We start from the raw sequence: 144,179 nt of genomic DNA on the forward strand, positions 1-144,179 counted from the left end.
CAAGAAGCGCTTGTCCGCTTGACAAACTGTCGCGACAGCACTCGCTACATGGATAAGACTTGCAAGCTGTCAGACAGACTGTCGGACATTTCTTGTGGAAGTTTTCTTGCAGATATAGAAACGCGGCCTTATAATAATAGCGCGTCCACATGACACCAACTTACACAATACACATGCTTACTTCAAAGAGCAAGTAATATCTTACTTTGCACAAATAAAAATTTGTTAAATTTTTTAGATATAGACAAACGTGAGACAAACCTATCTTTTGAAAGTCCACACCAAGAAGGTCCACACCACTCACATTATGACGGTTCCACACTATATATATTTTTCAGCAAATCTGTGACATATTCTGTGGTCACGCACTCTCAATTGTCAATTTTTGTTTGACAAATGACATTAATTATGTGTGGAGTGTGGACTGTGGTCTGTGGTGTCGACAAAAAAAAAATATTAGTGAAATATTACGAATGCGCGAATCGCGATATCGCCTGCTTTCCCTGATTAGTGATTTGGATTGAATTCTATTACAGTAAAATAAAGTGAATTTTGAATATTAAAATTTTTATTGTAAACAGGATCGGGATATATTTTTACAATGTCTTTGGCCGATGAATTATTGGCTGACTTAGAAGAAAATGATGATATGGATTTCGAACCTACTGTTGAAAACCAAACAACAGAAACTAACCATGAATTTGCTGTGCCATTTCCTGTAATACCCAAAGAAGAAGAAATAAAAAATGTGTCCATACGAGAACTTGCTAAATTAAGGGATTCTGAAAGATTAAAAATGGTATGTGAACGCTGTTTCTACTTTGTAATAATTGTTCATTCTATGCAGACAATATTTTGTATTTTCATAATTATTACAGGTTATAACAGAAATCGAGAGCAATTCTGGTAATAATAGGAAAAAGATGGAGGTTACTGGCTTAATGGAGTCTGATCCAGAATACCAATTAATTGTGGAAGCTAATAATGTTGCAGTTGAGATAGATGGCGAGATAGGTAGATTTCCATAATATCTTTACATTTATTTACATTATTATAAATTACTTGGTTGAGTGTCTTTTTGGTAGCGGCAGGTAATTGATGGTAGTATAAGATGCAATTGTTCGCTTATTTTCTTACAGATAAGCTGTATTATTACTATATGTGCATACTTGTTAATAGCATAAATAAAAAAAGCAAAGAAGTTGCAGTTTTTAGCTGTAAACTGGTTGCTTAACTATGTTAGTGGATGAACTATTTAATTTAAAAAAAACACATTTAAAATGTAATGGTTCCTTGTTATGTTATGTTTATAATGTTGAAAAAGCAAACCAATTAATATTTTTTATTGGATATATCAATCGCAGCATAGAATAAAGCTTAATTCTGCTAGGTTTAAGTTACAAGTAAGAACATTTCATTTTGCAGCTATTATTCACAGATTTGTCCGTGACAAATACCAGAAACGTTTTCCGGAACTGGACTCTCTTATCGTCACACCACTAGAGTACATTAGAACTGTGAAGGAGTTGGGAAATGATCTCGATAGAGCAAAGAGTAATGAGACACTGCAAAGTTTTCTCACACAAGCCACTATTATGATTGTATCCGTTACTGCGTCTACAACACAGGGGTAAGTATTGTTTAGTTATAACTTTAATTGATACTTAATAAAAACAAACTCATTTTAAAGTTTGATTTTGAGTGAGTTTGTTATGTACTGTGTATACACGCCTTAACTATTAGAGGATGCATGGGGCCACCCAAGAAGGACTTGCACCTGTTAGCAATTGCGACATCGCGCACACCTGCGATTCCAGAGAGTGTTGCGGCAATCATCGCCACCGCGACGCTGTAGCTGCCCCGCCGAGGACGACGAGCACTCTTGGTTCCAACATTGAACCGGGAGGGACGTAGTTTAAGTTAGGAATAATTTATAATGTAATTTTTTTTACAATAAATTATTAATAAGTAAATTTCGGTTTTTTTTGCGCCTTCGCGGGTCGGTCAATATAATTGGCGCAGTCGGTAGGATAATCCTTGAGAGCCGTCTCTCGGAACGCGAAACTACAAGCATCGAGTATCGCTATTCCATCGGAGGGACGACGACGGGGATCCAGAACCTACACCGTTGGCCGCCGCAACGCGAAGGGTATCCAAACATTGATACTGCAGGAAAGGCCGAAATGAAAATCCTGTAAGTACACTAATTCTCTTAGTGTCTTGCCACTCCTAGATTGTAAGTTTTCCTAGATTACCCATTCACGGGAACCGAGGAACTGTAGTGCGTAGGCTTAAAATATATTAATTCATCGAGAATTAATTGTAGAATTTTACAAAATCAATTTGTAAAATTCAAATATATAGATATTAGGTTGATAAAAGATTAATAAATTTAAATATCAATTAATTACGAATTGATTAATTTTCGAATTTTACGAATTAATTCATTTTATAATTCAAATATATTAGGTAAAGATTATTAATTTTTTATATTAGTTTAACGAAGTAAATAAATTTAATTAAATTTAATATATTTTATATAAGTAATACAGATATTTAAAATGTCAGATTTGGATAAAATTTTTAATGCACTTAGGCTTTTGCCAGAATTTGATGGTAATGTTAATGTTTTAACAAGATTTATACATTTAAGTGACCAATTAGCTGAGGAATTTATAGATAAAGATCCCGGAAATACTTTAAAAACTGCCGCGTTATGTAATGGTATTTTAAATAAAGTCACTGGGCCCGCAGCCCGAGTTATTAATGCAAATGGTATACCTACTACTTGGCACGGTATTAGAAGCGTATTAGTTAATAACTTTTCTGACCATAGAGATGAGACCGCCCTTTATAACGATTTAGCATTATTAACACAAGGTCGTAGCTCTCCTCAAGAGTTCTATGAAAGATGTCAGCATCTTTTTAGTACCATAATGACGTATATAGCATTACATGAAACAGTCGTTACTACTCGTGAGGCAAAAAGGGACCTGTATCAAAAATTAACACTACAGGCTTTCCTACGTGGTTTAAGAGATCCGTTAGGCTCACGCATACGTTGCATGCGCCCCGCAACCATTGAAAAGGCATTAGAATACGTTAATGAAGAACAAAGCACTTTATACCTTCAACAACGTAATGAAACTTTTGATAGGAAACCCCACGTACCTTTTAGAATGCCGTACTCGCATGAACCGTTTTATAGACATAATGATTTTAGTGAACCTATATCTTCTAAACTACAGCCTATACATTCGTTTAGACCGCAATTTAAGCCACCAAATTTTAATCGAAATTTTAATCAACCGCAAGGACCAGCACGTCCAACTTGTACTATGCAAATTTTCCGCGCTGCACCCCCTGACTATAACCCGCAGAGCAATACGTTCAGATTACAGCCTAAACACCCCGCGCAACCGAAACCGCATCCTACGAGTGGCGTTAGCCATTACGTGACAAAGACTTTACCACCGACACCTTTTGCACGCGCTCATGATTGGTCAAAATTTGGTAATCCACCCCCGAGTAATTACTTTAAGACTAGGGAGATGAATCATAATGAATATATAGGTGACGAAGATTATTACTGTACCGATTTATATCCTTATGAAGATGACTATTATAATTATGAATATTACTGTACGGAATATGAACCTTATGTACATTACGAACAGACAGACGCACCTGAAAATTTTGTTGAAACGTGTGACGTACGTTCAGAACACGATCAGGATTTTCAGAATCCACCAAAAATTAGAAAAACCAAAATAGAATTAAATCTACACACGCAACGTCAACTTCCTTATATTCAAATTCATAATCCTCCACTTAAATTGTTAATTGATACTGGAGCTAACCAATCTTTTCTTAGCCCTGATGCAGTACAGAGATATTTTCCTGACGTTACTCTTAATAATGACCCCTTTGAAGTAAGTAATGTCCATGCTGTAACACGTAATAATTATTCTATAACATTACCTAGTTTTCCTGAATTTAATGACCCTGACGATATCACATTTTTCGTTTATAAATTTCACAATTATTTCGACGGCTTAATAGGTTCAGATTTGTTAGATAAATGGGAAGCATCCATTAATTATAAAACTAAAACTTTAAATACTTGCAATGCTACGAATCGGTTATTAGTATATGACTCACGGAACGCTAATCTTTATGAGGACGTCATACCCGCAGGAAGTAGTAAATTAGTTAGATTACCCGTAGATGTTGAGAATGGAGACGCTATTATACCGGAACAAATTATATGTAATTGTCATATTTCTGAATGTTTAACGAAGGCGAAAAGCAATCGCGCTATCGTGGAAATTTCTAATCCAACCCGTAATGATGTAATTTTTTCAATGGATCGACCGGTATGTGCCGAGGTTTATAATAACGAGTGCACGCGCACCAAACGTTCGTCCAACCGTGTGAAACAGGTATTATCTCGCTTGCGTACTGATCACTTAAATAATGAGGAACGTTTAAATTTAGAGTCATTATGTACACAGTATGCGGATGTATTTTATATAGAAGGAGAAAACTTAACATTTACGAATAAAATTAAACATTCTATTAGAACTAAGGATGAAATACCGGTTTATACGAAAAGTTATCGCTATCCAATTATTCATAGGCAGGAAGTACAGAATCAGATAAGTAAGATGTTAGAACAGGGTATTATTAGACCATCAGATTCAGCATGGAGCTCTCCTATTTGGGTAGTACCTAAAAAGGCAGATGCATCCGGTAAAGTTAAATGGCGTTTAGTTGTTGATTTTAGAAAGTTAAATGAGAAAACTTTGGATGAAAAATATCCGATTCCTAATATTACAGATGTCTTACGTAAATTGGGTAACTGTCAATACTTCACAACGCTAGATTTAGCAAGTGGGTTTTATCAAGTGGAAATGAACCCGGCTGACATTCCAAAAACTGCTTTTAGTGTAGAACATGGTCATTTTGAATTCTTAAGAATGCCCATGGGTCTAAAGAACAGTCCGTCTACTTTTCAAAGAGTTATGGATAATGTACTGAGAGAATTGCAAAATTCTATTTGTGTAGTCTACCTGGATGAAATAATAGTGTTTAGCACTTCTTTACAGGAGCATATCGTTAATCTTGGAAAAGTGTTTCAGAGATTGCGTGAATCCAACTTTAAAATACAGATGGATAAATCGGAATTTCTTAAACTCGAAACCGCGTATCTAGGTCACATTATTAGCAAAGATGGGATAAAGCCTAACCCAGATAAGATATCTGCCATCCAAAAGTATCCTCTTCCGAAAACTCCAACCGACATTAAACGATTTCTAGGTCTATTAGGTTATTATAGGAAATTCATACCAGATTTCGCTAAAATCACGAAACCCATGACACAATGCTTAAAAAAAGGTTCAAAGATAACATTTTCTAAAGATTACATTGAATGTTTCAATAGGTGTAAAACATTATTAATGAATGATCCAATTCTTCAGTATCCTGATTTCAATAAAGAATTTATTCTTACAACTGACGCGTCGAATTTAGCTATCGGTGCTGTACTCTCTCAAGGCCCCGTTGGTTCCGATAAACCAATTGCGTACGCTTCACGTACACTTAATAGTAGCGAAATTAATTATAGCACGATTGAGAAGGAGCTATTAGCAATTGTCTGGGCAACGAAGTATTTCCGCCCTTACCTTTTTGGCCGTAAGTTTAAAATTATAACTGATCATAGACCCCTTCAATGGGTCATGAATTTAAAGGAACCTAATTCCCGTCTCACACGTTGGAGGCTCAAACTTAGCGAATACGATTACACCGTAATTTATAAGCAGGGAAAACAAAATTGTAGCGCCGATGCTTTATCGCGAATTCAAATTAATAATGAGGAAACAGATTCTTTAGCGGTTAATCCAACAGAGACAAAACCTTCATTAATAAAAAGAAGTTCAGATACAATTAGTGGTCATTCCAATTCAATTAAGATTACTGCACATTCGAAATCAGATACTCTTAAAGCAAATTCCGACACCGTCACAGTTCATACTGACGCGGAGAACCCAATTCTAGATATCCCTATAACAGATGTACCGGCTGATTTACCTATTCATATCTATACTAAGAAGAAATATGGCGCTGTTGCTAAATTTAGGCTTAAGAGGGTACCTAAATTGTTACAGAATCCTTCCTCTGATCCTGTGCCTGATTCAAGCGGAAGATCCCACCCTGAGTAGCTTGGATGATGGACCCGGTATATTACCATTTAATATTGGAACTGCAAGAATTGTCACTCATTATCATTCATTTTTGCAAATTATTAATTTAAAAGATATTCGCGATAGTATAACCATAGTAAAGGATCAATTAAATTCATTAACACCTAATTTGCACGATAGATTATTTTCGCTATATAATTCACATATCGAACACTTACATTATAAGATTATTAAATTATCAAATCAGTTAGAAACTTTTGAACCCAATCGCAAAAAGAGAGGTCTCATAGATGGTTTAGGTTCAGTAATAAAAAGTATTTCTGGTAACCTAGACTATACGGATGCAATTAAATATGATACCGCAATTAAATTATTACAAAATAATGAAAATAGGTTGGTCACAGAAATGAATAATCATATAAGCCTCAGTAAAGATTGGATAAACCAACAATCTGATATTTTAAACAACTTAATTAAAAATCAGGAAAAAATTGAAATAGCTATAAATGATTTAAAGGCCAATAATTTAAACATTACTATATACATCGATTTAATTCAACGCGTAGCAATTTTATCAGATAACATTGATGATATATCTGAGGAATTACATAGATTAGAAAATTTATTAGGTTTTATTCGTGCGAAAAGTACGCATCATCTTATGTTCAATTCAAATTCACTAAAAGAAATGTTAAATAAGTTAATCAAATTTTATGGCAAAGATCAAATCCCTCAAGTTAATTATAGAGAATATTTTGATTTAGTTAAACTAGGCTATTATTATAGTAATAGAAATATAGTTATAGTTTTTATGTTCCCGGTTGTCCTTCCTGCTACCTTTGAATTATTTAAATTATCCATAGTTCCTAATAAAGATAGTAAAGTCCTAATTCCACCCTATCCTTTTGTGGCAATTCACGACGAGGATTTTATGTACATGGAGGCAGAATGCCCGAAGTCTGGCCTAGGGTATCTATGTGAGGACAAGCTGAACCATCATCGATCCAAAAATGACTGCGTGTATCACCTTATTACCACGCAACGAGTCGTCGCATCTTGTCTCTTCACGCCTGTGGAGCTCGGAGCACCCGCACTAGAAAAATTAGACGACGCCCACTACGTCATCAGTTTCCCCAAGCCATCAAAAATTCACCTATCATGCTCGCAAGATCAATATGACGTCATTAAAGGAAGCTACTTAGCCACAATACCCAAAAACTGCATTCTTCAAACGGAGGCTTTCAAGATAGTCAATCGAGAAGACCATATCAAAGGACAGATAATGAAAATTGCAAACCTGCCAGATTCCAGCCAATATAATACAGATGAAGAAGTTCTGAAGTTGAACAGAGCTATATCAATGGAAATGCCTATCAGTACTAATAACGGATACGAGATTCTCTATATGCAGCCTTCCATCATACCGATATATGTTATATTAATAACGAGTGCAGTTGCCCTAGTGACATGGTACGTCGTACGGAGAGTGCGTACATCCAAGCCTATTACTACGAGTGTTCAGTAATCAAAAAGAAGAAATAGAACATCAATCGGCGGAGTGTGAAATTTCAGCGATATTAACGAGCCTTGCCCGCCAATAATCGCTGAACTTCAGGAGGGAGGTGTTATGTACTGTGTATACACGCCTTAACTATTAGAGGATGCATGGGGCCACCCAAGAAGGACTTGCACCTGTTAGCAATTGCGACATCGCGCACACCTGCGATTCCAGAGAGTGTTGCGGCAATCATCGCCACCGCGACGCTGTAGCTGCCCCGCCGAGGACGACGAGCACTCTTGGTTCCAACATTGAACCGGGAGGGACGTAGTTTAAGTTAGGAATAATTTATAATGTAATTTTTTTTACAATAAATTATTAATAAGTAAATTTCGGTTTTTTTTGCGCCTTCGCGGGTCGGTCAATATAATTAGTTTAATGCAAAAAAATAATATAAATGTTTTTCATATTGAAAACTATAAGTAATTACTCTTACTTTTAAAAGTATTAAAAAATTTGAACACTTAATTTAGTAGCTTTTCAATGATTGATATAATTTTGATCATCAAAAAACCTTTTTTTGTACTATTATAATATATTCATACTTACTATACATGTGATTTAAATATTTTAGAAAAGTATTATCTGAACATGAATTAGATGAAATAAACGAAGCATGTGATATGGCGACAGAATTAAACAACTACAAGTTACGGATATATGAATATGTTGAGAGTCGGATGACATTCATTGCTCCAAATGTTACAGCTATTGTTGGTGAGTAATAAGAAATATAAACACTTTTAGTACTTTGTTAATTTACCTACTTTAGTGTTTCAGTCTTCAAGGTTTTGAAACAAATTACACTTAATTACCCTGCAAATTAATGTAATACCGGGTGTGCTTATCGAATTCGCGGATATATCTGAATGCAGTTTTTTTCATTTAATAGTAGTTTCTCCTTAGGTTATAATACAAATTTCCACTCCATATGTATGTAAGTAGTAGGTAAGGATGATTTAAATAAATTTTATTACTTGGTCTTCAGCTCTAAGTGTATCTATATTTTATATTACAGATATTTTGGATAAATTCTTATTCAAAAGACAACAACAACTGCTTAGAATTTTAATCAAGATGATGTGATAATAAAATTTAAATAAATTTTGAGATTATGTAAATACTAAATATTATCAGGATTTTTTAAACAATAATAATCCCAATATACATTCTATCTACCTCTCAAATAAAAGCTAAATGGTTTTTCCAACAAATAACATTTATCTTGATCTTATCATCCTTTTTGTAAATGCAAATAGTAAATACACATCTTAAAAGATGTTAAGGTCGACTAATATGTAATATACAAATAAATTTGATCTAATCAAAATATTTTTTTTTTGTATATTCTATTCAGATAAATCAAGTCTTTAAAAGCATTTCTGGCTTCTGCTCAGTTTATTTACTGAGACAATAAAATAAGTTAGTAAAAAATAGCATACATAATAATAATAAAGCATTGAATGCTATAAAACCTTGCATTAAATGCATCACGGTAGTTTACGATTAGGAGTTAAAAACAAAATAATTTATATTAGATTTATTTCAGGAGCGTCAACAGCTGCTAAAATTCTCGGTATGGCGGGAGGTCTATCGAAATTGGCCAAAATGCCAGCATGTAATGTTTTACCACTCGGCCAGCAAAAGAAAACATTATCTGGTTTCTCGCAAGCGTCAGCCCTGCCTCATACGGGCTTTGTATACTTCTCCCAAATTGTACAGGATACACCACCAGTGAGTTTTTATTTTTATTTTGTTGGATATTTTGCAAAAACAAAAAGTATGAGTTGATTTTATAATATAATAATAATGATAATAATGGCATAGGACAAGATTGAATTAGGTATTTACTAGATTTTTTTTTGTTTCATAAAATTACCCGTAGTTAAAAATTCACCAAAAAGGTTGTGTTCTTACAATAATCTGATACATTAACATAGGTGGAGTTTCACATTACATTTAATTTTACGATATTTATTATTTTACTTAAAACATTAATTTCCAAAGCCGTTTAATATAAACATGTTATTTAAAACAAATTATTTCTTACTCAGGAGCTAAGATTCAAAGCGGCAAAGTTAGTGTCGACGAAATTAATCCTCGCTGCACGAGTGGATTCCTGTCACGAAAGTCCAGAAGGTGAAACTGGAAGGCTACTGCGTGAAAGTATTGAGAAGAAATTGGATAAACTGCAGGTGAATATTTGAATGATAATGTAACTGCAATTTTATTTTATGTCGTGGTTTTAAATAAACAACACACAACTCGATTCTGATTTTCCGGAACTATAGTTATGGATACAAAGAAAGACATTGACCATAGCTTTGACAATTCTTTAAAATATATGGTGAAAGCTGGAATCCACGACGCTTTTCGCGATGTACGCGTGAAAAAGAAAAACTACTATTAATATATTATCTCTCTAACCAAATCTTTTATGATGATCTGATCAGCTGTTTTTTTCAAGAGTAACAAACATAAGTTTTATAATGGGACTTTAACTTATTAGTACTTTATGCTTTCCTTCCATAAATTATAAAAATGCAATAAAAGATATCTGCATTTTTTATATTTGTTTCCCTACAGGAACCGCCGCCAGTGAAATTCGTGAAACCGCTGCCAAAACCGATAGAGCAGAGCAGAAAGAAGCGTGGCGGGAAACGCGTGCGCAAGATGAAGGAACGATACGCTATGACGGAGTTCAGGAAGAACGCGAATAGATTGAACTTTGCTGACGTGAGTGTAACGTGTTTTTATATTTTATTCTTATAAATAAACTAGGTTTCCGCCCGCGGCTTCGCCCGCGCAGTTCCCGTTCCCGTGAGATTTCTGGGATTGCGTCATTTTCCCGGGATAAAAAGTAGCCTATGTCCTTTCTCGGGCATCAAAATATCTCCATACCAAATTTCATGAAAATTGGTTCAGTAGTTTAGACGTGATTGAGGAACAGACAGACAGACAGAGTTATTTTCGCATTTATAATATTAGTATGGAAGTATGGATTAGCTCTGCGATGGAAAACATTTTTAGAAAATTTTTCAAATTTGGCTTATCCAAGTGGAGCAAATCCGAGCAAAAGTAACACGACGTTGTTAAGACACATCTTTCGTGTTAAATGATGTTTTGCGAACAGTTATAAATTATTTTATTGAAAAAAAAAACGGCTCATTACTTATAACTATTTATCTGGAAGTAATGTAAAAAAGTATCAGAAAGTAAAAGACACCATAGATGGACAGACATAATTTACAATACCTGTAGGTTTGTTCCTGAATATAAATCAAGATAAAAGTTTATTTTGTATGTAAAAACGGAAATAAATTTAATTCATTTTGCAAAAAAAAAAATAAACAATTTAAACAGGTTTATATTTATTTCCGCGAAAAATACTAAATTTCCCGCAGCCGAAATCAGGGCCAGCAACAGGTTCAACAAAACATAACATCAACAATTTTATGGTCTCAATATCGCATTTTATTTTATTCGTCTGTAATTTTGATTATCAATGATGTTGTTTTATTGCTCTTTAAAAACTGAATTTGTTCAGCCCGTGACCGTCAATAAAAAACTTGGATTAAACGATAATAACTGGATCGCGTGCTAAATAATTCATTTTATAATTGCACAATGACACGCTTATAATTACACGACAAGCGCCGCTCTATTGGTTTAATGTTTATTGGGTTAGAATTAACTTATCTCTTTGGATTAACTCGGTACTTGAAAAAGTCCACAGATAATGTACGATGCGTGATTTCACCTCCAATAGACTGTACTTTGTCTTGTGAAAACAATATTCGTGAAAATAATATTATGTATAAATAGTACCAAATACCAAGACTATAAATATAAATAGTATTCCAACGGATTTGTACTGCAGGGAATGCCTGCCCTTGCGTGGCACCTTAAGTCACAACAGCCTAAAGATATTATTATCAAACATGCTTAATTATATCCTATTAGATACTTTGTGCGGCTTCGCACGTGTTTGATACTCATAAATATTTACTGTCTAGCCTTTTATATTCCCTATTATGTATCACGATTATCTTGTATGAGTATTTCTAAAGAAGGATGTACGTTTGTGTGAAACAGAATATGAACAGGGTCTTTAATATCGGTTTTAAGGTTCTGGATCTTTCGATTTCTGCCAATAATGCAAAATATGCGTCCTGTCCATTTTAAAAGAAAAGTCTCTGAAAAGAACGATTGTGTTTATGGAACGTGTTATAGTTCTTCTGATTTTTCGAACTTTGCGTTAGCTAATATAATTTGTAATGTGTTGATGTTTACATGTCTGTATACAAATATTGATTCTAACTGGCATTATTTTAATAATGATAATCGAATAAATAGTATTGATATAAAATCTCCCCTTAAAACAAAGTCCATATTTATTAACAATCCACGTTTGCATAATGTCTGTTAAGAATTAGTTTGTTAAACGATATTTCTTATTGATATTAACTAGTAATTAGAATTCCGTTAAGCCACGCCGATTTATATAGCATAGAAGTGGGTTACTAATAATCTTATTGCTTAGGATGAAAGCTAATTGTAACACAAATTGCACCAATTACGATGCCATTCTTGGAGTTAACGTGTCCATTAAGAGCGGCGATTGTGTTTTATTTACTTCGCTAAAGGTTCCGTACTTCTAAATACTGTTGCGTCTAATGAATGTTACCTTTTCTGTAGCCGTATAATTGTTTTCCATGAAAGGAAATAAATTTATTATCTATTCTATCTTCGTTTCTTGCTTTTCATTTAAAGTTCGTTTCATGTTTTTACGTAATAAACGCTCTTCTTCAGTAAAAATACGATTTTTTTAGAACGATGGTTGAAGATGAGAAAAGTTCTTTAAAAACCGAATAGTTTTTGGTTTTTTGTAATTTTTGATGTCCTGTTGTTGGATTGCATTTTTGAACTCCTTTTGAATTCCTGTGTTTGCACTGACTTGCATTCCTCGATAATGACCGTTGTTAATTAATAAACAAATCAAATAACTAGTGAAAAGTTACTAGTACTATTAAATAACTAACTATAATCATGTACTTATAATTTAATCATTTTATATTTCAATTCTCCTATCATATCCTGCTCAATTGGCTCGATAAACCGTAAGACTCGTAAATAGAGTTAACACGGAATTCTTGTACATTATATGTTACGGTATATGCCACTCATAAAATAGATCTCATTAAAACTGGTAAACAATTTTCTACAAGCACACACTTATCAAATCTACTAGAAGCTATTACGCACTAAAATAATTAGAAAGAAATCAGCTGAGAAGGTGATTTGGGAAAACTGGAAAGTAATGCATATTGCAGATGCCATCAAATTTCTCAAACGTCCAATTTGCAATTTACTAAGGATTTGTCACCTACCTCCTCCATTAAAAATTATGATTAAAATTACAATGGATTAAATTATTATTAAATCTCCATGTCTTTCAGAAAAAGTTAGTGCCCTGTATTACAGCAGTCAAAGACGCTATCGACAAAGAAGATATTGTCCAATACTTCGATTAATTCCAATGGAAATATGCAAATAATTCATTAACAGTAACCGCTACTACATATTGTGAATAATTCGCGGAATCCTTACAAGCCGAAAGAAATGTGACGTCATGCTCGGCGGGCCGCGGTAGATGAATTGCAAACAGTGGGATGGTTTTTTCATTCGGTACAAATAGACCGGAACTCGGGCTGTTGAAGCGCACGTTAATGGCCGGCGGCCCCGTTGCGCGTCGCCATGGTTACGTACGTGCTCTCGTGCCTATTGCACTTTTTGCGGGAAGATTCTGCAATTTGTTAGATTTTCCTCCTTTAGCTACGTTCGATTATGTTCGATATAATGAGGATGTTTATATCAAAATGACTCTTGAAGCAATCACGTAGAAATTAGATTAACTTTTTGTTTTCGCAGTTCAATGATTTTGGTTTGGTTTTAAAGCCTTATGAAAAAGTGCATAGTCATATCTATGAATCACCAAGAATACCGATATTTTTTGATATGATTGTCTAATTAGTTTAGAAATTTTCCAGGTGATTACTTAGATTGATATCGAAATAGAATCTATCTAATATATATATTATAAAGGCGAAAGTTTGTAAGGATGTATGGATGTATGGATGTATGGATGTTTGTTACTCTTTCACGTAAAAACTACTGAACCGATTACAATGAAATTTAGCACACATATAGAGGGTAACTTGGATTAACACATAGGATAGTTTTTATCCCGGAAATCCCACGGGAACGGGAACTATGCGGGTTTTCCTTTGCAAACGCGGGCGAAGCCGCGGGCGGAAATCTAGTACATTATACAATTCATGATCAACTTTAGCTGTGGTTTAATAAGCTTTGGAAAATATGATAACGCAAAAAATCTTGACATAAAATCGATGAAACATGTTAAAACGCATGCAATTAATGATGTCAAATTAGGAGTCCATATCTCTTTACACAATCGACTTGATATAAAGAACTAAATGTATTTTTAAAATATTGTTTACATGTTACGAAAAGGGCCGTTGATAAAAATAAAGTAACCTGTAAAACAAGGTTAATCGAAAGCTGATAATTGATAATAAACAGTTATGTAGTTTCATGGTTATACAGAAACATCTTTTGTTTACATTTCATATTTATTTATAATAAAAATACATAGAAACGATTAAAAATAGTTCAATAAAATCGATAGTTTTTTTCGTCACTATTCACGTAGGTAATCTTAAGGCATAGCATGCAATAGCTTTACCGCGGCAGTCCCCGAGTGCCACACGTCTTTTTTCTCTTCTTTTAAAATGTTCGATTCGATCAAGTAGAAAATTTTCCCCCCAGATCGAAGACGACGCATACCAAGAAGACCTAGGCTACACGCGCGGTACAATCGGCAAGTCGAGCACGGGCCGGGTGCGTCTACCGCAAATAGACGAGAAGACCAAAGTCCGGATTAGCAAAACGCTGCAGAAGAACCTGCAGAAGCAGCAGCAGTATGGTGGCGCGACGAGTATTAGAAGACAAGTGTCTGGTACCGCGTCGTCGGTCGCTTTTACACCGTTGCAGGTGAGTCTATTGTGTTGTTAAGTGATGCTTTCATACTATTTCAGATCATATTTATTAGCGAATGTAGATGTGTATTTTAATACTAGACGTTTAGCATGACGCCATTGATGTTTTCTCGGGGTGAAATAAAAAAAAAATATATTTTTAGTTTTACACTATTCTAATAGTTTATAAACGAGATTTTTAAAGAATAGTGCCATAAATTTTTTTTATTGCCTTATAATGCCTCTTTGGGTATTTTGCAATATTTATGGCATTTTGGTGGACGGTATCGCAACAAATCCACAAAGTATAGATATTGTAAATGCTAGGTACTATTATTTTTAAGGAAAAAAAAATATTTGTCTGTCTCCCGTATTACACGAAGTATACTGTTTGTTTGATTATTAATTTATTATACAATTTACTTCATTAACTCATAACCTCTATTGAATAAACTTCCGTGACTATCTTCGGTAAACACAATCCACGACGTATGAGAAAATCTATTTTAATTCAGAACACCAGCTGACCTTTGTCTCAATTAGAATGTACTTAATTAGCTGGAACAAAATGCAACGCAAACTGATATTTTTTTTTTTCACTTATACGTCGCATATCTACTGTTGATCATTTTTGTCTAAATAATCGTAGACAAAGTACTTTTTTTAATAAATCGAATAAATATTCATTTAACATGTACACAAAAAGTCGAACAAGATTAATAAAAAAATGTTTTTATTTAGTGTATAGTAGCATCCAACATCAAACAACAACATGAATAAAATTATGTAGCTGTCAATTAAAGATGTTCGATTATCTTATCTCGTTATCACTAAATGAAACATTACTCGGGTTGTTCCACTCGTACTTCGACGATCTTCTTGCGTTATTTGAATATTATCACCATCGAAAGAAATGGTGTTAACAAACTTGAAATGGTTTGTTTTCAATTTCAAATTTGCAAATTTATTGCCATTAGTAGAAGCTGATTTAAATTCTATTTCAATAAATTAAATTATATTGGCCAATTAAGATTGCGCTAATGCATCTCGGGATTTCTTCAAGACCTTTCCTCTATGATAGACATTTTACTATTAGTGTGGTCTCAAAGACATCTGTCCTTCAAAAATTTGTTTCTCACTACTGTTTAAACTTAATAATGTACCATGCTAAGTGCGGACTAAATCCCGTATAATAGGCATGACGACAGTATCCATAAATGATCGTATTAGTGTTTTTAAGGGAAAATGTATAATAGATAAATTACATATAGTGACTTAGAAATCTTAAAAACATTAAGATTAATGAGATTATCAATAAAATAAAACATTGAAATACTGCAGTTGGCCATTTTGACTAAAACACGCGTGACGTCATGCTTAAGTAAACAACTCAAATCAGATGTTTTTTGTTGTTATGAATATGTTGAGAATACGCATTTTTATTTATTTTCTATTGTTTCACGTATGATTTATCGACTCAGAACATAAATATAATTGTGAATTCACGAATACATGGTTCGGGGTTCTCCGCGCCAACTTTATACAATCATTTCTTATTATTTTCTCGTTTAAAATAATTACTAACACATTTTTGAGCATTATTTTTATGTGGATTCACACTGCAATACTGCACACCACTTATAAACTTTGAAATTCGTTTCTATAAAACATATTAAATAAATATTTTTTTAATTTTCTTCGCAATGCGTACAAATAATTACGTATTTACCAAAATGTGACGTCACGTCTACGCCATGACACCTGCGAGCTGTTTTGGCACAGTTAATAAATATTTTTTGGAAAATGGCTTTTATCTTCGTTAAATTTAAGTATATTACCGAAATATAGGGTTTTTCTTGTATAGTAAACGTATACACACATTATGGAAGAGGATTTCAAAATCTTTCGTCATGCCTATTGCATAACTATTTGTGGTTTGATACCTTATCCGTAGTGTAATGCGCCTACTACATCTTGTAGGTTGTTTCTGGGAGACGTGTGCCGCTTACCATATTTAGGTTGCTCACTTGCTAATTGCTATCAATATTGTAGATGCAATTAATGAGAAAACACACAAAACATGTGTTTACACAACATCCTCTGAGGTTTTTATTTATCATTTCTTATTTTAAATCGGACCTTTGCACCAACTCAAAGTTATAAATTTGATGATAGTGAGTTTTCTTTACATTTATTTATTTCCTTATCAATTCAGCGATCATGCCTCGCTCATTAAAATCTTGTATAATTTAGTGTTGTTAAAATCTCAAATTTTGGTACTGCGTTATCCAGTACTTCGAAAAGGAACAAAAAATGGGATGAGATGGATGGTAAAACAGGTTCGATGTCCGTTCGCCTTCACTGTAGGGCAGGTAAGACGACACGTGTGACACGACCTTTGCTGGGCAAGCTTCGACCCGTGACGACGAGCCTTTGTACTACTATGAATAGATTTTCACTCTCAGCACAATACCCACTGGTTTCATTCACTTGCGTTTGCTATTAGGTGTATAGGTTATGTTGTCTGGGTTTAGGGTTTACCTTTGCTGGGTGGTATATTTGGTTATGATAAAAATCAGGTATAATTAACGTTGAAACAAGAAAGTTAAGGGATTTGGCCTTTTGCGTTGAGAATTAATTGAAACCAAATTACCAGATCTTAAAAGAAATTAGTGAAATAGGGAATGAAAGGTTTTACAAAATTGTTTACTCATATGCATATGAGTAATGAGTAATCTAACAGACTTGACGACAGATTAATAATATCGTCGTATTGTTAAAATATTATTATCCGATTCGATAATCTAATTATTATTTATTGTGGCACGTAAAATATTAATATAGTCACGGAACTCTGTTGTATTTTGAATCAAATTCAATTTCAGCTATAAGAAGAAATTGAGAGTTTGTTATTTTATATTTATGTATAACAAAATCCAAGTTTACACCTCATAAAATCTCCATAATGCTCTTTCACACTTGTCCTATGGTAAGCAAATTATATGCTTATGCAGCTAAAGGAAAGTGTCTTTACATATTGCACCTTACTTGTTATTTCAAGGTTTACAAGTTAAATTTAACCACTTACGAATTTCACTGCATGTTTACCAATAAAGCAACGTCATGCACGATTATTACGTAAGAAAGTGACTGTTAGGTCTCATTTAAGATTAAAATAGTTCTAAAGTATAAGGAAACCGTGCCAATGTACCTCGACAGACGTTTTCATTGCCACTGCATTATCTCACGTACTCTCAACACGTTAAATTTGTATGGAACATGTCTTCTCGCCGCTGGCACAATTGCCTTTTTTTTGCTCTGACCATACTTATTGCTGTTGGACAATAGTATGCGCTATGTCATTGGATTTCGAACCAAAACAATAGAGCAATTTCATATATGACTGCGTATGCAAATCCTGTAATTTGGTTTGTCCGGTGGGCCTTTTGAGAATGAGCATTGTTGAACCCTTCAAATCCTCTTTAAACGTAGGGGCTTGCCTCTACGTCTTAATCCTACATTTTGCTTTATGTTGTGTTTCGAATCGGGTTATTATATATATTTTTAGTCTCTCTTTAATTGTTTTCGAATTGATAATCTTTATGAAAATTGATCGTCTTTTTTTGTAGTAGGTACCTATGTATTTTATCTTCCTATATAACATGTGACGACACAAAAGTGAAACATTATATGCCTTTGCTCTCGCTTCCTATATAAGAAGGGAGTAACCGTAAAACCACATTTCAATCTGGTCCAAACAATACAATCTCTAAATACGCCAGTTTTCCGCTATGATTTAGGGCTATCTCGCGAGCTATCTTAACTCAAAGATTCGATCAGCGCAGTTACGGCTCATTGACGATGGATACAACGAATGATGGATTTTATTTAAAGATTGCGGTTACCATAATTGGGATGGTGGCCACTATAACTGATCTGATCAGCTTAATACTTCGGATGAGGGTTTGATTAATTTAATAGATTTTAAGAATGCAGAAGAACTTTCGAACGTTAAAACCAGAACTCCACATACTAAAATAAATACTGAAATTTGTTTTATTTAATTAAATTTTGCCGTGTAGGCAATTTGAGTACAATCATTATATTACTTTTTTATTCACAAAATAGCGAAGTAAAAGTAGAAAGAACGTATATGCAATGGCACAACTCATATTCTATGCTGGTTAGTTTTTGCCCCTTTCGCTTCATTCTGCACAATTGCGAATGGAATTATTTACGAGCTATAAAATATAATGATGCACCTACATTCAGAAATGGTGGACGTTTTTAATGTTGCGCCACACTAATGTCGCTTTTAGCTTTAACATATTTCAAGCATAAGGGAAAGTAGAAAACAGACTTTTGTTTATTTAATGGCTGGAAGGCACTGTGGCTCCCTATACACACTAACTACATGCAATATAGAAGATATAATGGTTGTTATAATACAACGATCGTTTACGAGGCGTATATGTAGGTAAAAGGAAAATGGCCAATTGGTATTTCAGACGATCTTGTTAGAACTTTCACCGTTTACATTTCGCTGTTGGTATTTGTGCTATGGTGCCCTTTGCAATAACACCAAACTGGCATTCTATTGCTAATCTTATTAATTGCACGTTAAGCTCTTATTCACAAAATACAATATTATTACAATGCTGAGTTAACAAGTATGTTAAATTGTGTGAATGTTATTTCTATATACTCTCCCTTAGTAATAATGTTTATTACTGAAGTAGAAGGCTAGAAACATATTATAATTGTATATAAACAGAACTTTAAATTTATGAATACGCAAAGGAACCATTAGCATGTTTGTTTCCAACATTGGAAAACAAAGACTCTGTAATCAATCATCAGGCTTAACGTGCAAACTGCAAGCCAAGCAATTGCCAATACTAAACAGGCGGTAAGTATTCAAGTAAGTGGTCCTTTCTCACATGACCCTGTCTTAGATACGGTGGAGCAATAGCATCTGTAGTTTAGTGAAACTTGTCCTGCGGTCGATACGTCTTTATGATACGAAATAAATTTGTCAGCTCACACTTATCTATCTGAATCGTGGCAAATTTTATAGCGCCTCAAAGCGTATTTGTGTATTACTCAATGCCATTGTAGTCGCTGTTCTCCATGTTTAATGGTGCCAATGGCATGGGTTATCAGAGCCGTATTATGGATTACGCCCATTATCGTGGAGGCTGTTTCGCGGAGCTGCGACTGGATAGCAATCAGTGAGATTGTGCGCTGCAGCCGCCGCAGGTCGTATGCGTGATATCTCTAGATTTACAGTTTTTATAGGCCCTCGTGTAGTTTACGCTGTTCTATGATTACGTAGTTTTGTTTTCTTATTTGATCGTACAGTTTTTATTGCTACCCCGCGGCTGCGTTTGACTCCCACTTGGCGCTTTTGTTTTGTTTTACTGCAGCAGCGCACGCTATTCTGTCTACGGGAATGAATAATGAAATGTGTTATTTATACTATCTTATAGTCTTCTGAAATACATAGTATATCGTTGGACTATTTTCATGAAATTAGAAGTTATCTTCTCTGCAGTAGTAGAACTTCTTGTTTATAAGATTCGAATATTGTCTAGGTTCAACTACAATGAATTAATGGATATCAATAATATGACAAAAAACATTTTTTCCTGTAAGCCCAAATAAAGCTTCCTTAATTTATTTATATTCTTACGTTTTAGTTTTGGTGTAACTAAATCTGGTTTATCGTGTGTCATTGCTTGTTTTGTTGCTTTACAAGGCAATCTGCGCCGCATTTTTATCTTGATGCCGATTTTATGTAATACAATTGCAATACATTTGCATAATGCTTTTAATGTTTTGCTTTTTTACTTTCGTCAATAAGGTTAGAGTTTAATAGCAAATGCCGAACACGATTTATCTTATTCACCTGCAATATAAAGGAAAACGAGTGTTCAACAGCTGACTTTAATAATACTATTGTTGCACAATAATTTGTTATTTTATTTAAGTGATTTTTAAAATATGTGCTAGATAATTTTTGTCATTCAAAGAATCTAGACTCTAGTTAATGGATGGCCTCGTTATTTAAATAAATAAACCTGTCAATTAACAATTTCTGCTTTAATGTTCTTTTATTTTGAAGTAATCTGATCCTGAAATTTAATATAATATACATATCAAAAATAATATGAATAGTCTGTGCAACCTGCAACCTGTGATTTCTAGATGCATTGCCTTGTAAAGTATACTTGAACTAATATTGTGTAGTTAAATTAACCTATTTGTTGAGCTATTCAAATGTAATAATATTGTATCATTGTCTTGATTAATTGCTTAACTATACAAGCAGTTAGTGCGTAACTAACAAGTTTTATTTATATCATTAACACGACAGACAGGTCCATAATGATAGCCAATGATTCGCTAACAATTCCACACTGGGAAAAAGTATGTGTTCGCGTGTATATGAATAGTCATCGTTTGCTATTAACTAACTTGTGAACGACGTATGACGGAGCTGAAATTCTCTAATAGCAGATCTTTGCAATATCGCTTCGATTGTGCAGCGAATGCTATCTAATTCCGAAGCTCGCCTTGACATTGAGCGAGTCGTTTACCTCTTTCTGCGCAGTAATCATCATTAGGAACATTTTGCATTGTAACACAAACAGATGATACTTTTTCCGGCGTAATGAAACTCGTGTTGAGTTGATTGCATTTCTTATTGTAGTTATATGTTATCCATCATGTCTCGTTTGATATCAGCAGATTAATTAGTGTGTTGGTTATTTTACTTACTATGAATATAATTAACATTACCGACATGTTATTTTTTATCATACGTTGTTATAATTAGACTTCTTCTAAAATTACTTGAGTGAAAAAAAAATGCGAGAGTAGTATTTATTCAATTAGTATTCAGCCGAAATAACCTTCTCTTGTTCGCGTAAACGCTAGGCGTTAATATTAAGTACTTTCTAACCGTGTTTCCTCTTTACAGGGTTTGGAGATAGTAAACCCGCAAGCTGCGGAGACGAGAGTCAACGAAGCGAACGCGAAATATTTCTCAAACACGTCTGGCTTCTTATCAGTCGGCAAAAAGACTACGTGATAATTGACGATCTTTATGTGACAAAAGACTTATATTTTTAATGATTTGAAATAAAATGCTTTTACAGTAATGTTTGGTTTTATTTATGGTATTGCCTCCATAAACAGCTTACCAGTTGTCAAGCAATCGGATTGTTGAAATCCAGCTAAGGCGCGGGTCAAACACAAGCGGCGCGGGCGCGGGCGTGCCATAAGCGCACCTCTTGAATCTGTTTTGCACCACGTCCTTCTTATACATTTTGTATGAAAGAATTTTGGAAAGGCGACGAGGCGGCACGCCACGGTTGCGCCGCGGGCGTACCGCAGGCGCGCTTCCCCCATCGCATCCAAATAGAGGTCAATTCACGGTCATACACAATCAAAAACAAATCGGGTGGTAGGAGACGGTAGCCTGTCAGTCAAAAATGTGTTCTCTCTGTGTGGAATTATATAGAGCTGCTATTACATACCCTTCTTCGTTTTGTTTTTAAATGTGAATTGAATTAATCGATGAAATGATTTACACAGGTGATGGCAGTAGGGAAAGTGAAAATGAAGAAGAGCATAATGAAAGTTCCCATGTATTTACAATGTCAGAAATAAAGATAATCCTGATTTTGATTGTGTTTTTTATTTATTTGTAATTGTAATAATATTGTGGAATGATCAGTACTGTAAATACTTTTGAACTGAGATTTTAATGATAAGATTTATATGGTTTAAATGTAAACCTGTGTTTGAAAACCATATTTTATCTATACTAATATTATAAAGAGGAAAGGTTTGTATGTATGTATGTATGTATGTATGTATGTATGTATGTATGGTTTTCACGCATAAACTAGGTACTGGACCGATTTTGATGAAATTTGGCACAGATAATCTTTAGACCCTGAGAAAGAACATAGGCTACCTTTTATTGCGAAGCCGGGGCGGACCGCTAGTACAATATAAATTTTGTGTTATTTTAACCTTCTTTTCTTCCATCATTACACCAGTACTACTTTAAAATTACTTTAAAAGTACTATAAAAATTTCCAAGTAAATTCCAACATTTCCAACAAAGATATATTTGCAATCGTGGGGTTATCCTCGCTATTTACTTACAAGGAATTATCAAAACAAAATCGTTACTTTCAAATTAACGTTACTTTCAAATCTCTTTTAGCACAAAAAACATAATTTTACTAAATTATGCATGAAGAAAATGCATTTAACCACTCTATATAAATATCATTTTCGGACGCCAACAGCGCGCCCGATGCGCGCCGGCAGCGCGCCCGAGGCGCGCCGGCAGCGCGCCCGAGGCGCGCCGCGCCGCTTGTATATGTCCCGCGCCTAACTCACAAACGTACAACTTTATTCAGTAATGTAATAATCGTAATGAAATTAATAATTATGTTTTAGGCATTATTGCTCGCTCTACTTAAGGGGCCCTTGTTCAAAATGTATGTTTCTAAATCATGGTTTTTGGATATAAATCATCATATTTAAAATCCTAAAAAAATATATAGCACAGATAAACGTTTGATCTAGTGACTTTTTTGGATAAAAACACAATATTAAACATTTAACTCGATCAAAAAAAAATCAGAAGTAACATCGATTTTGAAAGCATAATCAGTTTTATGAGAATTAGGGGAACGCTATGTTTATGAAAATTTTACATTTCATTTACTAATCAGGTTTTACAGGGAAATTTTTGGATAGATTTATAATTTAGCCCTTATTTTTTTCTATATAAAATATAATACGTAAAATGCGACTCGCGCGCACCACGTCAGTGCCGCCAGAGTCCAGCCGGACGTCATCGAAGGAGGACCTGTGCTAGTTTTGCTCCCGACCACGTTGTAGTCGCCGCTCGCGTATTAGAACCGAGCGGCGAGTAAAACGGCGAGCACGTCACGGTATAAATAAATCAGTAGTTTGATTTTGTTTGTTATCCTAGGATTATTGTTGTAAATATAAATTAACTTCTTATTCTATTAAACGAGCAATATTTGCATATTAATATATTTGTTTGTAAATACAGTGTGGAAATTTTCGATGGGCCCTGGGTGAAAGTACTAGAAATACTGGAGATAGCAAATTTCCTTTATTTTTAAAAAGAAATAGAACTGCATTCAAAGATTTTCAAAAATTCATTTTCTTCGACCGGGAATCGAAAGAACTATAAAATCCGTTGCGTAGTTTCAAAGATTTAAGCGTACAAAGGGACATAGAGACATAGGGACAGTGAAACCGACTTTGTTTTATACTATGTAGTGATTTAAAAAAATTACCTTGTAAAATGTTTTAAAAATTACCTTGTTGTAAAATAGTCACACTTTTTTAAGTTGGTTGAATACACTAACATACTTATTACATACTTACAGTGCGACACAAAAGAGATGAAAATAAATGAGGGCGCCACCGTCGCTCATATAGCAACACTGATACTGCGACGCAAGCGATCTTGATACTATAGAATAAAAATCCAAAAATCTATATAATATAATCTAAAATAAATACCGCGATTTAAACCGTTATAATTGTTTCATTGTAGCAATAGTGTAAATTTAAGACAAAAATACATTAGTATTTTAATTGACCTACCTAGGTCAAATTTTACTTAAATGTATTTGGAATTAGTTATTTTATAAAAATCGGTCAAGTGTTTAGACTGCAGAGGCGCATATAGAATCAAACATACAAACAAACAAGCATACATGCAGCTCAAACACATTACCCTCTTTCTGGGTCCGTCGGGTAGAAAAAAACAAGGCGATTTGAAAACCACATATTTTTATTTTTTTTGTAGATAAATTTTGTACATTAATATAATTCATCAAAATCTAAATATTCTACTCCTTCAAAGGACTGATCATCACTCTGTTTCGAAGTACTGGCAAGAGGGTACGGGGCATCTTCAGTATCTGTAAATATGATACAGTAAATATGATTTTTTTTCTTATGGTTTGATTGATTAATAGATAGATAGCTGTATGAAAACAGTTATCACTATACTATGTAGTAAAATCTAAACTAGGTACTTTATTTGAGGCTGGTTGGATTGGATATAACTTCTTGACTCAAATTGTGCTGGTCGCACTATAAAAACTAGTTTTTGTTTACATACAAATAACCTCAAATTAAATTGCGAAAACGTAATAATCGCCATACATACATACATTAAACACTCGTCACTAATGGAATATTCTATTTTACGTAGTACTGAGCAAAAATAAATGGAATCTCACCGGTATATTCTGCTGTACGTTTGTAAACGTTTTCCAAATCAGTCAATAAATTTCCAGCTTGAAATTCGGACAAACACCGAATAAAAACTTTATACACCACATCACGGACACCGCTACGTTTAACCTTTTTCATGATGTCTCCTTTTTTATTTAAATTTCTTGTTCTAAATAACAATTTTATCTCAATAATTCTCCACTTCACGAAAAAAACAACAAATTTTTATTCAACTTGACAGCTACATTGCCAATTCAGGGTTGCCAGGTAATGAAAAACGAATTAGTTCCAAAATAATTAATTTCATCTCTTTTATGTCGTACTATATATTCAATTACATATTATTTTGCCTTTTTTATTTGTTTTACTTTTAATTATTATTACCAATATTTTCAGAAGAAAATAAATTAATGTATCCAGAACGAGAGTTTAATTTTAAACTTTAAATGTATGTATAAAATAGACCAATAAACCAGAAGCGTTCTTTATGTTGAGATGATGTTGATTCTACAATAAAAATGTTAGATTCCATGATATTTTTATTTCTAAGAGCAAATATTTTTACGAGAAATTAACAATAAATTATCTTTTATATTGTTTCTATCGATTTGAATAATAAAGTAAAATTTGAAAAAGGAATGTTACCTTTCAGAAAAATTTGCTATCCCTGTATTTCAAGTACTTTCCATTCAGGGCACATCGAAAACTTCCACACTGTATATATACAAACAAATATATAAAAATGCAAATATTGCTCGTTTAATGGTATAGGATAAGTAGTAAATTTATTTATCAAATACATTCCTACGATAGCAAATAAAATCGAACTACTGATTTATTTATACTGTGGCGTATTCGCCCGCCTTCATAGGTCACCGGAGTTCATGCCGCGCCGGCTCCTGCGCAACGCGGGCGCGAGCCGTCTCGCAGTGCCTAAAATGCCTAAACTTTCAGTATAATGGGCTCTTAAAGGGCCTTTCATTTGACGGAGATTATAAACTAATTACAAGGATTACCAGTAAATGCTAGTTCTTTATTTATGTATTTCGAAAAATGTTTTCACCAGTTATTACCAGTTATTACAGAATAAGATTTTCAACTTTGGGTTCAAGTACCTTATCACAGAAAGTTTAAAATATTACAGCGATCGAAATGAGCCCAATACGCACCATTCCGTAAGAAGTAAGACGAGATATACAGTGGCCGTGTAGCGGTTACCGCATATTACAAAACAACTGATATTAACACACGCAAGGGAATACAATACTGCATAATTTAGTTCAATGTTCGACCGTCTAGACGATGTGTGGATTATTTATAGTTCTTTATTAGAAGATTGTGAAATATGGAATTAAATGGCCATCTTTTGTGTTAAACGATCCAGTAAGGCGAAGACCATTAAATGTATTTAGTCTAATTACATTATAATTTGTTGAGAGTTGACTAGAATTATGCAAATGTTATGTGTACAGCGCTTTTGTACACCATTACATTTCATATTCATTCAGATTAAGATAAGAAAATAAAAATTAATTTGATATTCAAATAATGTAGCATAACATTTGACACTGTTTACTGATTATTATACCCATGTATTGCATTATCATTCAAAATGAAGAAGTAAGAATGGAGTAATTACTATTGTTAGTTTACACTATATAATTATAGACATTATTAGTTACGGTAAAGATTGTCGCGACCTTTATGAGAGTGTTCTGTTTATCTTTCAAGTTAATTTATAAAAGCGACAACATTTGTAACAGGCATTTATAAACGACTAACAATATAAGTTTTAATTGTCACTCCGAACAAAGCGAAAATGAACACAGAGCGAGCAGCCTCGCGAGGCAACTAAATACCGACGGCTAAAATGCGTACCGTGCCTTGCCGTCATGTTCCTCGGCTAAACCACGTCCAGACTGACGAAGCTGCTTCGCGCAGTACCTAATTGCTTCGCGAAGCTGCTCGCTCTGTGTGGATCCGCCTTGTGAAATTTCATAAGAAGAGGCTTATTTCCCAGCTTATACACAGGGTAATTTAATTCTGGAAAAGTAATGTTTCCGTAGGATGTTTTCAACCTTTTTCACCGCAAGTATTTAGCACGCAGCTAGAAACTACTTTCATAAATATGACATTGCCATGATTCGTGATGATCTTTTATAGACAAAAAATAATTAATTAATATCGAGATAAGAATTTTAATTCAACAATTAGTAACGCTATGAATAAAGTGTTTCTATGTTAGATAAAAATTGATATTTGTTGGATAGACTATGAAGTTTTCATTGTAATTATTGCAAATTGCTATAGGTGTTATAGTAATTTCCCGTTATGTAATATGTGAGTTTGTATGTTGATGCAGCATTATCAGTGTTTTTGGTAAACGATATACTGATTTAATTATCGGCAGTTACAGTATTGACATCATTATTAAATTCTGCTATGACTAATTATTTACACCACCTATGATCGGTAATCAATAATTAGCACACGTAAAAGATAAAAAATTAAGTATCCATATACTGCATTATTTATTATATCTGCTGGAATATGTTTACTATGATTTATTATTATGATAATGTTCATTAAAATTCAATAGCTCTAGTTGTGCAGTATACCGATTGCGTTACTCTTAACGCAGTTACCCATGTGTTACCGTAGTTCAAGGGCATTGCTACAATAATTAGTTACATATTTAAATATGTACGTAATTCCTCACTTTCTCTTCTTAGTTCTTACGTTTTGTCACAAAAGGTTTATATTATTTCAATTAATACAAATAAAAAACCATCAAGAATAAAAACGCTTTTACATTACCTCTATGAATAAATATAACGCTCACTTACCGCTTTCTGCTTTGGCAATGATCAAGCAACGAGCTCTTAGTAATTAATGTCATGCTATGAAATAAAATTGAGTAAGCATTTACATAGAAGACGTATTCTAATTCATAATTAAACATTTTGTGAATACTGTAGACGCGATTTCTTTTGTTATTATGTGTGTATTTTTGGAGAAAATTTGTTCGCTTGTAAGATGAACTACGTTGCGAACGTCGTAAATTTCTCTCTGAGATTCGCTAATTAAAAGAATATTTGTAATACACATAATTTAATAGAATATGTAGTACTTGTAGTTGTAACACTTTACTTTATTAGTCCGGAAAGTAACTTTGCAAGTTGCCATTTGAGGTGCGTAATGCAGTCTCGTGGCATTTGCAGACTTTCCGCATTCTATGAGCACAAGCACCTAGATCTTGGAAATTCTTCTAAAATTGATATCATTCGAAATTTAAATAACAAATTAAAATTTTACAAGATTTCCTAAATTGAAGATGTTCAAATCTGTCGTTAATTTTTTTATCTTTCTACATAAATAATGTTGTGGATACACAATTTTATAGCCAATTTATACTAAGAAACTTGAGATATTTTTAGCTTCACTTAGTGAGAACTTTGATAGACTCTGTCTAAAGAGATAGTTAATTAATATAATAGATTTATATACTAAGAAGTAAGAAACTTATGATATTTTTAGCTTCACTTAGTAAGAACTTTGATAGACTCTGTCTTTTAGTTAATTAATATTATTGATAAGCGGCTATCGGCTTCCTACGACAACAGTTTGTGAAATATCTCAAATCAAATTCCATTGAATTTGGTTTTATTGTTTATTAGAAAATTATGAACAGTTTTATAAGGCACGAATGGGTCATTTGAACTTGAAAAGTGCGTGGGTTCGCATAAGGACGGACGGTCACTTGTAAGTTGTAACTGCCATTATAGGTACGTGCAGCGAATTCATTTCCAAGGCAAATCTTATAATCTCAACTACGAAAGTAAAGTTTAAAGTTAAATCGTGATGTTTTATATGTGAATAATTTATCGATTTGTTTTATAATCGAGACTCGTAACTGATGACGGATCGCAGATGCGGTCAGATTACGTGATGTGTCGATAGGACACGCCCGTAGAAAGAACGTTAACGGTTCATTGAAATCGAAAGAGTTGAAGCGAATGGTTCGCGGGAGTCCGTAGAACAGGTTTGAGGCGACACATCCCGAATGCTTGGCGCTCGGCTAGCCGCGAGCTTACCGCGCGGCGCACGGCGCAGTGCTCAGCCGGCCGCTTATGTGCGTGCGCGTGCGCATTGACTATATGCTTTGTGTCGCGGCCATAGTACGCCGCGAAAACACCTGCGGCGAACTCTTATGACTTAACTCCAAGAAGTGAATATTTCGTAAGGACGTTCGATGTTCCCTAGTGTCGATTAAAGTGAACGTGTGCTGTAGCATGTTAATTGTGGAATAACTTTTTGTAGCCATAGACATGGCTAGTTTCGAGGACCTCGCCTTCGACTGGTCGACGCTGTGTCAAGAGTGTCCTGAATGCTGGACAGCTTCAGGTTAGTGACCTTGCATTCCGTATGATAAGCGATTACCGGAGCCAATTTTTTTTGTTCAACTTTTAGCAGTTAATTTGAATTTTATCATGATTAATATTTACAAGATACCCGTAATTTCACGATGCGTCTTCATTATTTACTCTTTCATCACAATATATCATATGATTATTAGAGCGAAGTTACTCGAACACAATCTTAATTTCAACACGAAAGTGTTCAACTGATTAGATTGCTTTTCACACATACCATGCTTAGCCGCATACTTCCGCAGAGGCTATAAGCTAATTATAATTATTTCCTTACTAGTGCTAGAAATATAAAGGTAAATAAGTTGAATAACATATATACAACGATAAATAACGAACCGAGATCTTGTCAATCAAAGTATCGGCAATGATTGAAATATTGAATTGTTTAAACTACCCGCAAATACCGCTAAGAACAGATGCGTAGGTATAAAATTAATTAAAGTGTGTATGTTAATGATGTATCTATGTTATATAAAATACAATTTCTATTCACATACTGATTAAATGACGCCCATAGCCAAATCATTAAAAATTTCATTTAAAATTTAAATTTTTGGAATCAATAATTTCACTTATTAGGTACATTCATCACTCGTGTGTGTAAATAATGTATTCAAATTATTCACTAGTTTCGATAAAATGGACTTTTCACTTTTATGCCCCAAATGAATTAACAATGTAAAATATGTACTATGAAATTTCTAAATTTTGACTAATTAATTTTTTAAATTTTGTTGAAAATTTTTTGTCTATGTTAAGTAATTTAGTCATTAATAACCATGTATTTTTTTCAATTTTTTTAGTATAAAATACCAATGTTTTTGTTTGGATTTCTACGTTTCAATGGTTCGTAAGCTAAGTTAGGCCGGTGTCCTCAATTCAGATAAAAGTATCTCATATTTAATGAAAAAAAAAATTTACTTCAATAAATTATTACTTTTTTCATTCAATAATCTATTGGTTAGAATCCTTGTTTTCTTTGCCTTTCAATCTTTGAATTTTAGATGTGTTTTGTTGGTCATTTTTTTATAACAGCAACTGATTAACACCTAATGAAGACCTGCCCGAAATTTTCTATTCATTCAATTTTATGACATGATGGATTCTTCGTGTATTATATGTAACATATATTTCATAGAATAATTTATTATCGAGGTACCATACGAACCAAGTCCAGAGCTGAAGCTTTATACATTTACAGGAAGGTATACCATAACGGCATATTAACTGAAGAATCGAATTAAATGCAATCTTTTTGTTTGAAAGAACAGTTGAATAGTTGTCAGTAGAATGTGATCGGTGTGTTGCAAGCACAGTTAGACGACGCTTCTTTTAACGTATGTTTGGGTCAAGGTGTCTAATTCAGTGGGAAAAAACCTCTATACCAAATAAGAAAATAGAATGGCAATTATAAATTATATGGCATTAACTAGAGAAGTATAAAGAAATCGATAAAAATCATCCTACACTCATCTACTTGATTTAAGATTTAACATTAAAGTCTCAGAGGAATAAAATTATTGCTCTGAGATTAAAGTGGTATCCATAAAATATTAAAGAAAAACTATTTTTTAATCTGTATCGGTATGCTATTTAAATTGGAACCAATCAAGGCACATCCAGGTTATGCCCAATCGTTGAATTATACGGGTCGAATTGAGAACGCTATCAATTTTAATGTCCCGTAAAAATATATGTACAAAATGATTTATATGTGTAAGCAATATATTATACTACGTATAAAATTATTGATATTGTAAGTAATATGAGTACTTACAAGTTATAAGTATGAAAGTTTTTATCGATGGTTTTTATGATAAGTGCCAATTCTGCGCAATACTGAGTAACCTTAGTCCTTATACATAATTTAATATGTAATTTTATATAAAGGTTTATTTAAAAATGTAAGTGTTACCTATTTTTTCCGCATGTTAAATTGAATCTAAATTATTTTAATGTGTCTATAAATAATAAGTCCGTTAATAATAATTTATGGATGGTAGGTATATAATAACGAATTGACATAAATTAAAAAAAGAAGTTTATTAGATAAACAATTGACACATGCATTTCCCAACTTTCTTCGAAAAGAAATTCTACGATAATAGAATATTATTGGTTACGTGATGCTATAGTTATGTACGTAATAGCCAGACGAAGACATTTTTGTATGTATGCAATATTTACATTCCTTTTGTCACATTTAAATAAATTGTTTGAAATTGTATTATAAAGTATAATTTAAAGTAGGCAGTAATTGTTTCCGAATTATGTATAAAGCAAATACTTATGAAAATATATAATTATACAAAAGTACTTTCATGACATCAATACCTACAGTAATATTTTTTTATATACCTAATTTAAAGAAATAAGATGTATTTAAATCGGAAACACTTTTTTAACTTTTTTGGCTTAACAATATCATTAAAGTTTCAATGGAAAGTATTAAAAACCACTTAACATTTAATTATATCTCTCACATGTGAGTAATTTTCCTCCATTTCTTACATAATGAAGAAAGGCGTGATAGCTCTCGTTTCTATTTCAAAAATTTAAAATCCGACTCAATTAGAGACGGCGTCATTTGATAGTATTTCGTTTAGTAATTGAGGCCTATAATTGTTCACACGGTTATTTCACGATTTTTGTTAAATTGGTGTTATGTTATTGACCCTAAGAACGTGAATAAAGTATGTTCTAATATAGTATGTATTTACTATTTACTCTGTATATATCAAGAAATCACACTCGCTTCACGCTTCGAATACGCCACTTAGGACACGCTAAATTACAAACATTGCATAGCGTCTTAGAAAATAGTGACGACCTTGTTAGTTGTTAAGTTGTTAGTAGGTGGAGATTGGCGATGAATGTTTTTAATTCATTATAAATGTTATTATTGAATTATTTACATGTAAAATCATTAGAAATATTTGTTTAATTTGGCAAAAGAAAATGGATTATGTACTTATCCATATTTTTCCTGTCTGTTTCGTTTCAAAAAATGTTTCAGGATACGAGATTCAGAGCTTCGAAACAGTTTTTTTTTCCAATTAATGTTTTGCTAGATTTTTTCGTATCTTATATCTTCATCTACGAGAAGAGCAATCAGGCTTTCACCTCTTCATAGACTATGGTGCTATTTAGGTCAAAGCTTCGAGTTTTGCGTCTTAGCTTGGTGCATTTAAAAGTAGGAATAGTTTACCAATGGTCATGAAAAATGATTACCTATATAGTTCTGAAATAATTTCATATTACTTTAAATTATTTGGTGAAACAGTGAGATGAGCTTTTAAAAACAATTTAACAATATTTTCCTGACATTAATTAAAAAGAGAGGAGCTTTCAAATTAAAAATTTACTTGTGAGTTGTGCACCTATGTAAAAGTTTGTTGTAGAAATTTTTGTCTAATGTATTTATGTTGTGACCATTTTAAAAGCTCCGTTATCTCAGCAAGTTAAGTTACAAGTAAAGCTAGTTCAGTAAAACATCAATGTCATGCTGAGTTTAAAAGTTGCCCCAAGTACATTTGTTACAAACGACATTCCACGCTGTAGGTGCACGCTTAATCCAGTGTTTTGAAACTTATGAATGAGAACGACCTACTTGGTAACGTGCAATTTAAATATGGTGTCACTGTTGTAATCATGAATATTGTAATTAACTGGATCATCTTACTAAATTACTAAATTGTCTTTAAGATTTTATCAGCACAAAACTTCTTAATTGTAGTACCTAATAAGTTTCATCGTGCAGAACTTAAATGCGTATAGACTTATACAAATATTTGAAGCCACAATTGACTAACTCAACAATATACATTATATATTCCTTGGTGACTCCATCCTTCACTTGAATGTTGAGTCTTGAGGCATAGCGGTTAACGGTGATGTCACTGTATTATTTCATATTTATATTTGCTTATAGGGACATAAATTGAAAATATGAATACATTAGCTACCTGCTAATAAACAAAACAAATGAAGTATGTATGTAACAAATTTTTAGGTTCCAAAAGAACTGCAAAAATTATGATATTTCGATTTTTCAATAACATTCATTAAATTTTGCATTTAACAAAACTACTTAACAATGTTTTTATCACCCTTGATGAAGGAATAGTTAATTTGCAATTATCTTAAAATCATCAAAACTACTTAATAAGTACATAGATGATATCTGTAATCCGGCATGACCATTGTCCATGTTAACTGCCCAAACTCCAAAGTTCCAACAACAATCAGGTTAATAGGCATTCTAAGTATTCGACAGGCATGTAGTCTATGTCATCGTGAAGCTGAAAGGGACGCAGTGTGTCACCAGAATACCAATTAGACTGAGTATAGCAAACAACCGTTAAAGCATCCGAATTCTCGACCTCCGTAACACCCATGCAGTCCATTGATGAACCATTTGGCATACTTTAACGTAAACTGTAAAGTAACACAGTCACATTTAACTGTTCGAAATGAATAACTTGAAAAAGTAGTCACTTTTCCACTTGTAGAGGTAATTCAGAAGATAACAATTGATATTTAAATTTAATAATGTCTAAGCGTTCAAGTTGAAAGTATAGATATGTAATCTTGATGGTGTTATTAGGTAAGTTTTGTCCCTATGGTTACTTTAGCATCAAGCGTCAGCAGAAGCCCTCCCTCACAGTGTCAAACCAGATACATGGTAATAACAACGCTGAATCTCCGAGACATGTATTTACAAACACAATTTCCATATATTCTCATGTCTAGATAATGACGCACATAGCAGGGTTCACAGCTCGGACATGCATTACACATGAATAAAACGTACCTTGTCTCTAATGACTGTTTTCACATCGCTTCCAAGGGGTTACGTTTCCTGGTTGTGAGTGACAGAGTGGCTTCGGCTTCTTGCAACTCTACCTACATGTAATTTGCAGCGAGACACCGCCCCAATATGAACGGTTCTAGAGATTAAGTGTGAGATTTGCATATTTCCCCTTACGAGTACTTTGATAAGCCTAATTAAATAGGAATGCAATAGACTCTTAACCGTTCTCCTTGGACAAATTCCGTTATATCGTCGCGTGTGTTACACTGTTAGTTTCAAGCTGTTTTGATGTTATCTCACGAGAAATGAGCTTTTAAGGACAGAATTGCAAGTAATTTGGACAACTGCTTGGGCGATAAACCCGATATTTATTAGCGAGCAATTGTTAGTCGCTGCTGGATTATCAGGGCAGTACAATATTATATTAAAGTCACATATCTAGATGTTGTTGGGTCTAATATCAACTATCTAGTAGTTAACGCACTACCGATAAAACCAGGAAGTCACGAGTGTGATCCCAGTTAATAAAGAATAAATATTTATGGGCAGTGTCGAGTAGAGATCAGAATATTCAGAATGAATATGTGGAATGTGTATTATACGTATATTTTATTTAAGTTTTAAATCTAAGAAGAATTATATAAGCAATAAATTACCTTAATATTTATGTGGTGCTTGTGTAAGTGGATATAGATGTACAGAGTTTCTCGTTTTTTAATATTTAATGAACAGATCTGACTCGGCTTCATGCATCGCTGAATTCTATGTTTTGTTTCTTCACACTCGAATAGCTATATTATGTTACGTAAATAACTGGAATTTGATATTTTATTTTGCAATATTTGACTTTTGTGCATTCGAGAATTTCAAGAGCGTGGCTTTGAGTATTGAATTCGATACTTTCTGTGTATTTAAAAAATTAAGTTTATTTATTTTTATTCGTCATGGTGTGGACATTGTGAATATTGTTCAAAATTTTGAATTTTCCTCATACATGGTTTGATTATTTTTATTTAATGAATTGTGAACAATGATAACGTCCGGTAGCGTTTATCAATTTTAATATTAAGTATTTTTTCTTTCTAAACAAGGATTGATTTATTTCATGACAACAAATATTGTATTCGACAATTCAAACATGGCACCCCACTTTTCCAACCGATTACTGAAACTACCCGCACGCGTTGCAAGATCTACCTCCTATTTTCCTGATAAAATTATACATATTATCAACGCAGGTACCGAGACAAGCATAAAATATTGCACTTATATTAATATTCATGTAACACTTAAGAAGGACGTTGACCGGACGTGTTCTGGATGCTGAGACGAGTCAAGCGAGGAAGTGAAATAGATAACACGACGGACTGGTTTGTAAATAACGACAATACGCGTAAACATAGTACTCAATGTATTGCTATCGTGTGTAGGTACTGGTAGTTACACGCAATGAAGTCATTTGAGTAAATACTATTACAGGTGGAATTGAATTTTAAAACGTGTCTGACTTATCTCACGAAATATTATTTGAACAAACACTAGCCATGTTTCACGTGCGACCTGGCGACTGCGTGAACGTCTCATACATTTTGATTCCCTATAACTTCGTTTTTATGATTTTATAGTTTAAATTTTTATTAGTTGTTACGTGTGGGTGTGACTAAAAACGCTAACGAGTTAACGATATATTAATCATCTATGCTTTTAATGATTTTCTCGATTAGACTGTAGACATTAAATAAATTAAAGAGGTTTTACTGAACTCTAACGATAATTCCAGCTCGATGGAGCGAAATATGCAAGAATATGAATTATAATGCACAGACATCACGATCGAACAATATTTTGTATGATTTCGCAAGTAAACGTGAATCTTCTGCGTGAATCATAGTGTTCACGTTTGCTCTGATATAATTTAATTGCATTTTTGGACACGATATTTAAAGATACGCTTACAACTGTTTGAGCAATTACCATTTGCATTATAAGTAGGTAATAAGATCATGAAGCTTTAATTCAAGTTCTTTCAGTCATTCAGTTTTGCGTTTGCACTAGCCTTTATGAGAGTCGTCCTTAGCCCTGAAACCTAAAAAGGCAAAAAAAAAAATCAATTAATTCATTTTGGCGCGGATAGTTCCGAATAAATTAGAATAGAAAAGAGATCGTAAAGTATGTTTATAAAATTACATGTATTTCAGAAAATTATTAACTTTTATTCCTTTCATGTTTAGGACAAACTTTGACGGTCTGGTGCAAATGATTCCCACTGCAATCTCTTTAATTGTTACGCGTAGTAAATCTGCACAGGATATTAGGATGCTGCAATACGATCCTGTGTGTCATGGGAGTAAACCGGGAGCGTGGGCCATCAACCGTATCCATATGAGAAATGGCGAGTGCAGTGTCAACGAACTGTACTGATCTGCATTGTTTAGTGGTTAAGGTGTGGGTGTTTAATTATATTATGAGCATAATTTTTATTCTTTGTTTAATGTTCTCACCGTTCATTGAGAAAGGCGTAAAAGTTAAGCAAAGATGTTTATAGAGCCTTAACTTAACCTTAAACGGACCTTGGCAAAAATTTGAAATTTTAACATTTCTCTCAGCAAATAGTTACTAAATGACTAAATGAGCAGTGATAATATTATATTGGTGATGTTCACTTGCATTGTTTAATAAGCGTTGCTTCAATAGGTAATTACTTTTATGTTAATTACCTAGTTAGATTATTGAGTGATTTTTGTAGTAATTTAGTTTAATATACCGTGTAGTAAATGGATGTGCAATGCATATTACATATTAATTTCTGCCTTCCCGGACTCGAACAGTAACGCTTCTTTAATGTTTTTGCGTAAATAAATATATCTATAGTTTATTCTCCTACCCTAAATAATCTAATTATTGATAAATAATACGAAGATGACCTTAGTAGATCACAAATTATAAACACTACATTGAGATACATTTTAAGCCACTTGGCCTGTTCAACAATAATTTTTGCCCTTCTGAGAAAATCTGATAACGATATTGTTATTAAAAAAGGTCTTGAGAAAACATACATTACTTAATTGTAATCCGTTAGTTCACATACGAAATGAAACCGAGGCAAATACTATGTATGTAAAAACAAACTTTAGATGTAGGTAATTGAATATTTCCATAAGATCAGCTGCAGCGGCGTTAGCTAGCAGTGCGCATATTTTATCACGTGTCTACAATCTACATAATATAGTAGATGAAATTATTTATACTGTTAAAAAGAATTCGTAGGAACAAGGGATCATCTGTTTTATTCAGGAAGAGTTAGTGAATTTTCGATAGATTTATTACTTCTTCCTACAAAGATGTATGGCCTCTTGCCGCGACAAAATATGGTCCTTTTGTATGTACACTGACTATCTTTATTACTGTGACAAATCCCATATTAATTAAACTATGCTGTCATTCTTATTCATGGTCATAGAATGCTAAACAAGTTGTGAACCGGACTTCAAGTATTCTTTACAATTCACCGCCATCTTGTCAACATAGAATCACCGGATGATCGTTCTTCTTACCCATTAATCACATCCATTAGTGAAAACTGCAGTTTTATAGAAAGTAAAATAAAATTAAATATAATACCTGTATGTGTATGACTTGAAAATATACGAATAACGAAATATCTTAGCGACCCACTTTGTCTATGACAGATGCGATGGCCGGTTACCACTTTGAACTCTGAAATTCAAACGGTTTAAACAACCGGTTCTTGTTAACCCATAAGTTTTAAAACCCTAACATGAACTGTATTTATTTAAATTGGTTTTTCCAGTCTTTGAAAACGACAAAATATAGAAGAGGCGGATTTACACAGAGCCAGAAGCCTTACGAAGCATTTTCCGCGCGAATCTGCTCGCTCTATGTGGATGATTTAATTTCTATGACATCATGATATCTCGAGCTAAGTTATAGTTCAATAAGTAACAGTTAGGGCGGGGGCACACGATGCGTTGCGGCGGCGGTGCGGCGCCGGAGCGGTGTCGCTGCGTCGTCTTACATAGAAATATCTGTGGCATGTCACACGATGCGCTCCGGCGCCGCACCGGACTTGTAACCACCAAGACGAGGCGGGGAGGGGTGAATGCGGTGCGACGTCGGAGCGGCACCGCTCAGTTGTTTTGCATCACAAGGAAGGACACGCTGTGCAACGCTGCTACGACGCCGCTGCGACATAAAAACGTTACGGCGCCGCACCGCTCGTGTGCCCACTGACACGGTGAAATCTTTGCGGTGCGGCGCCGCAACGCATCGTGTGCCCCCGCTCTTACGTAATATACCTCATATTCAGCGTACTAAATCCCCTTGGCTACAAATAATAGAAGAAACTATGCATCAAAGCTTTCAGCCTGTCAGCAATATAGCCACTTTAGAAACAATAGGTCGTACACTACGCTGATATAAGAGGTGTCTTTAAGTGTAGGTTTCTGAGATAAGCAAAGTGCATAGTTAGCCTTGTTTATCTTGAATAAGGGTAATGTATGGCGGTTATTTTAGTGACAGAACAACAGACTGGTTAATAATATTGTGCTCTTCAATAATTACCTACAATTGAGTACTAAATAAGTACCTAGCTCCTGTCCTTGAATGTATGCAATTGGTTTTTATTGTTTTAAAAAGCTAGATATAAATAGAGTGTATCGAATTGATGCGTTGGAGAGACTTTATTAAATATTATTTGCTATTATATGATGTACATAATAAATATTTTAGAATCACAGGGTATTTAGTTAACTGTTAAAGTAACCAAATTGATTAGATAGATTTTAATTTCGAACCCGTTATGCATTAAAAAAATCCCAACATTGCCTACATTTCAATATTCGATTTCCAAAGAAAGCGTTGGATAAATTGAATCTTTCATAATATTTAAAAACTAGACAGGAAAACTAGTGTACTTTTCGCAAATACATATATTTGCGAAAAGTAATAGAAATTTTGTTTAAGCTCATACATAATTCACAAACATAATAAATACTATAGTAGTACCCAAAATTATAACTTCCGAGCATCAAGAGAATGTGCCAAATGCCATTTGCCAATGTCTGTTTATCATGGACATTCAAGTTGACAGGTTACAACTGGCGATATTTGTATCGAAAGTGACAGTTAAACATTTATTAAACGAAACCGCAACATCTAACGAAATTATCATATACTTTATGAGATAAAATCTATTATGTTTACATCCTATTACGCATGTTGCGTAGGATGTATAAATTGTTTCTCATATTAAGTTCCTATAAGTTGATATTAATATATTATATTATGCAAATAGTGCCACATGATACATGTAATATTTAAGTGTAGCATAATCATTTATGTTTTCGCAATATCAATTTGACATACCAGTCCATATAAAGTTCAAACAGTTAATCGGCTTACTATTACGTTATTCATATTACATATCTATTCAACCGTATAAAGGAAGGAAGGAACGATCAGGCTTGAACAAAAGCTCAATCAAGAATTATCAAGATAGCGCCGTATTGTTATTTGTTACTGCGATATTGCATGATTGTTATTTGAATGTAGCACTTGTAGAGATTATCAATTGGTTTCAAGTAAAACGTTAAGATCATGCAATCGCCGACAGCAGTTATTTGACATTCCTGAATACCTAGTATACCTATGTAGTTCACAAGAAGCCTAGAAGAGGGTAATGGTATCTTCTTGGAATAGAAAATTATTTAGTAAGGTATATTAAATTGCAATAACGTTATAGCAACGCTGTAATAGTATTATATTATCTGTGAATGTAAGCTTGCACACACCACCACAACATCATAAAAATATGTAAGCAAGTACTTAATAGTGGTACTTAATGATGTTTATTTATATTACAGTTGGTTTAATAAACAGACTAGCCGCTAGGGTACATAAAGCCTCCGTTGCAGTGTTAAATCTAAAATGCATAATTTAACCGCTTGCACTTAAATTTAATCTATTCAATATACTCTTAAATAACTACGCTACTCCAAAATCCAATATAATATATACGGGTATGTACCTTCTTCTTTTGTACCGAAATAATAACAAATAAATAGAAACATGTTACATAACACAAATTTTAAAACGGACTCTAACTAAAACACCGGTAAGATCATCTGCGTGGGCGTCATTTTGTAAGTATTCTCTGTTGTTGCAACGAGATATTTATCTCGATGTTTTCTAACGCCTCAGTTCTAGTACGTAACCATACACAAGTCACAACCTACATAGCCAGCAATTATTCCGATACAAAAAAGGCAGTGCCTATAGACATTGTCAAAACTGACCTGTTTATTGTGTATCTCACTTCCTTATGAATAGGTAACTACTCAATTATTATCTGATTGAAATTTATAAATATTATAAGAAATGTTAGTTCAGTTAGAATGGGTATCGACTATCTATTCATTTTATGTTTCTTTCCTCATTAATTTCGAGTTGTTCAAAGTTATGATTGATGGCAAAATAAATTGTACAGGTAATTAAAATAGCATTCAAGCCATTCATAACATCAAATATCTTAGAAATCTAGGTATATTACCTAATAAAGAGTCGATAATGCTGGGACTAATTATAGCCGATTGCCTTAAATGATAAGCCAATAAAATTTTCCATTAAAACGCAACATTGAATGTAATGTGAATTGGTATTTAGACTCCATACAAAGTCAGTCGTATTTTGTGCTAATGTAACGTACATTTGATTGGACATGTTTCTTACTGGTAAGTTTTGTAGCTTTAAAAATATTAAATTTATTTTTCGTATAGAAATTAGGGACCTTTGGTTAGGTTGACGTTTCTTCTCTTGTTAAGAAAATAATATGACGCATTTGAATGTGTCCTAGGTACATACTAATTATTATTGATTTGATTCGTAAAATTAGCTGTTGCATCATGCATGAAGGATAATGTTTATGTGTCAATTTTCTTCAATTGTTTCAGCTATCTGGTTAACTGCAGCTCTAGCATTATTTACACGTGGTGATGTGTTACCAAGACCTAACTACAATTACATACATAGCCCTCTGTGTGCGTCCAATTTCGAAACGTTTGCATCTAGGAAACATTTCTGGATCGCACAGAAAAGGAACCCAAGTCTAAAAGTAGTACATAGAGGCAAATGTAAGAGAATCTGCCAAATATATGCTCCTGTTTGTGGAAGTAACGAACGAACATATAATAATTTGTGCCACTTGGACTATAATAGAAATACTGTTAAAAACCTGCACTATATGTACAATGGGAAATGTGTGAATAGAGCTAAATCTGAAAATAAACATCGAACAAAATTATTTCAGTTCAATTACTATGACGACACTTTTAATTTTGAACAAGATGAAAGAGAAGAAAAACAAAAGTTGTGCGCTTTGTCCAAATAAACCAATATTATTTTAACTTTGCTTTTCAACGATTTTTGATTTCCTCTGTTTGAATTTACGTCCCATTCTTCTGCGAAGACTTGAATCGTTTGATCCGAAATCAATCTCAAATAGATTATTTTCGCCCTGTGTGCTTACAGCATTATCAGTCATTTGGAAAGCATTCAATTTTGCTGTAAAATGTAAAAAAATATATTAAATTTAAATGCAACTCATCATGTCATAATTTCTCAATTAAAATTTATAATTTTAGTATGCCTTACTTATCTTGGACATCTGCGACATTATATTATTAAATATAAAATCGTCACGAGCAGTGTGGTGGTGGTGGTGTGGTTTTCTGTTAATGAAAAAAAAAGTTTTTAAATTTATTTGTGGCTGTCTTTTTCAAACACCTTCATTGCGAATAATTTGAACATGGATGAAGGTAAATTCTAATAATTATTACAAGAATTACTTGTATCAAAATTCTTTAACTTGTAAGAAATTAAATACGTTACTTTGAATTTCTGTTCCTGCGCAGTGGAGCGACGTCATCACGAGCTGAAATAATCTCAATTTTTCTGTCCAGAGTCTTGACTTCATTACAAGGTCCATTATGTCTGATATGCAGATTTGGATGGACAGTCCTAACAATTTCTAAGTCACATAAATTAAAATATGTGAATCCGTCACTTCCACACACGATCCGGTCACCGTAAATGCATTTTAAAACTTGCGCTTTGAGACATGGAAAAAATGCGAAAATCACTATAACTGCAATGAAAAAAGATGTATATTTTTCATTTATTAATTATCTTACTTATTAGAAAGTTCTTCTATGATTATTAAATTGTGTACTCACTCTTCACTTTTAAAAGCATTGTGCTATTGAATGTATAGTTCAATTTGATTTATGGAAAATCAGACGAATTGAATAAGGCAAAGTGCAATTAATCATAATTTCACAGCGCAATGTGTAAATTTGATTGCAACGAAATTAAACTTCCATTACACACTAGATAATTGAAATTAATTACGCCTTTATTGGCTTTGTTACTTTTATTGACACCATACATACCTACATACACAGTTTAATTATTATATATACATAGTTTAGATTTGTACATATTTTTCAAATATTGCCACTTCACTTTCCATAGTTTTCAATTTTAACTTGATAACCTATACATTATATTATGATTCAGGACTAATCTTTTAAAATTAATGCAGATAAATGGATGATAAATAAAACACAAAACGTATTCATATGAGATTTTATATAGAATTTATCCAGTTTTTATTTTGAATAAATTGCCAGTTCCTTGGGTGTTTATTGTATTATTCGAAAACTCGAACGCACCTATATTTTCTGTAATAAACGTGTTACATTAAATAATTGAAATATAACAATGAATTTAGTAGTTAGACTATATAATTGGTTATACTATCATGGAATATTTTGTAACCAACGCTGAACGAGCATTCTCAACTTTGCAGGTAGAACAGAGGGTTTTTACTAAGAAAAAATCGAATTATAATTTTCTATATATCTACACTATAATCTCCTTTCCTTTACTCCAATTATAAAAAAATCAGCACGTAATTTTTGAAAAGAAATGCCCATAAACTCAGATTTGATGATATTAAAGTGATAAAATACTCCAAGATTTTATCGACTGGACTTCGAAATAACTTACCCTGAATGTTTGTCATTTGTGATAAAAGCATCCTTGTTAAATCACTTTTTTGTCTTTTATTTAATTTCACCTTGACCTCTTTACAATAGGGTGTCCTAAAATGCAGTTAAGGAGATCAATTAGTAAAACGTTGCTAAATTAAAAACTTTTTACTTTTCGTTACACTACTGACTTGGAAAACCTATGTTTTTTACTCCTTAGAGCGTTATCTTCAACCATGTTATTTTGCAGTTCGATGATTTTTAACAGCGTGTTTAAGAGGCGTCCATTTCTTGCCTTGCATGATCCCAGGTGTTTCACAGTGAGGTTAGGTCGAACGGTTTGTACAATTCGCAAGTCGCACATGTTATTGTAAGTAAAGCCATCGCTTCCACATAGTATTTGCTCGCCGTATTTGCATGTTATTCTTGCAGCTTCACTGTGATGTAAAGGATATAATGTATGTAACAGGAAAACTGATAACATGAATACTGAAAAAAAAAATATATTTCGTAATATAAGTAACCATTAAGTAACTATGGTATTATATTGTATTGTAATCATTAAAATTATTAAAATAACAAAGTTCAATAAATTATTTTTTATGACGTATTGACACGGTCTACTTTAAATCCATACTAATATTATAAATGCGAAAGTAACTCTGTCTGTCTGTCTGTTACTCAATCACGCCTTAACTACTGAACCAATTTGCATGAAATTTGGTATAGAGATATTTTGATACCCGAGAAAGGACATAGGATAGGTTTTATCCCGGAAATCCTACGGGAACGGGTTTTTCTTTGAAAACGCGGGCGAAGCCGCGGGCGGAAAGCTAGTTATTTATATGACAAAGTTAATAAAGCCTACGCTAGATAGGTACTAATATATCTACTGATTGATCTATATTTTGTAAAGTTAACTCACGCGTATACGTTGTGATCATTTTGTCGACTGGTTTTCATCAACCAATATCATAATTTAAACCTTCAATCTTCCTTTTAATTAAACATTTTAATTAATTTAACCGTAACATTGAGTTACGTTCTCATACGTTGCAGATTAAAAAAACTTAATCTATATGTGACTATATCAAGTAATTATTAAATATAGGCTATAGGGAATCGACGATGCGGATTAGCACTAGATATTTTAGGCTTTATGACATGAAATAAAAGTTAAAACCCTACGAGTATAGTGCATTTTACAAATATAACGTATGTCGTAGATAATTAATATAAATAATAAATATGTATAATATACGGGTTCGTGACTTTTTATAAAACTATAATATGTTATATTGGAATAGATAGAAAGGTATAAAGATTTGAGCACAAAGTTGATTTGGTTAATTCAATTGGTGTTACCACAGATCATATAAAACTATAAGTAGGTAGATGTTAGTAGGCTCTATTTCAGAAGATTTATTACCTTTCGTTATATTGCTTAGATTTTTGGATTACGAAAGGCATAACATTAAGGGAAATTCATTATCAATATGCCAACATTAGTTGTTGGACTGCAGATGTCCAACTGAGATATTTACCTACAGTTTCAATATAATACCACTTATAACAAATTGAAATGAAAAACAGTGAATTCTATGTATGACAATATATTTGCGTATTATAGACCGGGAGATACTGACACAAAATTTCGAGTCATTTGTAACAAGGATGGCGGTTCTACAGGGGTCTTAGTACGCAATGACAAAAAGAAAAATGATGGTGTGAACGCTGGTACCGGTGTCTTAGTCGCGTGGGCGTTTGTCGAACTCGTCGGAAAAATAGCGAAAGTCAAACGATTTGTAACACAAAAATTTTAGAATTTACCGATAGCCCATAAAAAAGTAGTAGGCGGTAGTGTCATGCCATACTTTCCGGTGTGACTTACAGCCCGCCATACCGACGCGAATGTGTTGATTTAAATAAAACAATCATTCAACCATTTGTACCAGGCTAACTTTTGCACAGGTAACTATCGTCGTGCAGCCATTTACGAAAATCGCCATGCCATACTTTTCGGACGATTCCAAATGGTCGCCATACCGCCGAAAATCTGCAAAAAATTTTTATTTCGCCAAACTTTTTGTACCAGTATTGCATTTGGATTTTTGGAGAGTATTTGATAAAATGTGACCATTATTATATTTGCCATACTTCTAGTAGGGGGAAAAAGTGCTGTTATACTTGAAAACTTAATTTATTATTAATTTATATAAGTGAGGATTTCCAACACTTAGATCTTTGAAATTTTGTATTTATATTTGTTGATCCTCAAACTTACAGGAAAAATAAGTGCCATACTGTTACAAATCGTTTGACTTTCGCTATTTTCCGACGAGTTCGACTAACGCCCACGCGACTAAGCCGCCGGTACCAGCGTTCACGCCATCGTTTTTCTTTTTGTCATTGCGTACTAAGACCCCTGTAGAACCGCCATCCTGTTACAAATGACTCGAAATTTTGTGTCAGTATCTCCCGGTCTATTATATTTCAAATTTATTTTAATTTCATTTGAAAACCATCATCCGGTCTTTATTTTAAATCGATTATTGCATCCTTGAGTATTAACATTATTGTGTGAAAATTCAAATGCTCCTATGTTTGCTGAAAGATAAAATATTCTATAATAACAGTCATTAATACTTAATTTTGAGTATGAACATTAGTAAAATAGTTACTTTGTGTATTAATCATCTCCGATAGAATGGTTTTCTTGAATTGTTTCAAATGTTTCCTTTTATACGGACGTCTGGAAAAAAACCCAACAATTAAATAACTACATATACTTAATTAAACATATTAGGTATATAGAATAAAAATAAAAATATTTATCATTTATTTTTCAGACGCAATCGAAATTTACTGATCTCAAGTAAATGTAATTGTCAATTGATAACAACAAACCTTCTAGTTAAGCCATAAAAGTCGCGTTCCCCATAAAAGTCATCATCGTCGAAGTATGTATTGCTTCTAGCATACGTATGAAAGAGATCTCTGCATCTGCCGACATGTTTCATAGTGAGGTTTGGTCGTAAGGACCGGGCAATGTCCAAGTCGCACATGTTAGTGTAGGTGAGGCCATCGCTACCGCATACAGGGTGCTCTCCATATGTGCACATGAGCACCGCTGTATCTGCATTGTATCGCAAGATGATTGCAACGCTGAAAACTGAAACATATCTTGAGTGCTAAGTTTAAGGCTAATAATTGGAAAGCTGGAAATATGTGAATAGCAAAAGAATTAGATTTTAACTATATTATTATAGGATAAAGTTAAGCGATATGTATAGGTAATCTATACTAATATTATAAAGCTGAAGAGTTTGTTTGTTTGTTTGTTTGAACGCGCTAATCTCAGGAACTACTGGTCCGATTTGAAAAATTGTTGCGGTGTTAGATAGCCCATTTATCGAGGAAGGCTATAGGCTATATATCATCACGCTGACCAACAGGAGCGGAGCAATGCGGGTGGAACCGCGGAGCACAGCTATAGTATACTAATATAGTAATAACTAATTACTATAATTATTGGACAGAAATTGAATTTATTTGACTTTTTACTTACTACTCACAACTTGCGTGAACATTTCCAAATGATTTGTGGAATGAAAAATCACTTATTATTTTTTAATTTACCATTTTAATTGAACTGTTAAACGTGAAATTTTAATAATACCTATAACTAGCACTATTTTTTTTTCACACCTCCCACCAAATATTGTGGAATTTTTTATCCTTATAATATGTACCTATAGTAAAATGTTAAAAAACTTGACTTGAGAGTTGATACTTTTGTTTTCTGTTATATAGAGAGATTTTATTTATATTCTGTAAAATAAAATTCTTCGATATAATTAACATTCTTATGCGGTTAAAGTATGCTGTGTGCTATTTGAACATTTACATATTTTTATGTAATGGAAGAAAAACTTTGCGTTTCCAAAAATGTGACAAAAATATCAATATCAGTGTACTTATAAGTATATTATGTAGATATTCTTAATATTCTTAATTATTGCGTAACGGGTGCAATTACTTACCTATATGAATGTGTTCATTAGAAATCGGAGTTCCATAAGATTTGATGAGAAATTAGCAAAGGCATAAATAATAACGTTTACAATTCAAGGCAGATAATTAATTGAAAGTTGTTAAAATACCTACTAAAAAGATTCTATTTTAGGACAGAAATAAAAAAAATTGTAAAATAAATATATTTATTTATACATATTCAAATAAGCGGATTTCTTCTTCTTTTAATAAGGGGTATAAATAAGAGTCTTTTATTAGTGATCTATCACGTAACATCGTTTAACATCATTATTTGCACATCCCGTGTTTATGGTTATCTCAAATCTGTTGTTGTTTCCTTGGGTGTTAATAGTATTGTGTTCGAAATTGAAAGCACTCAGTTTTACTGAAAATATTAAAAAAAAATATATGAATTAAGCAATTTTTTAAAACAATTGTATAATATTTATACTTATATTAGAAAGAAAGAAAGATTAATTCACCTTATTACTTACTCTGTGACTGTAATATCTGTGATAAAATTCCTATTCCCTTTGATTTTCTCCAGTGATGTCTTTTAGCTTTAAAGCCCCTGGGAAATGTGTTTTAATATTTTACTTTTATTTACTTTCCAAACATTTTATAAATCGGTTCAGCGTGTGTTATAGGTCTCCAAAATTGTAATATTACTATTCTCTACACGATAATATAGTAAGTAGGTATATTAAACGAAATTACTAGGTATGTTTGCAAACAGATATAATATTTATTTTTTGCGCTTGTATTGTTAGATATAAACGATGAGCATATTTTTAAAGTAGATAATAGCGTACATATAAGTTATATGTAATAATGTATTACATGAAGATTACCAGGATATATGTTAAATGACATAAAGAGTAGAGATTTTTATTAATAAATTATATACGAAACGAAAAGACACTAAGTATAATCAAATGCGAAACACTAAATGAATGAGTATTATTATTATTTAATATATTTTGGTTGTTTTACAAATTAAATCATATTGACTTAATTACTGAATAAAAATTAACCTCTTAGGTAACCCGTTATCCTTAGACATTCTTGGTCTTTCAGTAGGACCACTTTGCTCACACCTCCCTTCATGTCTTATAAAAAGGTTAGGTCTTATGGACCTGACAGATTCAAAATCACACATGTTGAAATACGTGAAGCCATCGCTTCCACACACAAAATAGTTGCCCAGTCTGCATCGGAGCGCTGTGGTAGAATTGCAAGGAAAGAGGATCACCGCACTGAAAACTGAAATACCCTCTTTTGTTTTATTTATAAAATTTTATATTATATTATTTACGTAAGAAAATTAAAGGAGGAAAAATCTGGAGCAATTTTATAAAAATTATACCATTCAATATACAGTATTTAGGTACTTAGGTACCATAAACCTGCACTTAGACGTTATTATGTATAGGATGTATATAACTATAATATACATAGGTAAACTATATTAAAAATATAATAGAAACAGCTATAAGTCATCTACAATCAATCATAATAAAACCTAAAAGTTTCTTCAACTTACCTGTTAACAACATAAGCATTTTCAAAGTATTATTATCGAGTAATCAGCTAACTGGCTTCTTTTTTAATTTGCCATTTTAATTTGACGTGAAATTTCGTAAACACAATATATTTTACTTACGCATGGCCTATTGTTTTCCAATTACCAATGTCATTGCGATTTTTTTACAAACTTTCAATAACAATCTCATCTAGGCACTAATAGGTATTATAAAGAGGAATAAATTCATATTGGTATTTTAGCTATGGATATTCTTAAATTATATTATTTGAAATTTAAGGCAGTGTTTACCTTTAAGGCATAATTAAAAACTGAAAAAAGAAACATTTTCTGTCTTTTTAGTTAAAACGATACAACATTAAATATTTTGTCTATGAGATAAGATATATGTTTAAGAGCCATCTTACTTAAGTTAAGTAGATATGTACCTACTACATAGTCATCATATATTTTAGTACCTATCGAATATCGAATAAAAGACAAGGTTGAAAAATAAAGCAATCTTTGTATAATAATATGAATTTATTGTAGGAAATTATTTTGTTAAAAAATAATATTAAAAGTTTGGGACGTTAAAACCTGCTTAGTTCTTAACTTGATTTCATTTTTAGTGTTTTATTTGTATTTTCTTACAAAATATCAATTCCAAATCTATTGTTGTTTCCTTGAGTGTTGATATTATTATGTTTAAATTGAAAAGCTCCTATGTTTTCTGAAAATAACATAATTAGTAAGTATATGAGTATGTTGCCGTCTTTGTTATGACAGGCCAAAATTTTTTTTCTTTTGAAACTGTTCTGAAATGTTCTTTAGTTTGTTCGCAAAAAAACAACAACACTCTATTCTAAGACTCTATTCTCTATCATAAATCGATCTATAAAGAAGGCAGAATTCACTTCAACGAAAAAGACTTAAAAAAGCTTTTCTACTTGATTGTATTTTTTGAGTTTGTTACTTCAGGACTTTCGACTGGTTGAACCGATTTTGATAATTCTTTTTTTTATAAAGCGCTCCCATCTAAATATGGTTTAATTCTGATAATTTGAATTTTGAAGGCGCCTTTTAGTTTTTTGTTAAAATCTAATAGCACCATTAGGTACTTACTTTGTGTATTTATCATATAGTTGGCCAGCTTCATTTTATTTTTTTTAGACCCAAACCCAAATTTAAATCCAAAAGACCAGCTGAAATAAACAAAAAAAATTCTTTACACAGGGCCAAAAATAAATAATAAAATAACACGTGCGTAGTACAAAAAAAATAAAATGAGCATTATATTATATTATACAAATCAGTGTACATTACCTAATCCGTAGACTTTTTTTAGTTTCTGGTAGCATTGGTATTTTCAGTAACGTGTCTATCAAATAGTTACATGATAGACCGGGAGATACTGACAGAAAATTTCGAGTCATTTGTATCAGGATGGCGGTTCTACAGGGGTCTTAGTACGCAATGACAAAAAGAAAAACGATGGTGTGAACACTGGTACCGGGGGCTTAGTCGCGTGGGCGTTAGTCGAACTCGTCGGAAAAATAGCAAAGTCAAACGATTTGTAACACAAAAATTTTAGAATTTACCGATAGCCCATAAAAAAGAAGTAGGCGGTAGTGTCATGCCATACTTTTCCGGTGTGACTTACAGCGCGCCATACCGACGCGAATGTGTTGATTTAAAAAAAACAATTCAACCATTTGTACCAGGCTAACTTTTGCACAGGTAACCATCGTCGTGCAGCCATTTACGAAAATCGCCATGCCATACTTTTCGGACGATTCCAAATGGTCGCCATACCGCCGAAAATCTGCAAATTTTTTTTTTCGCCGAACCATTTGTAACACCCTAAATTTTTTTTTCAACAACTCCTGAATGATTATAAATAGAAGTGTGATAATGCCATACCTGTGGGAGGTGGCGAATGTGTATAGGATTTTTTTTTTTTTTGTAAGATTTTATTCGTATTTTGAACGATTAGTAACAGTATGGAACTAATTTTTCCTGTAAGTTTGAGGTTCAACGAATATAAATACAAAATTTCAAAGATCTAGGTGGTGGAAATCTTCACTTATAACCAGATGTTTATTTTGTATAATATTGTACGGCTACTATTACTACTACTAATACTATTGTAAGACGCAATGTCTGGCAACGCAGATATATGACAGATGCTTGTCAAATGAAACGACCAACACAAACATAGCAATAATTGGAGTTCTATGTATTACAATAAGTCTGCCATTGTAGTGTGCCTAAGGGTGGAGACAGTGTTGCCATATCTACCACCTTTTAGGTAGATCTACCTACTTTGCCCTCAATCTGCCTGTCTATCAACTCAGGCCTAATATCTACCTATTTTTAACAAATTTCAACGCCTTTAAAAGGAAATGGTAGTGCGATTTTATCCATACACACGTATTCTCCTATTTTCTCTCTGAATATTAGAACTAGCTAAATAATGTTTAAACATATAAAAGATACAATTTACTGAAATGTATGTATGTTTTTTTTTATATTTATAATTAGAATTACAAGCCTTCAAAAATTAGCAAAATTGTCTATTTAGACCGCCGTTACCAGACGACTAGTATACAATTTTCTGAATCATTACGAAAAAAAGAAAAACGTACAAACATTTGTTTCCATTTCATTTCCATTGGTTCGACGGCGACGCCATGCCAGGCACCATAAGCGAGATCGTTATGACTGCAGCAAACGATGAAGAAGTTTTCCCTTTTTCCCTCTATTAAAAGTATGGCAAATATAATAATGGTCACATTGCATCATATACTTTCCAAAAATCCAAATGCCATACTGGTACAAATCGCCAATTCTTTTCATTTTTTTTTTACGTCTTGGCTTAAGTCTTACAATCGTCCGCCCCATGTTTGCAATCTGCGATATTTTTTTTTAGGTAGAATTGTATACAAACAAACAGAATATAATGATCCCATACTGTAAAAAAAATATTTTACGTATTGTACAGTCGTATTTTTGAAACGTGACGAATAAATTAATTTCTCAAGTATGGCAGCACTTTTTCCCCCTACTAGAAGTATGGCAAATATAATAATGGTCACATTTTATCAAATACTCTCCAAAAATCCAAATGCAATACTGGCACAAAAAGTTTGGCGAAAAAAAAATTTTTTGCAGATTTTCGGCGGTATGGCGTCCATTTGGAATCGTCCGAAAAGTATGGCATAGCGATTTTCGTAAATGGCTGCACAACGATGGCTACCTGTGCAAAAGTTAGCCTGGTACAAATGGTTGAATTTTTTTTTTTTAATCAACACATTCGCGTCGGTGTGGCGGGCTGTAAGTCACACTGGAAAAGTATGGCATGACACTACCGCCTACTTCTTTTTTATGGGCTATCGGTAAATTCTAAAATTTTTGTGTTACAAATCGTTTGACTTTCGCTATTTTTCCGACGAGTTCGACTAACGCCCACGCGACTAAGCCCCCGGTACCAGTGTTCACACCATCGTTTTTCTTTTTGTCATTGCGTACTAAGACCCCTGTAGAACCGCCATCCTGATACAAATGACTCGAAATTTTCTGTCAGTATCTCCCGGTCTATGAGCCTATGTATCTCACAGTGAGGTTTGTACGAAAATATTGTACCGTTTCCAAGTCACAGATGTTATTGTATGTATTGCCGTCATTGCCGCAAACTGCCTGCTCCCCATGCGGACATTTCTGCCATGTTCTTTTACATTCGTATGGCAAAATAAGTAACAAGCTGGCAACTAGAAAAATAAAATATATAGATAAAGAAATAACACACACGAAGACGTTAGAAAACGGAAAAGGCTGTGCGTTTTGTTATTTTGTAGAATATAGAAGATAGAGATAAATAATAAAATTAGTTTTAACTGCTCATAACTAAAATGATTGCAAAACGGGAACACTATTTCCAAAGATGAAGACCTACCAAATCATCTCAATTCTATAAAACTAAATAGAGGATATGTAGGTTGGATTTTCAAGAAATTTTGTGTTTAATACTCACGAATATATGCAATGATCATTTTGTCCAAACTAAATGCGGTCGGTAACAATTATCACGTAGCTATTCGACAAGTTAATTAACATTTTAATTGTTAAATTTTACCGCTTTCTTGTGTGAAAAGATCAATTCTTTTTTAACCGTAAAATATAATCTTTATTTTTTTTAAACAAATAAATATGTAATTGGTATCGAGCTGACCTGTGCGTACTGTTCGCTTTTTTGGCCGTCCAACATTTTAATTCATTGAATATATGTATATGTATTAGGTCAATTTAATAGCCCTTTTTCTTTAGAGAAAAGCCTGGTACCACAATTTGGGTCCTATTTCCTAAAAAAACGTCAATTACAATATTTATATTGATATTTAGTGTTCACACCATCTTTTCTCCCTTATCACTTAATCTTAATATGTATAGAAAAATAAAACTTTTGCTAGCTCGTTTTATTTTATTAACATGCATACAAAAATTATAAGACTCTTTATAGTTTTGTTTGTAACAAATAGATACCGAAAGAATGAAATCCTGCTGTCCTTTGACCTATTCTACTTCTTTATACGGTTATGGACCCATACCATAGAATATAATATACATATTATATGTATATACATAGGTACTCTAAACCCACATTTTTTAAATAATATTATTAATCCCACCAAGTTCTTTATTATAAGATCAAGTGTCACATGAATTCTCTGAGTAGTTTCAGCGTGATAGTTTGTTAACATATTATAAGATATTTTTTGTTGCCCTTATGTAAAAAATAATCTGTTATAGGATTCGATTTTATAATATCCTAATAAAGTTTTTCAGTCCGTTTGAAACTTGAATAGTCCATATTTCCATATTATAATGCAACTGTATATTTTTTAACGAAAAGGTAAATCAAAAACCAAATAAAAATGCTTATTTATTCACAACATTTAAATATTTTGTGAATCCCTGTACTCCATTGTTTACATTCATCAAAGCATATTTCACATTTTCTTACGAAACATCAATTGCAAATTCATTGTTGGTGCCTTGAGTGTTAATATTATTATGTTTGAATTCGAATCCTCCAATATTTCCTGAAACAATATGAATATGTTTTACAACATCGAGGAAAATGCTGTTTCAATTCAAGCATTGAGTATAAGCAGCTGGAGTAAGACAAAAGGTATCGTAGGAAGTAATTTGAAGTATAAACGGGCCCTACGAGACCTTTGTTTTGTTCTCTTTATACCATGGTTTTAGTCCGAGTCAATTCAGGTTGGCCAGCAGCTTGCTGCTTTAGCATCAATATACCTATAGTAGAAAACTTAGAGTACAGAAAATACGAAGTACGATATCATATGTACTGTGCTTATTGCTTACTAGTCGTATTTAGCTGTCTTCTTTAACTTAATAATCCCTTCTAATTCATATAAATCAAATCCATATTTCATTGGTACATACTTTGTGCACTAAATGTAAATAAGTCAATAAAAGCTCAATATGATGATATACTTACTTTGAGTATTAATCATTTTAGACAGTAACCGTATTCCAAAACCCGGCGGCAACAACAAATTTATTTTATTGCCAGGGCTGAAATCAAGTATAATATTAAAAATATCCAATTATGAAGAACAACACGGCTGCTGATGTGTATAAACTATGAACAAATATACGTATATTTTACCTCCGTGAACGTTTACGAAGACTATTTGTATTTTTTCTTGGTTGTTGCATTTGAAGTGCTCTTATTAAAATTTTGATCAAAGTGTTACATGGACCTTCATGGACTACGGTCAGGTTTGTACGAACTAATCGTACAATTTCTAAGTCGCACATGTTAGAGTAAGTTATACCATCATTACCACATACTGCTTGCTCTCCGCGAATACATTCTATCAATTCACTTTTGCTTTCGCAAAGTGAAATGATAAAAAGAGTGGCAACTGAAAAAAAAATGAATACTAAAGTTATATTTAACAACTTATTGATATATAATAACGTATGAATAAATTTATGAAAATCCAGAATATAAAAAAAAAGTGTTATTTAATATATTTTTTGTTAGCATAATTCTCACGGGCGTATATGGCGGCCATTATGCACTGCAATTGACTGAATTTCTGTTAGCCTTGTTAACACCAAAGTAATCAATTAAAATTCTAATTAAAATTTAATCGTTGAAGTGAATGAAAATTACAGGCATAATTCGTTTAACATGATAAACACATGCAGTTTTGTCAAAAACTAAATATAAACTTTTAAATAAGATTAGGTAAACTAGAATATATACAGGGTTACAGGTTAAGTCGACCTATTCCTGTTAATATACCATATGTTATAATACCATATCCAAAAGTCAGCCGTTGAAGAGTTATTGCAATTTTAATTTTTTAATGTTAAGTATATATAACAGCGATCATAATAAGCTTATTAATAATTAAAAAAAAATCTGTCTTTGGAGGAAAAGTTATTACGGAGCAGCAGCACGTTGTATTTAATTGTTACGAAAAGCATATTGCCTTACCTACTACTAAAATTGTTCCTTTGAGAATAAAAACCTCTAACAACACTTTAAAAAGTGTATTTATGAAACGTAGTAAAAAAGAGCACATGGCCATAGCACGTGCCATATGTTCTGTGATCATATTTCAAACGAAACCTTACGTTTTAAAAACTTACCACAGCAAAAATTACACCTCGTTTCATATTATGAATTTCAATGTCCAGAAAAATGTATTTCTAGCTGTATATATAAAAAGAATCAAACTCGTATGGTCCAATTCGAATTATTGCAAAGACGAAAAGAATTCACCTAGCAAAATTGATTTTTCCATTCAAAAACATCATATTATGTCATAACTCGTAGCGCATTTTAAAAACCATCAATTATATCCCAATACAAATTATAAAAAATAGGTAAGGCTGAGATCCTGATACCCAAGAACCCTTAGAACCTTTCGCGCTTATAAAGGGCTGTGTTGAAATAATGGGATCTTTATATTTTGTTTATTTCCCACGGCTTATCAACTTGCAACGTGCAACATTATACAACCACCATTCACGGCTTTTAAAGGTTAGCTCTCGTTATCTAAAATTATTATATTGATCTCGATTACAAAATATATTTTCTTATTATTGTGCATTTAATGACTTCAGTCTTAAACTATTGAGAAATCGTGAATTTTTACATCTCGCATTATGAAACATTTAATAAATTTTGGATTGGATGTTTTGAAAACGTGATCTTCGTTAACATGGTAAAAATTCTTACAAAAACACAATACATTAGTATGCATAATATGTAGATTGATTTTTTTAAGAGATATTAATTAATTATTATGCTAAAATACAAAAAAAAACATTTTTAAGTAGGTATTTTATAGAATTGGTTAAAACCTAAGATTCGTAATAAATAGAGAGATTAAGATAATATCTTTAGATCAGATACAGCTCGGTCTGTGTTATGTATTCGGGGGCGTGTCTTAATAGTACCTAAGGAATAAATAATAGCTCTTCGTAGTAATACTAATGGTGTGTTTTATAATATTAAAACAATATGAATGTACTAAGAATCCTATATTTTATATATAAATGACAGAAATATTAATAATTGGATTAAAAGATGAATGTAACGAATTAGTAGCTTTTAATTTTAAGCTATTTTATCATACAACAATAGTTGGACTTCTTGTTTCCCTGAAATTTGATATATATGTAGATATATTTCGTTACATTTTTTATCAATATTCAACGGCTTAATAATAACAATTATTCTCAATCTTTATAAACTCTATCTCCAATCACATTACTTCTCCTTATCATATGTATGCAGACGATTTTCAGCTATATTCGCACGTGTCACTCCCAGAACTTACTGAAGCGATTTTTCGTACTAATACTGATCTTGCAGCCATCGTCAATTGGAGTAAGGATCATGGCTTAAAGGTAAATCCCGTTAAAACTAAAATTATCATACTTGGTAGTACCTAAGCCGCTTTTGAACAAAATTAAATGGGACTGCTTGCCGGATGTTGTTGTCGATGGTACTCGTATTCCGTTCAGCAAAACTGTAAAAAGTCTTGGTTTGTACCTTGACCAACACTTGTCTTGGTCGGAGCATATAAAGCAAATGCGAAAGAAAGTTTTTGCTGCGGCATCCTCGATGCGCCGTCTACGTAACTTTCTTCCGATCTCCGCCAAAATTGCGTTAGCTCAATCCCTTCTGCTCCCCTTCCTTGACTACGCCGACTCCTCATTTCCTGATCTTTTTGAGTACCAGCTAGACATCCTTGAGAGGCTGCAAAATTTCTGTATAAGATTTATTTTCGGCTTGCGTAAATTTGATCATGTCTCGGAATACCGCAAAAAACTCAATTGGCTTCCCATCCGTCTTCGCCGGGATGCCCACATCCTTCAGCTTCTGTACTGTGTTCTGTTCGACCCTAAAACGCCTAGTTATCTAAAAAAGCAGTTTAATTACCTTAGTGCAAATAGCTTAATCTCTCTTCGCTCATCTAACCTTCTACTTCTTTCCACACCAGCTCATCGTACTAATTTCTACAGCTCTTCTTTCACTGTTCGCGCTATTCAGCTTTGGAATGCTTTGCCGGAATCGATCAGACGTGCAAAAACTATCAAGAGCTTTAAAGTGCTCGTTAAAAATCATTTCCTATCATTATAATGTGTTGCTTACCATAATATTTATTATTGAGATCTCCTTTAGTACTTTTGTATGTAGTGTATGTAGTTTATGTATATTATTGTATATAATATGTAATATGTATATTATATGTAATATGTGTATTTTTAGAATATGTATTATCTATAATACCCTTTTTATAGCACTAGTATATAATTAAGTACCTATGTATTACTTATTTCTATTCTCGTTATTTATTTTGTGCCTTCGCGTTCACGTTCAACATTCCGTGCCAACAGGGTTGCCTGGAAGAGATTGCTTTAAAGCAATAAGGCCGCCTTTTCGTACATATGTGCCTTCGTGATTGTTTCTTCTTTTTTTTTTAATTATTGTACCTATTTTGTTATTCTCTGTCTGGTATATATGTACAATAAAGTATAAATAAATAAATAAAAAAACAGGGTTGAATTTCGTGCCGATACAAAGGCGTTGTTAATCTCAATTAAGAAATACAATGAATAGAATCGTGGGCGCGTTCAAAGCGCAATTATTCACAAATCATGGTCGGTTATCTTGTGGCGATGGTTAACCTTAAGATTATCAATGGGCTCTCGTGACGATCGAAAGCAGGGTTATATCAATGTAAAACAGTCTCGTGACGATCGAAAGCAGGGTTATATCAATGTAAAACAGTAATGTAATAAGTAGTTTATCTTTTAGGTAATTGTCTGGGTAGATTTTAGTTTGTAGAAGCTCTGTAGAAGATTAGTACGAACTATGAAGTATAATATCATACAATGATGATAAGTTTGAAATTTGAATGAATTTAACAGATTATATATGGATCTTGGATGCTATCTGTCTATTATTTAAGTGAGAACGAAAGAAAAAGATATCAAAATGTCTCAAAAATCTGTAGAAATAAAATATATATATATATATATATATATATATATATATATATATATTATATTATATATGTAATTACTTTTGCCAGCAAGCGAAGGTTTTTTTAAATGTCACGTGAATTACAACGTTATTATATTTCTTTAAGCGTTAATGGAGAGAAAAGTAAAAGTTTCTTTACAGAAAAGATTTCATAATTTTGATAATTTCACATTCGAAAAAACGATGGCGATAGAAAGGTAAACAATCTTATCACTGAAAAAATGTGACATAATTTAACATACATTATATGCCACTCTATAAGTGTGATGCTATACTAGGTAACATAGCCCTACGATCAGCCAAGATAAAAATATTTCAATCAAAGTCTAAGTTCATTCCACCTTTCTGCGAAATTCCATCACATCACTATCTTTGATACACAATTAACACTCAAAGACAAACTTTCACACTTAATACTGAATGATGTTCTTATTTACAAATAGTTTATCAAAAGAATCCATAGCGCTTGTATCGTTAGCGCAAATCAAAGATATTTAGAGAGCGATCGCTTTCATGATCGGAATAACACCGACATTTTGAAACGGAATACGAAGCGATAAGCGTAATTAACGCAATTACTTTCGACAGCGAGTAAATAAAACGAGCTGGTAAAGGGCGGGATATTGTATAATATGTACCTGTTAACAATTAAATAACATGTGTAGATGGAAGAATATGACAAACTTGTCTTTGAGGTTTTTAATATTGATCAAATCATTTATTACATTTGTTTAAATGTCTTTGATAAATGTAGATTTTTAGAAACACAATTAAAAGCACAACAAAAACAACGATAATATTTAACCAATAGTGATGATGAACTGCAGCAGTAATTAATTAAATTAAAAATATTTATTATTAATTTGAACTAGTGACCCAAAAAAGCCTAACTAGAAATTTATAATCAATTGTCGTGAGAATATTAACACACCGGGACACCGAAAAGTTATAACTCTCGTCATTTCCTCAGATAATTTCCTGTTATAATTACAAATGATTACTGTCAAGAATTCGTTTGAATCATTGCTTACCACACCCACATTTACTTTAACTTAAACCAGATTTCTCGTTACGCTGCGATGGTTCATATCTTGACATCAATTGCATCATCAGGCCTTATATGACATAAATTATAGTAGTGAATTGCAGTTTCGTTTCCCTTAATAGCCGTAATATGTTACCTTTCGGAAGCATAACCTGGGGGGTAACCGGCACCTTTAGAATAACAGTCTTATTATGGGTACGTTTTGTTGCGTTCACAAAATAATCTTACTTTTTTGGCACCGGGACCTTCTAAAACATATGAAAACCAATTGCTACAAGACTGTTTCGAGCGGTTTCGAGACGTCAATCGAAAAATTGGAACCGGCACGCTCTCTTTGACATTTAGCATTCTTGTTATAATGTCAATAATGACAGTTTTAAGCAATTTTAGTGAAGTTGTAAATATGGAACTTTTATAACATTAATTTGAATATTATTAAAAGAATACACATCAAATTTAAGTGAAACGTATGTAGTTGGAAATCTATTTAATAAATGAAGCTTTTAAAGAAGATAATACATTTATTATATTAAAAATGCAAAATTAACATAACTACATCGGGTTGTTCCAAGAAAAGGCTTCAATTTTCAAACCTTTTGATTTAAGAAGAATCGTGTAAATAATTTATTATTGCGAAGTGCGCAATCATCACGAGTCTCTATGAGATATGGGGGCATCATATGAACAATCTTAAAATACAATAATTATAACCTACAGATTTATGTGTGTAAGATAAAAGTAATGTAAGTACCATACCTACCCAATGCAAATCTTAAGAGTATATTTAAAAATACGTTTGTTTATGTACACATTCTCCACTTGTTATTTCTCTATATAATAAAATGCAACCCTACTTATTCTCTAAACATAAATTTTTTCTAATACCTACTCAATGTAAATCTATAAAAGATTCTTTATTATTTCTTCTTGATTCAATATATTTTATCATGTTATATTATTTATATAATAAAACACTTAAAAGTAAATCTACACTCAAATGCACTACCCATATTATACTTATGTTAGGGATCTCATTTAATTTTGAGAAGTAATACCATTATTTATTTCCAGATTCTACAATCAATTCCGAGCACTAGGGATAAGATTACCCAGCGTAACCACATGGAAGCATTGATAGTATTCAAGAAGCTATAAAGTGCCAGCGCAACATGAATATATTTTTTTCAATAGGAAGCAATATCATGCTTTAAATGTATTAGTGCAATTAAAAACATATTTTATGAATCCAAAATCTTTATTTAGTCCTTTTTATTTATTCATTGACAAAACATTTGCTCCTTTACTTCTCTTGATAACATTTATATATAAAAAAAATGTAATAAAACATGGAATTATTTGAAAATAGATTCAATTCTATTTTGATTAAATATTAATTAAAAACAATTAGGTATATTACTCAAATCCAAATTTGTAAGTAAATAGCATATTAAAAAGACCCTTGATTAAAAAAATAAAGTCTTATTTATAAAACTTAAAATGCAATAAACAAAAACTTTATATTTACATCACAATGAATAATTCCTGCACTAATAGTTTAATGGTATTTATGTTTTTATTTTAAATTTAAATCAATTATTGTATTTGCATAATATAGAGTAGATAAATAATTTAAAAACTTGCAGTACTTATGTATACTTTTAATTTCATTTTTATTAAACTTAAAATGAAAACAATGTAGGTACTATATTAAGGTACAATTAAATTTTTACATTTTCAGATGTATGATACAAATATGAATATTTTAAGTGTAGACTGTAGGTAGACATGGTGGCGCCTCCCCCAACTTGAAGTTCTCACTACCACATGATCATCTCCCAAGCCGGTACTTCCTTGTTCAATGTTTGGGCAAGCCGGCAATCAACACAACTGTGAAAGATAAATTGGATTTAAACTGATTCTTTGTTGCTTTAAAATTTAATAAGTACATTTAATATGTTTATTTTTATTATTAAAGGGCTTGTCATGGTGTATGTAATTTTAGATGTTTTTTTAAACAATGTCGGTATAGTTTGATAAATAATAAATACTTTATTTGTTAATCATTTTTCAAGTATTTTAACATTTTAGTTGTTTATCTTGCAATTCTTAATATCGTATTAAAAAAAAAGAGTTAAATGTGTAGGTGTGTAATTCCTTACAAAACTGTTAATATAAGTAGCTTCTAACCAAACATAGATAGGTTTGCTTATAAATTAATATAAATATTTACTTTTGACCAGCTGCTCTAGTTTTTGTGAACTCCCAAATCATTTGCACTTAAACTTCCAGCAGAGAATTCTATCAACTTCGTCTCATCATAACTTTTACCTCGTTGGGAGTTATTTATGTATCTATCTTTGTCTTTGTAACTTCGGGGTCAGGGGGCTTCGCGCACTCTGCACAATGTTCTGCTGCAAGTTAAATAAAAATTACTTCAATTAAGTAACAATAATCAAAACAGACGAAATTATGCAAAAACCAAAACTTTATTCGTAAAAATATATCTCTGTAGTCTGTTATCATAAATCGTCCTTACTCATACTTTATCTTACCTTGCTATTTCAATATTGCTTTTTCGCACTTTCTCATTTATCCAGAGATGAGATTCACATATTTAAGTTTAAGTTTATCTGAAATTTTAGATATTAATATGAATTATGAGGACAGTGACATGACATTTTGATTTTTGACGTTTAATGTTCGATACAAATCATTACGACTTGGCCTAAAAGCCTCGTAGCCAAGCCATTAATCTTAAAAAAAATAGACAAAACTTCGGAATTCATTCGCTCAATTCGCTCATTGGACATTGTAGGCAATCGTATAGTAATCATGTTTTAAAGGATCCCGGTACCAAAATAAAGTAAGATTATTTTGTGAACTCAACAAAACAAGGTTGTTATTATAAAAATGGCGGTGATTGAAAATTAAACGTCAAAAATCCAAATGTCATAATCACTGTCCTCGTATTATTATCTAAAATTTGGATAAATCAAATTGAAAAATTGCGAAAGATAAGTAATATGCATTAAAGAATGCATGAAAGAGCAATTGAAATAGCAAGGTAAGATAATATACGAGTAATAAATATATCTAAAACATTGGACGATTTATGATAACACAGATATATTTTTACGAATAAAGTATTGGTTTTTGCATGATTTCGTCTGTTTTGATTATTGTTAATTGAAGTAATTTTTATTTAACTTGCAACAGAACATTGTGCAGAGTGCGCGAAGCTCCCTGACCCTGAAGTTACAAAGACAAAGGTACATAAATAACTCCCAACGAGTTAAAAGTTATGCTGAGACGAAGTTGATAGAATTCTCTGAAAGTATAAGTGCAAATGATTTGGGAGTTCACAAAAACTAGAGCAGCTGGTCAAAAGTAAATATTTATATTAATTTATAAGCAAACCTATCTATGTTTGGTTAGAAGCTACTTGTATTAAAAGTTTTCTAAGGCATTGTACCTACACATTTAAGTTTTTTTTAATACAATATTAAGAATTGCAAGATAAACAACTAAAACGTTGAAATACTTGAAAAATTATTAACAAATAAGGTATTTAACAAACCATACCGACATTGTTTAAAAAACTTCTTTTTAGACGTTTACATACACCATGACAAGCCCTTTAATAATAAAAGTAAACATATTAAATGTACTTATTAAATTTTAAAGCAACAAAGAATCAGTTTAAGTCCAATTTATCTTTCACAGTTGTGTTGATTGCCGGCTTGCCCAAACATTGAACAAGGAAGTACCGGCTTGGGAGATGATCATGTGGTAGTGAGAACTTCAAGTTGGGGGAGGCGCCACCATGTCTACGTCTACCTACAGTCTACACTTAAAATATTCATATTTGTATCATACATCTGAAAATGTAAAAATTTAATTGTACCTTAATATAGTACCTACATTGTTTTCATTTTAAGTTTAATAAAAATGAAATTAAAAGTATACATAAGTACTGCAAGTTTTTAAATTATTTATCTACTCTTTATTATGCAAATACAATAATTGATTTAAATTTAAAATAAAAATATAAATACCATTAATCTATTAGTGTAGGAATTATTCATTGTGATGTAAATATAAAGTTTTTGTTTATTGCATTTTAAGTTTTAAAGGCTACCAGCCTATAAATAAAACTTAATTTTTTTAATCAAGGGTGTTTTTAATATGCTATTTACTTACAAATTTGGATTTGAGTTATATATCTACCTAATTGTTTTTAATAAATATTTAAGCTAAATAGAATTGAATCTAATTTCGAATACTTCCATGTTTTATCACTTTTTTTTTTATATAAATGATATCAAGAGAAGTAAAGGAGCAAATGATTTGTCAATAAATAAATAAAAAGGACTAAATAAAGATTTTGGATTTATAAATGTTTTTTATTGCACTTAAACATTTAAAGTATGATATTGCTTCCTATTGAAAAAAATATATTCATGTTGCGCTGGCACTATGGCTTCTTGAATACTATCAATGCTTCCATGTGGTTACTCTGGGTAATCTTATTCCTAGTGCTCGGAATTGATTGTAGAATCTGGAAATAAATAATGGTTTTATTTCTCAAAATTAAATGAGATCCTTAACAACAGACCACATAAGTATAATATGGGTAGTGCATTTGAGTGTAGATTTACTTTTATAGTCTTATATTCTATATAGGTAAATAATAACATGATAAAAAATATTGAATCATGAAGAAATAATAAACAATCTTTTATAGATTTACATTAAGTATTAGATAAAATTTATGTTTAGGGAATAAGTAGAGTTGCATTTTATTATACAGAGAAATAACAAGTGGAGAATGTGTACTTATACAGACGTATTTTTAAATAGATTTGCATTGGGTATGGTACTTACATTACTTTTATCTTACACAGATAAATCTGTAGGTTATATTGTATTTTCAAATTGTTCATATGATGCCCCCATATCTCATAGGGACTCGTGATGATTACGCACTTGTTTACTATTTAGGTACACGATTCTTCTTAAATCAAAAGGTTTGAAGCCTTTTCTTCGAACAAGCCGATGTAAAGTTCTATTATTATCTGATAAGTGATAACTGTCAAATTGTCAAATAGATCGCAGTTCGCACCGGTCCCAATAATGGAGTGAACTATTACGAGTGACGTCATCAAAATTGCTAGAAAAACAAAATCAGTTTAACGCTGCAACAAGCTTGCGATAAGGGTGTCACGGTACGAAAAGACATAGTAATGTTATAATAAGCTTGCTATAAGAGATGCCGGTTACCCCCCTGATACAATAGATTTGAAGTTACGCGCATGAATGTGTAATATAATATTTGATTGTTATTTTATAGCATGGTTCGTAAAAGTATTAGATATCAAAATAAGTTTTTGTTAAAACACGGAAGCCAGGTTAATGATGCGATGGATAGCTATAGTGATGAAAAGTTATAATGACAATATAATATTTGAGCAAGAAGGGGAAACAATTAGATAAATCTTTTGACGTTATTTGTATCTAGTTAAAGTAACTACTTGTGATAATATGTATTTAGTAATCTGTGGTTATATACTATCAACTTAAAATATTGTTTCTGAGTCTACTGGCACTTTTTTGATATTTTGTTACGTTTAGCGATGTAGAGATCATTAAATTAGTACGTAGGATTTAGTAAGCACAATAATTAACCAATACCGTAGCCCGTATCAAAACTTTTGCCGTATCACTTTTATTGCCCATTTGTAAAAATCATAAAAATAACGATCGCAGTAGCCAAATATACTTTTATTTCCTAAAATGTCGTAAGAGGTGTGTATTTCACGTGATGAAAGATAAACCAAACATTCTAACGAAGCGTGAAAAAAATTTACGAGTAATCCGAAGCTATTGCGAGATATCTCTATATTACGTTACTATTGATTGACAGCATACGTTTTATTTGCAAGTATTTTCTTTATTTGCTATATTTTATTGCATAAGGAAATAGTTATTGAGCGGTTCGCGATTGAACAGATTCTAGGTAAACAACGAGGTAATGTTACCTCGGTGCCTTGAAAACTTTCGGCTCTAAATCTTTGAAATATAAAATAAGCTTTATGTTGTAGTAATCAAAATAGACCTTTGATCTAATTTACCTTGAAAACGTTTTCATTTTTAGATTTCACGTTTATATTAAAATTAAAAACATAAGAGGAAATAGTCGCCAATGGTTTAATATTTTTATTGCTCTACAAATTTTCCTACACTGCTTTACTCTCAAAATAAAGTCATAACCTTATTCTTTGTGCAATTATTTTCTATATGTTTCTACAATTGTTATAAAAACAGCAGGTCTTTGACCAATCCTAAAATGGCAATGAAAGTTGCAGTACACACGAGACACGCCCAGTCAGGGTTGCTATGTTCAAACTAGATTTAACAAATGAAATCGAGAAATAGCAACTTATGATATTGACTAACTATGGGTATGTTATGTAAGTAGCATTTACCACATACGAGACTAAATCCATGAGTCATACATGCGATTAGTGTATAGTTAAATAGAACCTTTTAAACCTATAGTTCAGGTCTCGTAAGTATCTGAGAAAAGTTGTCATCCGTATTAACATTTACAGACACACAATACAATTTACATTTTACTATCGTTCATAAAGAAATCAAAATAATTTTCTACCAACGTATTCAAAATTGGCATAGTCACTTCAAATTTTTTCATTTAAAATTACTTAATCGTTAACCCTATTAAACCTGATAATTTAATGTATCTCACATCGACATTGAAGATTTACTATGCATCGTGAGAAGTTATTGGTAAAAGTAATTTAACCAGCCTCAGCAACATTGAAACTATTAAAGGTACACTTTCCTCGTATAAAACATGGAGATAAAATAATTTATATTGCTGTTTTGTTTCAGGTAACAACCTGCTGACTACTATTAAGTATTAACTACGTGTTTGTCGAGGAATTTATTGCAATGAACAAGGATTTCAACTGGACGTAAGACTTAATATTTAATTCATATTAATTATTGATAATTAGTATTGCTTCAAAGATAGAAGTGAAAGTAATATTTTTGTTTATCAAATTTTTTTGCAATTTTTATATGAATATAAATAAGCTTATGTTTTTGTTGAAGCATGAATAATAGAGAAGTAGAGTAATTTTGGGAGCTTTACGTAAAACTTTCAAAACAATTTTCTTTGAAAGTTGTGAAATACAAGGATACTTGAAATACTATTGATAGACCATTTTGATTAAATAACCATAAGTATTCTAACAATGTACACAGATTCATGCTGTAATTTTACATAATCAGTTAAGGCTGCATCAAGTTTTATCGACTACATTTAGGATCGTGACAGGTCCGCCTTAACTTTTAATGATCCTTTCACGTTAAATAAACGCTAGAGTTTCAATGGACAGGTATAATTTATGAGAACAGGTTTCAATCACAGCTTCTTTTATTATGCAACCCAGCTATTCTTATCACGTGGGTACAATTATTTAGAACGGTACGTGTAAGGACTCGGATTTTGTGAGCATGACCCAGTTACGTTGGTTTTTCTATGTTATCTTTGAAACAATGTTTAGTTAAGACTGTTTGTTTAGTTATGCAAGTTATTTTAATGACAAAATATGCTTTAATTAATGAGAGTGTTGTTGATTTATGTTTGTTACGTTGTGTTATAATTTTATGTTTCATGTTTGTTCATTGCTCATTTCTTAATTCTTATTAGTGGTCAGTTTGTTTCAGGGATCGATCTAAGTCACAAGACAACAAAATACGCGAGTTATTAAATAAATCATCATGCATGCTATTCTGTAATCTGTAGGCCTATTTAATGATATAAACATATAATTTCACATAATTAATTGTATTGAGGTTTGTTATGTGGCATTTCCTACCGTACATCGTCATGTTTTCATTTAATATACACCCACTTACCTCATTCAACGTCTGCAAACAGTCTTATGAAACTAAAAATATTGAATAATTATTATCTGCAATTACTTAAAACATTGTATTGCCAACATTAAAAAGTAAGGAAGTGTCCGCTTTATATCCGCTTGTAATATTATTTAATATTAATAGCTTTTAAATTGGCTTAGTAAAAAAGGAAGAGAGGTGAGTAAGTTTAAAATAGACTACAGTACAATATATACAATAAAGAAATGTTTTTCTATAATTAGGTGTATTTAATAAAAGATAAGGCAAATCTAAGAACAGTTTCTTTATTAGTGAACTATTGGTTTTAGAATAAAGTAAACAGCTTATAAGGACCTCTTATCATAAGTTGTGACTAAGTAAACAATTGCGCATTACCATTAAACAAGGTGAAGAGAATACATTTATCGCTTAATTCGTCGGAACTGGGTTATCCATTTAAATCGGACGCAGATCCGATAGTTTAATATTCCATAAAGGTTTCACGTTTTAGGTCTCACGGATTCAAGATTTGTCGGCGAAAGTAACGATAGTGCTGTTCTTTGAACCCAATTACATATATTTAAATCTTTGTTTTCCACATTGACACTATTTGTATTCACCCAATTTGTTTGTGAAGTGAAGTGCATTTCTTATTGATATTGATTAAATTAACTAACAGATAGACTGAAAGTCTTCCTGTCATGACGCTAAAGAGAGAACAAAAAGGCTCAATCTCCTCATGTTGTTTTAAGTACCGCTCTCTTTCATTCGCTTTTAAAACTATTACGTATTGAACAATATTTCAAATCTATTATCCCATTGTATCACGGCTTTGTTAGGCTATTTACGATATTTTTTGCATCACCAAACCCATGGTAGTGAAGTGTGATTTCTATCAAGTGGTGCTTAAAAAAGAGATCAGTTCATTAACACCATATTGTTACACCGTGTGATCCATTACATAATATGTGATAAACCTATCTTGTTTATTAATTGTTCTACTATAAGCCACTATTGCGGACCAGGAGAGAGTTTCTCACGATTCTAGCGAACGTATCTAAGTGTATCTCGTTTTATCCTCGTAAACATAAATAAAATTTGACGGACTGTTGTATAACCTAGTGCTATTTATCTATACTTGGAGCTAATAGACTTCACCAATTCTATATTAATGCAATACGTAATTTGCCGTTTACTGCCCACTGAAAAAATACATTATTTAGAATACAATACAACAACAATAACAAAAATATATCATGTTTGTGCTTGATTATTGGCAACGCATTTAGATTATAGATAGGTATATTAAGGTTATTAATAATAATTAATAATATTCATTGCTATGTTTTCTTTCCTCTTCTGAAATGGAAGGCTTTTATGATAGGTACATGATAGCTACTGTCTGTTTTTATCAGCCTATGAACAATATCTACGATTATTAAATTTACTCTACAGGCTGTAGGTTCCTGCTTTCATGATAACTACTTATCAAAATAGGGTTTCTAATGTTGAATTATGGCGTACTTACAATTAAATGAGAATGATCAGGGATTACGTAACAACATGAATTACAACTAGTATTCATGAGATACAATAATCAATTCAGTTGTGTTGTACTTCAGCTCTTGATTACCATTCGCCCACGCAAAACCCCCGGCTAAAATCTGTTTCATAACATAGGAAGCTGATAATTGTCTATTTTAATGTTGATTTTGATAGCCAGTATGTCATAAATTTTCACTATTCGAATTCAATTGAAAATACTTCACATTAACATACAACACAATTATTGTTCATGGATCATATCAAGGAATTTAGCAAATTAGTTAGTCGCAAATACTAATTTTAACACAAATAAATTCATAATAAAAAAAAATAATTTGGAAAATCCAAAAGTGCACGCCTCATAATTTTTTTTAAATAAATATTTATTAATTATTATTTTTGTTTATTTAATAACAATTAAACCACATCGAATCAGACCCTGAAAAATGAAAGGGTTCTATTCCTGAGCATACTCAAGCGTAAGAGAAAAAAAAGACTCGATTAGTAAAGTATTTCGGTCGCTATCGTGTTAACAAGAAAAGGGATCCGCACATACAGACACACGGACGTCCAAGACAGAACTTTTTTAAACTGTTTTTTAACTAGTTTAAATAACAAAAATGACATCAAAAATATCATGAACGTTAAAAATAGTGTTTTTTCTTAATATGTGTGTGTATGTATTATCTTACAAGTGCAATGTATGATACATAAAGACATTTTAAGTTTGAAAAATCAGATGTTTTGCGCGAAGTGACAGTAGTACCCACCTCAACGCTTCGCTTATGAGGCGTGCAATAGTCATGAATGAGTGAAACTGTGTGAAATTTTGCCACCACAACACAGTTTGCCACGTTCATAAATTAATGTCCCATTATAATAAGTGACACACTAAATTTTTATAAGTGATAAAAACGGGCAAATAAAAACATGATAAAATACTAGTTTTAAAAAAATTATTAAGTATTTATTAATTCTTGAGTGCAATAAAGAATACTTAAATAAATAATTTTCATTTGATAGAAGCTTATCTAGATAATATTATTCGAATTTATTATTAAATCTTTGTTCTTTCCTCTAATCTTATATTTGAATAAGAATCTCGAACGATCATATACACAAATACAATAAAGGCGTAGATGTGCCTATACATAATATTATAATTTATATGCATGTTATTACATACGACAATAAAAAGTGCCATCGACACTAACACAAGATGGGACGTCCACACGAAACAACGTCACTTTCACCGAGTCCACAGTTGCCCTTTCAAGAGCAAGATTTATCTTATTAAGCGGAGAGACAGATCGCACCAGCCTTTCAAAGCATAGATCAAGTCCCCAGATTTCCCTCATTGTTTTGCTATCCGAGTTACGTCAAAGCGGCGGCTTCCTTATTGAAAATTGAAATTACTCTTGAAATTGTTTCTCACTTTTGACGGTTTATTAGTGAACTTGAGGTCACCGGTTTATGGATTGCAGAATAGAGTTAAATAAGTTATATTAATGTATAGTTACTTTTCCGAATTGATCAAGATTTTAGATTGCCTCTGCCTGTGCAGTTATGTATAAAAAATCCCATTATTGGAATAAAATTTACCTAGTGGCTGCATTGATCGATTTAGAGATCGATTTTATGACTTGCATTTTTTAACTCTCGTTTTTTAGCTTATTAGCTTGAATTGACAGAAAATAAGTTATCATCTCGCTTTCGATGTCTACAAATTGTTGGGTACAAAGCTTATTACACAAAGTAAGTGCGGTTTTATAAAAAGGTAATAAAATAAGCACGAAATTCAAAAATATTTTTATTTCAATTTTAGATTCTAAGACCATTTTGCTTTTATATTATTGACAGGCGTAGTAAAATTCTACCTTGTTTAATGTTTATGGATCGGCGTATTTTGGTGTTACCTTCTAATACATTTGTTCCTCAAGATTTTATTATTTAGTCAGTCGTACAATGATTACCATAAAACTTCACTTTTGGTAATTTCGTTTATTTGTACAATTATGATTTAATGTTAATAAATGTTATATTAATAAAAATCTAATTAATTAATAATAATTATAAACTTAACTTATTACACTAATTGATTAAGCATGCAAATTTCAAGAGTACTTTCTATGTTAAAATATATTTATGTTATTTCCTAAAAGGCTATTTAGCATAAATCTTTAAGGTTAATTATTTATACGATTTCACAATTAATCTTCAAAATTCGAGTCTTGCAACTCCCATTTGTATGTGATTAAAACAATATAAAAACTAGTAGACCGGGAGATACTGACACAAAATTTCGAGTCATTTGTAACAGGATGGCGGTTCTACAGGGTTCTTAGTACGCAATGACAAAAAGAAAAATGATGGTGTGAACGCTGGTACCGGCGGCTTAGTCGCGTGGGCGTTAGTCGAACTCGTCGGAAAATAGCGAAAGTCAAACGATTTGTAACAGTATGGCACTTATTTTTCCTGTAAGTTTGAGGATCAACGAATATAAATACAAAATTTCAAAGATCTAGGTGTTGGAAATCTTCACTTATATAAATTAATAATAAATTTATTTTTCAAGTATGACAGCACTTTTTCCCCCTACTAGAAGTATGGCAAATATAATAATGGTCACATTTTATCAAATACTCTCCAAAAAGCCAAATGCAATACTGGTACAAAAAGATAGGCGAAATAAAAAAAATTTGCAGATTTTCGGCGGTATGGCGACCATTTGGAATCGTCCGAAAAGTATGGCATGGCGATTTTCGTAAATGGATGCACGACGATGGTTACCTGTGCAAAAGTTAGCTTGGTACAAATGGTTGAATAATTGTTTTTTTTAAATCAACACATTCGCGTCGGTATGGCGGGCTGTAAGTCATACCGGAAAAGTATGGCATGACACTACCGCCTACTTCTTTTTTATGGGCTATCGGTAAATTCTAAAATTTTTGTGTTACAAATCGTTTGACTTTCGCTATTTTTCCGACGAGTTCGACTAACGCCCACGCGACTAACCCACCGGTACCAGCGTTCACACCATCATTTTTCTTTTTGTCATTGCGTACTAAGACCCCTGTAGAACCGCCATCCTGTTACAAATGACTCGAAATTTTGTGTCAGTATCTCCCGGTCTATAGGTAATCATTTAAATAAAAATTATCATTATACAATAGAAGTCATTATATATTATGATAATATAATGAAATTAAAAGCACATTTGTAACGAATTTAAATCCCAAATATATGGTCTTGTATTTTGATACAGGATGTCAGATAAGGACCCCGAATGAGATGATAAATATTCTTATTTATATGCAAAAATAGTTCTTAAGTGTAATCATTTCAAAGTAGATGGCCATCAGCAAATGTTAGAGCAATATTGAATTGCATCATGTTGTTGCCAAAATTCTTCATTTCAATGTTTTGCGAACAACTAGCGCCGCGACGCGGACGTCGATAGGTACCTACATTGATTTTTATTTGAGTTGTGACAAATTAAATATTTATTACTAAAGATACCTACTTAACGTACATTATTAAGTGGAAGTGCCAAAAACAGACAAAACTGGACAATCCTTTCTGAAATCTAGCTTTATAGCCAAAAACTTTTTATAGGTTTTATTCGTTTTGTTTTTAATCATTGGTGATGTTCGATACTGTTTTCAAATTTTTAAATTATAAATTAATTATCTACGTGTCTGCATAAACTATGTTTGTATCTACAAATAAGAATTAGCTAAAAAAAGTTGAAAATATTGACAGCTTTTAACACCATAACTAGAGCATTACGTAAAAGGTACCAGTTTTCACCATAAGGGATTGAAAGCTGAAAACACATAAATCACATTTCACGTTATTATAAAATAATAACATTGCTAAATAGACTGGGGTAGAAGCCTTTGAAAATAATGAAAAGATAAAAAAAATCGCAGTCGGATGAAACCCATTAGAAAAGGAGGGGAATATAATAAAAATGTAAGGAAAAATAAATTACGGTCAATCCGAGTTCGGGAAGCGGGAGGGGGGAGCTTTAAAGAGAAAAAAATGGTTTCTCTCGATTTCCGACAAAACTACAAGTCCTATAGAAAAAAGTTCAATGGCAAAGTTGTAGGTAATTAAAAGTTCTACAACTTTTGTATTCACAATTTTTTCACATAACCTAAAAATTTAGGTGAAAAATTCAAAAAACCAAGTTTTTGGTCTTTTATTTCTATCTACTTCAAAATTTATTTTTTTTCTACGAAATTTGGTGGAAACTTACTTTATTATGTCCCAAATACACTGTAATTTATTTGATTGAAAATATTTATTTTTTCGCCTTATTTTGAATTAATACCAAAAAAACAACCTAATTTGCAATCGAAAAGTCACCCGTCAAAATATCAGCTTTTTTCAAAAACTTGGGGTGCCTTTTATTCATTGAAATCTCTACTTTCATATGGTGTAAAAAAAATAAACACCACCATAGTAAATGTTCTCAGGAAATGCATACAAACAGTCTGAAAATTAGCTTTTACTAAATCAGGCACACTTCTTGAACTCTATATCTTCTCTTGTATCGGCTTTTCGGTAATATTTCAAAAGAAAAATAATTATCTGTTCTAAGTTTAATATTTTACAGCATATTCAAAAGCAAAATGATGTCGATAAAAACATTTCAGGTAGTTCGAGAAGTGTGCCTGATTTAGTAAAAGCTAATTTTCAGACTGTTTGTATGCATTTCCTGAGAACATTTACTATGGTGGTGTTTATTTTTTTTACACCATATGAAAGTAGAGATTTCAATGAATAAAAGGCACCCCAAGTTTTTGAAAAAAGCTGATATTTTGACGGGTGACTTTTCGATTGAAAATTAGGTTGTTTTTTTGGTATTAATTCAAAATAAGGCGAAAAAATAAATATTTTCAATCAAATAAATTACAGTGTATTTGGGACATAATAAAGTAAGTTTCCACCAAATTTTGTAGAAAAAAAATAAATTTTGAAGTAGATAGAAATAAAAGACCAAAAACTTGGTTTTTTGAATTTTTCACCTAAATTTTTAGGTTATGTGAAAAAATTGTGAATACAAAAGTTGTAGAACTTTTAATTACCTACAACTTTGCCATTGAACTTTTTTCTATAGGACTTGTAGTTTTGTCGGAAATCGAGAGAAACCATTTTTTTCTCTTTAAAGCTCCCCCCTCCCGCTTCCCGAACTCGGATTGACCGTAATTTATTTTTCCTTACATTTTTATCATATTCCCCTTCTTTTCTAATGGGTTTCATCCGACTGCGATTTTTTTTTGTTTCAAAAATTATCTTCTCTAGTGTAAAAAAATTATGCACCTATTAAAAAGTCAAGTGAAAGTTTGCAGTAAACTGGAGTTTATGGGTTTGTTCGATGATTTCTTAATAGTTGATGATCGCCATGGAATTGTTATAGAAATAAAGTAGGCATTAATAATTATGACTTACAACAAAGATACTAATATTGTAGGAAATTAAATGAAAAGTCCCTTATTGAGCAATAATATTTTACTTCTATTTGTTAAACACGATCCAGTCATGTATAAGCCACAAATACACAAATAATGTCATATTGTTAAATCTAAATTGTCACATATTGTAAGTAAATAAGACATAAACATTTTAATGCTTTGGTATGCGGTGAGAATTTAATTAGATAATCCGTCCGCATTACACTAATGCGATTTAGCAGTGGATTACCGACGGAATTGTGCTACACGCATTCCACGTTGACGAGACACTATATTAGATTGATCTGTTGCCGTTTTTAATCAATTTTCCTTCAATTTTCGCAAGAGACGTCAGGAAATTCCAAATCGTTAAACATTTACTTCATGATGCTTTCAGCTTAGATGGTAAAAATATTTACACTACATTTAATTTCCACTATGTTTGGGTGTTGTGAAAATCAGTTGCATTTAAAGTCCTACCACACCGCGAGTAATAAAACGAGTAGGAATATTATTCAACTTTATGTATGAGAATTGAGCCAAAAAAAATAAGATATTTGATAATTCTACATACTATACATACCTATAATAAATCTGTAGAAGGGTCAATTCTGTACATTGAAAATATTGAAAAAATAAATAGCAGGGGATGTTACTGGATCGATACCAAACCCAAATATGTGATTTGCTTATCGAAAGATGATTCTTCTAGTAACAATAGTTTTCACATCTCACGAGGCCACGCGACGAAACCCCGCCTGTAATCATGATGTATCTAATCTTCAATCGGAGCAATGCAATCAACTCAACTCAATTATTGAATATCGCGTGCGACACATTCCACACTGTCGATCTTGTTTTTTTTAAATGATCTAATAGATGAAAACGCAAGTAATACAGATTAAGTATACCTAGATGATTAAACTTCGTAATTGAAGGTTTGGCTGTTACATAGACAAGATAATTAATATGCACTTAAGGAAAGAGCCTTATACTTATAGTTAGATTAGATTTGTTTTTCTACTGAAAAACAACTACGTAATTTTAAAACTCATTTCATCCGTAGAAGTGTTTGTATGGTTTGTATTATGATTGTAAATGATTGCAATGATTTGGTAGAAAAATTAAAAGACATGTATGATCATATTTATTCAAATAGATTATATTATCTGTAATTTATTGATTAAAGTCTAATTAATTATTATTGGTTGAAATTGTATATAGGTATCTTAAAATTTGCAATCTTGAAAATTACACTAAATAAATTTAAAAACGAACGAATTTTATGTCTCTATATTATCAATATCAGACTGTATTTATGTGTTGTTGTGTCAAATATTAATTTAATCAAACTTAAGTGGTAAATGTAGGTACCTACACTTATAATTGCTTGTTAGTGATAATAAAAAGATACCATTACATGAGTAGGTACCTATCAACAAATATAATTAACCAATAACAACTACATACTTACGTTACAACGATATATTTATAATCATAGTGTAATATATGTATATCGCCTAGGTAAAACATTTCATTTCAATGAGTCAAAAATTTCCAGAAACTCTGGGGATTTAGTTGAAAGTTTTTATTATAAACATTGATAATTTAGTAATTATAGTTTTCTGTAATTGACCTGAAAAATAAATTCTACACTATAACCACAAAATTACAATATCTATACTATATAGCTTCATTAACATAATAGATAAAAGCAATGGAATTTTAAATAAATAAATTGTATGTATTGAAATTGGACAAATACCAAAATCACATAATATGCATATTATCTTCTGCTCTTTAACAACATAAGTATTATCAGATAATACACCAATATAATCAAGTTATTACGCTCGTTATTTTTATGAGAACTCAATCTTGTACAATGTAAATTATGTTTTTTTGAGTACTTACCTATTAGAGGTAGGTACCTAAAATTAGTTATTTTTATACTCTTCTAATTTGTATAACATCCGGTTGGGTATATTGTATATAAATTATAAACATACCCATATGAAAATTAATATCTTATAACGAGCTTTCAATAAATAAGTGCCAAAAAGGCTAACAGAAAAACCAATCGTATTATTTTTGACAAAAACGAACAGGATTACCTTTGACTCTCAAAAATGTTGAGTCACTATCACATTATTTATTAAATCTTATTATACCTGCCTATTTTTATAAGATGAAGTCATAATACATTTCAAATCATTAATTATACAAGCAAGACAGTCTCGGGTTTCTTAATTATTATTATATTATATTATTCAATTATAAAATTTAACAACAAAACATGCTCGTAAAGACCATTGTTGTCTCGGCGCTCTTCAAAGAATGATGTAAGTCATTAGGTTGGTCTATTAATGATTTTAAGAGCCGTTTACATTCTCTTACGCAAGGAGCTTTCGCTCCCGGCCAATAAAATAATGTGACCATTGTAATGTACCTGAATGAACCATTGTTAATCTTAAACGTAATATATATCCGAACATCAATTGTGCTTCATTGATTACGTAAATAATAATCGATTTTATTTATTATCCGGTTCATATCATCCGGTAAAGTCTTATCTGATTACCGTTTAGGCAATTGAACTAATTTTATTATCACCGAAAAAGATATTATAACTAGCATAATAGATTCATTCTTTGAATTTTCTTCCATCACCTGAGTTTATTTATGATGTAATTCAAATAAATAATTATGAACCATTTATAATATTTCATAGATATTAATCATATTAGTCTAAACAAAATTAACTTTCACTTAGGTATATCAGTATATACTATACTAGCTTTCCGCCCGCGGCTTCGCCCGCGTTTTCAAAGAAAAACCCGTTCCCTTAGGATTTCCGGGATAAAACCTATCCTATGTCCTTTCTCGAGTATCAAAATATCTCTATACCAAATTTCATGCAAATTGCTTCAGTAGTTAAGGCGTGATTGAGTAACAGACAGATAGACAGAGTTACTTTCGCATTTATAATACATATTAGTATGGATACGAAATTCTTGTTTTATTTCCCTTTGACGCTAGTGATAGAATAGGTATGTACATACAATTGTGTAGCTTTTGCAATAAGTAGTAGGCTTTGTTATAGGTATACTTATTGTTGGAATCGTCTTCATCATAAAATAAAGAAAGATGGTGGATTGAATTTTTAATAAAGAACATTGACGAGACATTTGAATGTTAAACAATCGTCATCCAACCATTGCATCCAACAAGTTTTTTAAAACATTTTTCACATCATCATATACGTTAAATACGTCGGACTTTAAACATGGTAAATAAGAACCACATATAGCAATGATGTCATTATTTAAACGGAATAAATATTTATAGCTAGCCATAAGTTGTTAGGTAGGTACCTACTGCTTAAAATGTAAAAACATGTAGGTACTTCTGACTACAAAAGGTAATTTCAATGTATAGTTCTCACTTTAATTAACTTCATCATCAATAATAATTTAACTTTACATATTTCCTTATAACTTTACCTGTAATAAAACCATAAATATATTAATACTAAATACTAATTTATAGTTTTATATGAGATTAACTGTTACTTAACTATTTCCCAAATTACATAATCTCAGTAGTAATATTTTATAATGTAGTTTGAACGTAGAAGAGGATTTCAAGCACTTATGATAATCGTGAGTGTACTAAAATTGAGTTTATAAAAAATACAATACTTGATAGTGAAAAATACAGTAGTATGTAGATTTAAAGCATAGGTACAGTCTTAAAGTATAAAAATTTAAATTGAAATTAGTAAGTACATAGAATGTAATGTACAGTAAAAATATTATAATACACAGTATATAAAGAAAATAATATAATTATGTATCAACATATAATCGTGTATGTTTTGTCATGAAACTATTTCCTATAAATTTATGCGCCTACAAAAATGTAAGCGCAATTATGTGTAGTTGAGTAACGGTATAATATTTTTATTCGTATCGAATATATTCAATTTCCCTTCTTTAATTATTATTGTTTTGTTTTGTTTTTTTTTTGTTTTAATTAAACGTTGAAAATAAATATTAATATGTTACAAAACCAAATAATATTGATTGCCTGTCTTCACGCAACTGTCGTGTGATATTAATTCATAATGTCCTTGGTCAATTAACGTCGGTGAGCAATTGATTTAAAGTTCCACATGAAGTGTGATCTACAGAGTATAGTGTCGAGTTCAGTGATGCAAAGCGTCCCGTCGACGCCACTACGCCTGCCGTATCGACAAGTACTTCAGTGCGCGCATGCGGCATGCGTGCTACACAAAAAACGCAGGCGAAATCCGCATGCGCCCTGCGTTTTCGAGTCCGCTTCAGCCTGCGAGTCTTGCGACACGACTCCTCTTTGGGTGTCGCATAATTGATTGTCCACTCGATACTGACATTGAACGGACTGTGCGCGATAGTCGTCTATTTAAAATATTTATTAAATATCTTCGTGGTCGCTAAAGCATGTGATGGCGTTTACTGTGATAGTGCATTAATGTGATACGGTGCTTAATGGTGTGTGAATCATGGATGTGGCGCGGGATAAATCTGGGATACTAGAGGATTTCGATGAAGAAGGCATTAATTCTCGCCGGTGCATGCTAGATGGTGAGTGATGGAAACAAAACGTTTGATATAAACTCCTATAGATGTAACCTTGGGTAGAATAAGTTTATCTACCCTATTACATTGAGTTTGCTGGGAGTCTGCAACGTGATCAATCTCACGAATATTGATTTTCCGCGCAGCTGACATTGGAGACAGGGCGTCATGTTTACACGCCAAGTAATGCCTCATTGTTTGAATACTTTTCCATAGTGACTCATTGGATTATTATGCCATGCATAATTTTTATACAACTCAATACGTACAGCCTCAATGTCTACTGCAAATATTTTATACTTATTCCAGTACGACACTATTTCGTCTAAGGAACAAAGAAAATGTACTCATTTCAATAAAAATGCGATAATTAATACGAATGTGACCACGATCAACATAATGTTTATGTCCTTTTATTCATTTACGAATTTAAAATTTTATAAATCAATATTCAATACTCTAAAATACATTAGCTTATTATTTGTATCGGCTAAGTATTTCCATAAATAATCCTATTAATCTAATATATTCTTACTTGACATAGCTAAGTAAGTGGTTTCAAAGTTCAATAACCGGTTATTAAAATATAATTTTCATGTTTACATACAGGTTTACATATTTCAAAATAAAGTCCTTTGACTTGTTATTAAAATTCAAATGTTCAAAATTAAGGCAGTATTCTAGATAATCTTAGAGGACAAACGGAGGATCTGAAGACAGTAGCGGGTTATATTTATTACGAATTAATGATGATGATGATGCGATGCGCCTAGTTAATATTCTTATAGCTTCTGAAGGCTCAGGCAGATGGTAGCCGCATTTAGCGAATGATCCTTGAGAGTTGCGTCTGATCCGTGTAGCGTGCCGCGAGGTGCGTTCACCCCAGCTCCCTTAGTCTTTTATAGGGTTTTAAAATCGATACCGACTCCCCTATGGAACCGGTTGATGAAATGAAATCCTTTTTTACTTTTTGCCTCGAATTTATTTGCGACCAATCATACATCTGGTGCATGTGCAGCCTGACCCCTTTTAAAAGGGGCATTCGTTATGTAATGTGGGCGATGATAATGAGCAGTGCTTTTTGTGATGGCTGACATATTAAATTTTTAGGAATGTATTATTTTAATGGTTTTTAAGAAGTTTACGAACTGGGAATAGAAAAAGGTTAAAGAAGGCTTAACAGTAGAAATAACGTAAATTTTTCATATATTTGTCGGCAGATAACTTTCAACGTATCATAATATAATATGATAAGTTGCAAAGGGAATATCCTGAATTTGCGAAGTTACGTGACTGGCCGGCTATAGATTCCCAATGGACGTTAGCTGAAAGTGGCACACAGATATTATATTAGATATAATAAATCATTTGTAATCCGCGCAATCACGCAAAAACGATAAATAGAATAAATGCTTTCATAAATATTTAATGGGGCTCTTTTTTCCCGAGTTGAAAAAAAAAACGAGGCTGAGAGGAAAACATCGAATAAATTACGCGACGTAGGATCAAGCCTCCCAGGGTTGCTGCAAAAGAAATAATTATTCCCGCGGCTTCGCAGCTGTTTTACAGCTGATTGTTGCCAGCTGACGTCACAACTTAAAATTTATTTTAATCTCGGGTCATTTGTTATAAAGCCTGATAACACTAATTAATCGTTATCGATTACCAACTCGTGGACATATCATTGTTGCTTAATCGTTTTATGAGGTCAATTGTTTTAGTATAGCCCAAAATATTATGCAAACAAGTGCAAGATTTTATCCTTATCGATACCACATTTCTTGTTTCTCCTATTGTTATTTTTAATCAAAGCATACAGTACTAAGAAACTATTAAATTTAACCTTAGTGAAACATCAATGCTATCGTGTTATTTTGCAATGCAGGAATTTAATTGTTCATACGTTTTATCTTATGCTAAATAATTCGTTTGGTCCATAAATGATGAAACAATGAGATGAAAATATATATATAAGTATGTATATTATAATAATAAATACTTGAGTTTATAATTTGTATAACTATTAACTAGCTACGTAGGTACCTTTGTCTTATATAAAGAATCATTCAACTATAAGTCTTTGAGTTATCTTATTACGAACAAAACACCGTTTTTAATATTACAAAATTAATTCATATGAATATAACGGCGCAGTTCCTTGGGAAAAATGCCAAAAAAATGTGCTTAATACAATACGTTCACACCACAATTATATGCGTCTTTTAATTATAATTAATTTTTAATTGGAATTCAGGGTCGCTATTATAGTTTGCTAGCCTAATTCCGTAAAGTTTAAGCATGAGTAAAATCGAAACTGTTTTTATACTTATATTTTCGGCTTTAACCAAAGTATGTTTGCAAAAGTAGGTATCTAATGCAAAAAAAGCATCTTTCAGATTGATCAATAAACCTTTAACCTATTACATAATAATGTTTCTTTTAATATTTTATTTATTTTAATTAATCTTTACACATTTTTCGAATTATCTTACCATTAATTTATAAAAAATAAACAAGATCAAAATTAAAAAATGTTGTGTGGTTTTATGAAACCACGGTAAAAGTGAAACTGTTCGAACGGTTCTGAACACTGCTTTGTGTAGCGCATGTCGCGTGTCGGTCGGCTGCCGAGTAGGTATACCTACTCGGCAGCCGCGATACACGCGACATGCGCTACACAGACCAAAAAGTTTGAGACGATGTAATAAAAGTTTCACTTTAATAAACAAGTTTTTAAGGCGAGTGATAAGAACACCTGGAACACCTGGTCATTAGTCATGACTCATGTCTAAGAATATAATACCTATATGTAATATAATTCAAAATTTTCAATTGCATACGTTATGCAACATATACTTTATATATTTTAAAGCATTTTTAAAAGAGGGCTTTTTCTACAGTCCTCTTAACCACATCATTAATAAAATGTACAAGACTGAAAATATCTACAAGTGTGAGAGTTTTATCAGTTATCAATATTAGCTGATGCAGAAATGAGATAAAAATAATTAATAATCATTATTATATAATATACACATAGTAACATATCAGATACAAAGATAAAGCAAGACTTCAGGAAGAGTCATATTATGTTGTTTTCATCTCCTTTCACTGGACAGTGGACCAATACTTAGATTTTTTTAAATTTTCTTATTCCCTGTTACTGGATTATTTATAACACTAAGTAAAGAGAGTTTTAATATCAATCCTACTTATCTTTACTTAATAATATACTCTATCTCCAACTTCATCGAGAAAATTTTTGGTTGCGTGGAAAATGACAGCAAGGGTGTTGGCTCGTTTGCTCATTATAACAACGACACACTACACTAGTTTCATTAATCATTTCAATCTAACTGTTTATTTTGAAGCATATAATTCAAGTGATACGAGCACTATAAAATAATCCAGTCATTGCCAATAATTACTGTTCAGTACGAGACGAGAATCATTATGAAACCGGTAAGTTGCCCTTGTATCTTTGACTCTCATCACGATATCCGGTTTTGTTCTACACAAAATTATGAATAAACTTTTTTATGGCCACACGAACGAAAAATATAAATAAATAATGTAATGTAATATTGCATGTCACGTTCACCTATATTTGACTACATGCATGATCAGGATGATCTATTCAATTGTTTAGCAAAATCTACAAAAGATATAATTTTCAATAAACACTCAAATCATGCACTATCGTTATCTATGCATAGTTTATGTGCATTAGCTATTACATGGAGCAAAAAAAGATATTATATTTTCTCTATATATCTTATCTTATATGTATATAAAATTCTCGTGTCACAATGTTAGTCTGCATACTCCTCCGAAACGGGTGGACCGATTCTCATGAAATTTTCTGTGCATATATCGGGTAAGTCTGAGAATCGGCCAACATCTATTTTTCATATGTACCACGGGCGAAGCCGGGGCGGACCGATAGTAGGTCTATAAAAAAACTCTCGTGTTACAATGTTAGTTACCATCATCCATACTCCTCCCAATCGACTTGACCGATTATCATGAAATTTGGTGTGCCTATGGGTCGTATCGGCCAACATCTTTTTTCATACCCCTAAGTGATAACAGTAAGGCAGAACAACGTTTATCGGGACAGCTAGTTAGTAACGTTAGGCAGATTTATCATAATTAGACATTATCTAATAATATTTTTATAAGGTATATTCCTTTCGAAAAAGATAAAAAAAATGTTTAGATATGGCACCTAGGCATATACTATAATAGATATAACAAAATATTACACAATAATATTGCTCATAGTCATATTATAATTTTCCGGTGAATTTTGTAATTCGGGCCTAACATTTAAGCGAGCAAAATACAAAGAAAATTCGAATCCTTTCGAACCCACCGAGTCTAGTGGTCCAGTAGAGAGACAGACGAAAAGCAATAATGTAAGCAGCTAAAATAGTGGGGTAAATTGTTAAATTATTTAGAAATAATGATATAAATTATAGACCTAGGTATAATATCAAACGCAAGTTTCCGTTGAATATTAAGAGACGCGTATTCTGATTACACAATTATTAATTGCCTACATAAAATAATCGAATAACTTCCTGTACATTACAATTCTGTTTTTATTGACAAAACGACTTACAAGTTGAGGAAACTTGGTTATTGAATTTTTGTCTATATTAAGCTTCAGGAAGTAGGTAAATTTATCATTTATAAAAATGTCAGCTTATCGCATTTCTTCCGCAACTTTCGATGAAAACAGACAAGGGAACGAAATACGAATGTAATTTGTTGAAAGTAAAATCAATTTGTTTCAAAGTCAATTGCTCTTTGAATCTACTCAAAGACTTACTTCATACCTAATTTTAGTAGGATAAAATTAAACGATTTTGTTTAACTTTAAAGTGCATCATACAATTCATAAAAATGTATTGTACTTTTTTATTTTTCAGTTAAGAATAATAAACAAATGTTATTTTACTATCCACAAACAATATATTCGATCGGAGAATAATTTAGACTAGTATTTATATTCAGTCGACCTTTACTAGGTAGTAGCTACGCAGCCCAACTTGGAGCATTGTACTGAATATATATTTTATAGCAACATATTATAATATATTGAATTAAGCCCCTGCTACACCCCTCTATATTTCTAAATGCAGCCTCAAAAATCTGCACAGCGTAAATCAAACAAAATATGTTGGTTTCCCTTTTCTTACTGTTGTATGTGTTCTATGTTTTCTATGTGTTGTATTTTTCTTACTTCTCCTCTTCAATTAACTTGGTTGTCCTCTATTAAAATACTCTTATTTCTGAACTAATCTTAATACTTCTGTAGTGAAATGCGTCTGCAATTTGTGTAATCAATTGACTACTACATTAGCTAGTTTGTTTACTGTTAGCCATGTGGATAGCCGCTAGCGGATAGTGCATAAGGCCTTGTTACATAGCAGGCGGCCTCGCTCGAGTCGTTTGCACGTGCGTCATGCTTGTCTTGAGCAATGGTCGGTGGACAGGTAAAGGTGTTATATGGAGTAATACATGCGTACAGGCTACCGATTACTGAATAAATAAGAAATAGTTATCGCATTGCACGTTGAAATGTTGATTAGCATTCGGAACAAGTAGGTACATAGCGGTAGGATAATTTCCAAATTTTATCGTAATAATACCTTTAAAGTTGCGATTTCTCATAACTTACAAACGCACTCAAATATAATATTATGACAAACGTCACAATATACACATTTTATCGTCCTATCAATAGAAGTTTTAAATGCTTGTGTATAAAATAGTATTGAAAAATGAAATGATATGATATCCATCCCATAGCAACTAAACGTCTCTGAGAAGCAATCACGTGGAAAATTGTCGGATGCCGTAGTGTCTGGTCAATGTCTGCAGATCGGATTAACTTTAGCTATTTTTTGTAATATCAAATCAAGTGTAGTAAACGCTATATTAAATGGGATAATAAGAAATCCTTGCATTCCAACCAACGTACACACAATGTTAAATATGTTGCACAACGTTGGATACATATTTTAGTAAGAGAATGGAATTGTTAACATGTACAGACAATCAATTATGGCCACTGTTTTGGTGGGCTTTAGACAAGTTGGTAACAAAATAAATATAACAGCAAATTTCTGAGTTAGTGCTATTCCCATTATTGTGAATACAGAAACACCAAGACACAGAATTTCACCTACCACACACAAACCACACAAAATAACATTTTCTGATCAACTATATACATACCTAGTGAATTAGTGATACATGTTTATAAATCTCAATCCTATGAAAATATAATAATGCAACAAATTAAAAAAAAAATCCGTATTGCCGGATGACTGAGGTGTGATGGGTATCCCAATCATTATCAAATACATAATACAGTATCAACATTGAAAAATAGTTCGTAGCGTTGCATTTGCCGTCTGTTTAATAAAACATCAATTATTATCATTAAATAACAATAACCAGTTGCTACAGGAAATTTATGATTATATCATATGTATTATGTATTTCTTTATTTTTAACAGTCTAACCTACTTTATGTAAATTAATGATCGAAGACATCCTTCACAATGCACGCTGACATGGTCTTGTCGTTATTGGGCAAATATTTTGTAAGGAACTTATATAACAGTGGTTGCAATCAAATTGTTAACAGTAACATTTGTTCAATGTTACATTTAAACGGTGAACATGTATAGAACGAACGCATTTGTAATTTGTTATCTGTGGTAATAATACACTAATAACGCATCTTTGTAACTTTAGTTTCACAAGGTTGAGAACGTTTTGTATAATTTTATAAGTCGGGCACTCATAAAATGCTCAGAAAGTAAAATATTAAAACACGTTTTAAAACTTCTTAGTGTATTCTGAATTTATCTCAATAATTAAGAACATTCGCGGAAATACCTAAAATTGCGCGGAATATTATCTATTTACATATAATAAATCTGTAGAAGGGTCAATTCTGTACATTGAAAATATTGAAAAAATAAATAGCCAAAAGCCACATATTTTGACTAAGGTGTAGAGTTTGTGAAGTTAGGCCTTGTAGAGTTAGGGCGTGTAGTGTTAGAACTTAGAAGCTTGGCTCTACATGAGATCTGATAACTTTTTGACAGTGCGAGTCATATGGGCTCGTCTTGGCAACATTTTACATGAAAATGTTTTTGGTGGGATACTAACTTACCATTAACCACTTAAAACATAACAATAAAAATTAAAAACGATACATTCACTAGTCTTGGTTTTGATAATCTATTCATGCAGGAAAAAATTTACGTTTTCTCTACATAAGAACCATCCTCGTACTTCAAGGAATATAATAAAAAAAGAATTATCGAAATCGGTTCAGCCGTTCTCGAGTTATGCGCTTACCAACACATTTTGCGATTCATTTTTATATATAAGTAATAAGATGAAGATATAAAGCTATTATAGTTATTATCATATATTTGCATCACCATCAATTAAACAGAAACAGAAGAATGATGAAATTTGAATATTAAAAAAAAAACAAATAAAAATTAAAAAACTTGAATCCAAACTTCAGATAAAATTAAATTAAATCGGAGTAAGTTGTGTCACATATTATCCACACAAGGCTATATTTGTTTCCTGTTAAAAAAATGCATAACTAACCAATGACACGGCTCTTTTGGATACATAATTGAGATAAACAACGTGATGTGTAAACGGTCACAATCATACGCGAATGGCGTACTATAATATCAATTTTAAACGCCTAAATAAAGTAGGTAGAAACTATTCGTTGAGTAATCGTTGAGCTTAGCCAAACTACCAAGTGAGAAGTGAAGCCACATCACAATGGGTCAATTAATAATTGTTCGCGTAAAACGTCTTTTGGTTGTATTTTTGTAATTATTAAAGCCTTGTTAATTAAGCTTGTGAAATTAAGACACAGTAGTAGTATAATAGCGGTTATGTATTATTGCGCTATAGAACAAAGACGGGTGCAGATATAACAGTAAAAACTGGAGTACTAGACATTATAATTTATAATCAAGATGATTATTTAACTTTATTTTGTTAAATACATACCACAGTTAAATACTATCGAAGGTTGTATCGAATAGAGATCGAATAATCTATGGTAAAATATTCCGTGCATCCTAGATCTGTGCGTGCATCAGATGTCATTGTCATTACATATATAATAATCTGTGATAATAATTAATAAGTGTAAAATATGTACAACATAGCGTTCCGGTGTTCAGAGTACTGTATTAGAAAAAAATAATTATCAATTCTAGAATCTAGTGTCTGATTGACATATGATTATGAATAAAGTGACGTTGCTATTCGCCGACAATTTAATAAAAATCAAATAAGTAATGGAGAGTTATTGACCTTATTGAGCATGATTTTTTATGTAAGTTTTTTAATCTTGGTGCATGCATTTTGAAATTTAATTTTAATTCATTTTAAAATAATTTTAATAGCTCTCTCTGAAAGAGCTTACATAATATTATATACCTATATAAAAAAATATGTGAAAACAAAAAGGAAAAGTTCTGAATACTTTTACCTCATATATAATAACATTTTTGACCATAGACCATCTATAGGTAGTTAACCATCTACCTATATTTTCATAAAAAAATTGTTAAAAATAAACAAATACTTACATGGCAAAATTCACTTCAATTCACTAATTCAGGAGCCTATCTATGGATTCATATATAAGCTGAAGCTGTACCTATTTCTTTATGTCAATAAAGTTTTTATTATTATTTATTTATTATTTAATTATGATTGCGAATAATATGACGTCATGTAGTGCAATTTTTAATCAATCCTCAACTCGACAAAACGTATGAAATGATAATTTATTGATAAACAGATAACACGTTTGTCCGTATCAATAAAATATATTCTTTCTACAACCACACCGATAGATATCTAATGCTTTTGTTTTCGTAGAGTTATATTTCGTACCTTATTTTGTAGGTAAATTAACTTTAATATTTTTTAATGTGAGAGTAATTAAATAATTATTTAATTTGTTTTGTTTAATATAAGTAATGTGAACAATACTAGAAATAATTGTAGTTGGTAATTAATTATATTATTGTGGCAATTTTTGCAATCTTTTCATAAAGTGTTCGTCTCCACTAATAATAATTATTGCTTACTTTTTGGGGTGTCTAAAGATGTCACAATATAGGATTAAGTCGATAAACGATTTCACATGTATGCACATTAGTATGTATTATGATAATCTCAGTAATAAGATATGTTGCGCAGTTCTAACGTCTGTCGTAATGAACACGTATGCGAACGGTCGCTAACCCCAAGTTACACCTATCGGCTATCGCGTATTTTGTATCATTTAACCACGAATGTATGCTATGAATTTTACGACCATTTCCAGTACATAATTTTGCAGTTTAATCACTAAAACTGCGCAGTAAATGGAGACACTAATCTTTTAAACTTATTTAAGTTACCTAACGTAAAGGTACTAAACCTTAGTTTTATTTTTACGTAGGTACCTACCTACCGCTTGTCCCTTGGAACGACAAGTTTGGAGCACATACAGATTAATCCCATTGTACCTATCTACTACGTATATCAATTAGCCTTAACTTTTGTCTGTACAGAACATCGGTCAAGACCATCTAATTATCTAGATTTGGCTAACAGACACCTTTCGAATTGTACATTAAGAATCGGTATAGCGATATACAATCAAAGCTTACTACCATAAATCATAATAGGTACTTCATCATGTATTATAATTTAACTTTAAACGTTAAAACTTAAAACCCATGTCACCATGACAAATTTTCCGTTTTTTTTTCAGGCGTGACTTTATTACTTACATTCTGAATACCTACATGAGTATTTTTTAAATAGATATCCTCAGTAAACATACCTATACTGCGAGTGGAAACTTTTTATATATAAAATTTGGACTTTGCTTGGTGAAGGTTAAAGCTAGGCATTTTCCAAAGCTTGGCAGCTTCCTAGTAAATTATGTATTTAAGTTACAAAAATAACTTTAACAACAATGAACCAAAGCGTGAGAAAGCAATCGTTTTGTGATCAAGATCACAAACTTTCATTCCCGACTAAAACCTATAATTTTGACCATGCGTATTACCATACAAACAATTTGATTGATTATTATTCTTGCTTACTTTCTCCGCGAATAGCTAGCTAATATTTAACTATTGCTCGACACGGTACTACATACTTACATAGACACGATAAGGTTTCTTCTGCTATCGCGATCGGTGAGTAATCGAAAGAAATGAGATTGGGGCGGACAGGCGATGGCGTTGGTAATTGGCGTATTCTTTTGACGGAACTCGAAGCGCCGCTCAGTCCGTTCTGCGCCGCCACACTGGTCACGCCGGTACGCCAACAATCGTACGTACACGGAGCAGCAAAAAATATGGCTGCTAGCGTGTACACCTCATTATAAACGACGCCGTCGTGAGTGACCCTTGTACGAGCCGCGCGTGGAAACATGAGCGAGGAACAGGAGCAATGTGACTCGTTCAACTCGTGGGAGCTGAACGGACTGAATTCCTTGGATCTCTGGGATTACACGGTCGAGCTGGAGTGTCTGCAGGGAACCGAAGGTTAGTCACAACTTGCGCAAGGTGGAGGGGCGTTACGGTAGACGTTGCGTTCACCGACCGATTCGCAATGCACAAAATAAGACCACCGCAAACGGGGGCCCTGGAATTTGACTCGCTTTGTCACGGCGCTATCGCAATAAGCGCTTTCTGGTTCAGTATTTTTGATTACATATTTTATGTAATTTATTTCTGTACTGTTTACCTTGAGACTTGTGAAAAGCAACCGCATTATAATTGCGAGTAGGTATGTTGAAAACTTTTCATTAATCGCTCTACAAGAAAGCAGTGCATAAAGTGCAGAGTAGTGGAATATTTTAAGATAGCTATATATGCACACCGCTAATGTGCACTGATAAGCCTCGATAATTATATTTTTTCCTTGATGACGTTGTTCGAGATTAATCCCATTGTACCTATCTACTACGTATATCAATTAGCCTTAACTTTTGTCTGTACAGAACATCGGTCAAGACCATCTAATTATCTAGATTTGGCTAACAGACACCTTTCGAATTGTTCATTAATTGTAATGCCAGAATCGGTATGGCGATATACAATCAAGGCTTACTACCATAAATCATAATACTTCATCATGTATTATAATTTAACTTTAAACGTTAAAATTTAAAACCCATGTCACCATGACAAATTTTCCGTTTTTTTCATCACTAATGTACAAGCGTAACATTTTCGAGCCTATACAATTAATTAAGTATACGTAGATATTAGATACCTTACAATAGTCTGATAATAGCATCCAATTAAAGACAATTAGATAGGTTTTTATTGTCATTTGTTGGTCGTGAGACGTAATTACACGTGCGATAGTTATTCATTAAACATAAACAAAAAAAATAACACAGTTTCCTATTATACAAAGAAGAGTGGTGATTGGATGAAAATTGGAAACCATTGTCTTTGTTTTTGTACCAATCACAATTTACTCCTCAGGCGTGACTATTATTAATTATACTTGTACTTTGATTACATTGTATTTATAAACGGAAGTTTTTGAGAGCATTTACCAGTAACTTTCCAATATCATACTATAAATAACTTTTAGCTACCAATTTAATAATGACACTCAAATTATTCCTCATCAAAGTCTATTTCCTACGCTTGAGCTTATCTCCGAAATTATTATAAATTTTGACTTGCCTACACGGTACACCGTATACTCTCACAATTAAAACAAGTTAATCTTGCTACCAAAAACCATGTCTGCAAGCCATCACGGATATCGTCTTCATCTTACCAAATTAGATAACTAGAAAAACGTATGCCTTCCTGCCGAATAGTTTAAAAATATACGACAAAATAACCAATAACGTAGCTATTATTAACCTATTTGTGATTGCAAGAGCACCGTAATGTCGAAACAACTCATCTACAAAGGTCACTCATTGTTCCTGTATTGGCACACAGACCATAGTGCACATGTCCACTGGCCTTTTCAAGAGGTAAACGGCCTCTTAACAGCGTTTAAAGGGTAATGCAGTTAACCCAGGGTATCGTTTAAAACGTAAACAATTGATGTCTTCCGTTGTAAAATGCTGTGACATAATTATTAAATTGTTAGTTGTATAACACACAAAAAGTAATAAAATCTATGTCTTTTATACTAATACGTAAGTGATTTTGTTTATTTATTACATAAATGGCAGTACAACCACATAAACTTAAGTTTCTCTCATTTACACGTAGCTAGAACATACACGAAATAAATCTTAACAAGTAGGTAAATATTTAAGTTTTTTTCATTTCCTTACGCAAACATACTTAACAAAGCCTTGAATATTAAACATATTGTTATTTTATTTTTTGTATGAAATGAGCACAAAACATTCTAAATATGTATTTCAATGATTGTATCTACTTGTAATCATCTTATGTGGGCCGCGCTATATTACCTACTCAAAACACTAGAAAATAAGTTAGTCATAGCTTCTATTTATTTTAAATACGATATCGCAAAAATAATCTTATAAGAAAATCACAAGTTTCATAGCCTTATCCGTTTGAGATCGTAGCATGGCGTCATTTTCCGGCACGGGAAATTCTCAACGAAATTCTTTTGGTCTAAGATCCGAATATAGGTCGACCTGTACCGGCGTGATAATAGAATGAGACCAATTTTATAATAAATGTAGTCTATTAAAAAATCTATTAAAGATGGGTTTACTGAAAAAATCCTGGACAGGATATACAACAGCGCTCATGCTGAGATATATTTTTTTTCTATCATCCCATCAAGTGAAAGTAACTGGTACGGACATGCCTGTTTATACCTGCCAACCTAGCAGTTTGTCCAGGTAAATATTAGAAAACCCTATAGACTGCACATTCTGTAGGTTTCATACTTCAAGTCTATTATAATTTTTTTTATTATCTTGATAAGTACTGCAATTAATTAAAAAAAATATTTTTTAAAAACTAATTAAAATGTCCTGTCCAGGATTTTTTCAGTCAACCCATCATTAATAGATTTTTTAATAGACTACATTTATTATAAAATTGGTCTCATTCTATTATCACGCCGGTGAAGGTCGACCTATATTCGGATCTTAGACCATTTAGTTCCAATGCCAATCAATCATAACATTTTGTGACTGTCAAGTGATGTTTTAGAAAGCTCTATTTAGAGAATGAGTAACAAGAATAATGTCCACCATTCAATTATAGTTTTTAGAGGGCAAATTTTGTCGACTGTACCTTCTTAATGGGCCCTCTTCACGATGGGCAGCGTTGGCCCAACAAAAGCTCGTCGTTATTTGCCGCTATTTTGTCGTTTATTATAAACACCTGCAATGACCACCGATCATAGACACTTAATAAGCCCTGTACACTATCGTGATTGCCTCTACTCGCCCATCGCTGCCCATAAGTTTTAGTTTAAGTTGTTTCCAACGAACAATAAATAAATAATTGGTTTCTGCCTTTAAAGTTTTACGATACCGCAAGATACAGAATTTAACGCTACTGTTATTTGGAGCGAGAAGTGTATTAACCACATAATACTCTATAGTACAAAAATGTTGCGTGCCGGCGTACATTATTATCATAACACATTGACATAACTAATACAAGTGTTTTAATTGTTTGCAGTTGAATAGTGGCTTGAAACCAAGTCTGACCTGATTTGAATATAATTAAAGTTTATTGTTCCCTGCACTGTTTTGATTTGTTATAAAATTAGGTAATAAGTAGAAGTTGAGATCTTATTAGATTACTGTAGAAGGTATTACCTAACTAGGTAGGTATATAAAAAAATAGTAATGTTAAAAAATAACTGCGAAGGAATATTAATGCAGGTGTAACATACATTTTTTTTACAAATAATATTAGTATTTGGGCTTAAAATAAACAACACGCTAGAATATTTACATAAGTATTTTAGTTTAACCATTGTTATTAGCGTGACTGCAACTGACCTTATTTAAATCCAAATATTTTTAATGTATTTCTTCGGCAAGGTTACCTTTCACGCATTTGAAGCGTGCGGCTCACGATGGATGAAATGTAATGAATGTATGAAAATTTTAAAAAATTCCAAGGATTCATAATTAATTTATTGTCTGCAACAAACACACTTCATTAAATAAAAAATAAAAATATTAGATATATATAAATAAAATATTATCATGTCCTGCTATTAAAAAACAGTTTTAGCGCGATAAGCATCTACAAACGTCATTTTAATTTAATTAGTATTTTCCCAATGATATTCTTGGTATTTTCCTCTACAGTTTTAAAGCAGACAAACATTCAATAACTTTCTCATTTAGAAAAGTAAACAATTATAAATAGTCAATTAGTTGAATACTCGAAGTAAATATGTATTTACGTGACCTGCAAACTTAGACATGTAATAAGTAATTAGTGAAATTAAACGACGTAGCTCGATTATTAATTAGGTACTCTATCTTTGTTACAGATTTACAACTAGCTGCAGAGTTGGGTAAAACACTTCTAGAACGAAACAAGGAGCTTGAAACAGCGCTACGTCAACATCAAAATGTAATTGAAGACCAAACGCAGGAAATCGAGGTAAAATTTATTTATTTACTAGGTTTCCGCCCGCGGCTTCGCCTGCGCAGTCAAAGAAAAACCCGCATAGTTCCCGTTCCCGTGGGATTTCCGGGATTGCGTCATTTTCCCGGGATAAAAAGTAGCCTATGTCCTTGCTCGGGTATTAAAATATCTCCATACCAAATTTCATGAAAATTGGTTCAGTAGTTTAGGCGTGATTGAGTAACAGACAGACAGACAGACAGAGTTACTTTCGCATTTATAATATTAGTATGGATTGACGTTTAAAGTTGAGGAGGTATTGCCCTTTTTATGCGGTACATCATTATAAATCGATGACTTTCGTCAATGTCATCACTAATAAATTATTTATCCTCCCACAATTTAATTTTATACGTACCTAACTACCACTTGTAATGTGAACTTTATTTTTTAACGATGAATCATAAGTTTAAACAACAACTTAAAATCACAATCGCAATACGATAAAGAACTAACATAATCTTACTGATAGTAAAATTAATGAGCTTGAATTATTTTCATAACAATTGCACAATCTCAAAATTGTACTTATTGTTAGATGGAGTATTCTAGAAGATCATACAATCTATAATTATTTCTTATGACAATGCCAGACATAGCTACTTTACTAAATTAGACTTGGTAATTAAACTGAAAACCTTTAAACTATGAAGCCATAGAAATCATATTAGTTTACAATCAAATCATCGTCTTCTCGCTACATTAAACGTAAATAAACTCGTTGTGGCTATTTTTATACCAATAAGTAGGTAACACTCATTGTTATCACTTAATAAACGACCATAATCAAGACCACGACATGTTTGTTATACCTACTTACAGTATTTTAAATTAATAGCTACCCAATAAAACGAAGAAAACCGTAACGATTACTTACTTACTTGTATAAAGTATAATTTATTATTTATTTATACAAACCATTATAGGCACATAGAGGCTAATAAGTGTAATCGTTGACTTTAGATGATATATTAAATCAAACTTTTTATTATTTTCCAGTACTTAACCAAACAAACAGTCGCATTGCGTGAGGTGAACGACTCAAGACTGAGAATCTACGAGCAACTCGAAGTTAGTATCCAGGATTTAGAGCGAGCCAACCACAGGCTCGCCGTCGACCATGCTGCCGACAAAAAACACATTAAAACGTAAGTTCAATATCGTTACACGCTGTTTCCTTTTCATTTATTTCTTATGGTAGCTTTCTACAATCATCTTTCGCTGTATTTTTAAGAACTTCCGTCATTATAATAAACTTACCGAACAGCTCTCACTGAATCATTTGTATTGAAAATTTCGATCTGTATGTACCAATATTCATAACCAAATTCCAGATTATGTGGCAACATCGAAACCTTGGAGAGTAAATGTGAAGAACTTCAAAAGACTGTGGACGACCTAAATGGCCAATTGGAACTGTTTCGGCGAAGGTCCGAAAGGAAACCTGAAAGCGAAAAACCCAAAGAAAAAGAGCAAAAACCTGCTGACACAACAGCTAATGCTATTGCTATTAAGAAACCAGAAACGAATGGAACCCCATTAAAAGCAATAGCGCCTCTGCCAGAACTCACAAAGGAGGATGAAGATTTACTAAGGCTCAGTGATGAGTTACGAGAGAATAAAGTAGCATTCGCCCAAGAACACAGAAGAGTTACTGAACTTGAAGAGCAGCTTGCTTCCGTCATACAAGAGAACAACAGATTACAGGAGCAGGTACGAAATTGGCGACTACGTGAAGATGAACCTAAGTCGATGCACGAGGAATTCGCAATCCTTGAAGAAGTCAGGTACGAGTATAATAATTTCTATAGTTTTTAGAAAATACTATAAATATTTTATAACACATTATAATTTAAACATGATTTATCATGATTAAGTGAAGCTCCTATCTTATTTGCGTTCCTATATTATATTCCAGACAAGGACAATTATGCATCAGATGTCTTAGGGGCATCGAAAGAGACGATATGTCGTCCATGTTGGACGGAGAAGATGATGACAGAAGTGCCATCAGCTCTCTCATCCTCACAACATCAGGCCAGCAAAGCCCCAAAGAAGACCAGGTCACCAGTAAACTTATCAAGTTCGACGTAAGTATGGCACTGAATGGAAAACTTTCTAGTAGTTCTTCATGTTTAATACTTTCGCTTAATGTTCCCTTAACTTAACCTTCTAACTATAGCTTTAGAATTTCTGTGTATATCCTGTTTACTATTTAACATTTCCAACTTTTGCTATAAACCACTAACCTTCACTAATCGTTCCCGCAATGGAGAGAACATTATAAAGCAGGAATAAATTCTAAGTCCGCTCATTCTTCTTAACTCCGAAGGTAGGTTAGAGTAAAAGAAAATGAAATCCACTTAAGTCCCCAAAACATCGGTATTCTTCTGAAGAAGCATTATTATGCTTAAATCCCATCAAAAATCTGATGAGAATGTTTAAATCGTTTCTAGGCAACAAAACTTTTCCAACTGCCCCTGATGTTGTTGATCACGCTTTGCATATGCATTATGAAGCGCATTTGCAGTAGTTTTCTTTGGATATATCGCATGTAGTCGAAGGTACGTCCATTACTGACACGTTTTAGACTAAGAAGTCTGCACGCTAGTCGCTAACCAAGTCATTGGTGAGGGTCATCCGTTGTCGACTATTCAACAATGTATTTGTACTTCATATACATATTAAAGTATATTCATATATGATAATTCTTGTTACTAACACGATAATATGTTGTTTGTGTGTGACGTTCTGCTTCACTACATAAATACAAATTAACGAGTCTATAACGATAAGAGTAATGGGTGTATTTTGACTAATGTTTACTTCAATAGCTTCATATTTACTTTTTTATTTTCTATAAATAAACAATAATTATTCATACTTTTCGTCTTGCTATTTTCTTAAATTTCTAATTTTCACAATCCCGTAATACTGTTTGCAACGTAACAATAAAATTATGTTCATATCATACCTACCTACCTATAACTTCCAAAGCATACAGATCATCTCACGTTGCAAATAATAAAAAACACCAACTTTAATTTATATTTTTCGTACATAAATATCAATTTATTACTTACGCATTTCAGAACGCCAAGGAAAAGTTACTTCAAGGCATTTGGGCAAATAAAGAAGATGGCCACGATAATCCCTACCGGGAATTGGTTCAGAAATACGAAGCTCTGCTAGAAGTTCAGCTGTCGCAAGTTAAAAACATAAGAAAGAATAAGCAGACTACACTGCCTGGCGCACAAACACAAACCGGCCCTATCTCTTTACACGAAGAATTACAAACATCAGGTGACTTTAGTCAGTTCAGTGTTAAAGATACGGATGAAGAGAGTGGCCACGGAGAAGAAGCTCAAAAAGAATCTAACCAACAAAAGAAAATGGAGACAACATCTCGTAAAAAGATTATCCAAACACCAGACTTTTCAGAAGCGGAAACGTCAAGTTCCGGATTCTCAGATGAAACAAGTAATAAAGCGACTCAAACAGATCGCGAGAGACCTGGCTCGTTCTTGTGCACAATTGCAGATGGTGAGGATTATCGTTTCAGCATTTACGATGATGTAAGCCCTATGGACAGCCGTTTCCGTAACAGGCCTGAATACAGAGAACTTTTTAAGGAAATCTTCACAATCTTGAAAAAGGCAGCGGAAAATAAAGATGATGGTGAACAGCTTCCTTTACTCGACGATACAACAACCGGTAAAGTACCGCCAGTAACGCCTGCCACGGAGGAACCTCCGGGTAACTTCACTGACGATACCCAGAGCGTCTTGTCGTCTGTAATGTCTGAACAATCGATTCCAGTATCCGATATCACCACCCCAGAAACACCAACGTTAAGAGAAAAGGAACAATCTAAACCCGTTCCTGAAACAACGAAAGAATCAAAGGAGAAATCTAATGCTGTTGATAATAACAAAGAAAACAAACCAGTGACTGACACCGCAGCCGAGAAACCAAAAGAGAATGAAAAAGAAAAGGAAAAAGAGCGCGTACTCACACCGCTGGTGCGTCAGCCACTGGAATACATCGCGGCTACTAGAAAGAAGTCCAGGCATCGCAACCGCAAACACAGCCAAGATCGTCAAGGAGCCGATTCTCCCGTTTTCCCATCACCGCCAAAGATCACTTACCAGAAATCATCGAATAAGAAGAGGAGAGACTATAGACCGATTGAAGTTAGTCCTCTAGCGAGACCTTCTGAGGCCGAATGGAACGGATCTACCCTCCAATTCTATAACAGAAACTTAAACTCTCCTACGCCAAGCGTAAGCGGTCGCACTGGGAAAATCTACCAGGGATGGAATCCCGAAACAGATTCTTGGGACATCAAACAGAGCACTGCATCACAGGAGATTCACAAATTGAGGAAATTGGAACTATCCTACGCCGAAGTGTTGAGAAACGCTGATAAAACCAAGAATAGGCGTAAAAAACACCAATAATTTTATATTTTACAAGTCGACCCACTCTTGCATTCGCAAGAGCCGAGTGATTCAATCGCCATTTGTCTTTGCCAACCAGACAAGTTAGTTTAGGTTTTTTTGTGATCTGCTAGCGTTACTTATTAATTTATATCACGAACAATCATTAATTGCCATAATACCGATATAGATGTTATGTATCTCATATTAAGATAACTTTATAAGATCCCATCAATCATATCAATAGTCCAAGATACAAATTAATTTATTATATTCACGTTATAATTTAGAACCCTATGTGAAATAGAGTAACGCTCGTAGCGTTATAACTAAACTGGAAAAAATATGCATTTATATAGATAGACAAAAGTGTCTGAGAATGGCTTCACTTGATATTAGCTTCATTTATGTACTGCATTTTATTTAATTTGGCGTATCAACTGAATGAGTTTATATTTTAACTATTAACTCTATTCCGTTTCAGTCACTATTTTAATTGTATATTATGTATTTTATTACGAAATTTTATTTGTAAATATTCTTTTAAGTTAATTTTATATTTTAATTAATTTGCCATGGTACTGCGAGTGCTTCAATTCATTATGGAATTGTATGCTGGAATATTTAATGAAGAAGAGAGGTTGGAGGTATGAAATAAAAATTTGCATTAAATGATCAGTTTTTCATTTCAACTTATATTATACGAACATTTTATAAATAAATAATGAAAGACTAAATATTATAGTACAGTATTATTATTAGATGATCCTTTTTTACATGGTATAATATATATGAGTTATTATCACTTGTTGTTTTGGGCTTCGAGTTCTCTCTCGACGATTTTGCGATATTCATCGAAGCCTCCTTCTATGCTCTTGACGGAGCCTCCCCCACACACCCACAGCTCTTTGCAAACCATTCGTATTAACCTTTCGTCGTGAGATACAAGAATAACACCGCCCTGAAAAATATTCAATGTATTAAATATTTAAACCGTATTAGTCCGTTTTCTTATGGGCATGCTTGTATGGAAAGGTATATATACATTTTTGAGTAAAGCAATGAAATTTGGTTCGAATGTTGTACTCGTCCACCTAAGCCCAAATCGCCTGGTAGCCAGTGTCTACTCCCCGGCAGAAGGGAGGGAGGGGGGGTTATAGAACAGAGCGCCCGGCGCTCGGAAAAAAAATTCTGGCGGATTCATTTGGCCCTTTGAGTCGAGTTTGGTGTCGTTATCAAGTAACTAGATGATGCCCGATTCATTCCCCATACCAGTTTTTTAGGGTTCCCTAGCAAAATATGTCACAATCTTTAAAATAATAAACTTTTGGCAGTGGCAAAATCCAAACAAACCAGGATATTTTTATATTTTTGTATGAAACTTGATTTATAAAAAAAATACTGTCTGAAAGGCCATTTCATGCAGATTATAAAAACATTAACATGTTACATATATCTTACCATTTTCAATGTGAAATAAATTATAGAAAGTACAGGAACGTTCGTCAGCGCAGCGTAGGGGACGGCTAATAGACCCGAAAAATAAGCAATAACATAAAACAAAAACCAGTCAAGTGCGAGTCTGACTCGCACATCGAGTGTTTCGTACTTATTTGTCCTATACCATGTTATCTTGTCTGGTAGGACCTGGTTAACTGACACACACACACTTTCTTCTTTATAATATTAGTGTGATTTTTAATCATCTTTAAATTATAAATGAAGTCAGGTAACATTGTTAAAAATAAAGATATATAATAATAGAACGTTTTTGTATTAATAATAATGACAACCACCACCACAATTACATAATTCGGTACATTTGAGCTGGCGTATAAAACACTTCAATCTGGAATTGCAAGATTTCACGCACCGACATCTTATCAATTCAAAGCTTCTCTTTTCTTTTTATTTCAGATGGGCAAGGAATATTTTGATTTTTTTTAGGTCCCTAAATACATATATACAGCCTGTAAAACTGCCCTTAAGGTGTGTTGTTTAAGGGCAGCTTCTGTGGGAGGCAAATTTTCGATTTGCCTGTCCGTTTTTGTTAAAAATTTGTTTGCGACCCTCATTTACTGTCACAGCGGGGTACAATGTGAAAAACAAACATGTACTTATAATAATTATAAAAAAAATATAAGTTCTGGATAAGAGTACCCTTAAAATATCGTGACCGTCCTTACCTATCATGAATTGTAATAACAAACTTTTCAATTTCACTGTCTGCATATTTGCCACTGTAAAGTGCTTCAAATCCTCGTGCGACATTCGGATATGCCTTCCATACCTCAAATGCAGGTGTACCTATAGTTCTTTTAGACCTTCTAGCTTGGAATACATGATATTCTGTACTAGCCATATCTGTCGACTGTTCTTAACATTATTTTGGCTACTACTACTATATCGTGTGTTCCAAAGCTAGAAGGTCTAAAAGAACTATAGGTACACCTGCATTTAAGGTATAGAAGGCATATCCGAATGTCACACGAGGATTTGAAGCACTTTACAGTGGCAAATATGCAGACACTGAAATTGAAAAGTTTGTGATTACAATGCATGATAGGTAATGACGGTCACGATATTTTAAGGATACTCTTATCCAGAACTTATATTTTTTTTATAATTATTATAAGTACATGTTTGTTTTTCACATTGTACCCCGCTGTGACAGTAAATGAAGGTCGCAAACAAATTTTTAACAAAAACGGACAGGCAAATCGAAAATTTGCCTCCCACAGAAGCTGCCCTTAAACAACACACCTTAAGGGCAGTTTTACAGGCTGTATATATTTAGGGACCTAAAAAAATCAAAATATTCCTTGCCCATCTGAAATAAAAAGAAAAGAGAAGCTTTGAATTGATAAGATGTCGGTGCGTGAAATCTTGCAATTCCAGATTGAAGTGTTTTATACGCCAGCTCAAATGTACCGAATTATGTAATTGTGGTGGTGGTTGTCATTATTATTAATACAAAAACGTTCTTTTATTATATATCTTTATTTTTAACAATGTTACCTGACTTCATTTATAATTTAAAGATGATTAAAAATCACACTAATATTATAAAGACGAAAGTGTGCGTGTATCAGTTAACCAGGTCCTACCAGACAAGATAACATGGTATAGGACAAATAAGTACGAAACACTCGATATGCGAGTCAGACTCGCACTTGACTGGTTTTTGTTTTATGTTATTGCTTATTTTTCGGGTCTATTAGCCGTCCCCTACGCTGCGCTGACGAACGTTCCTGTACTTTCTATAATTTATTTCACATTGAAAATGGTAAGATATATGTTACATGTTAATGTTTTTATAATCTGCATGAAATGGCCTTTCAGACAGTATTTTTTTATAAACCAAGTTTGGTACAAAAATATAAAAATATACTGGTTTGTTTGGATTTTGCCACTGCCAAAAGTTTATTACTTTAAAGATTGTGACATATTTTGCTACGGAACCCTAAAAAACTGGTATGGGGAATGAATCGGGCATCATCTAGTTACCTGATAACGACACCAAACTCGACTCAAAGGGCCAAATGAATCCGCCAGAATTTTTTTTCCGAGCGCCGGGCGCTCTGTTCTATAACCCCCCCTCCCTCCCTTCTGCCGGGGAGTAGACACTGGCTACCAGGCGATTTGGGCTTAGATGGACGAGTACAACATTCGTACCAAATGGCATTGCTTTACTCAAAAATGTATACCTTTTCCCATAAGAAAACGGACTATATTGAGAACTTTGTATATAATGTGGTGTATATGAGGAACTGAGTTCGATCCTCAGTGAAAATTATTCAAAAATACTATTCCTTATGTAAAATTTACACAACTGCAAAAATTTATCAGAACGAGAAATAGTTCAAAATATGTATAGTTACATACAACAATGAATAAGATAAACTATGACATTATGCAAAAATATGTGGCATAATTGACTGCGCATCAATTGCTGCATTGCTGCAAACTCAAACTACTAAACTGTTTTTTGAAATAAATTTGACTGTGAAAAGCTACATCTCAAACTATATAGGTATTTAAGATTTCAACAATCTAAAAAACCACAACTTACCGTATATTTATTGATCCCCTTGCCCAGCGCTTCAATGGTTTCTATATCCAAGTGATTAGTGGGTTCGTCAAGAACTAAGAAATTAGGGTTCCCAAGGCACATGTTAGCGAACGCCACTCTAGATTTTTGTCCTCCAGATAAACTTGCTATCGTCTGTAAAGCTAAGTCTCCACTTACGCCGAAACTACCCAACTGTCTTCTGTATTCTTCTACTGCTTTACCTGGATTATAAAAAAAAAACACGTAAGTATTGTGAGATGTTGAGTATTTTATGCTGAAAAAAGGGCGCGTGTGGCTAGCACACGTGTCAGAAGTGAAACTTCTTGGGCAAGATTCAAAGATACCAAAATACTCTATGGCGTGACGGTATTGCCATGACGCGACCTTTAAATTTTACTCTCAACGCGAATTCATTCTAAAATAAAAGGTACATATATATTATAAGCAAAGTTTTGAACAATAGAAAATACTACACTTCAATTCTTTAAATATACAGGGTGTCCCACTATTGGTATACTAAGCGCGAAGGGACTTGTAGTTTTGCATACACTGAACACGTAAAAAATACTTAAACAATAAAATTACGTCAACGCGTGTAAATTATAAAAATCCTTTCTTAGAGGATGCCTAAATTATAGTGGCTAATTGTCGATGTGTCCAGTAGGCTATGCGATTATAGATCAGTCAGTCAGTGCGTAAGTCGATTACATCGAACGACCGAATGCTCATTCTAACCCCCCCCCCCCCCCCACTATGTCAAATTATTTTGGTGTAAACTGGCGTAGAGCATTATTTCGTTGTTCTTAGTGCGTTCGAAATCTCGCTTAATATAAACGTGCGCGCGAGCGCAAGCAAGTATTCGGACGTGCTCGTGCCATTCGGCGGTCTCTTCACAGTTTTCTTGTGTTCGAGGCTCGTGCTCTAGCTCTTTGTTCATTTGATGTAAATCCACTGTTATATTTATTAAAACAAGATAGGAATAGTTTCACGAGTATCTAACTAATATTTTTTTAACACAAAACATCAAAATCTTTTAGAACTTTACCAGGATAATTCCTCTGCAACACTTCCAGTAAAGTTGATTTTTAACACAGTACAAAAATACATCCAAAAATTTCAGAACCTTACCAGGATAATTCCTCTGCAGCAGTTCCACGGAGTTCACATTCATCTCAAGTTGGTCCACGTGATGCTGCGAAAAATAGCCGAACTTGAGCCCCCGGTGTACACTGCGAATACCACTCGTGGGTGATAGTATGCCCATTATGATTTTCAGTAACGTCGTCTTACCCGCTCCGTTGTCACCTACCTATAAAAATAATTAAAAAAAATGTATAAGGTCGAACTGAGAAAGCCGTTGTAGTAGGTTATAATTATAATAGATAGATTCAGCCAAATGCAGTTGAAGTTAAAGTTATGGTTTCCGAAAGATTGAATTAATTCATTTCAATATGATACTAAATTAGTTGCGTTACAGATATTTATAAAAAGTCTAGTCATATCATAAATAGCAAATGCCTATTTGTAGGTAAATTAATAGAAATTATATCTCCATTTTTGAATAAAAATCCACATTTTTTTTCAATTTTCACTATATAGACCGGACTCTCAGTGGAGTTTCGTTTGCAAAAATAGCGGACCTAAATCTGACTTCTGATATATATTGTATAGATCCCAGACATCCTATAGACAGATGTTGCCAACCAGTTTTGTGGTCCCCCACCCCGGTAATTAAATATGGCATACAAAGAAAAAAATAAAAATTTCCAAAACATGCCGTGTGGGATATCAAATGAAAGAACTTATTGAGTAGATCACGAATATATAGCATACTATAACATTTCTTACACTTTCTCTAAGATTTTTTAGAAAATTTACGAAAATGCTCCATTTTTGAGTTAAATTTAAACCACTATAGATTGAAAACTCATGAATATATTTTTTAAATTATTATTTTAAATAATTAACAATAGTCCATTGTTTACGATTCAATAGTTCGTACAGTGAAATAGTTGCATGGGGGAGTGGGGGAAGCATTCAAATATGGCGAGTATATTTTCAAGTTATTGCAAGAAATAAAGGCCTAATACAAAAATATCGGTGTCAGGGCTTAGAATTATTATCTCTGCACTGTCGTTGTGTTTGACAGAATGAAAAATATGGCAGAAAATTCTTGAATCAGCCTCTGTGTGATTAGATTTGGCATAAACTTGAAAATATACTCGCCATCTTTGAATGCTTCCCCCACTCCCCCATGCAACTATTTCACTGTACGAACTATTGAATCGTAAACAATGGACTATTGTTAATTATTTAAAATAATAATTTAAAAAATATATTCATGAGTTTTCAATCTATAGTGGTTTAAAGTTAACTCAAAAATGGAGCATTTTCGTAATTTTTCTAAAAAATCTTAGAGAAAGTGTAAGAAATGTTATAGTATGCTATATAATCGTGATCTACTCAATAAGTTCTTTCATTTGATACCCCACACGGCATGTTACGGAAATTTTTATTTTTTTCATTGTATGCCATATTTAATTACCGGGGTGGGGGGAGGGGGACCACAAAACTGGTTGGCAACATCTGTCTATAGGATGTCTGGAATCTATACAATATATATCAGAAGTCAGATTTAGGTCCGCTATTTTTGCAAACGAACATCTCCTTGGAGCCTGCTCTAATATCTGCATAACAAACCACTTCTGTATTTTTACGTGATTAATAAGCAAAAAACATGAAAAATTCTCTCATATTATATTGATTCGTCAAATAGAAGTTTATCCCAATAAAATAAATAACTAAAATCAAATTTATCAGTCCTTTTTTTCTTTATAGTATTAATAATATGTATATGAAATACTTACAATACATATTCTAGATTCGAGTGTAGCACCAAGGTTGACATTCGTGAAAATAATTTTATCCTTAGAGTAATGGAATCCAACTTCGTTCAGTTGCAGGATGGGGGGAGAGAGCGGTTCCGTCTCAGGAAACCTTAATACCACGTCTATTTCTTTCTCTATGGGTTTCAGTTCTGGTCTGAAACAAAATAAATATAGTTCTTATAGATTTTACGACTATTTTTGTTTGGCAATTAATACGTTTACGATTATCCTTAAAAAAATTGCAGTCAAGAGTTATTAATTATACTACAAGTGCAAAAAAACATATTAAATACATCGCAAGTATGTAACAAAATAGTTAATTTTATTGGTTGGTAGAAACAATAAATGTGCAGCCGTCTAAGGCTTTCGCCACACTGGACGGAAATTCCGTTGCGGTTCTTCCGTGATGGAACACCAAAACAACATAATATTATTGCATATAAATTACAAATAGCGGGCGGTTGATCCGTCGCGTATTGCTCGCGTCTACTCTGCAATCAGCGCACGGATCTTCCGTCAACGCAAGGGGGAACCAGTTCTAATAAATATATTTTTACATCTTATCCAGTTTATTGTTCACACATTCTGATACCAGAAGACAACAACTTACATACATAGTTAAGGCCGTAAAATAAGCGTTGTCCCGAAAACAACAGAAAATTTTGATCTGTATAAATAAATGGAGGGGGGACATTATAACTGTGTACTCACAGCCTATCCAGCATCATACTCGCTCTACTGGTTCTACAGTCTTCTTCTTATAGAAATATATGATATACTAGCTGCTCCGCGCGGTTTTACCCGCGTGGCTCTACCCCTGTTGGACGTAGCGTGATGATATTATAGCCTTCCTCCTCGATAAATGGGCTATCTAACACCGAAAGAATTTTTCAAATTGGACCAGTAGTTCCCGAGATTAGCGCGTTCAAACAAACAAACAAACAAACTCTTCAGCTTTATAATATGTATTAGTATAGATAGGGTGGGTACTCACAGCTTATCCAGCATCTTGATCTTGCTCTGCACGGAGGATGCTCTGTTCGCGTTGTACCGGAAGCGGTCGATGAACTCCTGCGTGTGCGCGCGGTGCTGCTGCTGCGCCTCGTACTCGCGCTGCTGGTTCTTCAGCTTCTCCGTCTTCGTCTTGTGGAACTGCTCGTAGTTACCCCTGGGGAGAGAGACACGTAAATTACAAAAAAAAAACGCATTTTTTATACATAGGCACAGAATACATAATAGTAGCTAAAGGCTACAGAACGGACACTCTCCGCCTCCCGCCAAAATTAAACACTTACTTCACCCCGCACGATCAGGCTAAAAATGGTCCACATTTTTCTACAAGGACGAGAAGCAACGAAGATTTTTCAAATTTTAAACGAATTTTAAACGAATTTAATCAAATTGACTTAAAGTTATTTTATTATTCTGGATTTGTGATTATCGTTTTTCGTAGAAAATGGTTAGATATTGTGCTGTTTACGGATGTATTTTATCAGAAAAACGCGAATTTTGAAGTGAAAACTTCTTTAGCGGCGTTGCGCACTTTTTCTGTAACGGATATAAAATCTTAAACTCGCGTCAGGACACGTGACCTGATCGAAAAAGCGTAAGACGGATGGATATCAAACATGCTCAACGCGTTTGCGATATATCAATAATCAAGTTTTCACTTCTGCCGGCGATCCCGGAGTGCAACCCGTCTTTTTTTTTAATTAACTTTTAGCTAAAATACGTAGAAGAAATACAATTCAAAGCTGATATTCTAATATAAGGGCAGTGGTGGATCAATGTTTTTTTTATCGTCATTGAATTAAGAGCCTACTCTAGTTTTTAAATGGTGCCTTTGAAAAAATGAAAGAGCTGGAAGATGTACCTCCATATCAATTATAATTTAAAATGTGAGAGAGAACAAAAATATATACACGTATTTTTTTCTTTTTTTACACTACAACCGGCAAAGATGCAGCTTGTGCACTTGATGTAAGGTGATCACCGCCGCCCATAAGCAATTGCAACGTCAGGTAACCTTGCGATAGTTTTGCCGGCCTTTCAGAAACGCATAGGCTCATAATAATTAATAGCTCGAAATAAATAAAAAATACAATTTACCTGTAATTATCAATCCGTTGCGTATGTAAGTGTAGAATATCAGTCGGCACGGTATCCAAGAAGTTTCGGTCGTGAGATACAACCAGTAACGTCGTGGGCCAGTTTTGTAGATAATTCTCTAACCAGATGATCGCTTTTATGTCCAACATGTTTGTAGGTTCGTCGAGTAATAGTAGATCGGGCCTAAAATTAAATAAATACAATGATTGTTTTAAAATTTGAAGTATTCATGCGCGTTTTACTTCATTTAAATGTATGGTGGCTTCATAATTCCAAACAGACAGCACATCATAATTAAAAGTGCCCTAAATATTGACAAATGATTTTACCTTCTATCTTTTATCTTTACAAACTTATCTATACAATAATATATACATTACCATGAATGTGCAGTAATTATAATATGTTATTTACTTATCCATACACATGCCCAACAAAGGAAGTTAAATAATTAATAACTGCAAATAAATGGCACTTCCTAGTAAACATGGCAATAGACACTAGGATACCGACTATTATAACTTATCAAGACAAGGAATGTTACATTCAATACGTTTATTAACTATATTGTTATTATTCTAGCTTTTAAACGCGGCTCCACTCGCATTGTTAAAGAAAATAAACAGTAATAGCGCCATCTATCGGAATTATTTTGAGTGATAAAATACGCATCATAATTTTCCGCAGTAAATTGTAAGCTATTTCACTCTCTATACTTGCGATGGAAAAGAAATATACATAAGCATACGTTTTAGTCTTATTTCCTTACTATACGTAGGAATAGTAAGGAAATAAGGATAATAATGAAACATTATTTAAACTAATGTTTTATAGCCAGCCAGATTAACGTTTTTTTTACGAAAGTGGCATTTACTTATAAGAATGACATACTTAATCGTAATTCGTAACTTTACTGGAGAAAAGCCTAAAAAGAGAAATCAACAACGAAAAGGCGTATAAAATATATCCAAAAAAACTTACTTAGAGAACAGAGCTCTAGCGAGCGCTAGCCTCATTCTCCAACCACCAGAGAATGTTCTAGTAGCTCTCGCCTGCATCTCCGGTGAGAATCCCAAACCACTTAATATAATGGAAGCCCGAGCTGGCGCTTTATCCGCCTCAATGTTTTCTAATTGTGCATACACCTCCGTCAATTCGGCTGATAGACTTGGGTCTGTCGAACTGGAACATAAACATTTTTTTTAATTATTTTTTGACTTGGATTGTAACTTGCTACTCAGAGATGATGTAATAAGAGCTAGATCTTCCTTTGTGCAAAAACACAAGCAAAAAAATAGAAATAATTCAATCAGTATTGATTTATGAACCTCAATGTCGAAACTTACAAACGAGATAAATATATTTTATAGTTTACTGTTATTCCAAATATATTTAAGTAAAATATATAACATAAAATTGTGTACCCAGTATTAATAGCCGCTGTAATTTCCTTTTCCCGCCTCAGCAAATTCTCTCTAACTGTATCACATTCTAGTACACTCTGTAGAGCAATAGTATCATCACCAACAACCTCTTGTTCAACATGCAACACTGATATATGAGAGGGTATCTTCAATTGTTTCGCCGATATCATTCTGAGGAGAGTGGTCTTGCCGAGACCGTTCCTACCGACGAGACCGTATCGTCGGCCGAATGCTAGCACCAAATCCGCACCTTGTAGTAGTACTCTAAAAATGAAATAAGAATTATCATATTATATTAAATTGGCTAAACATCAATTGTTATATCAACCAAAACATCAAAGCATGGTCTTATAAAATGTATTCATAGAACATTATTTTAAACCCTTGACCACCGAGCGGCCCGATCGGGCCACAACACAATAGATTTTCTATTGTGTCTGTGATTCCGGGGGCTGAAGGAATAATGCACCCCTGTATAATAAATTGTTAAAGGCAAATGTAATATATTTTTATTCCCTCAATTGCGAACCTAATTTATAACGAATTTAGAATGAATAGATTAAATGATAAGATTGAATTGATTCAAATCTAAATACTACACTGCAACTAGCGTATTTAATATTTATATGAATTTGCATAGAAGTCTCATAATTAATAGCGATAATGTATTCAAGTCATGCAAATAGGAATATTATGTAATAATTAAAAAGAGAACAAAAGATCCATTATTATTATAAAGAAAATAAATACCTGTCACCATAAGCTATATCAAAGTTTTCTATCCTGATATCCTGCGTCCTATTAGTTCCCTTTGCTTCTAACTTGCTATCCTTTTTAGAGGTGACCTGTGACGCTGTTGCAGTTTGCAGCACGGGAGCTGCTACTGGGAGAGCCTTTGCATCTTTCTGTTTCTGTTGCTTTTGTTGCAATTTCGCTTCCGCCTTTTCTAATTTTTTCGCGTCCACTTTCTAGAATGTTTGTATTAGTATTTGAATAAAGAATTTATTTTTATTTTTATTTATGGTATAAATATTTTTATTTTTGACATCTCGCAAAAAAAAACTGAATATCAATTTTGAAATTTTTATGAATTGTTGGGAAGGCTAGAAGGAAAAATTGTAAATCTTATATATAAAAATGAATCGCAAAATGTGTTGGTAAGCGCATAACTCGAGAACGGCTGAACCGATTTCGATAATTCTTTTTTTATTATATTCCCTGAAGTACGAGGATGGTTCTTATGTAGAGAAAACGTAAACATGTACCACGGGCGAAGCCGGGGCGGACCGCTAGTATTATAGATAAAATTTCTTTCATGGTAACATTATGCAATAATTTGAATATTAAACCCCGTTAGGATTATTATCCTTTTGGTAATACTTTTTCCTTAAAGTTGTCATTGAAGATATCTTTCTAAGTAGCTACATTAATCTTAGAATAATATTAACTAACTGTACCCTGCGGTTTTACCCACAGTGCTTTTCTCCTGTTGGTCTTAGCATGATTATAGCCTTCCTCAATAAATGGGCTGTCTAACACCAAAATAATTTTTCAAATCAGACCAGTAGTTCCTGGGATTAGCTCATTCAAACAAACAAATTCTTCAGCTTTATAATATCAAAGATAAAAGTTTCTTACAAAATTATCATCTCTTGTCTGAAGCCATATGCTTTTAACATCTTTGTCCTCATTTGATGGCACTGTCATTGATGCTAAGTGTATTGGAGCATCTAATACTTTTCTTGGGCCATTTTGTACAGAATTTTTTTCTGGTTGTAGCATATGTAATAATTTTTCACATATATCCCTGGAAAACAATTCAACAATAATTATAATTAAATTCAATTAATGTCAACGTAATGGTGATTATTTTAACACAGAATTTTAAATCGAGGGAGATTAATGAGTAATATTAATTGATGATAATAAATAATTATTAATAGTAATAAATATGCCTACTGTAAAAATTCATAACTTTACACCCCTGAAGGGGGAAAATTAATTTGATGATTAGAAGATGTCTACTTTAAATTAAATAATAAATTTCTTTCTATTTTGCATCTCATCACAAGAATTATTTATTTCTTAATTGCTTTTATTCTATTTAAGTATACTCTTAATATGTGAATAGTTAATTAAACGCAATCTTTTATACTAAATATGGAACTTAAACTATTTTAAGTTTTTTAAATCCAACAATTTTTTTTTCTTAGATAGGCGGAATAAAAAATTACAATTAAACCAGTATGTTTTTAATACGAATCATAACACTGTAATAATTTAATTGAGAATAATAAATAGTTAATACCTTATATCATCTTCCGATTTTTCCGATACTCCTTGGAGAACCTCGCCTATAGCTTCAAAAACTTCTTCTTTATCTTCAAATTCACCAGCACTGCTATCCAGAACATCTAGAATTATATCCATTAATTTAATACAATACTTTATACAGAACGGCACAAAGGTAATATTATTCTAACCTCTACAAAACTTTACCTTCAACATATTTTTTTAACTCCTCATCAATTAAAGGAAAGTGCCTTTTGATAAATTCACCACAATTTGCCATTTTTAAGTATATCTTGGTTAACACCAAGGAAAAAACTACAATTATTTATCATTTATTTATGCACGTATTAAACTAATGTCACGTCAGTCGTCAATGAAAAACTGACAATTTCTGATTACTTTTTTTTTTCAATTTAATTGCTGGTTGCGGTCGTAGCGCACAGATAACATGCTTTATTCCTTATCTATGATTGGGAGCAGCCATTCAAGAAGAAGTATATATGTTAATTTTAAAAAGGACTTTCTGTGAGATAAAAATAAGGATAAAACCTTGATAAAAAATTTGCTTTAAAAGAAAGAATAAGTTTATCATTACTTATCACTTGTTATCACTACATAAAGTATCAGTAGTAGAAGAACTTGAAAAAAGGGTAAAGTATCAGTAGAAGAAGTTTCACTTTTGACACGTATGCTCGTGTTCGGCACTCACTTTCTTTTTTTTTCAAGTTCTTTTCCTACTTATACTATAATTATAAACAGCAACTTAAACAGATTTTACAATAAACGAACAATCTCTCTCTCAACCGTATCCTCGGCACATGCCCTTTTTTTAATGTAGCATTGCGGTAACATTAATCTGTATCCATCATTGAGGTATTATTACTAGAGAGGGCACCACGAACAAAATCTGTGCGACAAGCGCGGTGGCGCGGGGTGGTTAGTGAGTCGTACACTTTGTAGATATTCTGCCTCTTATTATTTATAAATTAAAACCAATCAATGTAACAGATAAATATTGTTTATCTTATTAAAAAAAATGTGAATAAACTTATCAATTAAAACCAATCAATGTAACAAATAAATATTGTTTATCTTATTAAAAAAATGTGAATAAACTTATCAATTAAAACCAATCAATGTAACAAAAAAAATTGAATTTGAGACGATTGACTCTAGCTCGTGTTAAAAATAGTGTAGTACCTACCGATGTCCTCTCTAATACGTAGTACATATAACTCAATGGTATCCATATATAGGTAAACCAGAATCTGATGGCAATTAGGGAAATCAAAATTTTGAGTGTGCAACCCTAGGGAAAATGGACTGAACGATCTTGATACTGCTTATTTTTTATTTTGTCACATTACATAAGTGGACAATACTGTACTTAATAATGAGATATCCACTTAATATTATGTAGGTTTTTTTCGAAGATTTTGTACTCACATGTATACTATACTTTCAAACAGGTAATACATACTATTATTTACACCTATATGTGTATATTCATTATCATTATGCCATATGAAAATATCGATGTAATGATAATGTAGATCAAAACTAGACTGCTTATAATTTTTTATAAAATAAAATAAGAATAAAATAAAATAAAACTATGTTTATTTTCGTAAGTATTAACAGATACACACATTATAAAATTGACTTGGACAGCTTGGACTTGACGAATAGCCGTATTGGAAACTCCTGTAATAAGTTTTCATATAATTATATTCTAATCAACAAACAAATATTATAGTTACCTACATTTAATATTTTTTTAATTTAAAGTATCAAAACGGGTAAGTCCAGTTTACCAATAAAATCTTCAAAATTGAAAATTGTGGTGTGTTTTACCCTTCTTTATCGAATATTTTTCTTTACACATTATAAACAACACCTCTTGCTTCTGATCGCAGCGCGCTTTTTCGACATTGTCGAAGATTTTTTAGACAAAATCCTAAAAATTATTCATCAACTGCAAAGAAGACAAATAATTTGACAACCAATTTGATAGTTGTCAAATAAGTTGCCACATGAAAATCTTTTATTTCTTAAATATAAATATGCCATCAGATTCTGGTAGACCTATACCTACCCAAGAAGCATATATCATATACCCACAGACTTAGATTATACACCTATAATCTAAGCCCACAGAGTATTCATTCTGTATCATTGTGTCATTGTCATCTAAAAACTGTCAGAAGTCAATTGTCAGTTGTGAGTCGACTGTCGACCCGTTTTGTATACAAATCAATGTTTATAAGTTTTAAACATTTTAAACACTTATAAAATAGTAAGATACAAACAAAATATTGAAGATATTGAAGAATAGCGCCAACATAATTAATAAATACAGTTGTAGCGACGACAAGCCAATTTATGAGTTATCGAATCAAGTGTAACGCTAAGAAAGTTCACACGGTAACTCATATATAAACAGTTCGTGCGCTATGCATGAACAGTTAAGGGCTTGTCGGGACGCGGGTTGGTCGCATTAGGTCGAATATTAATTACATACCGAATAAATATATGTAGTTAACGAAATATAACCTTTGCGTAGTTATTCATCTTTTATTACACCCGCACATAACAAGACCCTACATTGGTGACTCCCGACGAAAAGTGAATATTATATTAGTGAATTGCATAGATATCGTTTGTTTAAAATTTAATTCAAAATGAATCCGGCAGTTCCAGTTAGAGCAGTTTCGTCGGTACAATTAAACCTTCTCGAGCAGTTAGCACAATTAAAGCAGCGGGTAAACCAGCTGGAATGTGCACGCTCGAGAGGCAAATCGTTTAGCGGTCGAAAGTACGGAAATCGCACGCATCGCTCCGCATCCCGAAGTCGCGATCGTGCAGGGATATCAAAACAGAAAAATCCCAATTGGCTATGTTTTTTCATTACTGCTATAAGCATATCGCCAGATTGTACTATCGTCAACCTTGTGCGTGGCAGAAGCAGCAGGAGAGCCGACTTTTAATAATTTTACCAGTGTCGAAAAATAACCAATCCGCGAGTGAGTGTACTGTGTAGTGATTATAAAGTGTAGTTTAGTGTAATTAAGATATTTGGTACTAAGTTAATGACTTTAGATCTTAGTTTACGGCGACCGTATAAATGGTTATTTATTATCGCCAAGGTAACTCAACTTATGTTTTTGTTTATAAAGTGCAGATTTTTTTAGCACCCTAGGGCCGATGCATCGCTCGCACTTATGACGGACGCATCGGATACTCATGTAGGTTATTTTTCTAAGAATCTATCTAAGATTGAACGCAAGTATAGTACGTATATAGGGAGTTATTAGCAATTTACTTGGCTATTCGTCATTTTCGGAATATGGTCGAAGGACGACAGTTAGCGGTGTATACGGATCACAAACCGTTAATTTATGCATTTTCTAAAGTAAATAGCGAGAAAGAGTTACCCAGACGTACACGACACTTGATATTCATTAGTGAGTTCACAACGGATTTGAAACACGTTAGTGGGCAAGATAATGTCGTTGCAGATTTGTTATCACGAGTCGCAACAATAAGTTGTCCCACTGTAATAGATTACGCAGAACTTGCTTAGAATCAACAACAAGATTCTTATATGTTACAATTATCTAATTCGAAAGACGCTAATAATAGGTCAAAGAAAATAATGTTACTTGAAAGCGGTACATTTATTTATTGTAATTTAGATAATGTTAAAATTAGACCCTATTTGACTGATAAATTTCGACGTATTGCCTTTGATAGTGTACATAATTTATGTCATCCCGGAATAAGGACTACACGCAAATTGATTCAAAATCGTTTTTATTGGCCAAATATGATTCGTCACGTTGGCCAATGGGTTAAAAGTTAAAACATGCATTGAATGTCAACGATCGAAGGTTAATCGACATACAATGTCAGGTTTAGGATCGTTTCTGCAGTGCGATAGGTTTGAACATATTCATGTTGATTTAATTGGACCTTTACCCACTTCACCCGAAGGTTTTAGGACGTATTGCCTAACCATAGTGATAGGGGGACGCGATGGCCAGAATGTTTTCCTACGAGAGATATAACTGCTGAAACGATTTCGCGTGTAATATATGAAGGATGGATCTCTCGTTTCGGTTGTCCGAAAAAGCTAACAAGCGATCAAGGACGCCAATTCGAAAGTCAATTATTTGCTACACTAATGAAGTTATTAGGTATTAATAAGTTGCGTACGACACCTTACCACCCACAGAGTAACGGGGCGGTAGAGCGTTGGCATAGGTCGCTTAAAGCGGCATTAACGGCTCGCTTATGCAATATATCATCTTCTTGGGTTACGGAATTACCAACTGTGTTGCTAGGACTTAGAACAGCAGTAAGAAGTGATACCGGCATAAGCGCAGCAGAAATAACGTACGGAACAACTTTACGATTACCAGGTGATTATTACGATAAAAAATCGAGTTTTGAAATAGATAGCAGTCTTGAGTATGTAAGTAAATTACGAGACTCTATTAGGAAATATCAGTCAGTAGCTATTAGGCAGAATGAAAGACGGAACATATTTATTCACCCCGATTTGCAAAAGTGCGATTATGTTTTTGTAAGAAACGACGCAGTACGTAAGCCTTTACAACCAACATACGACGGTCCTTATCGTGTGTTGAGTCGAGAGGAAAAGGTATTTTATATTCAAATGACTGGCAGGAAAGTTAGTACCTATATCTGTAGACCGTCTAAAACCTGCATATTATTTGAATGATGATAGTGATACGACATCTGGGGCAGATACTGAGGTTCCGTTACAAATTCCAAGTAGCGAATTGCCTAATACACATACCACGCGTAGTGGAAGAGCTATACGATTACCAGTACGATTTAGGTAATAGTATTGTATTTGTAATTTTTTCAACTATTTTAAATTTATTAGAATTACGATGATTATAATTTATAAGTATTCATAAGACTTCATAGAAATGTATAATAAATACTTAGTAATCAACACATCGTATTTAATAAATAATAGCACTTATGAAATTTGAAACGAGTTCATTATTAATGTTTAACGTTTAGCATGGTATTTCAAATTTATGTTTGTGTTGAGTTTTTATTGAAATGTTTACTACTTAGAAATTTAAGTACTTTTGATTTATGGCTTTTGAGTGTATAGTAATAGCCTTTGTAATATTAAACGATACAAGTGTAAAGAACGTATTGGGATTTGAAATGTTAATGTTACTAAGTGTTAATTGACGTGTAACAATTATCGCACGCCACTTAGAAGACCCAACCGAGTTTTTGTAATAACATAAATAGTTTAACGAAATTAGGTGTTAACTGTTAACCACTTGTATACGATACGTATTGATTGATTTATATTGTGAACATTTTTTATACTTTTTATTGTAAACATTTTGTACCTAACCTTATAGCGACATTTTATATACATCTGTTTATTGTTTAGTTTACTTTTATTGTAAGTTTTTTTTACTTGTATACCCTTTTTATTTTTTAAGGGGGGAATGATGTAGCGACGACAAGCCAATTTATGAGTTATCGAATCAAGTGTAACGCTAAGAAAGTTCACACGGTAACTCATATATAAACAGTTCGTGCGCTATGCATGAACAGTTAAGGGCTTGTCGGGACGCGGGTTGGTCGCATTAGGTCGAATATTAATTACATACCGAATAAATATATGTAGTTAACGAAATATAACCTTTGCGTAGTTATTCATCTTTTATTACACCCGCACATAACAAGACCCTACACAGTTGTTGCAGAGATGGATGAAAACATAGATAATAACGTTGCGGTATTAGCTATACTCGACAATCAATGTAAGTTGTTAGATAAATAAGAACTATTTCCATTATTTTATTCAAGTTATGTAATAATGAGGATATTAACTATATATTTCGTCATTTTTAGGCGGTGGCACATTAGAATCTCCTTTTAAACAAACTGTAAATATTACAAATTATAGTCATGCACATACTATTAATCAAGAAGAGACTGATTCACATGAAACAAACAAACAAAGTAAGCAAAAATTATCAACCAGAAGTTTATATACCTACTGACTTACTTATATTGCCAGGCATACACTGAATTTTTTCAGTAGTATACTGTAAAATTTCTTATGGTGCAAAAAATGGCTGCGTTGAAAAACGTGTTAACACTTTGTTTTTAATGCCTACATTACAGATGTTATTTGGACTAAAAATGCTACATTGATGCTCCTAAATTTATATGAAACCAAATTAAGCACTTTAGATAATCCTAAGAAAAAATCGAAAATGTGGTCAACAATGGCAGAAGAATTAAAATCATTTAACATTGAGGTATTATGAATAATCTATTTTAAAACATATGAAACAATTCTTAATTATTATTAGATTTACTAATATTAAAAGCCTAAAAATTTTAGGTAACACCAGACCAAGTAAGATGGAAAATAAATGCTCTAACAAAAAGGTACAAGGATTGTCTCGATAATGGACAAGTCTCAGGATTTAAATATTACAATGAAATGCATCAAATACTCGGAAAATACAATGAAGATAATGACACATATAGGATATCATCTGGTGTACAAGATCAAATGAGTAAGGAGAGTTTATTAAGCAGAAAGCTCCCATATAAAAATGGTACATCATTTAGAAAACTAAAAATGGAGCGTAGGGCTAAAATTGAACTGGACAAGCAATGGCTACAATACTTAAGAAGGCAAGAGGAACAAAAGCAAACAAGAGATGAGAGATACGAAAGATCTTTGCGATTGAGGGAAGAGGAGATTGCATTGAGAAAGAAAGAATTAGATATTAAACAGACTATAGCCTTGAAAAAGTTACAATTAAAGGAGAAACATCAAGAAGAAATGCTCAAAATTGAAAGGGAGAAGTGCTTTTTGTTGCGCAAGTTATTGGGTGAATGACCAAGTAAAAATAGGGTCTATCAATAGAGAACCCAAAGGAATTGCATAAATGATAGTGCTAAAAGATTCCAGATCTAATGTGATAAAACTTAAAGCAAGTTTTCTTTTATTATAAACAGCCAAAAATGATGGAATAATAATGGTAATTATAAATGAAATATCCTATCATAGGACAGGTTTCAAATAAAACTCACAAAGATTGTATTAATTAAATGAAGATTACAATAAAGTTTGTATTTTCTTATTTCTTAAAGCTAGTTTTACTTGGTAAAAAATAAATCAATAACTATATTAAAAATTCTTGACTAGTATAAAATTTGATCTTACCAAAAGGTATGTTATTCTTATGTAAGTAGATTGTAGACATAACAAATCTAAACATTTAGTTTATTCACTTTTATTGCCAGAATCCAACATCATCTGAGATCTGGAGTTTAGTATCTTATAATATTGATCCTTTGAATTTATTTTGAAAAATCATTCTTATAACTGATCATTTTCATTGACACAATAATTATGTAAAATACATGCTGCTACAATTGTATCAGTTATAAAAGCAATATTTCTGTACACACCAAACAGCTTTATCCTTTTAAACCTAGATTTTAATAAAGCAAATGCCTTTTCACTTATTTTCCTTGCCGATACATGTAGAGAGTTAAACTCTCTCTGTGTCAATGTTAATCTTTTATTTTCCCTATATGGTGGCACCAGCCAAGACAAAGAAGGATATCCCGAATGTCCAATAAGATATACATTATATGGGAATAACAAGTTTTTATCCTTCAATGTTGTATTGTACAATGGTGATTTCTTCAATGTTCTAAAACAATTTGATGAACCTGGTTCTCCACAGTAAATATTTGTGAACCTTAAATTAGCATCCACTGTTGCTTGAAGAACTATAGAAAAGTACCCTTTTGCATTACAATATTCTCTTGCATTCTTGGGTTTTTCAATTTTCACATGCAGACAGTCAATAACTCCTATCACATTTGAGATTCCAGTTTTTTCGTAAAATGTGTTACTAATGTCTTTTATATTTTCAATCTCTGTTGGCCATTTAATGGTATCATTTAATTTGGTTAACAACCAAGCAACCACTCGTCTGATTACTCGAAAAGTTGATGATATAGATATATCAAACCTAGTTGCAATTGGTGTTAATGATTCAATACTTGAAATAAACGTTAAGAAGATATAAAAACAAAGTTTTGGTTCTAATGGCTTTAGTCCAAATTTGTGGGTAGCTATAAATCCTGATTTTTCCAAGTCACCTATAAATATGAATATAATTAATTGATAAAAAAAAAATAATATTTAAATTACTAACATAATTCAAATGTGTTACCGATAAGTCTATTTGCTGTTTGTCTCGATAACCGTAGGCGATTCTTAAATTCTACATCAGTCCAAGACTCAATACAATGCAAGTAATCATCAACTCTTTTTTTCTTAGATCTTAATAGATACTGCATTAAGGGGAAAAATAATGTATCCTCACTAGTATCATCATCATCGCTTAATTCAGTAATGCTTTGTGTATCACTCCAATCACTAGATTCGCTGCTATAACTCTTGTCTATACATGACTCTGATAAAAATACAGCGAGTGTTCTCTTTTCCATCAGTAGCACTAATTAAATAATATGTAATCTGTATTTATTATTTCGAAATTCCCACACCATAAAAGTTTGTATTGAATTTTTATTCATATGCTATGTTTATACAAATAATACATTTATTATGATGATATCTGCTTGCTTTTGATGATCGAGTATTACACTATATAAAATTAAATGTTTTCAACTTTTTATTCATGGTACGTAATTTTTTTGTTTTGTTTTGGAATTTCGGCTCTAAAATTAGGATTCTGAACACCTGTCTGAAGTCTGAACAGTGAACACAGAACCTGAACAAATCCTGACAATTGACATTAACTATTTGACGTTTCGTTCACAGAAAGAATACAAAATATAATTAATAGACAGCAAAATGAAAAATACACAGTATAAAAAATGTATACGATTTTTTTGAATAAATTTCACACGTTTGAGAAACGTGTTTTAGATGAAGTTTCCTACAAGTTTCCGGATGCTGTCGCTCCCCAACACAGCTCCCCAACTATTTAATATTAAGTATATAATCTGTGCTATTGGGCCTTTATTGATGTCTAGGCTTTTTTCTCGTTTTCAGTCTTTTCAGAATATATTATAATATAATGTTCTCTGTGCCTATTTCAGTAGTTATATTTACCTCTCTATTATTAATTTTATTGTTTAAATTAATATTGTTTTTATCATAGCTTATATTATATCAAATTAATTTATATACATTAATTAATAAAATTATCTGAAAATTATTTTCAATTCCACAGTTCAATCGTGGTTCAATCCACATTTCTTGTTTGTGGTCTAAATAACAAAATTCTATTCTGCCTGTGGTATGGAAAGTTTCGTTATTGGTGATCTGTGGCCTAACCATTGACAACAGGTAAAAAAAAGTAACGGTTCTACGTAGAGTGAGAATGAACCATAGAGGAGGCACTAAAATGACAAGTAATGCGTGAGAGAAATACACTTATGACTATAAAGCTAAGAGCAAGCGAGACAGAAACATTGTTTTTTGTTTCTCTCATGTTATGCGATTTCTTTTGTTGGGGACAAAGGAAGTTTGTCCCAAACAAGCGGCTACAGTCCATTGTTTTGCTAGTTTTCTGTTTTTTCTCGCTGTTATGTGACTTCAAAGTTTAATAAACATTGACAGTGATCTGTTTTAATCCGACTTTAAGTGAAAATATGGTGCGTTGTAGTGTGCTTGGTTGTAAAAATCGGCCGGAACGAAGATTACCAAATATTACCTTTCACACGTAAGTAAACTTATTTGAAGTATATTGTTTTATAGAACTGGATATAGTTGATACATTTTCATTAACTCTAATGTGAAATTATCTACAAATATATAATATTTTCATCGAAATAGACGTAAACATTTTTTTGTGTTATCCGACTAAATTACGAAGTGTTCTTGTTGTTTTGGACGCCATTTGTTTTTACGTAGTTTCAAATTTATGGTATAATCATGTGATTAACATGAGGGATACCAGTACAGGGTAAAATTTTTCCCAAAATCGTGAAATGTTTTTTTTAATATTAAATGTTAATGTTTGTGTAAAGTTTGTTACACGGTTCGGTTTTCCGGTTCAGTTTTCCTCATTTGCATTGGTTTAAGTATTTTTTTTTCAATGTCGGTTTTTTTGTATATTCCAGGTTACGATGCACATCATAACGCTGAAGACTGCGAAGCTGGCCCTTCCACACGAGCTGCAGCTGCCACTGAAGGCAGCGAGGACGCTGCCCCGTCAGGAGAGGCCGTGTTGGAGTAAAATCCGGAAGGCCACCCTCCGCGCCTTCCTCACCGCGGTGCGGCGCGCTTTCGTCTGCTACTCGCGCGTACATTATCGCGGAACCTCTACCCATTTATTTCTACCGTCATTTTGCTGTTCATTTTCAAATAAATGTATTTCGTTTAATTTGCTTTAAATTTGAACTATTCCCAGTACTTTTTTATTATAAATAGGCACTAAAATGACAAGTAATGCGTGAGAGAAATACACTTATGACTATAAAGCTAAGTTTTTGATGTGAATATCAATTGAATACATTACAATATTTGCGTTCATGAGTAAAGGGGTTATAAGTTAAAAATAAAAATATTTTTTTTTATACATATAATGTAATAAAAAATTTTTGTCTTTCGTAATTATTCCCGTATCTGTTTTATAACATATTAAAGTGAAACTTTTATTACATCGTCTCAAACTTTTTGGTCTGTGTAGCGCATGTCGCGTGTATCGCGGCTGCCGAGTAGGTATACCTACTCGGCAGCCGACCGTCACGCGACATGCGCTACACAAAGCAGTGTTCGGAACCGTTCGAACAGTTTCACTTTTACCGTGGTTTCATAAAACCACACATTTTTTTATTCTGTCTTCTGATTCAAATTCAATTTGAATTTGAATCAGAAGAAATAGCAATTAAAACCGCATATTCTGAAACTAGCAACTACTTGCAAGGGAATCACAACCTACAAGGTACTCCCCACGTCCTATAGCACAGACAAAGAAAAAATTGCTACAAGCAACATTTAAAGATACAACATAATAAAACAATTACCTAAGTTTGTTCGAAGCCCTCGGTGCGCGAGTCCGACTCGCACTTGACCTTTTTTGTCCTAATTTTACTGTATTTTCTATTATTATTTACCATTGATTGAAATGATATCTAAACTTTAGCCTTGTTTTTTTATAAAAAACTAGCGGTCCGCCCCGGCTTCGCCCGTGGTACATATTTACGTTTTCTCTACATAAGAACCATCCTCGTACTTCAAGGAATATAATAAAAAAAGAATTATCGAAATCGGTTCAGCCGTTCTCAAGTTATGCGCTTACCAACACATTTTGGGATTCATTTTTATATTATAGATATATGAACTGGCATATTTCGATATTTGTGGTTAATTGCGAGAAGTGTAAAAGCAAAAGTTGTAATAAATATTTTAAATACCTACAACTTTACCATTAAACTTTATTCCACAGTTATAGTTTTTTTTAATCCCGATCTCAGATCGATCGTAAATAACTTTTCCTCTAATTTTTGTTACCTATATTCTCTTCCGTTTGAAATTGATTTCATTGTTCTATAATATTACTTTTATGTTTCAAAAGTTAATAAAAATCATGTTGAACAACATTACTTTTTTAATTTCAAAAGTTAATATTATATTGCCCGGTATTTTATACCCGTGCGAAGCCGGAGCGGGCCGCTATGTTTTTATATACAACGTTCACAGTTTTTCTGTAGTGTATTTACTATTTAGTATCAGCATTGCACCCGTGCGAAGCCGGGGCGGGTCGCTAGTTAAGTTAATAAATAACAAAATCTTTTTAAATCTGTCTTTTTCTTCATAAACCTATCTTACAAAAAAATACCCAAACATTTATAGATATTTTGCCAGTTTTTCGGATAAAAAGTTTTTGTAATAGTTGGCAACATTGACGTAAGGATTCGCCATCTCGTTCGGGTATACGCCGATGTCGTCTCTATAGTTCATTCTCACTCTACGCGGTTCTACCAACATTAGAAAAATAATTCTATGGTCCCGCCGCAACGCAAAATTGTGCTTCGTTTGATAAAAAACAATTATTTTATGAATTTTATTTAATAAACACTACAAATATGACCGAAATAGGTGGATACAGTTACAAAAGATATGAGAAATCGTTAGGTTTATTGACTACAAGATTTGTATCACTATTGCAAAAAGCGAAGGACGGTGTATTGGACCTGAAAGTTGTAAGTAAACGCCTTGTCAAATGGCACCAAAAAACGACGATTTGAAAATATTTTTATACCGTTGGTGAAATTATCGTTACAGGCTACAGAACTATTAGCTGTTCGTCAGAAACGAAGAATCTATGATATTACCAACGTTTTGGAAGGTATTGGTCTCATAGAAAAGCGAAGTAAAAATAGTATACAGTGGATGTAAGTGATAAAAATAAAAAAGTTTGTTTATTTTGCAAGCTTTGAAACTTGTGTTTAAAAATTTTAAATGTTGAAAATAAATATTTCAGAGGAGCATCTCCTGATGGCACTTCAAGTGAATTTTGTGCAAAAGTAAGCACATTGAGAAATCAAGTCCATCGCTTAGAAGAGCATGAAAATTTATTAGATAAGTATGTTTAGTTATCCTCATAATATTTGTTGTTAATATTCTCTTAATCAAATAAACATATGCTTGAAATTCAAGTTCCCCTTGGCTTTGTAGGTATATTTGGATTTATAATTTATATGACATATTAGTTGGAGTTGCATTTGAATAAATTAATGCCATGCCATAATATATACGTGTGCCATATAATAATTGAATTGTATTTAAATAATCACAAATTAATTATTAAACCTTCACTATTACGCTGATTACTCTGACCTGCAATTTCACACACATCATACAATAGCCTATATTTGTTAAATGAATTACAACACAAAAGTAATAATTCAATTTGAGCCAAACATATCTTTATATTATCTTTTTCTATAAACAATTAATTTTTGACATTTCAGACAAATGCATTACATTGAGCAAAGCATTAAAAATGTACTTGACGATAAAGACAATAAGGCACTCTCATATGTTACCGAGAGAGATATCAAGAAGTGTTTTGAACATGAACAAGTATTGGTGTTGGAATGTCAGCTTGGTACCAAGCTGGCCTTTGGTTGTGACCCGTTTGAGGTATGGAGTTTTGTATTTATACTAATATTATAAAGCTTTAAAGTTTGTTTGTTTGAACTCGCTAATCTCAGGAACTACTGGTCCGTTTTGAAAAATTAATTCAGTGTTAGATAGCCCATTTCTCGAGGAAGGCTATAGGCTATATATCAACAGGTACGGAGCTACGGGGGTGAAACCACAAAGCGCAGCTATTTAAAAATACAAGGATATGTTAAGACGTTAATGAATTGAAATGCGTTTTTTTCTTTGTATTGTACTTACGTCAATTCAAACAAGAATAATATATAGGAATTTGGTTGGTTATAAGACAATTCTGTTTATCGGCAGTTGATGATATTAAAATAATATTTATATCCAATATAAATTTTTGTGAAAATGTTTGCAACTCTGTATACATAACTAGTTTCCGCCCACGACTTTGTACGTGCATCCCCGTTTTTCCCTGTTCCCGCAAGAATTTCGGGAAATCCTTTCTTAGCGGATGCCTACGTCCTAACATCTACCTGCATGCCAAATTTCAGCCCGATACGTCCAGTGGTTTGGGCTGTGCGTTGATAGATCACTATATCAGTCATCTATGAGTTTTATATATATAGATTACAAAGAAATAAACTCATTTAGATCTTTAAAGTATTTTAGACCCTAATTCAAATATTTCATTAGACACTTATCCTGGCTTGATGGATTTAAGAAGCCTTATTTTATAAAGATGTAGCATCCTTTTAAAAACGTAAAATATTAGTAGAAATTTTTATTAACAATGATTGAGAAAGCATATATCTGTTATTCTTTAGTTTCACACAAACAAAAATATACCAAATCTTTATCTTGTTGTTTTAATGATATTTATACTTGGAAATAAATATAATGAAATTTCAGGATGAAAAACACTGCCTCCTTCATTTAAAGTCCCATGATCCAGTGGGAGTCATCCTTTTATGTGACGCTGACAAGGAAAAGGTAATTTAATTGTAAATTAATAAAATAAGTCATAAAAGTGAATGAAAAATTTGCTGTTAAAATAAGAGTGTGTGTGGACTTCTTTGGCCAGATGCAAAGATACCAAACTTGTGCCTTACTCCATGACGTGACGGTATTGCCATGACGCGACCTTTAAATTATTATAATTTACATAAGATGTTTAAAAATGACTGTGATTTTTATTATTATAGGATATGGATGAAGACAGTACTGACAAAGAAGTTGAGGGTTATACAGAAGGGTCAAGCAATATTACAAATAATTCAAGTAAGTTGTATATATTATTACAATTGTAAAATTTAAAGAAAAAGTATTATCAAATCATAAAGTAAAACAAGGTTTCCTACTGTGATATTCATCTTTTTATATTTCTTGTTTCAGATTATCTTTTAAGATTAAGTCCACCGATAACAAAGCATGATTTTTCGTTTTCATTGCGTGGATCAGAGGGTTTGTGCGATTTATTTGACATACCTTGTTAACTATCAATTTTACAGTATTTTGTGACAATTTTCTTTTAAAGAATGTTTTTACATATTATTTTGTGATCATGTTGACTTTGTAAATAAATCATGTAAATATGAAACAATCAAAAGTATACACTAATAAAGAAAGTTTATTGTGAATAAAAGAAATATTTCTTGTACAAAGTGATTTTATTTCTTTGTTTTTGGTTTTGAAACAAATCTGTCTAATACACCAAATGATTGTTTCGGCGCCTCTTGCTTTTCTGGTTCATTCAGCATCTTCTTTACTTCAATTGCCTGATTAATGAGTTCCTGCAAAGAAAAAAGTGTAAGTTGAGTTCTAAGATTGTAAGATCTTAATATAATAAATTTATAATAATTATACATAAAATAATATAATAAATATACAGACATCTGTGAAACTATATATATCTCACCTTTCTTGCTACTTCCTTGATTATTTTCTTTCTTGCAATATCAGTAATACCTTTCTTTTTATGTCTTGGTTTAATATCAATCTTCTTATTTTTGACATGCTGAAAAAAAAATATAAAGAACACTAAAAATTATGATTTTAAGAGATTTTTGCTTTAATTGAGAATTTAAAAGTAGTGACTTCAACTCAAACTGAATTTTAATTAAAAAAATTATGAGTAGTTTTTACCAGTAATTTAGATTTAGCTTCAATTTTGTCCTTCATAGTTGGTACATCCACTTCGACAACTTCAAACGGATTAAGTGTAATAAGTTCCGCAGGTATTTTCTCAAGTAAAGCTTTAACTTCCGCTTCTTTCCGTTGCGTCTTCGTCTGGTAGGGATTACTTTCATACGCGTCGAAGTTGGGCTCACCACTGCCTATAGAAATTGATTAAAAAATTAATTATCTTAATTCTTAATATCTTATATATAAAATAAAAAATTCTCGTGTCACAATGTTAGTCTGCATACACCTCCGAAACGGGTGGACCGATTCTCATGAAATTTTCTTATATATAAAATTCTCGTGTCACAATGTTAGTCTGCATACTCCTCCGAAACGGGTGGACCGATTCTCATGAAATTTTCTGTGCATATCGGGTAAGTCTGAGAATCGGCCAACATCTAGTTTTCATATGTACCACGGGCGAAGCCGGGGCGGACCGCTAGTTATATTATAAAGGCGAAAGTTTGTAAGTATGGATGTATGGATGTTTGTTACTCTTACACGTAAAAACTACTGAATGGATTTGAATGAAACTTTACCACAATATAGCTTATACATCAGAATAACACATAGGATAGGTTTTATCCCGGAAGTTCCACGGGAACGGGAACTATGCGGGTTTTCCTTTGAAAACGCGGGCGAAGCCGCGGGCGGAAATCTAGTATAAAGATAAAAGAGCGTGCGTGCCGAGCACACGTGTCAGAAGTGAAACTTCCTTGGCCAGATTAAAAGATACCAAAATCGTCGCACCGTCACGTCATGGAGTAGATGACGTGACGGTGTTGCCATGAATCGACCTTGAAATTTTCTCAACGAACTAAAGAAGTTTCACTTCAAATAAATACTCTATTTTGATTATCATTATATTACTGGATAATTCAATACATAGGTTTTATAGATTATCTCAATAAAATTAACAAAAGAAAAGTAATTCAATATGAAAATCAATTTTTACCTGGTACAATGATGCTAGTGAATCCTTTAGAAGTACCGATTCCTAACACATCTTCATATGGACAAAACTTGAAATTGCTAATTGTTCTGGCCATTTTGTGTCTCATATAAGCTTTATCCGAGGTTTGTGTACAACAATTACTGTAATAAAAATAAAATTAATGGACAATCCAAATATAGTGTCTGAATTTTGAAGAAAAATCACCAAGTATAAACATATTATTTGAAGTGTCATTCATTAAAATGTAAAAAATATTCGGTTATTTCATAAGAAAAGTTCATAAAAAAAACTACTTACTCATAAATTTCAACAATATCACCAAGTCCAACAGCTAACATATCTTTCTGGGAGAAATCCAAATCAACTGCTGGTGACATTAATTTGTAATGTTGCAGGGGTCCGTCTAAATTTCGAATGTCCCATATTTTTAAACTTTTGTCTACACCAGTGGTTGCCATATAACTAAAAAAACAGTATTTGATTTATTTCTTAAATAGGTATTGCATATTTGTCATTATTAAATAATAAATTAATCTGGAAGAGTTATGGTCATTAGTTAATTACAATAAACAATTTATTTAAAATTCAAATGGATTCTTACAAAAGCTGTTTCTGTTTGTATAAAATTTACATTTTGCAATGAACATCTTTGTATTTTACCTTCTTTAACAATGCAATAGCAATGCTTGACTTTATTTAATTCAACATCTAATCTTAAAAATTTATATAGATCTAAAAGTTTTCTTTACCTTCCCCTTTTATCAACCGCAATAGCTGTCAATGGCGTTTTATGACATAATATTTTCGCTAATGGCTTCTTGACCATGGGCGACCAGAGAGATACAACCCCTTTAGAATTCCCTAAACATATTGTTGCATTGTATGGATTCTGTGTCATAACAGCTGTTCTCCCTAACTGATTGTTGTAGTGACCAACTATTTCTCCTATTGATATATCTAGCCATGTCATGAAGCCAAATTCATTCTGTAAAATAAGTTATTAATATTCACTTATAGAAAAAGGTAAAGAAATAAAGAAAATTTGGAGGAAATATTAGTAAAATATGCTATTAGACCTATTTAGTTTTAACAATCTAAATTACATAAAAAAAAAATCACTTACCACTGCTGCAAGTAAGAAGTGGTATGGAAGGAATTCCATCCTTAATATTTTATCCATTTTCTTAATACAATGGATTTCTGTCCCTGTATTGTCATAAATATATAGCCATTCCTTTTGTGCTGCTGCTAGCATTGTTTCTACATGTAACCAACTGTAATTTTTATGAGTACAATATGAAAACAATAAAAGAATTATTGAAAAAAAGTGAAAAGAAAAATCAAACCAACTCGCTATATAAGAGGTCTCTTAGGATGTTGAAAATCATAGATTTAATCAAAAAATTTAACAACTTTGTAACAGTCACAAAAATTATTAATAGCTAATAAGTAACTTTCTAAAGCATAAGCTGAGTTGTAATGTTTTAAAATTAAATTCAGGGATTACCTTATGTCATGAATAGATTCCATAACATTGATTTCACAATGCAATCTCTTAGTAACCCAATCAAACGCAGCCAAGTGACCTTTACTACTCCCCAAAAGGAGATGTCTGCCATTCTTAGAATATTTAGCTCGGTAAGGACCAAAATCCAAATTTAGATCAAATATTTTTGTTGCAGCTGTGATGTCTACATTTTCAGCAATCATTGACTGAGTAATACTTGTAGTTCTGTGGCCTTCATCTACCTCCAAATAACTGAAATTTGTATAAATCAACTGTTATGAATTTTTACTTTTATAGAGTATATATTTGATGAAATAGGGTTGAAAGTTAAAAATTCAATAATATCAGAATAAAAAATGTACTACGTTAAGATCTTTTGAGTTTAAGAACAATAAAATAAAATATAGGTATACATACCCTGCATTTTCTGTGAGTAGGATATCTGCCCTAGCCGCCTGTTCTTGAGCATATTTATACTTATTTTCTTTCTTCTTTAATTTTAATGCATACAGGGGATGCTTAACACCTTTCCCTTCAAAGCCTTCACCACGGGAATGTTTTTCTAATTTTTTTTTATCAATTGGTGCCTTTCCAGATAATGCTTTATTTTTATCACTTTTAAATTTTTTCGTATTATTATTGTAATTCAGTTTCTATAAAAAATAAACATTATATACTTAATTTATAATAATTTAATATAAGTGAATTTTAATAATTATCGCAGTGAAAACATAGCGCGAAAATACAAAAATGTTTAATGTTTTTTGTAATATACTTGTATGAAATATATGTCTTACTTGTATATGATGTTTAGAAAGAGGTTTCATTTTTACATGAAATACTTCCATTTCATTTTTATTTTCTTCATCTTCTCCCGTATTGTGGAAGTAGCGTTTCTGAAAATATGGTTATGTTATTATTTACCTTGCAATAGTAAAATAAAAAGTAAGGCAATGATAAAGTAGTATACATACATTTCTCCCTGTGCCTTCATTCGTGTCCATTTTAGTATACTTAAATCAACGTTGATATTAAAAAACAGCTTTATTTTAAGTTGATTTTGCGAATAACCATGCTGAATGCTGATGTGATGCTGATGATTTACAATTGAATTCACTGTCAAGTGTCAAATGTCAATTGTCAAATTATGTCAACAGTCAAAGTCAATCTGTCCCATATCCCTTCAGTGCTCAGAGGAATAATAGGTTTATTGCTCTGAGCTTCAGTGGGATCAGAAGTTGCTACTAAAAAAAAAGAAGAAGAAGACGCCATGGGGTGCGTTCACATGTGTGTTCAATGCTTAGATCATCTACAGACGCTCCGATTTGGTTGGTGCCAACCATCCGACCACGACCAAATCGGAAAGTGTAGAGAGCGGTCGGTCCGACATAATTATTATTAATATTGGTTTGACGTGGTCGGATGCGCCAGCAATACCGACCAAACCAACTTCCTATCCGATCCAACCAAATTGGAACGTTTGGAAGCTTTGTTCCGACCAAATCGGCTCATTCCATAGAGTAATATAGGTAACTGGCTCATTCACATTCGCAACGCCGCCGGTGTAGGACGTCAACATGAACGCCGAGGGAGTTACGGTCACCGAACGTGACATATTAATAAAATTACTGGAACTATATAAAGACTTTCCCTGTTTGTGGGACTTAAATAACAAAGATTACGCAAATAGAGATGCCAGAAATCAAGCGTATTTTATTATGTTAGAAGTATTAAAAAAAAATTGACAGTGCGGCTACATTAAAAACCTTAAAAAATAAGTTATAAGAGCCGCATATGACTGTAATTTTCTCTTATTTCTGTAGTAGAATTTAGCCCATTCTCTTCGTACTATGGTCAACTGACATATTACTCTATGGTCAACTGACAGCTGGAAGGCCAACCGTCGGACAATCTGTAGCAATGTTGGAATGGTTGCCATGTCGGTTCCAATATGGTTGGCACCAACCAAATCGGAGCGTCTGTAGATGCAATTAGAAGAATCATGGACGTTATAATTACCTACTTCGTTTATTTGTAAGATTTAAAACTTCTTATCTAAGTGTACCTATATTATAAGGTTATTACACTATTTTCTAATAGCTCGTGGTAAATTATTTTTTATGTATGATATTACCAAAAGACCACGACCTGAAACAAAGCTTAGACAGGGTGTAATCGTTATGTGTGCACAGGCGATTATTCCGTAACTATTACAGATATCAAAAAACTTTAAACTGATAACATAACAATATTTTTCAAAATCTGTTCAGTAGCATGATATATTATAATATAATAATGTCGATTGTTATTAAAAAAAAAGACGTGTGGCACTCGGGGACTGCCGAGTGCCGCGGTAAAAGCTATTACAATCATTGAATTACAATATGTTCTGTGCTATTACACATGCTCTGTGGCTATTACATAGCATGCCTTCAAGCCACACCTCCGTGTCCGTCGGAGTGGGGAGCGTGAGGTTTTTTCGTTACGGAATTTCTCGATTCGGTCCCCGCGCTCAAGGCCTGAGATAGAAGCTATGCAATAGCTTAAAAATAATAAGGCAATTTTACAAATGAAAAGGGAACATTAACTAGGTACTTTTTTATCAATGCGGCGACGCCTTGCGTTTAATAATAGAGGAATGATAATCAAAACTACGATAATCTCGGTATTTATTATTTTTATTCTCTTTAACAACACATACTCAATATTTTACAGAAACATATATATGACGATCAGAGTAGTAACATAGTAATAGGTATTATTTAAATGCGTATAATATTTTACTGTTTTGTCCAATTTTATGGAACTTCTTTCAAATAATTCAATCACACATAATATAATAATTACATAACATAAAAAGTTAGCAGTGCGCTGTTTAAAAGTTAAAACAATAAAACATTTTTGACAAAGCACAATAAATAATATTGCAAAATAACATCAACCCGCCTCAATTTGAACTATCACATTCCGCAAAGGTAACAATAAATAAATAACATTAACATAATCACAGTGAAGTGAACATTGGCTAACAAATATTACTCCTAATTGGTTATCAATTAATGACTGAAATAACTTACTTGATCTAATGAGATCTCATTATTATCTAATATAAATAAAATCGTCGAAACGACGCAATAACTATATTTACAACATTTATTTACAAAACTGACTAGTGTCCTCTAAGGAGTTTATTATTTTCGATAGTTTTTACATATCTATACCATAAATTAATATCTATCACTTTAGAACTTCTGCGCTTGTATTTGGCACAATCCCAGTAAATCCGGTAATTTCAACAAAACGCGAAGAAATCTAGTACTGTCTTATTCTTATAGCCTATTTTCGATGAGACATCTTTATAATTTAGCTAAACGTGAGCACACATGAATCCAAAATCTTCTGATATTGTACTTAGTAAGAATTAGATAATACACAATACATATTTACAAATAACCAATAAAGATGTGTTCATGGGGCTAAAATCGTTCTTCTTCTTATCATTTAGGTACATTAATTTTTAAGCATACATACGAATAACAGTGTTAAAATTCATTTTAGACTAAAATTAAGTTGACCTTAATGATATTAGTCAATCGTTTTGAATGGTAATGTGATGTCGTATAGAATTCACACATCGTATACAACGGTTTATAAAACAGACATCTCTATGTAGAACACAATGTCTTTAACATCTACATTGAACACTGTACACAGTCAGGATCTTTGCAAATCGTTAGATTTGATTACCAACAGTCTTTTTTTATCTTTGGTGAGATTGGTAATATCACTTCACTAGGAATGTCACTCGCACTAGACGCTTAAGCGCCGCCGATCGCAGTCGGTGTAATAGTTCATTGGCGATTACTATCGGCGGTGCTGGGTGAGCCTTAAATCGGCGTCGGGAGCACTGTGAAGTCCTGAAGCGCGTTTTTAACTGTTTCGTAAATTGGCCGGTTTTCATCTGGGCAGTAACCATCGGGCGAGCAGAGGGTCTGTAGTTTCGTCAAGTACGAGTCGAAATTATCATGCGCCGGTTTCTCTCCAACACCAGGAGGAGGCGGGGCTCCAGGTGTCCCGGGTGCAGAGGCGACGTGAGCGGTTCCACCGCCCGGTATTTTTACGTGCTCCAATAACGTAATAACATTATTACGGAGACTCTCATAATATTCATTCAGATTATTATTCCGCTGTGACATCAGTTGGTTCTCCTGTTGACAAAAATAATGGCTTAACAATAAGCAATTTTAACCACGAATAAGGGCTCATTTTGAGTAGCTACTGAATTGAATAGTATTTAAGTAGTACTCACTAAGTAATATGATGTTAGGAGCACTCAAAGTTGGATGTTTGGAGCCATGACAGTACCATCTACGTTATGAGACAAAAATATCCACTTTGAGTGTTACAATAGATTCTAAATATTCAATATTTAATTTAGTAATAATCCCAACTTACCCTTTCACCAGAGCTGAGATGCGATTCCATCGCATTTATATCCGATTTCAGACGCAGCATTTGGGATTCTACGCGTGCATTTTCACGCTGTAATTCGGTAATTTCTTGTTCCAGTGTCATTAGATCCTCTCCATTGCCAGTTTGCATGTTGATATCCATGCCTATGGAAAAATACAGAAGTTATTAAATATAGCACCAGAATTTTATTTTAATACAAATAATATGTTAACTGTCTTTTAATACTTACTAGAATATGGTTTGGGATAAAGAGGAGTTATATCATCTGGATATTTGGCTTTCTTTGGCTGAGGTGTGGGGGTCGCGGCGCCAGCAACTGGACACCCGGATAGAGAGCGGTGTGTTAGGAAGGATCCATTTATATGTCCAGATCCATCACAACCAGGGGTCGGGCAGTTCACACCGTCGAACTTGATCGCTGACGCTGCTGCAGCTACTGCTGCTTTGTGCTGTTCTACAGTTCCACCACTCTCTAGCACACGCATCTTGTTTCGATTCGCTATTGGACATCCGGATGCACTGATGAGGAAAGATGTATGGTAAGTACTTATTTTATGATGCTTTAATGGAATTATTTTAAATGCAATGCAATAACTTTTGGTGTATAATAATGGTGTCAATACAAGTGTGATTATAGGAAGCTAATCTCTGTTCGAGAGAGTGTCCTGTGTCATTTTTAGTGAGTACGTTTACATCTGTAGTATCAAAATTTATCTCTTTTTAAAATCTAGAAAAATAAAATACACAACCACATTCTAAATTAATTGCTTTAACATGCTTTGAAAGTGGTCAAAACACTCTTAATTTCCATCCTACAAGATAGTCTTACCTTCGATGTGACAAAAATTTCCCCGTAGCGTGTCCAGATCCATCACAGCCCGGTATAGGGCATCTAAGCAGCGTGTAACGAACAAACTCATTGCAAAACGTTTACAAAATAAAGAGGTGATTTCGCCATACGAATAGTTCAAGGATACGCACATTGGTTAGTGGTTACGTATTTTGGAATATTTTTACGAGTAATTTATTGTAATATATTTCTTTTAGCGTCATAAGTATACAAATAATTTATAAGCATCCTTTATTTTTGGCATAGGTACAATAAGAGGATGTAAATGAAATTCTTATTATTCCCTATGTCATTATCAACATGTTCAAAACATTTACAAAGATATTAACGTTAGTTTCATAATTATTAAAATACAACACATCGGAGATGTGAGACAATTCCACCACCACATCGATAAAACGTAAAGGTAAAGCAATTACCTGAGAGGTTCCGAGTCCTGTCCGTCCCTTGGTTTGCTCTTCGGCTTGTTCGCTCTCGGACACCCAGAGAGTGACCGGTGCGAGGAGTAGTTGCCGGTGACGTGTCCGGAGCCGTCGCAGCCGGGTGTCGGACACTTTAGCTCCTGAGAGTGCGGCTGCAGCTGCGAGCGGTCGGCGCGCGGACACCCCGACAGACTGCACATATACAAACTGCTTACAATGGTGTGTTACTGTATCTTAGCTTACGAAACTATGGTTTTCGTAAAAATGTAACGCCGTGTGGGAAATTTGAGCGTTTTTGAAATATTTAAACTATGTTTTTGTAGTACTGACAGTCAAGGTCAAATTAAAATGGACAGGTAAGTTTGATAAAGTTTTATAGCTTTTTTATTCTTCGTTTGTTATATCGTATAAAAGTAACTTGTGGTGTTATGTAAATATTTCAGAAAATTGTAGTAGTTGCTTCTTATGAAAATTCAATATCATAGATTTAGTAAGTGTAATATTTAAGTGTACAAAGGTGTACCTAACCATAAAATGTCAGTGTACTCTATCTTACTCTATTTTATTTCTATCTTATAGACCCATCTAGATTTTGATAATGGATATAATTTAATAATTAATCCACTTGATTTCTCTAGTTGAATGTAATTTACTTAATAAATACTACAACGAATGTTATTCATTAATTAAACAATCACAAATAAAACCATGCAATTTCATAACATTAATTGTAGAGCAACATCTATGAAAACTGCAGCCAAACTTGTTCGGAATATTGGTTAACAATAAGTACTGACGTAATTGTTTTAAAACGTATTGTTTATTTTTAGTAGCGTATAAAGCGTAGACTTCGTATAGGAATTCAATTCATTTAATAAACAAAATGATAACGAAAATATTGTATGTATAAGTAATTTCGTCTATAATTTCCTGTAGAGACTAATAACGCCAATAAGTACGGTTACGAAAATATGTATGACCTAAATATAATAATAAACCACAATTCTCTACATAGAGCGTATTAAATTCACACATTGTAACTCTTCAATGAATGCGTTTTAGCTATCTTCAGTTTCAAATTTTCAATCTATTTTTGATCGGGATTTTTATAGACTACGAAGATTTAAAATAAGTCATATGGAAGACGTCTTTAATGTGTTTTAAACAAGAGTGCATCGTGATTCGTGTTATATTCTTTAAATGCGTAAACGCGTCTATTTATGAAACATATAGCAGGCGGCCTAGGTAATTAATTATTAGAAAGCGTGTAACTATTTATGGATTCATTGGAAAAAAATATTTCACTGCTATCAATAGTACGCATGTATAAAGTTTTAAAGTTAACGTATAAAAGGAAACTAAATATTATTGTCATTAGAAAAGTTCCAAGCTCTTCTATGCAATAGAAGCACATCGTAGTCACATCGTTTTATACACAATCATGCGGTTAGTCAAATCAAACACAACGGGATGCGGAAATGCACAACTAGGGCGCCAATTATTATTTTTGTTTAGTTAGACAATGCTGTCGCGAACACGTGTGATAGACTTCCAATTTGACGAATATCTAGTGCATTATAATGCCGCTTGCCTGCGATGAGTGGCGAAATGACCACTTATGTGCCCGGAACCGTCGCAGCTTTCGACCGGGCAATGTATCAGCTCTCTCGATTCTCGTATGCGGTAACCCAGTTTCCCATAAAAGTCGTCACGATGATAGCTATATTAATAACAATTAGACAACCATTCATTATTTAATATAGCCATTACTATTTGCGTACTCAATGCGCAATGTACAACTTACCGCAATACCCCGCCTACATTCCAATTTAACACGTTTTATAATTAATGAATATTTTCGTGGGTAAAGTCATCAACCTAGAGTGCTCTAACAAAAAGTAGCGCAAAGTAAATGATTCTCGCACGGTTGTTTACGTAAAATCTTTAAAAGTCTGTTATTGTTATATTATCGTGTTTGTCTTTGCGAGGAATAAAGTGTTATTACAGAGTCGTTATTGCTCGATAGTTTTATCCGTATTGAGTGGAGTCTCACCTGTTTCTTCGCATGTTTTTTGTGTGATATCCGTACATATATCTTATCTCTATTTATCTGGCACGCTCGAAGTGCGCGGTGAACACGCGCTGCGCGGACGCCGGTATATTTAGACTGATCCGTCAAGTGTGACTTACCGACTTATTTCAAATTCTGTATGACGCTACAAGTGTGTCACTATTATAACGTGCCGTTTGCGTGTTTGTTTGCATTTTGTTAACTGTTACATATTTATGTTGTCACTAAGGTCGTTAACTCATTGTTATTATGTAAGAACATTGTTAATAGCAACGTATGTTTATGACTGATGTAGTTTAATGTTTTATAATATTTTAAGCGAATTTAATTGATATGTTTTACGTGAAAATTTATTATTATTTATCTTAAGATCCCCCAGCGCGCTCTGTTCATTTCATTTCTTTTAATCAAAATATTTTTCTTAAATGTAACTAAATAACTAGGTCTTATTTGAACAATTTAAATGTTCCTCCTCTATATCCTTGATGATAATATAATATGACCGTGAGAATTAGCCGTGAGATAGGTGCGACTCTTATCGTAACAATAATTATTAATAATGTGATAATAGAACATTTAATTAAATGTGATATAAGATCGAGTTAAATGAGTTGTGCTCTATTTCTCTACACGAATTCATTTAACTGATGAATACAAACCATTGCGTTCTCTCCATACCTCATTATCCCATAAATAGACAATTAGTTCAATTGCTTATTTCATATTTGCATATGCATAGGCATGGCATATAATGATATAGGTACCTAATACATATTTACTTGGCATGGAATCTGGGATACAATAAAATGTATAATAGCATAGAATATTCACCTGCTGTCCTTAGGTTTGTCGTGCGGCGCGTGCGGCGGGGGCATGTAGCACGGCGGCGAGTAGGGCGGCGCGTGCGGCGGGTACGCGGGCGGCGGCGGGTAGGCGCCGCACTGGTACTGGTAGCCGCCGTACCCGGCTGCGGCGGCGGCTGCTGCGTAGTCCGGCTGCGCGAGGCCGTAGCCAGCTACTGGGTGCGGGCTGACGCCGCCATAGCCTGTGATGGGATTGCGTTTAGTACCTGCTTTTTATAAATATAAAGTTTTTCGGATACCTATTACCTATACCTAATATATACATATATTATATTTATATATTGTAGGTAATAGGTATCCGAAAAACTATTTTATAAACCTCAAGACCAGTAGCTTATTTTATTAGAGATTAAGTTTAGGATATCTGCTCTACATATTGACGGTATGCTCTAATTATAACAAGTTCGCAAAACCAATGTAAATTCGTAATAAGTATGTATTATATTATTGTATGAGTGCACATTCGTAGGATATTGGTATATGGTAGAAATTTGAGAATGAAAGAAAATTGAGTGAAATAAGTTAACGATAACTACAATTAGATAAGTAGAAGATTTAGAAATAGAAAAAAGAGGCTGTAAATAAATCATTGATAAAGCTTGTAAAATAAAATTTTATGAATGTCCCAGATGAATACGTAAGATGTAACATTAGGTATCAGTTTAATGGTCATACAATATTACAAATAAAACATAATTACAAGGATTTTTTATTTAGAGAAGCCAATTTCCGTTGTAAACGTATCCATTGTGTAGAGTTAACAAAGCACGGAGACAAATAAACTTTAAAGTGTTAGCAAGGTCACAGAGACAATTTAATTTACTTTCTATTGATATTTCTGTTAACAAGAATTAATTTATATTAAATTAGTATTTTTATTATTGTAACTTAAATTTCAATACAAATTATGGTTTTGTTGGATTTTCTATTTAAATTATCTAATATTAGTTAATTACCTTAAAACAGTCTCCATATATTTCTAGTTTATAGTGTACACATGTATGTATTTTATGTAATGAAGTAGTTCAAACTTAATTAACTCTTTGCTAATGTATTATGTGAAACAGTGTGAACGTATAATTTAAAGACGCAGGCCTGCTCAGCAGGATTAGCAATGTAGCGTATGTTCGTGTTGTGGCGACGATGCCAGCAGGGGCGATATAGTGGTCGTGTTTTAATTTGTACCGTATTTTACGACTCTCCTGGCGAACTTTACACGGTCTTTTGAATTCGGGCTTGTAGATTGCAAAATGTGTTTGCGTGTTGACATAGAAAACAAGCTTTGTTAATTGCCGTTTCATGTTAATGCGCGAGTGTATATTGTTTTTTTTTATTGAAAATAAAATAGTAAAAAGAAGTACATATAACGAAACATTATGCATTTTTTAAATAAATATGAAATAACCTGTTTTTGTTTTTTTATAGATAAACTTTGATCTTACTTATTAATGTTAAATTTCTAAATTTAACTACGTTTGAGTTGAATACGATGCTATTTTGTATAAAGACAGTTGAATAATATTATTTTATAAATATAACTTACCCGCTGTATCTCGATGGTATGCTTCTAGGTAAGGATGGCTTCCACCACTATCTGGTGTTGATTCTCGACTGTACGAGACTCCTCCAGGGAAAGCTCTACTGCGGGAAAACAGAACAGATTAGTTTACATAAAGTAACTACTACATATGAAATGATTGTTAAACAATCAATGACCTAACAATAAATGCCTCACCTATGTGGTAAACGCGTCACACTAAGGTCGAGGGTCTGGCCCTGCGGACTGGGCACCTGGGGACTGGCTGTCAGCTGGGGCGAAGCGCCCGGCTGCGGGCTGCCTCGGGCTCCGCCCCCGCTGCCACCACCGGCGCTCGTGTAAACCGGTGATGCATATGGACCCTGTCATAACAATGGGTTTTAATTCATAGCCATTAATTAATTTAAGTTCTCGTGTTGCGACTTCTCACCTGTGGACTGCCACTAGATGTGGATAAGTCTATGGCTGGGCGGGGGTCGCGAGGGTCGCGGGGGTCGCGGGGTGTCGGGGTGCGCGGGCGCTGCGCCTGCGCCGCGGCTATCTTCACGGAGAGATTGATCGCGGAGAAGCCGGGCGGCACCCCGGGCGCCATCGCCCCAACCCCTCCCACGCCTACCCCACTCCCGGCCTCGTAGTGGTACATTGGCCTGGATGGATACGAATTTCAGACTTTAGACCGTGACCCAGAACTATCGTAACGTCGAGGCATTTAGGTGAGCGTTTACCACATTTGTTCGGCATTTAAAAGACGTCAACGTACCTAGGGTAAATTGGTCCGGAATTGGTCTCCTGCTCGGACTGGTCGGTTTTCATTGGAGTGGGTAAGTGCGGATCGTGGTAGCGCTCCTCCTCCCAGCTGTACGGCCGCTGCGGACACTGCGCGGGGTCGTACCGCTCGAAGGCTGTCGCGCCCTCGTAGCACCGCGCCTCATAGCCGTACCGCGTTTCGTTCATTTGGCTATGTGTAAAATATCATGTTGAACGAAAGCGGCAACAAATAGACTCTATCAAATATGATGTGCCTTGCTCGATAACACGTGTAGCTGCCAATTCATGCCATGTATGAAATAATCGACTTTTTACTATGTATGTACCTATTTATTTACACGTACTTATCAGCGTATGACAACTTGAAGTTTTTTTAATCAATGGTTGATTGTTTTTAAATATTTACAATAAATGCCACTTTAAATAAACAAAACTTTAAAGTTACTCTGCAAATTGTTGAAGCTCTACATAAAAATACGAAATTGTTTTAATATTTGAAGCCTCTATCTTATATCTCTTTTAACTATTATTCGAAATCATCAATCTTCACTGGTTTGTACACTAATGAGACGATAAGTAGCAGTTGTATTTACCTGTATGAGCGCACGTGGTCGTCCGGCGGGCGCTCGTAGGGCGAGCGCTGGTCTGGCGGCGCGCCGTACCCGGCGTGGCGCGTCTCCATGCCGGGAGACTCGCGCTCGGGCTCGGCGGCCTCTCGCTTTGGCACCAGCAGCTCGGGCGCTTCCCGCTTCACCTCAGGACTCGGCGGCGACGCCGCTTCTGGCTCGCGCTTTTGGGGCGTCACTTCACTGGACGCGCTCGATGGTGGCGGGGCGGATATCGATGCTATTGGTGCTGTTAACACTGAATAGATAATCAACTGGTTAATATGTGACTATGGTTCCTTTGTTCGATTAGTGGTTTTAAAAGTGATCATGATTGCATGAGTGAAGGTAGAGCAAACACCGAATTTCATGTGCATTCCATCTGACCTCATTGCTGTTATAATCATTTACAAAAATTCATTATTTGGAACATAAATAAAGATATTATATGTTTTTTACGATATTTAATCGATCCGCGTTATGTAATAGTATGCAAATACCAAATATGTAGTTACTTAAGTTAACAAAAGATTATAAATTTATGAATACAGGAATGTGCTTCCTAAAGAATAATCTTTATCAACAGACGAACATAACTTGCAACAACCGTGTTTTTCAGTACATAACTCTTGATACAATATAAGACTCTACATTACTAACATCACTAATTTCACTTGAAAAGAAATGATTCATTAACCCATACAATTAAAATACAATACCTATAGGTCTAGCTCGTTGTGTTCTAGCAGCAGCTTTCCTTGCAGCAGCCGTGGGGCAGCCAGAGAGAGATCTGTGTGTACTTCGGTTGGAACTGACGTGGCCGCGACCGTTGCACCCGGGCGTCGGGCACTTTAGGATTGTCTCGTGCAACGCCAAGACTATAATTATATTCAACATGTTAGTTATAAGGCAAGAGCCCATTGTTACCTATATGTTTAAAACTTCACAACTTAACTTTCAACTTATAACACAATTAAACGGCTACATTAGTGCATGTAATAAAAATAAAGAAGTTGAAATTATATAAAATATTAAGTACAAAATAAACAACCTAAACTATTCAAATGAATTATTTGCTAAGCCTACATTAAACTTGAAAAGAAGTCAAATAAACATCTACTGAAAAGAGTACATAAAATAATACAAAACAAATACTGGAAAAGCTTTTGGGCGTCCTCTTATTTCCTGCTATACAAATAAATGCAAATAAAATAATACGTTGCAATAATTAGCGAATGTAGTTTTTTATATTACTCACTCTCTGGTGTAACTTTATCCTTTCTTGGGCATCCTGACAGACTGATGGACAAAGCAATAGATGATTTAGTTTAAATGCGATTTCAATATAATAATAATATTTACATAATTTGAATCGAATGTTAAGTGTTTGATTTGCTTTGTTAACAGATTGAAGTTATTCAGCTGAAAGACATGGCACTCACCTTCGATGGTGCGAATAAAGGCCGGTGACGTGGCCCTGCCCATTGCAACCGGGAGTTGGACACTTGTTGCCTTCTGTGGACAAATCGATGGATAAATTATTATTTTGTTAATCATTGAGCGGGGGCGTGGGAGAGCGATCGATAGCGACGGGCGTGTCGCTGGGCGTACCTGCGCAGCGCCGCCCATCGCACGAAACCCATCCCCTCACAAACTCAAAAGAAAAAATAAAGAACGCCAGGCGACTGCGCGGTCCGACTATCAATTTTTCTTTTACGTCGAGCGGGGCGGTACTACGACGCCCCGCCCATTACTCTGACCCGTTTTTATTGCATGACGTAAACTCAAATTACGAGGAAAATCTTTATATACATTTTACATGATATCGTAGGTGGAGCTCTCGTGTAGGTTCTAATGTGAAGGTCTTTTGAAGGATAACATTATATACATTGTAAATTGTTATTTATAGTGTGGGTACAATCGAATTTCTATTATCATTGGATCAAACAGTAAAAACATTACGAGAACGTTCAACCGAAGGACCTACTCTGAGTAATTCAGTGACTTTGAAACAAAGTTCTCCAAAGTACTGTCGTTAGAAAGTTTGTTAATGGCTGACGTAGGAGTACCTCTGGAGGCCGGCGGCGACAGTGCGTTCAGAGGCCGAGAGTCTCTTGTTGGTTGCGCGGAAGGCACGGCTCGCGCCTCATGCAATGCTGTGGCAGCTCGTGAGCCTATCCCTGCTGGCTGTAGAATTGTGTATTGCTTGGACGCCTTGGAGCTCTTGTCATGGTCATTCGAGTAACCACCAAAAGGTTCGCTTGGAAATGATGTAGTATGAATTTTGTGTTTTACTTCAGCAGGTGGCTTAAATGCGGACTGTGTTGAATAAGGTAATGCCGCCGTAGCTGCTTTATATACGTTGTACAAAGTCTGTTTGTTAACCGACATTATTTCCTTCCGCTTAGATTTTGAATCTCTATCATCGTCGTATTGGTCGTCATTTCTATCCGACATGTCGATTTCAAGATCGTTGGACGAAGAGTCTATAATTTCGTCAAAATGTGTTCCGTCATAATGGTTGGAATTTTTACTTTCTCGGTGTTCTTCATCATTGCTGTCAGGTTCTACTTTTTCAATAACAACATTTTCTACGTTTTCTTGTTCATTTTCATTCATTTCCTGTTCAGTGACTGGGTTATCTATTGAGAAGCTTCTTTGTGAGCCATCCGCACTATCTGATGATTGCGACGGCGAGGATGGCAACATTTTATCCGATCGTTTATCATTGAACATGTTGTCGAAGTCATTATCATCATTTTCATCACTATGGGTGGATTGTTGATCTCGTGGCCAAGTACTTGAAATCGACTTTAAAGATACTTGTGTCCTTTGAAGATAGCTCTTGTGTTCGTCATTTGTTTGTAGAAATGGGTGAGGTGTAGCGTACACTCGACAGCGCTGCTCATTTTCTTCTCGTCGTTCATCATCAATGAGTCGCCGTCGTCGTTTTCCCCCACTTTCGTCATCCATTGATTCTTCACCGTTTCCCTGATTGTGCTGTCTGTCAAGTATTCGAAAGGCCTCTACATCTACGCCAAATTCAAATCTTCTCTTGTTTATTTGCGGGAGTGATGAGAACGTATTCATCGGCGACGTCCTGCAACAAAATCTGCATTTAGACATGAGTTACATTCGTGCAATATCCTAATAAAGACGCATAAAAACAAGTAAAAACATACTTGCGATTCGATTTTCCATCCACAATCAGAATTTTTACGCGGAAATGATTCTCGGCGTTTCCAATCGACGTATTCACATTTAATTCACTTGGCTAATATTTATTGGCACAAAAATCGTTCCCACGTAAAAACCATTTCACTCAAGAGCTTTCAGACCAATTAATGTTTTAAAAAATAGTACCAATAGGGTTCTAAGTATTATAAAATAAATCTTAATACGAGTGCACAATTGTATATTTGTAGAACGATTTCCGAGTACGGTACCTAAATAAGAAATAAAAATTGTAAGTAATAAGTTCAAACGCATTGATTTACTCGTGCCATACAGATAAGCGCTTTTTATCTCAAATTGGCTCTGAAAATACTAACCAGAAAATTATGTACCGAATAGAAAAAGTTTCAGAAAAGTTTTGAGACAAGTTGTTATTGACGTGAACGTTCATTGTCATGAGACGTGACTATTTTTGTCATAAATCGATAA

General features: G+C 33.0%; 12 protein-coding genes and 2 long non-coding RNA genes across 17 annotated transcripts; 5 read left to right on the forward strand and 9 right to left on the reverse strand.

Moving 5' to 3' along the window:
• Window positions 1-454: 454 nt before the first annotated feature.
• Window positions 455-21,982, forward strand: Prp31 (pre-mRNA processing factor 31). Its single transcript, XM_089699032.1, has 9 exons — window positions 455-799; window positions 879-1,014; window positions 1,426-1,630; window positions 8,336-8,478; window positions 9,311-9,495; window positions 9,816-9,956; window positions 10,348-10,497; window positions 14,611-14,835; window positions 21,802-21,982. The coding sequence occupies exons 1-9, from the start codon at window positions 602-604 to the stop codon at window positions 21,910-21,912; spliced, it is 1,494 nt and encodes a 497-aa protein (XP_089555158.1). The 5' UTR covers window positions 455-601; the 3' UTR covers window positions 21,913-21,982.
• A 2,675-nt stretch (window positions 21,983-24,657) lies between these two features.
• Window positions 24,658-25,458, reverse strand: LOC149485745 (uncharacterized). Its single transcript, XR_016316067.1, has 2 exons — window positions 25,130-25,458; window positions 24,658-24,805 (listed from the first exon to the last, which is right to left on the reverse strand). It is a non-coding gene; the product is annotated as an uncharacterized LOC149485745 (long non-coding RNA).
• Window positions 25,459-29,151: 3,693 nt separating this feature from the next.
• Window positions 29,152-98,988, forward strand: Cen (cerebellar degeneration-related protein 2-like). 3 transcript variants are annotated; one of them, XM_089699028.1, is made up of 6 exons: window positions 29,152-29,528; window positions 93,738-93,850; window positions 94,874-95,022; window positions 95,209-95,661; window positions 95,793-95,964; window positions 96,967-98,988. In XM_089699028.1, the coding sequence occupies exons 1-6, from the start codon at window positions 29,453-29,455 to the stop codon at window positions 98,332-98,334; spliced, it is 2,331 nt and encodes a 776-aa protein (XP_089555154.1). In that variant the 5' UTR covers window positions 29,152-29,452; the 3' UTR covers window positions 98,335-98,988. The 3 variants fall into 3 exon arrangements, with proteins under 3 accessions (XP_089555154.1, XP_089555152.1, XP_089555151.1); XM_089699026.1 differs by lacking the exon at window positions 29,152-29,528 and adding an exon at window positions 78,834-79,193; XM_089699025.1 differs by lacking the exon at window positions 29,152-29,528 and adding an exon at window positions 89,527-89,803.
• On the forward strand, window positions 40,975-42,952 carry LOC149485747 (uncharacterized). The gene is made up of 2 exons (XM_089698715.1): window positions 40,975-41,122; window positions 41,342-42,952. The coding sequence occupies exons 1-2, from the start codon at window positions 41,110-41,112 to the stop codon at window positions 41,776-41,778; spliced, it is 450 nt and encodes a 149-aa protein (XP_089554841.1). The 5' UTR covers window positions 40,975-41,109; the 3' UTR covers window positions 41,779-42,952.
• LOC149485748 (serine protease inhibitor dipetalogastin-like) lies at window positions 41,791-47,028 on the reverse strand. The gene is made up of 7 exons (XM_089698542.1): window positions 47,007-47,028; window positions 46,346-46,610; window positions 43,458-43,552; window positions 43,121-43,129; window positions 42,279-42,534; window positions 42,042-42,118; window positions 41,791-41,951 (listed from the first exon to the last, which is right to left on the reverse strand). Exons 1-7 carry the CDS (start codon window positions 47,026-47,028, stop codon window positions 41,791-41,793), a joined length of 885 nt encoding a protein of 294 aa, XP_089554668.1.
• Window positions 47,728-49,035, reverse strand: LOC149485749 (uncharacterized). The gene is made up of 4 exons (XM_089698543.1): window positions 49,017-49,035; window positions 48,508-48,766; window positions 47,968-48,044; window positions 47,728-47,858 (listed from the first exon to the last, which is right to left on the reverse strand). The coding sequence occupies exons 1-4, from the start codon at window positions 49,033-49,035 to the stop codon at window positions 47,728-47,730; spliced, it is 486 nt and encodes a 161-aa protein (XP_089554669.1).
• Window positions 49,646-53,262, reverse strand: LOC149485750 (uncharacterized). The gene is made up of 5 exons (XM_089698544.1): window positions 53,227-53,262; window positions 52,600-52,829; window positions 50,322-50,396; window positions 50,121-50,200; window positions 49,646-49,728 (listed from the first exon to the last, which is right to left on the reverse strand). Exons 1-5 carry the CDS (start codon window positions 53,260-53,262, stop codon window positions 49,646-49,648), a joined length of 504 nt encoding a protein of 167 aa, XP_089554670.1.
• Window positions 53,950-54,955, reverse strand: LOC149485751 (uncharacterized). The gene is made up of 3 exons (XM_089698716.1): window positions 54,691-54,955; window positions 54,520-54,596; window positions 53,950-54,097 (listed from the first exon to the last, which is right to left on the reverse strand). The coding sequence occupies exons 1-3, from the start codon at window positions 54,840-54,842 to the stop codon at window positions 54,015-54,017; spliced, it is 312 nt and encodes a 103-aa protein (XP_089554842.1). The 5' UTR covers window positions 54,843-54,955; the 3' UTR covers window positions 53,950-54,014.
• LOC149485752 (uncharacterized) lies at window positions 61,261-62,401 on the reverse strand. Its single transcript, XR_016316060.1, has 3 exons — window positions 62,191-62,401; window positions 61,869-62,049; window positions 61,261-61,525 (listed from the first exon to the last, which is right to left on the reverse strand). It is a non-coding gene; the product is annotated as an uncharacterized LOC149485752 (long non-coding RNA).
• Window positions 98,989-99,050: 62 nt separating the features above from the next.
• LOC149485753 (ATP-binding cassette sub-family F member 3) lies at window positions 99,051-111,471 on the reverse strand. Its single transcript, XM_089699029.1, has 12 exons — window positions 111,306-111,471; window positions 111,115-111,220; window positions 110,445-110,613; window positions 109,557-109,774; window positions 108,807-109,070; window positions 108,364-108,564; window positions 107,383-107,565; window positions 106,268-106,441; window positions 105,253-105,427; window positions 103,514-103,694; window positions 102,386-102,606; window positions 99,051-99,274 (listed from the first exon to the last, which is right to left on the reverse strand). The coding sequence occupies exons 1-12, from the start codon at window positions 111,376-111,378 to the stop codon at window positions 99,116-99,118; spliced, it is 2,124 nt and encodes a 707-aa protein (XP_089555155.1). The 5' UTR covers window positions 111,379-111,471; the 3' UTR covers window positions 99,051-99,115.
• A 1,847-nt stretch (window positions 111,472-113,318) lies between these two features.
• Window positions 113,319-118,388, forward strand: LOC149485754 (uncharacterized). Of its 2 annotated transcripts, none has more exons than XM_089698999.1 (5): window positions 113,319-113,453; window positions 116,851-116,920; window positions 117,012-117,122; window positions 117,288-117,424; window positions 117,511-118,388. In XM_089698999.1, the coding sequence occupies exons 2-5, from the start codon at window positions 116,866-116,868 to the stop codon at window positions 118,015-118,017; spliced, it is 810 nt and encodes a 269-aa protein (XP_089555125.1). In that variant the 5' UTR covers window positions 113,319-113,453; window positions 116,851-116,865; the 3' UTR covers window positions 118,018-118,388. The 2 variants fall into 2 exon arrangements, with proteins under 2 accessions (XP_089555125.1, XP_089555126.1); XM_089699000.1 differs by having other exon boundaries at window positions 113,325-113,394; window positions 116,855-116,920.
• Window positions 118,389-123,148: 4,760 nt separating this feature from the next.
• Window positions 123,149-125,917, forward strand: E2f2 (E2F transcription factor 2). The gene is made up of 7 exons (XM_089699002.1): window positions 123,149-123,371; window positions 123,454-123,563; window positions 123,653-123,754; window positions 124,143-124,314; window positions 125,194-125,274; window positions 125,487-125,562; window positions 125,677-125,917. Exons 1-7 carry the CDS (start codon window positions 123,255-123,257, stop codon window positions 125,775-125,777), a joined length of 759 nt encoding a protein of 252 aa, XP_089555128.1. The 5' UTR covers window positions 123,149-123,254; the 3' UTR covers window positions 125,778-125,917.
• A 15-nt stretch (window positions 125,918-125,932) lies between these two features.
• On the reverse strand, window positions 125,933-130,006 carry LOC149485756 (WD repeat-containing protein 46). The gene is made up of 11 exons (XM_089699001.1): window positions 129,902-130,006; window positions 129,725-129,823; window positions 129,345-129,580; window positions 128,928-129,179; window positions 128,544-128,694; window positions 128,170-128,405; window positions 127,718-127,882; window positions 127,421-127,560; window positions 126,427-126,617; window positions 126,200-126,298; window positions 125,933-126,074 (listed from the first exon to the last, which is right to left on the reverse strand). The coding sequence occupies exons 1-11, from the start codon at window positions 129,929-129,931 to the stop codon at window positions 125,952-125,954; spliced, it is 1,722 nt and encodes a 573-aa protein (XP_089555127.1). The 5' UTR covers window positions 129,932-130,006; the 3' UTR covers window positions 125,933-125,951.
• A 1,581-nt stretch (window positions 130,007-131,587) lies between these two features.
• On the reverse strand, window positions 131,588-143,616 carry LOC149485757 (uncharacterized). Its single transcript, XM_089699018.1, has 15 exons — window positions 142,586-143,616; window positions 141,959-142,031; window positions 141,775-141,815; window positions 141,236-141,394; window positions 140,505-140,775; window positions 139,904-140,101; window positions 139,574-139,790; window positions 139,342-139,505; window positions 139,150-139,247; window positions 137,575-137,788; window positions 134,670-134,879; window positions 134,230-134,292; window positions 133,630-133,919; window positions 133,383-133,543; window positions 131,588-133,135 (listed from the first exon to the last, which is right to left on the reverse strand). Exons 1-15 carry the CDS (start codon window positions 143,604-143,606, stop codon window positions 132,815-132,817), a joined length of 3,501 nt encoding a protein of 1,166 aa, XP_089555144.1. The 5' UTR covers window positions 143,607-143,616; the 3' UTR covers window positions 131,588-132,814.
• Between the last annotated feature and the right edge of the window lie 563 nt (window positions 143,617-144,179).

The sequence above is a fragment of the Colias philodice genome, chromosome 9 (genome assembly GCF_061535455.1).
Source record: "Colias philodice isolate Cphi_HAF_F1 chromosome 9, ilColPhil1 Martin Lab GWU primary, whole genome shotgun sequence".
NCBI lineage: Eukaryota > Metazoa > Arthropoda > Insecta > Lepidoptera > Pieridae > Colias > Colias philodice.

What these genes read in the sequence shown, in the direction of transcription:
- Prp31 (XM_089699032.1), top strand. Translation starts at nt 602, where the DNA reads ATGTCTTTGGCCGATGAATTATTGGCTGACTTAGAAGAAAATGATGAT. An exon ending in AAATGTTACAGCTATTGTTG is followed by an intron (nt 8,479 to 9,310) that starts GTGAGTAATAAG and finishes GATTTATTTCAG; the next exon opens with GAGCGTCAACAGCTGCTAAA. An exon ending in AGAAATTGGATAAACTGCAG is followed by an intron (nt 9,957 to 10,347) that starts GTGAATATTTGA and finishes GTTTCCCTACAG; the next exon opens with GAACCGCCGCCAGTGAAATT.
- LOC149485748 (XM_089698542.1), bottom strand. Translation starts at nt 47,028, where the DNA reads ATGTTCACGCAAGTTGTGAGTA. An exon ending in TTTTATGGCTTAACTAGAAG is followed by an intron (nt 43,553 to 46,345) that starts GTTTGTTGTTAT and finishes ACTGCATTTTAG; the next exon opens with GACACCCTATTGTAAAGAGG. An exon ending in CGCAGGAACAGAAATTCAAA is followed by an intron (nt 42,119 to 42,278) that starts GTAACGTATTTA and finishes TTTCATTAACAG; the next exon opens with AAAACCACACCACCACCACC.
- LOC149485749 (XM_089698543.1), bottom strand. An exon ending in GATAACGGGTTACCTAAGAG is followed by an intron (nt 48,045 to 48,507) that starts GTTAATTTTTAT and finishes CACATTTCCCAG; the next exon opens with GGGCTTTAAAGCTAAAAGAC. An exon ending in ACAGATATTACAGTCACAGA is followed by an intron (nt 47,859 to 47,967) that starts GTAAGTAATAAG and finishes TAATATTTTCAG; the next exon opens with TAAAACTGAGTGCTTTCAAT.
- LOC149485750 (XM_089698544.1), bottom strand. Translation starts at nt 53,262, where the DNA reads ATGTTGGACGGCCAAAAAAGCGAACAGTACGCACAG. An exon ending in CTCACTGTGAGATACATAGG is followed by an intron (nt 50,397 to 52,599) that starts CTCATAGACCGG and finishes ATCTCCCGGTCT; the next exon opens with ATCATGTAACTATTTGATAG. An exon ending in AAAAAAAGTCTACGGATTAG is followed by an intron (nt 50,201 to 50,321) that starts GTAATGTACACT and finishes TGTTTATTTCAG; the next exon opens with CTGGTCTTTTGGATTTAAAT.
- LOC149485751 (XM_089698716.1), bottom strand. Translation starts at nt 54,842, where the DNA reads ATGTGCGACTTAGAAATTGTACGATTAGTTCGTACAAACCTGACCGTA. An exon ending in CTTCGTAAACGTTCACGGAG is followed by an intron (nt 54,597 to 54,690) that starts GTAAAATATACG and finishes ACTTGATTTCAG; the next exon opens with CCCTGGCAATAAAATAAATT. An exon ending in TAAAATGATTAATACTCAAA is followed by an intron (nt 54,098 to 54,519) that starts GTAAGTATATCA and finishes ATATTGTTTCAG; the next exon opens with GAAATATTGGAGGATTCGAA.
- Cen (XM_089699025.1), top strand. Translation starts at nt 89,689, where the DNA reads ATGAGCGAGGAACAGGAGCAATGTGACTCGTTCAACTCGTGGGAGCTG. An exon ending in GTGTCTGCAGGGAACCGAAG is followed by an intron (nt 89,804 to 93,737) that starts GTTAGTCACAAC and finishes TCTTTGTTACAG; the next exon opens with ATTTACAACTAGCTGCAGAG. An exon ending in GACAAAAAACACATTAAAAC is followed by an intron (nt 95,023 to 95,208) that starts GTAAGTTCAATA and finishes ACCAAATTCCAG; the next exon opens with ATTATGTGGCAACATCGAAA.
- LOC149485753 (XM_089699029.1), bottom strand. Translation starts at nt 111,378, where the DNA reads ATGGCAAATTGTGGTGAATTTATCAAAAGGCACTTTCCTTTAATTGAT. An exon ending in GATATAGCTTATGGTGACAG is followed by an intron (nt 109,071 to 109,556) that starts GTATTTATTTTC and finishes TTTCATTTTTAG; the next exon opens with AGTACTACTACAAGGTGCGG. An exon ending in CAACGGATTGATAATTACAG is followed by an intron (nt 106,442 to 107,382) that starts GTAAATTGTATT and finishes CTCTCTCCCCAG; the next exon opens with GGGTAACTACGAGCAGTTCC.
- LOC149485754 (XM_089698999.1), top strand. Translation starts at nt 116,866, where the DNA reads ATGGATGAAAACATAGATAATAACGTTGCGGTATTAGCTATACTCGAC. An exon ending in ACATGAAACAAACAAACAAA is followed by an intron (nt 117,123 to 117,287) that starts GTAAGCAAAAAT and finishes CCTACATTACAG; the next exon opens with ATGTTATTTGGACTAAAAAT. An exon ending in TAAAATCATTTAACATTGAG is followed by an intron (nt 117,425 to 117,510) that starts GTATTATGAATA and finishes TAAAAATTTTAG; the next exon opens with GTAACACCAGACCAAGTAAG.
- E2f2 (XM_089699002.1), top strand. Translation starts at nt 123,255, where the DNA reads ATGACCGAAATAGGTGGATACAGTTACAAAAGATATGAGAAATCGTTA. An exon ending in GTGTATTGGACCTGAAAGTT is followed by an intron (nt 123,372 to 123,453) that starts GTAAGTAAACGC and finishes TTATCGTTACAG; the next exon opens with GCTACAGAACTATTAGCTGT. An exon ending in GTGACGCTGACAAGGAAAAG is followed by an intron (nt 125,275 to 125,486) that starts GTAATTTAATTG and finishes TTATTATTATAG; the next exon opens with GATATGGATGAAGACAGTAC.
- LOC149485756 (XM_089699001.1), bottom strand. Translation starts at nt 129,931, where the DNA reads ATGGACACGAATGAAGGCACAGGGAGAAAT. An exon ending in GAATCTATTCATGACATAAG is followed by an intron (nt 128,695 to 128,927) that starts GTAATCCCTGAA and finishes TAAAAATTACAG; the next exon opens with TTGGTTACATGTAGAAACAA. An exon ending in AAGCTAAATCTAAATTACTG is followed by an intron (nt 126,299 to 126,426) that starts GTAAAAACTACT and finishes TTTTTTTTTCAG; the next exon opens with CATGTCAAAAATAAGAAGAT.
- LOC149485757 (XM_089699018.1), bottom strand. Translation starts at nt 143,606, where the DNA reads ATGAATACGTTCTCATCACTCCCGCAAATAAACAAGAGAAGATTTGAA. An exon ending in ACAACGAGCTAGACCTATAG is followed by an intron (nt 140,776 to 141,235) that starts GTATTGTATTTT and finishes TTATCTATTCAG; the next exon opens with TGTTAACAGCACCAATAGCA. An exon ending in GACAAACCTAAGGACAGCAG is followed by an intron (nt 134,880 to 137,574) that starts GTGAATATTCTA and finishes CATTGTAAGCAG; the next exon opens with TTTGTATATGTGCAGTCTGT.